This window comes from Opisthocomus hoazin, chromosome 7, assembly GCF_030867145.1.
Source record: "Opisthocomus hoazin isolate bOpiHoa1 chromosome 7, bOpiHoa1.hap1, whole genome shotgun sequence".
Classification (NCBI taxonomy): domain Eukaryota; kingdom Metazoa; phylum Chordata; class Aves; order Opisthocomiformes; family Opisthocomidae; genus Opisthocomus; species Opisthocomus hoazin.
In genome coordinates this window covers 49504232-49648410 of record NC_134420.1, presented here as the reverse complement: position 1 = coordinate 49648410, position 144179 = coordinate 49504232, and the positions used below count along the sequence as shown (strand labels likewise).

At 48.6% G+C, this 144179-nt stretch overlaps 1 protein-coding gene across 4 annotated transcripts; it reads right to left on the bottom strand.

The window, feature by feature from the left end:
- Positions 1-51123: 51123 nt before the first annotated feature.
- ADCK1 (aarF domain containing kinase 1) lies at positions 51124-142791 on the bottom strand. 4 transcript variants are annotated; one of them, XM_075425722.1, is made up of 11 exons: positions 142760-142791; positions 139952-140092; positions 135178-135261; positions 101985-102188; positions 76989-77147; positions 73085-73243; positions 69755-69871; positions 57961-58110; positions 57527-57724; positions 53609-53802; positions 51124-52179 (listed from the first exon to the last, which is right to left on the bottom strand). In XM_075425722.1, exons 2-11 carry the CDS (start codon positions 140075-140077, stop codon positions 52008-52010), a joined length of 1563 nt encoding a protein of 520 aa, XP_075281837.1. In that variant the 5' UTR covers positions 140078-140092; positions 142760-142791; the 3' UTR covers positions 51124-52007. The 4 variants fall into 4 exon arrangements, with proteins under 4 accessions (XP_075281837.1, XP_075281838.1, XP_075281839.1 ...); XM_075425723.1 differs by having other exon boundaries at positions 139952-140089; positions 142760-142784; XM_075425724.1 differs by lacking the exon at positions 76989-77147.
- Positions 142792-144179: the final 1388 nt, after the last annotated feature.

Here is a 144179-nt window from a genome sequence, read left to right as displayed (position 1 = left end):
TCTACAATAACAGCTGGGCCAAGGCTTGCCTTGGCACATGCCACCCATGTTTTGTTGTATATAGGGCTCATACATAGGGCTTTCATATAGTCTCAATGCCTAGATGGAGATCAGTGACAAGCAGTATCCCTCAGGGATCTGTATTGGGACCAGTACTTTTTAACATCTTCATCAATGACATAGACAGTGGGATCAAGTGCACCCTCAGCAAGTCTGCACATGACGCCAAGCTGTGTGGTATGGCTGACATGCCTGAGGGACGGGATGCCATCCAGAGGGAGCTCGACGAGCTCGAGAAGTGGGCCTGTGTGAACCTCATGAGGTTCAACAACGCTGAGTACAGGGTCCTGTATCTGGGTCAGGGCAATCCCGAGCATCAGTACAGGCCAGGGGATGAAAGGATTGAGAGCAGCCCTGAGGAGAAGGACTTGGGTGTACTGGTGGATGAAAAGCTGAACATGAGCAGACAATGTGTGCTTACAGCCCAGAAGGCCATCCATATCCTGGGCTGCATCAAAAGAAGCGTGGCCAGCAGGTCAAGGGCGGTGATTCTGCCACTCTGCTCTGGTGAGACCCCATCTGGAGTCCTGCATCCAGCTCTGGAGCCCTCAGAACAGGAAAGACATGGACCTGGTGGAGCAGGCCCACAGGAGGGCCACAAAAATGATCAGAAGAATGGAACATCTCTCCTATGAGGAAAGTAGGACCAACCTGTTTGATCAACCTGATCTTCGTCTATGACCAGGTGACCCACCTAGTGGATGAGGGAAAAATTGTGGATGTTGTCTACCTGGACTTTAGTAAGGCCGTTGACACTGTTCCCCACAGCATCCTCCTGGAGAAACTAGCTGCCCATGGTTTGGATGGGTATACTCTTTGCTGGATAAAGAACTGGCTGTATGGCCAAGCGCAGAGAGTGGTGGTGAATGGAGTTAAATCCAGCCAGCGGCCGGTCATGAGTGGTGTTCCCCAGGGCTCCGTTTTGGGTCCGGTCTTGTTTAACATCTTTATCAATGATCTGGATGAGGAGATTGGATGCTCCCTCAGTAAGTTTGCAGATGACGCCAAGCTGGGTGGGAGTGTCCATCTGCTCAAGGGTAGGAAGGCTCTGCAGATGGATCTGGACAGACTGGATTGATAGGCCGAGGCCAGTTGTATGAGGTTCAACAAGGCCAAGTGCCGGGTCCTGCACTTGGGTCACAACAACCCCATGCAACGCTACAGGCTTGGGGAGGAGTGGCTGGAAAGCTGCCAGGCAGAAAAGGATCTTAGGGTCTTGGTTGACAGGCGGCTGAACATGAGCCAGCAGTGTGCCCAGGTGGCCAAGAAGGCCAATGGCATCCTGGCTTGTATCAGGAACAGTGTGGCCAGCAGGAGTAGGGAGGTGATTGTGCCCTTGTACTCAGCACTGGTGAGGCTGCACCTCGAACACTGTGTTCATTTTTGTGCCCCTCACTACAAGAAAGACATTGAGGTGCTGGAGCGTGTCCAGAGAAGAGCAACGAGGCGGTGAGGGATTTAGAGAGGAAGTCTTACGAGGAGCGGCTGAGGGATCTGGCGCTGTTTAGTCTGGAGAAGAGGAGGCTGAGGGGGGACCTTATTGCTCTCTACAACTACCTGAAAGGAGGTTGTAGTGAAGTGGGTGTCAGTCTCTCCTTCCAAGTAACTAGCAATAGGACAAGAGGCAATGGCCTGAAGTTGCATCAGGGGAGGTTTAGATTAGATACTAGGAAAAATTTATTTACTGAAAGAGTGGTCAGACATTGGAACAGGCTGCCCAGGGAAGTGGTGAAGTCACCATCCCTGGAGGTGTTAAAAAAACGCGTAGATGTGGCACTTCAGGATTTGGTTTTGTAGGCACGGTGGTGTTCGGTTGATGACCAGACTTGATGATCCTAGAGGTCTTTTCCAACCTGTGATTCTACGATTCCACAACAGGCTGAGAGAGTTGGAGTTGTTTAGCCTGGAGAAGAGAAGGCTCCAGTGAGGCCTTACTGCCGCCTTTCAACACTTTAAGTGGGCTTATAAGAATGATGGGGACAAACTTTTTAGCAGGGCCTATTGTTCCAGTACAAGCAGTAATGGTTTTAAACTAAAAGAGGGTAGATTTAGATTAGTTATAAGGAAGATATTTTTTACAATGAGGGTGGTGAAACACTGGCATAGATTGCCCAGAGAGGTGGTAGATGCCCCCACCCTAGAAACATTCAAGGTCAGGTTGGACAGGGCTCTGAGCAACCTGATCTAGTTGAAGATGTCCCTGCTTTTTGCTGGGGGGGTTGGTCTAGATGACCTGTAAAGGTCACTTCCAACCCAAACTATTCTATGATTCTTGTGGGGACATAGTAAGGATGGAAACCCTCGCCAGAGAAACTAGGTAAAACATACAGTCTCACTCTGTGCTAAGGTGGGTGACAGACGGAAACTGGGCTTTTAAGGGAAAGGGAAAAGAGCAGTGTTTCTGATTTGCTCAGCACCATGATGCTAAGTCAGATACACACATGCCTACTATGAGTGGTGGCACATTCCACACTCCAAGTGCCCACATATGATGATAACAGGCCTAGCATAAAACAATTGTGCCTCAAACTACACAAAAGGAGGTGGCTAATGACAGATAATAAAACAGCCCCACATAAGGAAGTATACTTGCACTTATGCTACTTAACAGCTATACAAAGGTTCAAAGATTAAGTAGGCAGCATAGGTACTGCTATCTAAACAAACCTGCTCTCTAAACAAAAGGCTTCATCCAAACCAAACCTACATTAATGTTGATGCTCTCTAGGTCTTTGATTACCACCAAACACTAATTATGCACCAACTTGTCTAGCACGCATGTGAGTCTCACTTTTTAAAGCTAATAAACAACTTTCTGTAAGCCAGAATGTGGCACGAGCCACCCACGCCCGGCACCCAGACCACTAGGAGTGGCAGTCCACTGCGTATTGTTTTCTACAACACATGTGAAACAGGCAAAGTGTAAATTTAGTGCTTATAATAATGTAGGTCATAAACGCTACCTGCAGGCTCACCCAGCAACACTGAACTTATTTTCATTCTTCCAGCAGCTGAATATGCACATCTGTCTCAGAAAGATTGGTACATGGTAAAAAGCTAGAAACTGCATTGAATGACAACTGTTGGTGTATCACTTCATGCCACAGACCAACTAGTGTGAACCAGCTGCATACAGCTGCCTGAACTGGGCCACTGGGCTAAGGAGAGCACTACCAGGTAACACAGAAGTCACGTAAAAAAACATGTGGCATTCGGGATATAGACACACCGCAGCTGTTAGACAACTGAAATGCCCCAAAAGCTTTCTTGCTACAGCAACTATTTAAAAACCCAACAAAGGCCACAAAACAGGAAATATGCCATTCACAATTCAATGTGGTAAATGAGGGCCTGGTAATGAGCATCGATGCTGCCTGGAGCCATGGGACAGAATAACTAAAGGGGAGATTTTGAATCTTCTTTGTGTAAGAGTAGGCATAACAAAGCTGTAACAAGAAGAGAGGACTACTCTACTACTCTAATAGAAAAGACAGATCTGAGTGTAGCAAAACACAGGTGATGGTCTGTGAGCTCTAGGAGGAGACCCAGCCACGGTTACTTTTAAGATCATATCATTTCCTAGCTTTGACATGTTATACTGTTGTAGAGAAAGGATACAAAAAGCTGTTGCTTGTACTATGCACAAGTAGTAATTGATGAGGTGTGTGGTCAGGCTAGAAGATGTGACCTTGCATTTCAAAAGCAACCAGGATAGACACAGACCATCTTGGATTTTGCCTTGAGTAGTCCCTCCAACCTTGATCAGCCATTTTGATTATTCTTGAAGTTCTCTTTCTCATACGTATTAACGTCTTAATGATGAAAAGTGACAAGCTGCCTGATGAACAAAAGCAAAAAAGCAGATCCCATCAGAGCAGAAGGAAGGTGTGTGTTAACTGCCTGTTTCCCACATCTAAGGGTAAAAAGCCATCCCCAAAGTGGTTAATTTCTGTCCACTGATAGAGACATTTTGGTGTTGTGGGCAAAAACGTTTTACTGATTTGGGGGGATTTTCAACCACTGTAGTTTACTGTCAACAAACAAAGTTCTAATTTTTGATTCTGGTACTTAAACAAAGAAAGGGGCACACAGGAAAAACACTCCTTGCCTCTGCCAAACCTCTCTTCCCTACTTTCTGCTCCTCAGTCGCCTCCCCACACATTATACTCTGTCCCCCTGGCAGGGACTGACCCTGAGCCCAGGAGCAATGCAGGAAAACGGGGGCCATGCCTTGTGCCTCCTCCAACAGCAGCAGCAGCCCCTTCAGAGCCGTGCCTCCCCGCCCCAGCCTGGCCAGCCGCCTCGGCTGCTGCTCTCCCCTCCCCGCCTGCTCCGGCGTGGCCATCGTCTCTCCCTCCGTCTCCTCTCCCCTCCTGCTCTGGCCTCCTTGTTCCCTGAGCACAGCGCTTACTGCCCTTCCTACAACAGGCCTTCGCAGAGGGGCCAGAGGCTCAGAGCCATTGCCGCCTCCTGCCCTGGGGCCGCCACAGACCTGGCTGGGAGCGGCTAGAACCGGCTGGAACTGGTACGGGCCAGTGCTGAGCGGCACCCACAGGGGGCGCCCCGCAGCCCCGCCACGCCCTGGGGAGTGGCCTCCCCCGTGGCCCAGCACGCCGCCGGCAGAGGCCTGCAGGCCACAGGGCAGAGGTGCTGCCGCCATGGGCCGGCGTCCTGGGCCCTTGGCGACAAACAGCGCTGCCCTTCCTGTTCCCGCTGAGCCGGGCATCCCAGCAAGGCGCTGCCAGCCCCTGCAGCCCCGCTCCCCGCCTTCCCTCTCGGGCCCCTGCAGCCCCTGGGCCCCTGCAGCTGCCTGCGTGGGTGACAGCGTGATGGACCTCAGGAGCGGCTGCCTGGGCCACCGCTCACTCCTGCTTTGACTGATACATACATTTTCTGCCTATTATATGTATATATTGGTTTTCAGGGGGAAAAGCATTTATTGCTTTTAGCACACTTAGGAGTTTAAATAAAAACAAATATATCTATATTGACTGTAGTTATTATGCTTGGTTTCATACAGCGTAAGTGGTTCAAATAAAAATAGATTGGTTGGAGTGAATGTGCATCAGTTCCAATAATAACACAGGCAGCTTCAAGAAGCATATAAGTTTCATTTAATGTGCGCTGGGCTTACAAAGAAGAGGGAAGAAACATTGGTTTAGAGCAGCTTTTAGTCTACATTTTCCATCTAAAGGCTTCTGCATTTACAAAATTTCTGAAACAGAATGAGAGTCCATAAACAAGTGGAGAGAGGGGTTTATTAGGAGGCCCAGAGCGGTGTTACAAAGGGAGAAAGTAATCTACAATAAAAGATGACCCTGAGGTAAAAATTCTCAACTATATTACCTCTCAACGGTTAGTCCCCTATGTGTGGTGTATCACCCCACAGGAAGGCTGGGCTTCAAGATGGAGCAAACAAAAACTTGGTACAACAAAGGATTGCCGTTTTTGAGAAAAGCACACTAGCCAAGGGCCACGCTCAAAGGGAAAATAAAGAACAAATAGGAACTGGGAGCTTAACCACCTGGTTGAGCCTAAGCCATAAACCTTGAGAAAAGGCTACAGGGAACCAGCGTAGAGGAGGAGAGCGGGTGCCTTGGGCAGGATGCAGCCAGGCTTTCTGCCCCTGGTGTTATGAATTCAGCAGCTACTATGATCATAATATATCTGGGGCAGACAAATAGAAAAGGAAAAGATGTCTCTTTGAGATATCAGATGTTCTATGGAAAGAATCCGGGAAATGATCTTGGAGGCAGTGATTCATTTCCAGGAATGGCTGCTGATGGTGAAGGGATCAGTTAAATCCCACCCCTCTCTTCCCTAAGATGATAAGGTAGAGCAAAGCTCAGACTGTAACTTATGAGTGAGTATTGAAAACAGACTTGTTTAGATCCACATTGACTCACAACAGACTCTTAAAGCAATGGATTTACACCCCAGTCTCCAGTCATAGTGGAGATCTGCGATGGTCTTACCCTGGGTAGTGCAGGAGGCATATTTGGGGGCAAGAAGCCATTTGGGTGGTACCAAAGAAAAAGGCCCTTATTTCATGGTCTTTGAGTCTATGTGTTTTACCTATTTCCTTCTTCACTCCTCAGCTTTATTCTGTGTCCAGCAGAAAGGAGGACATCGCCTGTATGCTGGATCTCCCTGCTTGAGCATGGGCTATGAGGGTGACCTACCCACTCACACCTGATGGCAATGAAGAGGGGTTTTTCATGGGGTTAGAAATGTACCAGAGGAGAACGTCTCACTGTGCCTTTAGGACGGGCCTTTGAGGTAAAGGATGGGATCCCATCTCCCACCAAAAGCCCTTGGAAGTTCCCAGCTCTGGGGCCATCTGTCCCCCCCGGGACCATCTGTTCCCAGTGAGCGACACCCCAGGAAAGCGTGTTTATTAAGACTAGCAGATTGAAGTTTGGCAGGGTCTGCAAGAAAGCGACAGGAGGCCTTTAAGCGCAGACTTTCTATTTGCAGTGTGTGAAGCGTGCCTGTGTGTGTTTCCTTCAACCACCCATATACCACAGGGGAAAGCATTCACAAACAGGACCCAAAAATAGAAGAAATTGTCTGACTCACAGCCCTGCCACCCTGAGTTGTACGCTCACCAGAAATCCCAGGCAAAGCACCATTAGGTGACTGCAGGTCACCCCAAAGAAAAACCTACACTATATACACACAACCACACATCATGTGCTAAAGGCATCTCACCCAAAAGTGCTCTTGCCTCCAAGTGGGTGGTGCTCCAACACCAACAAGAAGGTTTGGTTCTGCTGGCTGCACGACTCTTTTGGTAAGGAACAGTTGAGAGGATCAGCTCCCTCTGGTGTGCAAAGTGCAGGCCTGGCTGCCTGCAGGCATTAAGGCATGACACATAAATATAGAAATATTAACACCACTGTCCTTGGCCACATTTCTATTTCCCTGGGACTTTCACCTAAGAAAGTTATTCTTTACTGCTGCTCTTAAAACATGTTGTGTTCAATAGTCACTTTGGTCCTCCCACAGATGTTCCTATTTCAGAGGTCACTGAATCGGGTTTTTGTCACTAGAGACAAAAAGGTACATGGGAATTACCAATTTTTGCCTAGGTAATATCCAATTCTCTGCCAGACAAACAGCAAACAGCTGAAAATTTTCTCTAGAAACATATTTCTAATTAAAATATTTTTGGCAAGTTTCTTGACTTTTTGGTGAGACTGTCCAATATTTGAATATGGTTTGGCCTCTGCTGGAAGAACTAACAAAATAAAACGTGGGGTTTTTAAAGCAAAAATGAAAAAAAATGCAGATTTTCTTTGTCAAAACCCAAAAGTCTTGAAGACAAGTGTCAGTTAGGAAAGATAAATAAAAATTTTAGCGTGGAAAAAAGCTCATTTCTTGATCAGCTCCAGCCATTCCCTTTTGCACCATGTTGGCCAGGTGGACTGTGTGATACAAGCAGCAAACAGGTATTCTGTGTGTACTCATGTCTCTCTCTAGTGGAAAGCCCTCATCACTACACAAACACAGATAAGAGCCATGAGATCTTCAGTTCTAGCGGGGAAGACCTGCTCCCCACCCATGCCCTGCATCTCGGGGCCTGATGCTGCCCCACGGTCGGGGCAGAGCTTTCCTGCCCTGCACAGGAACCCATCCCTTTTGCCCTTTGCCCCCAGGCAGGAATATGCTATGGCTTAACATAACCACAGTATTTTGGAGAGGGGGAGACATTAGTGTCACACCTGGAGCTAGATCAGTACCCAAAAAGTGTTGAGTATTAGGGATTTGAGTCAGATCCATTTGGACTGGGAAGGAAGACAATAAATAAGAAATCTCCAAATGCCTTGTTAAGTGCATTTCCAGGTAGAAGCTGCCCCACAGGGAGAGAGAGGCATCATCCAGATTCTCACAGCACGCCCTTGGAAGTGCAGCCAAATGCACGTCAGCTACCAGCCCGCTTTGCCCAACTCCTCCTCACCCCCGTGGACGGGCAGATGTGTCCCGGCAGAGCCCGCTGGCCTCAGCCTACCAGTCCCTGCTCACACTCCCGCACAGCCACCCAGAGGCTTTGCCTTAGGCTCGGTGACAGCAGCTTGAGCTGGCTGGCGGGACCCACACGCACCCCTGGCCCTTACTGCTCTGCGGCCAGTGCGGCTGCAAAGCACCCCAGCCAAGGCGGAGGGTCCAGCAAGCAGTGTCGTGCTGCGTGCTGCTCAGTGCCGAGCAGAGGCAGCCCACCGAGCAAATGTCACGCCTGCACATGGCTGGGTTCTCCTTTCCATGGTGACAAACAAGCGCCATTAGACTGGAGGAGACGGGAGCTGTACAGCGTGGAGAGGGTGGATCGCGCTTCGCCCTCCCCCTCTGCAGAGCCAGGAGTAGGCAGGTGCTCTCTGCTTGCCAGGCAATTGCTCCCTGCATTGCTGGGCCCAGCTCAAACCTGCTGCCCCCATTTATTCACAAAGGGGCAAGCAGCCCTCTGCTGCATTTGCACAGGGTGACTGTGGAGCAGTATTAATCTGGAAGCCAGCAGAAGGCATCCACAGGCCCTGTGGGCAGCCTGCACTTGGACCGGCCATAGAGTGCTTTCCAACACCCAGGGACCTTCTCAACCACAGCACCAGGGTCCACCCCAAGGTTTCCCCGCTGCCGTGTAGCATGAACAGGCTATTCTGACCTGGAGGCTTCCCACGAAGCTGTTCACACCCTGCAGCGTTCCCTCCATTTCACAGGGGTGGGAGCTGAGAGGTGCAGAAAGCAGAGAGCCTCCATTGTAACTGCGAGATGCCTAACTGCAAGCTGACTCGCGGAGCAGACACGCAGAGCCTTGCTAGGTGCTGGTGGAAGGGCAGCTGCAGGTGCTCCACACTTGGGTTATCACTAATGAGGCACTCCAAATAATTGGGCACTTTCAAAAACTCTGGCCTAAATAATGTGCCTGGGGTGGCAAAGCGTGTGCGAGGTGTAGCTGGGAGCAGCAGCAGTCTTCAGGCCGTTTCCCAGGTCTAACCACTAAGCTTTCTCTTCCTGTGACCCCACTTTTGACTGAAGACCTTGTTATCCATTGTTTCCATGCCTACGCTAACTTCTGTTTTAATTCTATATAAATGTATTAACATAGATTCCATGACAGAGATCAGTACTATGTTTCTAAGTAATTGTATGTATTTGTAAGGATTTGATATATGTTGGGAAGAGGGCAGTGGGTGCAAATGGGTAGTATGGGCACCAAGGCCCTTGAGGTAGGCAGCACCCACAGCACCCTCTGCTTATGCACAGCAAAGCTGAAGACTGTAACACACTCTGCATGGGAGAGATAACTATCACGTATCAAGCATGAGCTCTGCATCAGGGAGTAACAGGCATAAAGCTATTTACTCATTTCATTTGAGATGATACACCATCAAGGGGCTACTTAAAACAAGATAAAAACATTTCAGAGAAGTCTTGAAACTCCCCTCCCCTGTCAAAAATTGGCAGAAAATGTAAGTGGTACCTTTGCTTAATTTGCAATATGCCTCTAACACAGGATGACAGCAGTGACTGTCAAGGCGAGTGCCTCCTTTCTTTGAATGCAGTCTTTGTCTTTTACTAATAAGCTATTTGATCGAGCTTGGCTATTGGAAGCCCTGAGTTTTGTCCACAATGAACCCTGTATGTATTTAATACCTACCAGCTAGCAGTCAAAAATGAAAGGTATTTTATCTCCTCCTTTCCTTCCCAGTCAGAACAATTTTGAAGTGATGGGTTTAAAGGCCCACATCGCTTTTTGTTTCCTAAACAATCATTTCCCCGCATTCTTTCAGTTACACTTTATCTCCAGCAGGATCAAAGCAGCAGCTATTGAGCCCGACTTTGAATCTCATCCAGCCTTAGCTTTCCCTGTGGCCACAGAGGGAAATGTTTAGTGCCAGACGCTCTGCTGCTTTACCTCCTGACACAATATTATTTCATCGTAAACTGTCCAGTGAGAAAATTGCCTCTTTGGCCCCCTTGCCGTCTCTGCACAAGGGCTGCGCTATTGATTGTGACAGTGTGCCGGTGCGCACGGGGCGATTCCTGGAGAGGAGGGATCAATGGGAGCATAATTGCTACCTCGCTGGCAGCAACCAGGGAAGGGGGGCTGGAGCACAGCTCAGCAGCAGAAAAAAGCTGACGCTGCTTCTGGAGCATCTTCCTTCCGGCCTTGGGGTGCCCCACCGTGGGGTGGGGAACACAGCCGTGCTGCCGCCGTGGGAACAGGCAGCTGTTATTCCCTCAGCAATGGCTTTGCAGCCACTTATGGAGAAGCAGAGAGCTGCAGACAAGGGGCGAGAATGGATAAGGGCTTTGCACCTACAAAGGAGGCACCAAGGGAAGGGTTGGTGGAGAGAGTGTCGCGGGGCTGCAGTTCTGTTACTTTGTTACTCCTCCAAGGTCCATTTGCATTGCAATCACAGAAAATAGGTCTGGAAGGGAGACTTCAAGGGTTTTACTATCCATCCCCTTGCCCCAAGGCACAACTGAATATACTTACACCATTGCAAGGCTGCAACCCTGGCTCAGGACAGCACATCATGGTATAACACGAACCAGAAACCAGCATTCTTATTGTTAATACAAGACAGTAATCTTCAAAAACTGTTGCATGCAGAGTGACCAAAATCATGACAACATACTACATATTGGAGAGGCCCATTTTATAGGCAGCACCTCTGTGTTAAAGAAAACACAAGAATCTTCATATCTATGGGTCCATTGGTCCACCTTATTCGTATCTTCCATGTTGATAAGCACCAGATTGGTCAGAGGAAACTTCAATCACCAAGTAAAGAATAACTATTTAACAAGTTGCCTATCAGGAAATTCTTTCTTAACACCAAACAACAGCTAACCAATGCATATTTTTAATATACTGTGACTGCAAATATTTCTGTTATCCAGATAGGCAACTAATACCTCTCAGTGTTCTGCTAAATTCTTGCTCAGATCTCTGATAGCTAAATAGCTGAATATCAATAACTCAAAACTGACCTGGAGTATAAAATAAGGATTAATTTTCTGATGACTTGGAAGGTGAAGAATCCACAGTGCTGATCGAAGCAGTGGCAGTGACTCAGTGGGTAGTGCTGGGGCCCTCATTTCTACACTTCGTGCCTCAGTTTCCCACCAAATCAATAGGAGAAACAATGCTCATTGGTTAAATAGAGATGCTCAAATTGGTTAAGGTCTAATAAATACAACAAGCTGATTTTACTGTCCAAATTAATATAAATGACAACAATTTTTTCCAGAAAGGCCTGAGATAAGACATCAGCCAAAGAAGGAGCTGACATCATCCTGGGTATGCCTGTATTACAACATATCAGAAAGAAATTCTATTCAAGGAGAAGCCAATGGCCTCTGGAAAAGACTGCTTTTCCTTGCATAGTTGGTATCATGAGCTAATTAAGTGAAAATGTTGGCTGGATTTTAATTTTTCTCATTTATTGTCATATTTATCCTCTTAATTTTCATCCCTGCCCAGCATCAGATGACTCTCACTCGCTAAATAACAGTAACACTAAGCATACGATATAGGGCTCTCAAAGTCCTTCATCCTAATAGGCAGTGTCTTATTCTCACCACTGGGCAAATAGGGAAACTAAGGCACACACAGAGGGAAAATATCCATTTGACAGCAGAGGCAAGCATGGAGCCCAACAATGTAGGGAGATTTATTTCTGTAATATTTCTGAACTGCTATGAAGATGAAAAGTCCTAGATGTCACCCTTTTTCATGCGATGTTTGGCTCGTTGGCTCCAGTTTCAAAGGCTCTTGAGAAGGCAGGCTGGCAGGCAGTGGTTCCTGTACTCTGCACGACTTCCACCTCTGCTGAGCTTTCCAAACACAGAGGCAAATTCAGACCTGCCAGAGGCATCACACTGGAGAAACTTAGCTACAGCCAACTCCAGCATATTCCCTGTGTCGGAGACACCAGCTGTGCCAGCCACGACTCTGACAGCTTCTCCTTGCCATTTAGCACCTTTCCACACATTGGCTTGGATGTTACTACAGCTCAAGGAGAAACTTTGACACACTGCTCCCATTGTGTCCGTATTTGCGGGTGACTCTCCATCACTGACGCAGCCTGCTGTTGCACTTCCCGCTTTACAGACTCATCCAGGGAGCAAATGCAGGTGATTTATTGTCTGACCACCTGGTGACAGCTGGGTGCTCTCGTGCACTTACACAGCCAGGGATGGAGTACTACAATCAATCAACAAAAGCCTCCAGTGCAGGCTCTCACCAGTGATGCCCACACAGGAGCGATGGTGGTGGCAGAACAGGGCACCGAGGCACAAGCAGGACTGTGAGAATGGCTTCTTTGCTCTGCGCGCCCACAGAAAGGAGTGACTGGGGACACAGCATGAACTCAAAGGTGTCCTGCAGAGTAGGTCTTCTGGGGCTGAAATAAAGCTAAACTTGAACTTCTTCAGAGTACAGCGTTAGATTTGGGGATGCAAACTTGACCTGTTTTAGTCAGCACTTACAGTCATCAGATTTTTGACTGCCAACACGAGGGCATTTCCACAGTTGGAATTCCCTTCCTAAGCCCTATATAAACGGCTGCTATTCTCAGTCCCTCCGTGGAATATTCCCAGGCTTTGCCTCAGAGATCAGTGTAAGCCCAGGGGAGCTTCCACTGGAAGCGGAGCCTTCCAGGAATCAAAGCCTGTGTTCAAAGGTCAGGTACACTGGGCTACGGTGTACTCACTTTCTTCTCTGCTTGTAATTCCATTGCAATGTCACAAATAAATTTCTGACACACTGATGATGCAAAATCATGGCATTAGTAGCACAATGCCAAAAGTCTAAGGCTAGAGCATCATAGCAGCTCTCAAATCTGTGTGGAAAACCATGTCTTCAAAATTCAACAGTGACCTCACGCCAGCAAGCAGACATCCAACCGGCCAAGGGCCTGCAGTGACAGCCTCTTCTGCTTCCGATGCACATTACTGCTTTTCCGACAAGTACCATCGCAACTCCTCAGAGCTTCATGTATTGCAAAACCCAACATTAGCTCTAAGTGCTGCCATTTTGGCCCTGGCGGGGCTGGATGGGAAAGAGCCAACACCCTGTTGGTATCTCCAGCTCCACCTGGAAGAGGCAGCACCAGAGGTCCTGCCACAGAGCGTGAGGCTTGGCAGAGGGCAGGGAGGCAGCACTGGACTCTCACCACCCACAGCGGGAGACACAGCAGAAGCTAAGCAAGGAAGGCCAGCATTGAAACAGCAGCAGTGGGCTGAAGGAAAGCACCAAAACTTGGGTCTCAGCTGCCCAGCTCTTTTCCAACCTAGTGTGCAGCAAGCACGGAAGAAAACAGGATCCATCCAAGCCTGAGCTCTGCCACCCCCCTGCTGGAGAGCCTGTCGGCAGTACAGCTCGCTCTACGCATGCTGGAAAAGAAAGACAGAAATCGCACATGGTGTCTGGCATGAGGCTTGGAGGTCTTTCATCTCTTCGCTTGCCACATCACATCATCCTAGGAACTAGCACAATATATCCCCATACGTGGAGATAGCGTAGAGATGCAAAGTCACTTGCTGAAAAAGATTGGTTAACTCCCCAACTTCCCCAAGCTCCACCCAAGCCCGGCACAGACAGCAGCAGGGAGAGGAAGGAGGCAGGCATGTCACTTCGTGTTTTGATCAAAGATTCAAGTTTGTTATTGGTTCATCCAAGCCCATTTACCTCCCTCCCACCCCTGAATTCTTCCCAGCATCACTGACTCTGTCTTCGGTACTTAAACATCAAGCCAAAGAATTTCCTCCCCAAAACTATGCGCTGTGAGAAAGCAAAGGCAATGTATCGCTCTGAGAAACTACGTCTTTTCCATCACAGACTGGCCTCCTGCCTTCAGGCTCAGCTTGCGGCAGAAAACAACTTTGTCATCACTTGTAAACAAAGTGCTTTAATGCGGACATCACCAAGGCAGAATAAACACAAACCCCAGTGCTGTTTCACAGTTACTTCTCTGAAGTTCCCAACAGCACGTAGCACTGAAGTGGTGCTTTGTCTCCTAAGATCTCAAGGCAGCAGACTTGCTATCAACTTGGTTGTGAAAAGGGCTTCTCCCCACACCTCAGTCCCAAAATGAGATTAACAGCTTAGAAGAGACTTCAGAAAAGAGCAATCAATGATGATGGGACTGAAGAAGCTGATTTGTAAGTTAAAATCAGATGAGCTTGAAATAGCTGTAAAGCCCAGTTGGTGTACCCATGATACAAGATGTTTGTGATATCAGTTAATAATATTACCATTAACTAACCATACATTATACAAAATAACCATATGACAGCAGAATAAAAAGACAACCATCTCCAGATCTTGGCAGACTCTCTGAAGAAGAGATAAGATCTCTTTACAGGAGGGTAAATCTAAATTGAAAAGAACAAAAAGACAGTCATAAAACAAACCTAGGATAACTATTAGCATACACTTCTTGAAAATTCACCTAGTACAGGAATCAGAACTGGAGCACTTATTTCCTTTATTTGCTACAGGTTGTTATAGTTTCTGAAGCTAAATACAGAGGAAGATGCCTATGATGAAGCAACTGCCCAGGCTGGAGGTGACTGTATGCTTCACCCCTTAACAGGGTGACCAAGCTGCATTGGTCTTCTAGTGGAACCAAGCATAATGCTTCTTGGAGATTTGGCAATGATTTCATCCTCAATATCACATCATGTTTAGAGAAAAAGTCCAAATCGATTGCTATTCATATATCAGATGGGCAAACAGACACCAGCTGCAGCTTCGCCCACTTAGTCTGAATTAGCAACGACTGTATTGCAATTCAGCCTTCGAGCTTTTCTAAAATACAAGCAGGGAGAGACCAGCATAATGTCTGTGATAATGACTGGGTGTGTAGATCATGAAGCTGAAAATTATTTCTCTTAAACTCCTTTCTTAGAAGAGGACGTGTTCAGATTTGGCTGGTTTGTCTGAAACCGTGCCTGTGTTCATTCATCTCTGCTACATATCCAGTTTGTGCACTGGGACATATCATCATGCTGATTTCAGTTCGACAATATCACATCAAAGAGATAAAAATCACACCACAGCCTTAAACTAACCTTCTACTACTACATTATTTAATAATTTAATAACAATTATAGTCTTGAAATTACAATTATACCATGTAGAATAGAAGCCTGGATAAGAATGCCAATTTGATTCCACACTCAAAATACATCCACTTTTCAGAAACACAAGTTTCTATTATAGATTAACATTATGGGCTGAATTCTCACCTAGCATAAACTGGTAACACAACTGTGCTGCACCAATTTCTACCTCCTGCAGAAGATGTAGCCCAGTGACTTTAAAATAATCAGATCAGCAACCCTATCCACAGCGCTTAGCAGAACCATACGCAGGTATATATCACACATGCCCACTCACTGTGGATTATGTATTTACAGAGCAAGGTAACTGAAAGGAGTTAAGACTGTGCACTGTGATGCATTCAGTCCTTTAATGTGAGCAACCGGGGTGATGGCATTGTATTGGAATCAGATATGAAGGCCTGAACGTGCAGATGTGGCTAAATATCCTGACAGCCGCCCTAATACTCGGAGGCTCGCGTAGTGCAGGATGTACAAGAATTTGTGGGTTTCTTGCACTGAGAAAAGACTTTCATCAGCCTCAGCTGAGGGCTATTGGTGTCTGAGGGCAAGGAGGGGCATATGCGTGTCCACATCGCTTCCTCCCTCGCAGACTGCACCTGGATGTGGTATGAAGGTTGGTGTGTCCCTGTAACTCTATGGGCTAATGCAGCAGTTTTAATGGAAGATGAGTCAGACAAAACAGAGTGCCCTGGTCTTCCACGTTCAGGACTAAGCAACAGACCAGCATCCTAGCCTCGCAGGAAAGCTGTAGACACAGCGGGAGGTAGCCTTACGCAGCTAGAGAAGCTGAACAAGACAAGTCCAAGTTTGTATCAGCAGAGCGTACCTTGGCTCCAGCTCTTAGCCAGCCTCCCACTCTCCCTGCCCATCCCGCAAGTCTAGCACCTACAAATACCTGCATAGGCAAACCCACAGCCTGTAGCATTTGTGCAAGCTGCTCGACCTGGTCAAACACCCGGCTGCTCCCAGAGTGTGACCAGCTACAATTGGGAGTGCTGAGCATTGAGAGTATAGCTTTGCCTTTACATCTAATTAGCAACGCAAAGTTGCACCCACAGCAGAGCCTGTCTAATGTACAAAAAAATAGTGGCCTATTTTTTAATGCTGTTATTAGCACTGAATGCCTTCCCTCCCTACCCAAACACGTGACTGGGGGAGCAGGAGACAAGGGCTCTAGCCTTTGTGCATAATCAGGCGGGGCAAGCTATCTGACCCTCGCGTACCTCCGCCTCCCTCCTTCCAGTTAGTGCTTTCGTCATGCTGAGTCCTGCGCTGTGGTTTCCAGGCGAATTTCCACTCGGTGCTCAGAGAGCCGAAACCTTTAGATTAATCCCAGATCTGTCAGCCTCCATCATTTTCAAGCAGGGTTGTGAGCTCCGGGGCACTCCGTTACTTTCTCTAGTGCAGAGAAGCCTTAAGCCTCTTGCTCTCACTCTCCTGGAGAGTGGGCAGCCCCATTCCTCTCCCTCCCCAGCCTGAGATGACCCTGAGTCTGTGGCCAGTCTGGTTGCAGCAGGTTTCTCTGTGAATCAGGTGATTCATTTATTTCCTTTCCCTCAACAAATTACGACTTGATCTGCGAAGTTCAAGCCAAGCAGGAGCCAAATGCTGCCAGCAATCCCCTCGCACCCCAGCCCCTGAGCTGCAGCCACTCTGGCTGGCACCATAATTCCGCTTGTTTGCTGCAAGTGCGGAAATGAGCCTAAATACCTATTTATATTATTAAATAAATAAATAAATAGAAACTTTTTAGCCATTTCACTGATAGCTCAACACTGCTCCTAGGCCAAACTTGAGATTTTGCTCAAATCTGGCTTAGGTTATACTGAACCTCTGTGATTTGTCTGCTGGTGATCAACTGCCAGGGTAATTTCTTTCCCCTGCTCCAGCAGACCGTCATTGCCAGTTATCTATCCCTCATCTCTAAAACAATGTTCAGCAGTCATTCAGGGACTTTGCATCCATGCCTCCTGCTTAGCTCTGTCTTGTTCATTTTGCTCTGCTGCAGGCAGCAGCAGTGGCTGCTGACCAGAGGCTCCAGTGCCTAGGACCATACGGCACGGTCCCCAAGATCTTTGTGCTCACAAATCATGTATGAACCATGGGGACCACAGAAAACACCTCCACCAAGCTCTTAACCTGCTGGAGATGCTGCATAGCTAATCCAGCACCAGCAGGACCCTTGTAAGTGGCAGGCATGGCCATTTGGAGCAAGCAGAAAGGAAAGAGGATTTGTAAAATTACTCACTAATGACTAAAATCTGGGCTCAGTGCTGTACAAAGCACAGGCCAAGAACTAGTCTCTACCCCAATGACCTATAATCCCTAAGTGGGATATGCTTACTCAACCTGCAACTGGCTCTGCTGGATTTCCTCCCTTGCTCTTGAGCGTGGCATGGGGATGGAAGCACTCTGCAAGAGGCTGAGCCCTACAGAAGTCACCACTGGTAGAGCAAAACAGTCCTGGTCCTGGGCTGCTCGGAGTTCACTGTGGCCCTCCATCATTCTGGCAGCTGGGAGGCTGGTGTGAGGAGCTGGCCTGAACCAGAGCACATGTACCGCTGTACAAGCTGCCCGAAACTGCCTCAATCCCAAGGGCCAAGGCCTCCATTGTCTGTGACAGCCCTGTGCTTTGACCCTACCAATGACAGGGAAGTGCTGGGCAAAGAGAAGAGCGTGATGCTGAAGCCCATTGAGGAGGCAGGAAATGAAGCAGAAATAAAACACAGTGAGGAGTTGGTTGAAAGGTCTGTCCCCAAGAAAATGCTTGCAGATGGCAAGAAAGCCAGACAGTGTGAGCAAGGAGGTGCTGGTAGCCACTGCCCAGGACTCCAGGACTTTTTCTTGACTACTGCTCTTCATGCAGGCACTCTGAGATGAGCTAAGGAAGCCGGGGAGAGGCCCTGTGTGCTGGGCACCAGGCCATGCCCCTGCCACCCAGCACACCTAAGCAGACAAGCAATACCACCTAATAGTGTCAACAGAGAATATTTGAAGCAACCCAGGAAGGAAAGCCCCACACACGCTATCCGGGATGCTGAGGAAACCACGGTTTGCTCTGACCTCCGAGGAGCGGGTGATTACCCAGCACTGCAAGGAGGTGCCCCAGCCTGCAGCCCCTGCAAGGCAGCCATGGGCAGCTGCGATCCTGCCCTCCACAGCCCTGTCGAGCAGGGACACCAGAGAGACAAGAGCTCCTCGAGGTGACAGGCTCCCTGCCTAAGTGGTTATCCTTTCTGTGAACACCTCCTCCCTGTGCGTGGAAAGGGGAGACACTCTGGTGCTGGGCAGTGTGAAAAGAGTTTAACCCTTTGGCACACAACAAATAAATCCCATTATTCCAGCTCCCTGGCTAGCACTCCCTCCAGCCTGCGCTCCCCGAATCCTTTTCGAGAGCAGCTGAATCAATGTTTGACTTGTACAAACAGCCGCCTGACTGCAATTTGGAAGGGATTCAGATGGGGATTACAGCAAGGCAGTGGATAAAAATCTATTACATGGCAGTATTTATTCTAGATCCCTGTGGCACTCAGTGTGAACTCTGGCAGCATCTCCCGTTCCTTATTCAGTGGCACATGTGCAGAGGATTGAGAAGAATCACTTTTGGGAGAGAGTGCTGCAGAGCAGTCGGAGGACCGGGATCTAGACTGAGTACACATTTCCAAGCCAGACTGACTTGGCTTTGCAGTGTGCCCTCCCAGGGGGTGGCAACATCTTTAGTTTTCAGGAGAATTTGATAGTGGTGAAATTGTATTGTTTTGATAGCCCTAAGGACCTGTGCCAGCTCTGGTTTACCAAAGACCAATGGTAATGGCTCAGTGCAGCTATATCCGAGATCAAAATCCAATCCTGCCTTCTCTCTTTGAGCATAGAAAAGATCCAAGCCCCAAGACAGCAGCAGGAGCTCCCTGGGTGCAGGAAGCCCGCCCAACCTTGGACCCCAAGAGCAACGTTGCAGCAAGCCCCACATCGCTGCTTTCTATTAGTAGCCTAGCAATGAGAGGAGCAGTTCAGGCAAGGGGGGCTGTAGGTGACAATCTCTGAGATGAGGTGACCCAGGAACAGGACCACAAACAGCCCACTCGTTGCCCGCAGGGGTCACCACCAAACCACCGCTGCTGGCCCAGCCTGGCCAAGCTAGTCAGGAGCAGTCTCCCAGGACAAGCATCTGACTTGAGGAGCCCCTGTCCTTTTCCAGCGCAGACACAGGCCATCCGCCAGCACGAGGGAGCACGGGGAGCACCAGGGCAGTGCTGTGAGATGCCGCTGACTTAACAGGCTGTGACAGGACTGTCCAGCAGCAAAGAGAGGCAGAGAAGACAGAGCTCTCAAAAACAAAATAGAGATAGGGGAGGGGTTCAAAGGGACTGAATTACCCATCCCTAGCTTCGCCTTTTCTTGTGTTGAGAGCACGATTTTCATCTGCCGGCGGTATGTCACGTGTCAAGGGAGACAGACCTCTCTACTCCAATGCTGCAATATTTTCTCCAGAGGGTGATAGTGCCAACAGCAAAATAAGCACTGGCCAAGGCCCGCTTGTCTTGCTGCCACCAACAAGGCAGCGCATGCAGGCACCCCACTCCCTGGCAGCAGCGTTTCTGGGCTGGGCGATGCAGAGGCGACAGGAACAAATGGACTGGAGAAGGGCTGGAGGAGCCAGAGCTAGTTCACACAGCCCCAGCGATGAGGGGCCTGCCCTGAGCACAGCCACAGACTTCAAAGCCCAAAGTGGCCACCTCCTGAACACTTAGCAGCTCCCTCTGGGGACTGCTCACGTGGCTGGATCTGCACCGGAGTCAGCCCCACGCCAGTGAACGAAGCTCTCCCAACAAGGTGCTGGCGCAAATACAAGGTAGCGGTGTTTGCTAGCAGGGAGCACCACTAACCTCCTCTTCCTCAGCTCTTCCCTGTGCTCTGTACAAGTCACTGCCCCTCCTGTACAGGTGACTGCCTCAATAGAAAGGCTTCAAGTTAACTAGCATTGCTGGGGCCTGGGATGCTGGGTCATTTTCTCAGCTTAGCCATTTGGACTTTTAGTTTAAATTTTGCTATCTGTAAACCAGAGATAAGCCTGACCTACAAAGATGCTGGGAAACTTAATGAATGGAAAGCTTGCAATATGCTTTAAGATCACCATGCAGAAGATACAAGAAACAGGCAAAATATTGCAATACATGTAACATTTTATCAGATTATAACAAATCTTAAAGTACTTCATGCACCAACCTTGTATAAAAGATGTGCTCTATCGTACATGATTTCTTACAGGACCCACACTGCATTAAAAGGAACTAAAATTCTGGAGGGAAACTAAGGAGAGGTCGTAACTCACAGATTTCTGTCCCCTGGACTCATCCCCTCCACACAGTCTTTTTTTCCCCCGCGCTTCCTCTTTCACTACAATCCACGCTTCTGTTATCTGCTACTTCACCCTGTCTTCCTCTGTCTGCTGTTGTGAAGTTATTGCTCACTGGGTTTTGTTTTCACACAGAAACCAAAAAGCATCAGAAGTAACATGGAGCCCCAGAGGGAACCACACTGGCAGAGCAGCATGCGCATCTCCTCCTCCGGACGCAACGCACCGACTGCCTTTGGAAGTCATGACAGGGCTGTGAATCTGGGACTCCAGATTTATGTGTCGCTTCTGTGGCCACACAGATTTTCTGCAGGGACCAGGCTGAAGTCCTCTTCAAGGAGAGCTTCACCTTCATGCCGCAGGCAAGCCTCCACCCTTGTGAGTGTAATTTGGTCCATCAGCCACCCCGGCTTACCTGAGCAAGCCTGGTTCTTTTGCCTAAAGGGAGACACTCAGGCACTACATTATATATTACTTCTAATTAAGTGGCTTTGTTTGTTCTGTTGCTCAGGGGAATAACGTACTGTCTCAGGATGCCCTTTAATGATATTTGGCTTTGTTTATTAAATATTTATTTTGCAAGATAAATGTGGATAAAGGGTTCCTTTCAGGATTCCTTCTGGGAGGAGAGAGTGCCAAGAGACTCAGACGATAAAATGGGTATAGAGGTCCAGGTTGGGTTTTTACCCAGAACAGCACACAACACCCATGCTTCCTAACAGTGTAAAAGATGCACAGTTCCATCTTCCTAATTCTCAGTTTATCCCCAGCAGCCAAAAGAAAGTGGGTCTGACACGCTTTGGGGTCTTGTGCCCTTCTTCGTCTGGGGCCTGACACTCCTTCCCTCCCACTGGTGTGAAGTGACTACACTTCCCAACACAGGGGAAGGGAATCCTCCAGGTTTATCGTGGCTGCTGCTGCAGGAAGGGTCTGGCAGGACGGGACGGGGAAGCAGGATGGCACCGGTGTAGGAAGCCTTCAGCAGCAGTACGGAGGGAAGGGGAGAGGCGGAAATCGCAGGGATGGAGCACAGCTAGGAAACGGCCCGTTTGCTGGTGAGCCTGCAGGCTGTGTACACATCTGCTGAGCCTTTCTTTGGGTAAGCAAATGGCAGAGGAAATACAGATAAAGGCAAGAGGTTAAGCAGTTATGATTAGAAGTGAGCACTGTGGACTATCTTGAAGCTCTGCAGGGAAGTAAGACAGTCTCCAAACCCCTCCCCAGCAACACCAGCAGAGCTTGATGAGTCCCTGCAGTCAGTCTAAGATTCACAGGATCTAACTTACAGGGGGTTTAGAAGTGTCCTGTCCGATGCATCCCAATTCCCCTCTACGCCCCTGACGCCCAGAGAGGAATAGGCAGGCGTGAAGTGACGCTGCTCTCCTGCACAGCCATGTTGTACCAGTCAGGGTGAAGAAGCCATCTCCTTTTCGCCCATGCACGTGGCTGGCATTTGGATCTGCCCCTTTGTGCTCAGAGCCCACCATGGCTGTTGACAAGAGAGAGAGGATCACCCCGCGGCTTCCTCCTGTCAGGAGGGTGACTCCCCTGGCCTTGCTCGGCTGGGAGCAGCTGTACGGGAGGAAGAGCCGTCTCGTCCTGATGTGCATGGGAACAGAGCTGAGAGGGAGTGGTGTGGATTCAGCCTCCAGCCACCTGCTGTACGGAACGGGCAGATCATTTCCCAGAGAGCTCTGTAATTTTGCTTTGCAAACGCTTGCCCACTGGCGCGGAGCCTGAGGAGGAGCAGGGGGAGAGGGAGGCTGATCACAGCTCTGCATGCCAAAAAGGCACTTTACCACGCATGAGGCCACCAGCGCTTCTGCTGCCGTGAGACCTTGCAGGCTTAATGCTCTCTGCTGCTCCCCACGGCAGCTTTTTGTAAGAGGGGAGGCAGAAGAGGCAAGAGGGAGTAGAGAGGGAAAGAAGAACAAGGGGCTGTTAGAAGGAGAGAAGAAAGAGCGATGCAGGGAAGGGAAAACAACACGATAGCTAGGGAAAGGGAAGCATGTAGGCCATGGAGGTGTGTTGAGGCAGGAGTCCCTGCAAGAGCTGACAGCATGAAAGGGAGAAGACTCCATCCCCAGGCTGTAAGCACCCTCTGGGAACTAACAGCAAGAGCAAGGAAGAGCCTGCTCGGGACTTTCTGCTAAGTGCATGAAGGCTTTGCAGAGCCAGCTTCCCAGGGAAGCCTGGCTCACGTAGGTATACTGCTTGCAACTACAGCAGACTGCCCCACCTCCCCAGAGCTTTGGAATTTGTGGGCAAATTTCAGCTAAATCTTTGACACGGCTACATCTCCATCTGGTATTATATTTTTACAAGTTTAATAAAAACAGGCAAATGGATAGCGGAGGGAAGCCAAGTTTCTATGAAGGGACATGCTCAAATGTGAATTCAATGGTATTATCACCCAGCAGAAAGCCCAAACAGCGAAGTGGTGCTATGACTATGTGTCATAACAAAGATCAAACTCCAGCTGTCTGAATGGTAGGTTTTTGGCCAGCAATTGCATAAAACTGCTATGATTTGCGGAAACCGGACCCCCAGATTCTGTTCCATGCTGATATCTGCTCTCCCTCTGATTTTTTTTGAGCCCATTCCCCAGAGATGTCCGCTCCGAGGCGTACATCAGAGAAGGCAGCAAGCTGAATCTGGCTGAGAACAAGTGCAAACCCAAGTGCTCAGTAATCTTTTTCTGTGAAGCTCTCCCTGCCCTGCAACCACTGAGCCCACACACACACCCCACAAGAAGACACCTGCATGCTACGAAGGATCGCTGCAGAGATCTGTGCAGAGCTTCCCAGGCAGCAGGGCCTCTACTGCACCATCTTGCATTGCACCAAGAATCTGTGCAGCTCTGACAGAGGTATGGCCCGAGAGGTTGCGTGTGGCCAGGGTGCTTCATGCCAGCGAGGGAAGAGGGGGGCTCTACCGCTTTCCACATTTACCAGTTAATCTTTTGTTCTCTGCTGCTAAGTCTGCACCCAGCCAGGGAAGATGTTTTCAGTACAGAAGGGAAATAAGGCGCAATTGGTCACACCCACATCCAGCTCCCACTTTCCTAGCAAGCTGGGAAAGCCTGTGCTTCCAAAAGCACCTCTAGAAGTTCCCTTTACATTCAGGTAGCTCCAAAAAGGGCAATGCTTCACACTTTTCAAATACCATTCCCCAGCCTTGCCTTAATAGCTCTGGCTAAAGTAAACAACATGCCAACATCAGAAACGTGTGGGGGAAAAGTATAGGTCATAAGAAAGCAGGTCTTTGGCATCCATGGCCAGATGCTCTCCTCTGTATAGCAGAGCACCTGTTTTCTACTATATAGTACTCTCAATTTCTAATAGTATAAGCCACAAGAAAACTAGATCCATTGTGGCCACCTGACCTGCTGTAGCAGCAAACAGGCATCCCAGTTCTGCTGACACTATTATATGCTCCAGTAGTACCCATGACTTACAAGATATTTACTGGGCTTAAATTCACTTTAAGAAGCAACACGATAACATTTTTGCATGTAATTTGATGACATTCTGATGAGTCACACCATTTTATCACAACTTTGCATCAGCCCTTATTTTTCCAATTATTTCTAAAAGTGTTCTATGAGTTTTTCAAGCATCTAATTAGGGAATCCTTGCCCTGAAAAGCTCCATCTGCACATATATATGGAGGCTTGACTGCAGCATCAGGGCTTCAGATATAAAAATGGACAAGGGACAGGCACGAAGGGGACAAAACCTAGGATGACTAAGAAAGCATTTTATATGTTGGTTGTTACAATTTTTTTTTCTTCCTTTTCTCCTGAATTTTCCATCCAGCTCTCACCCACTCACAACATGGTGCTGTGAAAGGTGAGTCTTTCCTTAGCAGAGCTGAAAAACTGAAAACCTTAACTTTAAAATGAAAGAGTCCCTTCAGTCACACTAACACTGCCCAGTGTGATGTTGGAATACAGCTGGGAATTAATGGGTCATAACAAAAAGTTTTCCCCAAACCGGAAAATTATGTATTGCTGTTGAATTGCTTCATTTCTTTCCTAAGTACATGAGGCAGAGTTCTCATCAATAACATCTCAAGAAAAGAAAAAAAAAATAGAAAAGCTTAGACTTTCTATATTTAGTAGCTTCTGCATTTTGGCACGTTTTCTTGCTAAAAATACCTAAATGCACTTATTGGTGGGGTGGGAGAATCAGCATTTCTGCTTTTTACCATCCAATTATCCCAGCAACAAGAGAGGTAGACAACTGCAATTTGAGATTCCCTGACAGTTGTCTGCTGAAAGTACAACATTTAAATGCCGTGTTGGCAGAAGGCGGCAAGGAACCCAGTCGAGCAGGCTAGCGCTGGGGTTAGCACGCAGCCGAGGTGCTCGGCAGCACAACCAGGTGGGCCAGTACTCAGCCTGGAGATCCACTGGTCTCAAGAACTGCTCCTCACCTGAGACACCTCGGGCAAGGCAGAGGGGACGGGGCCACAGGCCACCAAACCAACACAAGGCATGCATAGGGAGGGAGGATACGCCTGGAGCAAGTTGCCTATCCAGACTCTCAGCCCAGGACACCTCTGAGCAACTGCAATGCACAGCCTGACCCCCAGTCCTGGATTAGGATGCAAGTTATTTCTTTAGGGAATATGGGACTATGCTTACTCTTGTTTCTTTCAAGTACTGCCCCTACATAGTGTTTGTTAAGTAGCCCAGTACCCAGCGCAGCTGGCCGGGGAGCTGAAGACCCAGGCAGCGAGCCTCTTCAGCCTGATGAGGTTTGGCTGCCACAACCAGCCCCATTTGGTGGCTGCATCTCTGAAGAAAGCTGCTGATGGTGCTGCAGGATCGTGCTGCCCACGTGTTAGGGCACGCATCCTGGCTCACCTGAGTTCCATTTTTGGACCAGGACCAAGGGACAAGTTTCCTTGGGTCAGTTCTTAGGTTCAACCTTTGCGTGCAACTGGTCAGGTCACCAGTGCTTCTTGGGACTCTGCCTTCTCCTCAGTGTAAGTAATATAATTAGTAAGTAACCACCTCCAAGCATGAAGTGAATTTTTTGAGTATACTGAAGCCACTGAGAGCTATTGGTTTGAAGTGCTGAGCCATATCCTTTCAACACGGCAGGCTCTGAACCTAAAGGAGAAGTTATTCTTAAAGAGAAGCACAACAGCCAGTATGGATTTGCAAGAGCAGCTCTAGTCACAGTGATCTAGTTTCCTTTTCCAACAGAGTAACAGGGACTGGGAGGCAGCGGGTGCTACGTCTCAACTCCAGTGAAGCTTTTGACATTTTGACATGTGACTCATGATATTCAAGAAAAGATTGTCTAGGTGAACCTGCTGTGGGATAATAGCATTTGGTTAGAAAAACATTTATTGAAAATAGTTATAATTATTTCATTGCCAGATGAAAGATTTATTGAGTGGATCCTACAGGTGTTCTTTGGAGGGTCTAGCACTAGTCAATGTTTCCATTAATGACTTGAATAATGGAATAAAGAGTATACTTATTAAATCTGCAGATGACATCAAGCTGGGAGGGACTGAATATGCTGGAGGACAGAAATAGAATACAAGACAATCACAGCAAATTGGACGAGTGATCGGAGAACACAAGATGAAACTCAACCAGGACATATCCATATAATTAGACTTAAGCAGGAATAATCAACTTCATAAATACAGAAAAAGGAACAGCTGGATAGGTGGCACTTTTGCAGAAAGGGGTCTGGAAGTTACCATACATCACAAATTGAAAAGCAGTAAAAAGCATGTCTCACTGCCACAGGACAAGCAAGTATCATACTGGGACGCTAAGGTTAGTCTGACAGCCGTGTGTTGGGTGTCCCACTCTGAGACAGACGCCAATTGGAGAGAGCCCAGGAGCAAAGAGGAGGAATGGTCAAATATTTAGCATCCGTGGCCAACAAGAGCACAGCGAACAGACGGAGTATGTCTAGATAAAGAAAAGATGACTGGTGGAGGACACCGTAATGGTTTTCAAATATCTGAACAGCTGCTACAAGGAAAAGAATAATCTGTTTTCCATGCCCGTGGTGAATAAGAGGCAGTAAATTCAACTTCAACATGGAAGATTTGGGTTAATCTGTTAAGAACAGGGAAGCGCTGGAATAGATTGCCCAGTTCTCAGTCAAAATATTGTCAAGGGCAAAGGAGGTGCAGCTGAACATGCCTGGGGCAAGGAGATGAACTAGATGATCCCTCAAAGGCCCTTCCAATCCTGTTTCCTATAGCTTTTTTGATCAATAGTAGCAAGTTTAAAGAGAAGCTGTTCACAGAATTCTCCATTTCCCGTCCCTCATATCAGATATTTTTCACCACGAAAAGACAGAGTTTTGAAGTTTTTACAGTGCAGTTAAACATTCACACCAGTCCCTACCCGGCTTCAGCAAATCTATTTTCTAAATACACCAGACACACATTTAGATACGCTCAACTCTATGTGGAGCAGAACGCGAGACATTAATCTTTCAGGAACAAAAACACAGTCCTCTTCTAAGAAGCCTGCGCAACTGTTCCTAGGGGTGACCACAAAGCCACAGAGCCCTGCAGCTCCCTGAACATGCCTTCCTCACTCAGTAGTCCCAGTTAAAAAAAGAGTGTTTACATCCAGGCTCACTGGTTCGTGCAGTCCCAAAAATAAAGAGGCTTCGGGTTTTTTGTTTTAATGTTTTCCTGTGGAAACTTCTCATACATTAAAACTTATTCCATCACCCAATAAACTAAGGTCCTAACTAAAGAGATTATAAAGCCCTAAAACCAGTATCGGTCTCAGACTCTAAGCACAGGATCAATGGCAACTAACATTTGCAACACCTGTATTTGCAGCCACCCCCCTATCTCTGTATGAGACTAGGAGAAGCCCTTCTGCCAAAAGCTCGATCCGCTGCAGGCCCCATCGCGCAGGCAGATGCCACACTGTCCTGCCAGCACGCACAGCTCACCCTTGGAAATGGGGACGGAGCGGTGCTGGCAACACCGTGCCCTGAAGTTCTCCCAGCTGAACAGGACATGGGTTGTAGATGTGTATAGTACCAAGAGCAGAAGAAGTGACCACAGGGCTATGATTAGCAGAAGTAGGGCAGACAAAGACATATCCCTTCCTTCTTCAGCGATCATAAAACTTTTCCGGTGTTCAGATGATCAGGAGTACACAAAACATCGCCCCCCATGCCATAGATGTGTGTCCATATAGACCCATAGCAACTCTTTCTTTCAGAAGGTCATGCTCCCTATTCTGTCTGCCAGTGATGAGGATAATTAATGCCATTTCTTAAATCAACCAAAAAATCCCAGACCAGCACTCAGCTGAGTCAGCGAGCAACGTATTTTGACGCTAAAGAGCTTCTGAGAGAAGCTGTCAGCTGGCCCCAGTTGTCCCAGCTCCTCGGGCAAGGCCTGAGCTGCTGCAGGGTTTTCCTCCCCACACTTGGGCTCTGTCTGCCTGGCAAGGGGCTGGTCCTGCCCCACGCTGAGTGACCGCTTGGCCTGGGGATCAAGGGCAAAAGAGGGCTCGGGGTGACCCTGGGCCTTCGCCCCAGGAAGCGCGCGGAGCAATCTCGGTCCAAGGCAGGACGAGGTCCCGCTGCACCTCACCTGGCGAGATGCGGGTCCCTGCAGCCTGTCCGAGCGGCTCTGCTGCAGGGCCAGGGCACGGCCACGCTTCTCATCAACGTGCCCAGGTGGGCCGTGGGGACCCGCGGGGCGGAGGGCGATCCCCACGGCTGACCAGCCTTCCTCTGCCATCTCTCGCCCACGGCATCTCTTCAGCGATGCTCCCATCGCTGGCTGTGCCCCTGCTGCTCGAGTTAATTACAGTAATTATACCTGTGCTCCTCAGCTCCAGCTCCCTTTTGTTGTCACTTCCCTGCCCGTTCATTTGCAAATCTAATTGCTCAGTGGATTTTTTTAAAAAGAAAAGGGGTAGGGAGGGCAAAGATACAAATGAGCAAAGAAAGTACGATTCTGTAGCAACAATATAACAGGAATTGAGGAGCCATTGAGCAGCACCAGGTGTTTTATTTAGAGCCCCTGCAAGGGCTGCAGGCTGCTCCCGACTCTGACAGGCAGGCCTTTGCTGGGCTACAGCACTAGACCAGAGAAGGGAAAAAAGAAAGGATTGCATCAGCCTCCCCCAGTACCTGCCAAATTGCCTCAATCAAGGCTCAGAGCAGAGCTCAAGATAGTGCCCAGTGCTTCAGAGCACGCTTGCAGAAGGGCCAGAGAGTTTTCTGGACACCCAGTGCTCCCAGCACGGCATGTTCCCATGTGGGCACTGGCACCATCAACCTCCAGCAGCCGCTCTTCTCGGCATCAGGTCCTACCTGTTTCTTGGGCAGGTTTCCTGGGGACAAGGAGTGCTGCAGTATCAGCTGTGGAAAGAGAAGTCTCTTTTCACGCCTGGGAGCAGAGGTTTTCCAGTGGTGACCCTGGAAGAGCTACTGCTAGAGGTGAGTGTGCAGCTCAGGTCACCTGTCTGATAAGGATAGATTTGATGTCAATCAGAGAATGGTAGGGGTTGGAAGGGACCTCTGTGGGTCATCTAGTCCAACCCTCCTGCCGAAGCAGGGTCACCTACAGCAGGCTGCACAGGACCTTGTCCAGGCGGGTCTTGAATATCTCCAGAGAAGGAGACTCCACCACCTCCCTGGGCAGCCTGTTCCAGCGCTCCGTCACCCTCAGAGGGAAGAAGTTCTTCCTCATGTTCAGACGGAACTTCGTATGCTTCAGTTTGTGCCCATTGCCCCTTGTGCTGTTGCTGGGCACTACTGAAAAGAGCTTGGCCCCATCCTCCTGACACCCACCCTTCAGATATTTGTAAGCATTTATTAGGTCCCCTCGCAGCCTTCTCTTCTTCAGGCTGAACAAGCCCAGCTCCCTCAGCCTCTCCTCATAGGAGAGATACTCCAGTCCCCTCACCATCCTTGTAGCCCTCGGCTGGACTCTCTCCAGTAGCTCTTCATCCTTCTTGAAGTGGGGAGCCCAGAACTGGACACAGTACTCCAGGTGGGGCCTCACTAGGGCAGAGTAGAGGGGGAGGAGAACCTCCCTCAACCTACTGGCCACAATCCTCTCAAAGTGGAAAAAAAGCATAACCAGAAAAACAATAGGCAGAAATGGCTTCCCAGCTGTTTTCAGGTGCTCTGATGAAGACGAAGCAAGAAGGTGAAGCCTCTGATGTGCCCTGCCAGCTGACACTGGGACCAGTGTTATATCACTGACACAGGGCAGCGAGGCAGAGCCATGGGTTTTATTCACCCAGTACTGTGTATACAGTTTGAAGGAGAAAGGTACAAAACAGTGCCAATTTTGTCTTTTACGGCCAGTAGGTAGAGACAGTGAAACAGAGCAAGGTGCAAAGAGACACCCTGGTTCCTTTGCACTAAGCACAGCAATTATATTACGCTGAGCTGAAGCACCTTCACAGCAGCCCCTAACCAGTTTGTCAGTGTAGCCAGACACTTCTGACTTCATCCCAGATGCCAGAATTGCCCACTGTGCAATGTTTGGCCACTCGGCGCTCAGGCTCATTTCTCTCATTGCCCATGCCAGAAGGGCAGCCCAGGGAGATGCAGAAGTCCAGGAGTCTGAGAAAGTGAGGATTAAACAAACTGCCCTGATAAAGTATCAGAAGAAGAATAGACTTTTTTTTTAAAAAAAAAAAAAAAAGAAGCTTGAAAATAGGTGATGTTTCTCATGATCAGGATAGATATTTATCATCATATGTACAGAAAACATTTATTGTTTTTCATATCTGCACAGGCAGGAAAGCACTTCTAGAGAACTGACAGGAGCAAGAGGTCGAGAGACCTTCTGAACATCACAGCCAGGCAGAGAGGCAGTCAATGAAACAGGTCAGAACTGTAAAGTATTCCTATTTTGAGGTAATATCCAACTAGAATTTTTTAGTGAAGTGAGAGCAAAAAAATTAATTGTAATTTAACCGAGAAAAAAATGCAAGCCCCAAAAGTAGCGCCATGTTTCCAGGCAAGAAATCTCCAACAGGAGTACTGCACAGATCTGAGCAATGCATAACTGCTGGCAAACTAGAGAGGCTTCAAGTCCTTTAGATGACGTGCTCAGAAGGATTTTCCGTCTCCCAGGAGGCTGATTGCTGGGGGAGGAGAGAAAGGACCTGCAATTAGGTTGATTAAAATAGTGGTCCCACTATGGTCTGTTCTTCACTGTTGCCAGGAAACTAGAAGGCTGGGATGAACTGTTCAACCTTTTTCTAACAAAAATAGGTGTTTACTTCCACACCGTATGATCTTGGCCCTCTCCAACGCTGCGCATTCTCTGTTAGTCCTCCAGAAAAAAATCCCAATCCAACTTCACTTTCTCAGACCTGTGTTAAAATGGATTTACCATGTCCAAAAACCACACCAATTCTTTGCTGCCTCCACCTTCATCGCCCAGTGCCCTGCTCCAGGCTCTATGCCGACTGTTCCATGGCTGTTCTTTCACTTACTACAATATTAATCCTTCCTCTCCCTCCTGATCCGGACCCTAGTCCCAGGCAGGCAGGTCAGTTCCAGGTTACCTGCCCCCACCACAGCATATACGTCTAAAGCAAAGGCTGGCTATGTAGCTGAGCTGGTGGGTGAGGACACTGACATGGGCAGCCACTCACGGGTTGTTAAGCGGACATGCACTACCTGCAGTCAGTGACTTCTGCTGGAAAAGGTTACTATAATATGATATAATATTGATGTAGAAACCAAGCCAGGCTATCTGACCAACTTGCTCCATTTTTCCCCTCCCTTTTCCCAGCTGATACAGAAGTGAAGGGAAACACTGAGTATATTGGTAGGAGATGGTTACAGTCCATAGTGAAGCCCTAATTTTTCCATTAAGTCCTATTTGAGGACCACTCTAAAGCATACTGGGGAAAAAAAAAAAAAAAAAAAAAAAGAAGTCTGCAGTAGTAGCTGTTCTGAAGTTAGAAGCCTGAAGATCTCCATGCATTTGAAGCATCTGTGTAGCCTGGTTTAGGCCATTTACTTCAAAATAAGTCTTATCTTTGCTAAAGCCAAGCGCATTAATGAAACTGAGCCAACGTGCCTTTTCTATGGCTTTCTCTTGTTGTATCTGCTGCTACAAACACTCTGTGTGCCAACCAATGCTCTTGCTTTTTAATGCCCCAATGCCAACATCCTGAGCAGGAAGCAAGGGCCTGTGATGGACGGATGGATGGATAGCAGGCATGGCGCAGTTTTGGAAAGGAAGGACAGAGATGACAGTGAAGGTAGAAGACTGCAAAAATAGCAGTAGAATTAGCTCAAAGCTTAAATCTCTGCTACAAATGCTGTAGCTTCTTGTGGGGGAAGGGAGCTTGAATGCCAAGAGAAAGGATCCTTGCTCCTGTTAACACAGCAGCAATCAGGCAATAGCTGGAAAGAGCCATTTAAACCTCCCTGTGTAGCTGTGTTGTAACACAGCACATAATTACTCATCACGCTCCTTTCCAGCCTGCACGGGCTGCCCGCTGGAAGAGCTGCACTGTGCAGCCACCTCAGCACAGCTGAGTCCCATGACTCCATGGATACCCTCCCGACCAGGCAAAGGGGAACTCATACAAGGACCAGAGCGCTTCCTGGCTAAATCCCTTAACGTGCATCAGGCTTTTATCATCGCCACACCAAGCTCTCCACCTCCTCACGCCTGGGTGGAGAAACAGCACTGTTTGCAGGGAAACACAGCCCAAGAACAAGGGTGAGCAGCAGGAGTGCTACCAGAAAGTCTGCTTTGGTTCATACTCTTCAGTGCCTTCGCCAGACTCAGACTGGACGCCTGCCCTGTTCGTGCCTCTCCTCTGCGTCTGCTCCAACACAAGCACCCAGGATTGCGAACAAGGATCTCCAAAGACGGCATGCATGTCCAGGGGCTCTGAAGGGGCTCAGATGGGAGCACAAATGCACAGCCACCTCAGTGAAGGATACAAACTCACTATTATTAGCACTAGAAAGAGAGCCTCAGGTTTCCCACCAGCATTTTTATAGGAGTGTTTCTGCTTCAAAACCACCTTGACTGGATGTCAAGGGCACATGATAAAGGCAGGTCAATCCAGGTGTGAAGCAATGTAGCATAGAGATAGCAACTGGAAGACTGCCAGAAGCAAAAACACTAAGAACACACCCAATAACCTTAAACCCAGCAAGCTCGCTCTGGAATTACTGAATGAATTGCTTCCTGCAACCTCAGATGCTAATTACTTGTGTTTTAATATTTGTACTTAACATTTGTCTGTCCAAATTGAAGTAAATCTAATTTAATGGCCCAACACAAACAGACTCCAAGTGTCTTTTTCCTTGAAAGCTTCTCCTGCTAGCCAGTACCGAGATACCACATTACAATAGCATTATTTTAAAGCCTAAGTGGCTTTTGTCTTACGTGCTGTGAACTGGGAAGACAGACAGAAAAACAGTGCAGGAGGCAGAGAATGTGCCTTCAATCCTGTCTACAGCTGTGGCTATCAGCCTTCAACAAAGGCTATGGGAGTGTTTCACAGCCCAGAGAGAAGCACCACTACATGTTACCCACATCCAGCAGATGCTTCTCAGGTTCATTTCCTGACTCTGCAGGAAAGCAGAACTGGCCATAGGGCCCAAGGCTGCTTTTCTAGCTTATCTTCAACACTTCCTTTCTATTTACAAACCTTCTTGGATAGCAGCCTCCGAGCCTTGCTTATACTCCTTCCATCTTGGATATCGCCCCTCCGACATTCTTCATTCCTCAAGTTTCTAGAGGATCTTCGCACCCAAGAGAAACGTCCACCCCATTTGTTGCGGCATCTCCAGCCCCAGTGGGCACACAGCGTTGGGCACGGAGGAGCCCGCGGAAGGGAAGGCACAGCATGGGTTTTCTACAGAACCTGAAAAAGTCAAGACTGCTTTGAAAGGTCTGCACAAGCCAAAGCTGTTCTTTCACTTCTTGACAGCAAAGCACGTGGTGAATTTACAGAACTACATCTCCTCCTCAAAATAGTTTTGCCACAAATTTCTGTCACTTCACGAAAGCTCTTTGCTTTCACCTTGATGACGACCTTTGCCACTGATGGGAGGAAAGGAGGACGTTTGTCTCAGCAGATAGACAGCTTTGCAGATCCTGAGGAATCTGTGAGGTTATCGAGTAGCTGACAGGGAGGGGATTAACAAGAGCATGGGTTATCTTCATAATAAACACAGCCTGCCACAGAACTCCATATTTGGCCAGTCAATAAGACCTAGTATTAGCCTCAGCAAAAACATCAATTCCTGCTTAATAAAACAAGGTTTGTGTTTTGAGTCTCCCAGAGGCTCTTCTACTGCAAGCTTCCCCTCACATGGCCAAATCCCTGCGAAGTCCAGGGAGCAAAACAGAGGTGCTGGCAAGCCAACAGGCAGCAATGTTCTGAGCCTGTGCGAGAATTCGTGCACAGTCACAGCCCCTCTCAGTGACACGGAGCAAGGAGGAAAACAGGCAGATAGAGACCTCCACAGAACACAACACCCTCCAAAAGCCTCCACACTGCTTTGCTTTTCTCACGCCTTCTCCCACCTGTCCTCAGCTACTATCACACGCCATCCCAGGTCCACAACCTACACACAAGACAGGATGAAAGGCCCCTCGTATTCACTGTCAGGCTTGCGAAGACATCCAGGATACACTATCATGCATTCAAAAGCCACCACCATCCCCAGGAGCAGGGCTTTCCCTAGCCACCCTTCCCTTGGCTTTGTCCCAGGCAGAGAAACAGGGAGTAGTTACTTGCCTTTTTCCAGATCACCAGGCAAAACACCTCCTCCACTGGGCAACCTCACTGCTCCTGGCTCTGCCCCCTGCCCATTTCTCCCCTTCCTTCTCCACATCACCCATGTGTCACACCATATGAGCTACCAAAGCCTTCAGCAGATGCACTCGTTACCTCCAGCAAGAGAAAAAGCAGCTACAGCCCAAAGCTGCAACCTCATTACAGCTTGTAATGAGATGACGGGAAAATATTTCTGCCTGATTAGAATCCTTAACAAGCTCCTGATTATTATGAGTGGAAGCTGGCTAGCCTCCCATTTTGTCCCACCTGTAATGGTAGGACAGCTTCTAGCATCCTCCATGTATCTCTTCCCCTCAGCCCAGCACGAAGAGGTATAGTCACTCTTCACCAATCTGTATCACACCCTGGCAACAGCAAAACAGAAATACTGCTGGTATTAATACACCAGCCCTTGGTGTAAATCGAGGGTTGAGCTTTCTGCTGCTTGGGAAAAACCTTTAGTCACCAAAGACACAAAAGGCACTGAGCCGGGCTGTGCCCCAGAGACAGCCGTAGTTGGGAGTTTTAAGACCCTTTAACAAGTGCTTGGAACCAGGATACTCTTTTTCCATTGTATTCTACCTATTAATAAAAAGTCCCCCTCAAGCAATGGGTACTGTCAGGTGATCTCACTAGCAGAGGAAAACTGCAAAATATGTATTTACAAAAGAGCATGCAGTAAATACTGCACAGTAACCACAGGCCTGGGGTCTCCCAAGGCAGAGACACAGATGAGGTGCTGCCACACTTCCCCCAGACATCTCCCCTGCTGGCAGCTTCAGGAGGAGGGCAGAGAAGCCAGGACAGGGAATGTCCTGTCATCCCAAGGGGGATCCCTGCATGGCAGGCTTGTGGTGTATCTGCAAGGCTGCTCTCTGAATCACATTGAGAGTTTTCTTGTCTTCTTTCAGCCTGGGACCACAGACATCCCCATAAGACCCTGCCCCTCAGGAGCCTCCATGTTCCCCCAGCACTGCAGGCCCACCACACTATGGAATAGTCCTCCAATTTCAACTCCTGTCGATCTGTCTCTACCTCATGGCCCTCTGCTCTGCCTTCTCCAGATTCTTCAGCCAAAAGCCCTGAAGCCATTGTTCTCAACTCTCTCTCCAAAAGCCATGACAACCAGCAGTTCCTCTCATCAAGCTATTCCTTCTTCCATAGTGACCAGCAATGTCTTTTCTGTGGCTTCCCAACACTCCTTTCTACAGTCCCAAAACCAGGCCAGTGTGTGGGAGGGGACAGGACAGGTTCTCCAAGCCCAGATTACCTTATAACACAACTGATGTGATGGTCACAGCCAGCATCAGTTTGAGTGGAAGAAAACAAACCCAAACACTAATTGCTCTGATTAAATATTAAAGATAGAGCACACCTTTATGGTATTTTCAAAGACCGTCTTCGGAGTTTACCTGAAGTTTACTGGAGCAACTGCACTGATCTTGGGAACCGAGATGCCTCATGTGGTCTTGGTGATTTGACTCCCGCCCACGTAACTTAAGCACCCAAGATGACCCACTGATGTGATGGAGCCAGGTGACTCATATGATCATATGAGGGCTTGGACAGGACACCTTGGTAACCACTGTGACTCAATCTTTGCCACTGTTGTGTCACAAGCAATGGCTGGGCCCAGACAGACACAGTCAATTGGTCAGTCACTGTGCCCTGCACTAGTTATAAAGGTTTCAACGTACTCAGCAGTTACTGAAAACAGCCACAGTTACATTATCAGTAAATACGTACACATATATAGTTTTATATGTTAACAGTGTACTAGTTTTGGCTGGGATAGGGTTAATTTTCTTCTCAGTAGCTGTTGTGTTTTGGATTTAGTAGGAGAAGAACATTGATAACACTGATGCTCTCAGCTGTTGGTGTGAAATCAAGGACTTTTTCCAGTTTCTCATATTCAGCTAGTGAGCAGGTGTGCAGGAGGTGGGAGGGAGCACAGCCAGATGGACAGCCAAGCTGGCCAGTGGAAATATTCCATACCATAAACATCATGCCCAGTTTACGAATGGGGTTGGCTGAGGGGCAGGAATCTATCGATTTTTCAGTTTTCCGGGAGTTCAAATCCTCTCTTGTCCAGGAGTTCAAATTTTTGCAGGAGTTAGGCCTTTTTTTTGGAATTTCATTCAATCTGCAAAGATTTGGGGGGCCATGATCGCTGCTCGGGGAACTGGCTGTGGATCAGTCGTCAGGTGGTGAGAAAAATTGTATTGTATATAGCTTGTTTTTAATATTTATTATTACAATTATTATTATCAGTAGTAGCAGTAGTAGTATTTATTTTGTTGCCTTATTAAAGTGTCTTGATCTCAACCCATGAGTTTCCCCTTTTTGTCCATTTCTCCTCCCCATCCCACTGTGAGGGGAAGCAGAGGGGTGAACGAGTGGCTGTCTGGTGCTTAGTTGCCAGCTGCCAGGTTAAATTTCAACAACAGAAGAGACAGAAACTTTCTTGTTAAAAGTTTAGACCTGCTATAACAGAAGTATGAAGAAACTTCTCCAGTTGGCAAGTCTTAAGTATTGTCCATTTGCGTGGCTTTTCCACCTCTCTCCAGGCCAGCCAGGGTGAACTACTTTTGGAGGCTGCAGTCTGGACTAGATGGAGCATTGGTCCAATCTGGCCATTAAGATTCCAGTTTAATGTTAAAAATGTTGGCTTTTAATTACAACTAGCGTTAATATTTTAATGACTTTTTTCCATTCAGACATCACCATTGCCCTTCAGTCTGTGTAATGCCAGATGTTCAGGGCAGATGTTCTACCTTAAAACTTGCAAAACCCCCATGCTACATCACATCCTTCCATGGCCAAACGTAAGAAAAATAACTTGAAAGACTGTGTAGTGGGATCTTCCACTGGCACATGCCTTAACAACATAAACATACCCTGTCTCTTGACACTACTTATACTGAAGCACTAATACTCAGCACTTGAAACACTTTTAATCCATATATACCAAAGCACTTCTGTGGAAAGAGAGGTACCATGTAGGCTGGTAGGAGCCTAGAGGTAACCCATTAAGGTTTGGTAATATTGGCTAATATACTCATTGACCCAGCTGAAGGTGTACAGATAAGTGACAAAACCCTCTGCCCAACATGCAGCTGGTTTGGTGCAAAGCCCAGAATGGCTTCCCTGGAGTAGTGTGGAGCTCAAAAACGTCTTTCTGTGAACACTGTAGTAACACAGAGCTGCCTTTGTAAGTTAAATTCTCCTGCTTCTAAGTACAGTCTCTCTGTTGTTTGAATCTGTAAGGAATAAAATACCTCCCTGAGCACTTCTCACTGCCATCCCAATAGAGGCAATGGGGACAAAGTTTAAACAGCACTCTCTGCTCTCCCCTTCTCCCATTTTTAACCATGTGGCATGTATTTCTGGGCAGAGGCTGCATCGTCCCACTGGAGAGATCCTGGGCAGCTGTTTTCAATCGAACATGTGAGAAATCAATGACAAAATGAGGGTGCTGGTGGAGGCGGAGTCCCATCCTGCTCTAAAACACCCAGTCCTCTTCTGTCCCTCCCAGCCAAGCAAGAGCCCTTGACTTTTTGCTCTATGCTTTTATTTTCCCTTTTGTTTCCTCCTCCCCTCCAAACCATGCTGCTCTCTGAGTTGCCCACCGTCCCCCTTTCCAGCTGCTGCCCATGCTCAAAGTGACTATCTCTGCCACTTTCTCTGGGTCTGTTCCTCTGAAGATTACTGTCCCGTGTTCAGAGGGGATAATCCACCAACCCAATAGCCAGCTGCCACCCAGGGGTCTGACGCAGTCCTTTGGCACTCGTGCTGGAAGGTCTCTCTGGCTGCATGTCCAGTGGAGTGTGGAGAATGCAGTGCACCAGGAGCAAAACCAGCACAGGCTGGAGTTTAGCATTCCAGCCAGCACGGATACACATCGACATGAGCACCCATATGCATGCTCACATGAGCAGCTCCACAGCCTCAAATCTCAGGAGACAGCTGGAAGAAGAGCCCAGGAACGAATTAGCCTCAGGAGACATAGAATCACAGAATCATAGAATGGTAAGGGTTGGAAGGGACCTTAAATGTCATCTGGTTCCACCCCCCCTGCCATGAGCAGGGACATCTTCCGCTAGACCAGGTTGCTCAGAGCTCCATCCAGCCTGGCCTTGAACACTGCCAGGGAGGGGGCATCCACAGCTTCTCTGGGCAACCTGTTCCAGTGTTTCACCACCCTCATGGTGAAGAATCATGAGGGTTCATGGTGAAGACATCTTGCCTGCTCTCACACTGCAGAGACATCCCTTTAAATCAGGAGGAGGAATTCCCCTTACCAAGAGCTGAGTAGGGGTTTCAGACGATTTATGGACCCTGCACAGTGCTATTATCTGAAGCAAATGAGAAGGTGAACTGGAGCTGAACATCATGCCCATGCTGAGTCCACACACCGTGAGCACACAGGGTGCCTTAAGCCCTGCTCTTGCAGTGCTGCTGGACCTCCCTGCCAGAGCTGGTGCTCCTGCAGGCTGGCTGATGGGCTCCAGCCTGCTGTGGTTAGCACAGCGTCTCCTTTTCCCTGCTAACAGCCCTTCTGCGCACAGAGCCCAGGCCATCCTCTCATGAAGTGTAGGATGGCACCTCCTGGTCCAGTGATGCCATTGCAGACCTCTTCACATAGCCCTGCCAAAACACCTCCAGTCCAACTACTGTGTCTGCCACCCGCCCAGGCTGAGCTGAGGTCTGAGTTACACTGCTATTTAAGACCAAACTATTGATCTAAGACCAAACTAGTGATCTAAAATGGACTTCGCATCCCTCTGCAATAAGGACTATCGATAAGCAACATCAGCACCTTTACGATATGGCCGAAACCACAGCCAGCCCTCCTTCAGCCTGCCAAGATGTCTTGGAGAGGCAAACCAAGAGTGACAGAAATATCACTGCAGAGTGGGTTTCGAAGACAGAGTCCAGCAAGAAAAGCAAGAGGTAAATGACTCGGCACGTGGATGCACCATGCAGTACACCCTGGGCTCTCGTGCCCTTGGCACAGCCCTACTAGCTTCATGCAGCTGAGATGGGGCAACATCTGCCCCATGGCTAAAGCCTGGACCGAAGGGCAGCTGCGTGCCTTGTGCCAGTTGGTGGTCCGTCCCCGTGCCCCGCTGGCCATGCCCTAAGCACTGGCCAGCTGTGCCACAAGGTGAGAGCACATGGGCTGCCAGTGCAGCAGAGACTGGGGAAAAAGCAGGCTGAGAAACTGGTTGCAAGTGGGACAAATACGCAAGGAAGATGCAGGCTCCTTGCTGGGAGTGGGGCTAAGCTGGCCAGGCTGCTGGCAGAGTGAACAGAGATCTGGCTGATACAACAAGCCATTTAACAAGTCAAGTTTCCTCTCCTTTTCACTATCTTTTCTTTCCCCTCTTTCCTCTATGTTTCCCTTGTTAGGCAGTTTTTTCAGGGCAGTCAGCTTATTCCACCAAGCTGCCCTGAGAGGAGGGACCGGGCTGTCTGACCCTCTACCGGTTCCCTACCGACAGGCATTTATTCAAATCCTTCTTGGTTTCAACCAAGAGACAGGCATAGAGATCCCAGAGATAATGAAAGTCCTTTAGATTGAATGAAAATAGGGAGGTGGATAAGAGAAGAGAGGACTCTGCAAGCATCCTCACTGTGGGAGAGACCGCACTGTGAGCTAAAATACCAGGCATCAGAAAACCTTCGTGGGAGAAACCATGTAAACACCCCAGGCCACAGGAAACGCATTTAATGCACCTTTGTGCGCAGACGGGCACGTGCAGCCGGACACGGAGCAGGGAGTCGGCAGCGATGGAGGCAGGCGCAGCCCGTCACGGCTGGCTCAGCAGCAGGTCTCTGTTCCCGTGGCCTCTGCGCAGACGGAGGGCATGGCGTCTGGGAGCAGAGGCGTCTGTTGTCCCCGGTCTGCTGTCGTGTGGATTCCCTTCATTGGCCAGCGCTGAACTGCGCATTAATGTCCGGGACTGCCAAAAGTATTTAAAAGGCCTCTCCATCCTTCATGAAGGAAAGAGCATCCTCATCCCTCATCACACCTGCCGCAAGGAGACCGTATCCTCTACGCTAACGATGCTGGGCCAGCTCCGTAATGAAGCCACGCTGTGCCGCTAATGCTCCTGCATCCTCCAGGCAGAGCGAGGCCAATGAGCCTGCTCCCTCTGCAAGTCTTCCCACACCCTCTCCGCAAATAAGCTCACGCCAGGTCATAGCCTGACTCCACCGCTGACTTTGCTGGCACAGGAGTGCTTGCCAGTTCCTTCAGACGCTGCTGAACAATGTGAACCAGGCTTAATGATGGATGCGGCTCCCGCCTGCTCCCTGTACTCTGCTTGGGAGATCCCATTTCCCCCTCTGAAGGAAGGCGGCAGCAAATGGAAGGGCATTATCCCTCCTGTTTCCACTGGAAACACTGGCGGAGCCAGCACACAAAAAACGGAAGGAGCCACATACCTTCCTCTTTTAAAAACAGAAGGGCCAGGATGCTTTCCAAGCCTAGAAGTGAACTTCAGGCCAAGGCTGACATTTCAGGGATTGTTGCCAATTAACTTAACGAACAAAATTCTCCTCTTCAACCGTGCTCTGTGCATGCAGGAGAGGAGCCGGATTGTTTTCCTGCCCCAGTTCCGGAGAATAATTTTTGCTGCATTCACTTGGAGACATCTGTGTGTTTTCACGCCTGCAGTGTAAGCTGGTGTTGAAGCTGCATCTGCTGAGGAGCCTCTCTGCTCCCTATCCTGGGGGCTATTTCAGGGCAAAAATATCCATTAACCTATTACACTGAAGCACACACTTAACAAAAGCATGAGCAAAGAACATAACGATGCATCCAGCTCTGCACATAACTCATGGACTGCAGCCGTGCCCGGAGAGATGGAGGGAGCGGTGGTCTGGAGCAGGGTGGCTGCTAGTGCCGCGGTGGCCAGGCTGCTCGGGCTCCCCAGCACCGCGGCCTGGGCACCGCAGCTCGCTCCCGGGGCACCGCAGTGCAGCCAACATCTCCAGCGCACGCAGGGCCCCCGCGCAGCCCCGTCCCCAAGGGCGGCTGGGCTTCCGAGGCCGCTGGCCCCACCGGCCGGCTGGCCCCGTGGCGACGTGCACAGCCACGATCCCCCGCAGTCCTGCTCCTTCCCTGCGACCCAAACCCACCTCACGTCCACCCTCTCCCTGCTGCCGCCCAGGCCCGAGCGGCACTTCCCAGCCTAGCAAGCGGCTGCTTCGCCAACCACAACTTGGAGATGCGGAATAAAACAGCAGCGAGTTCCCAAACCCACTATAAAAAGAGAAAGGGAGCAAGAAAGGGCTGGGTGCGGTGTGTGTTTCTGCGTGTGTGAATGTCTGGAAACAAATCCCGAATCCCTGAAAACTCAGAGAAAACAGGAACAAAAGGTGGGGGAAAACCACACAAGCAAGGGGGAGGCGGCGAGGAGAGGGGCTCTCAGTATTGATGTTTGAAACAGGCTCTTTAAAATGGAAGATAATGACACTGAAAATTATTCCAAGCTTTTCAAAGGCATAAATGACCAAACTGCCTCCTGACTCCTGAATTACATTATCCAGAAAGAACTTAATAGCATGTTATTATCGCTTCTCCTCGCTGACAGGATTTCGGCGCTGAAAAGACAAACAAGAAGTACATTCATAATGGCAACCGCGTTCACCTCTGCGACGCGCTGGCCGCAGCTAATCCCTGGTGAGCGTCTCTGCGGCCGGCCGGGGGAGCTTGGCGGCCAGGCAGTTGCCTTCGTCGCTGCCTGAGGGGGACCAGCTGGGCGTCCCCGGGGGGTGGACAGTGCCGAAAAGCTGCTGTATGGGGGAGAAAGGCATGGCCTGAGCTGGCCAGTGGCAGCTGACCGGGACCTACCGGGTTCACGGGGGTCCCCGACCTGGCAGGTACCTGCGAGGGGCCCAGAGCTGCGCAGCTGGCAGCGGGGTCCCCGTGTCTGCTGCAGCCACGGCTCCGCTGGCCTGCCGGGAGCTTGTAAGAATGGGAGCAAGACAAGAAAGGGGGACACAGGGACAAGTGAGGGCTGGGCAGTGTGAGCAAACAACCTGGCCAGAGCTGCCCAGGGACCGCCCCAGCCTTTGGCACTTGTCGTGTACAGTTACTTTTTGTGACCAGCAGCGCCGGAGACGGCGGTGCCACCGATTTCCAGAGCTGCGCAGCCCAGCAAGCCCCTCTCCCCTGGCCCCTGCCGCCCCATCCCCGTGCCCCGGTTCAGAGGTCGGAAGGCAGCTGGGTCACGCTGTGCTCCCGACCAACCCTTGTGCCCCAGCCATGCCCTGTGACAGGCATTGTCCATTCTGCCACCGTCTGAGCGGCACCGCAGCACAGCAGTTTGCTCTGGGACACTCCCAAGGCCTTTCTTTACATTTTCCTTGTGTTTTATCAACGTGTGCCACTGCAGTCCAAAGCACCCCTCTCCCAGGAGGGGCCCCATCTCCTCCCAAAACCTCCCCCAACCTCCAGAGACGGTGCCAGCTGCAGCTATGGCAGGGAGCCCAGCCTGAGGGAAAAACACAGGGAAGGGAAAGAGGCAGAGAGGCGGAGAGCCATTCCGTGGGCTCTGCTCCGCTGCCGCTGCCACACGATGTGTTTGCAGGGGGCTGCTCGGGACGCAGAGCGTGACCCAGCCCAGCCGGGTCCCCGGGCAGAAGACCGTCCCTGCTATGGTGCTGGCGAGACGAGGCCAAGCTAAACCCGGTGGCCTCCCCGTGATTTATGCCCCAGGCTTAACAACGCTGCATTTCAGCAGCCACGCTCCGACACCCGTAGGCCACTAAGCAAGTGAAGGGGGCACTGCCAGTAATAACAGCGAGCGCTGTGCTCTGCCGCCTGCTCGCTACACGTGTAGTTGTGGTATTTTCCCCTGGCAGCACAACACGGCAAACAAATAACTGTCCCCCACTCCCAGCAGAAGACAGGTTGTGGAGAGAGCTTACCCAGTGCACCCAGAGCCACCCAGGTCATCAGGGAGGGATTCCCCAGCCCGGCCTCGGTGGGAGGCTCCAGAAAAGGGGCCACGTAGGAGCACCCGCTCCCACAGCAAAATTCAGATGCTGCCAGCAACAGGGCACATAGCACAGAAGCACCCAAGCAGCTTTACAGCCCCATAACCTCCCGCGGAGGCTCCTCCAGGGTCCATCTCTTGTCTGGCCACTGGTTGGCAGGGAGTCCGAACGCAGCAACCAAAGGAAACCACGAGGAGAAGACCTGGGACAGAGCTCCCAAGAGCAAGACCATGGTGCATCCTGGTGTGCGTTAAGAGGAGTGTGGCCAGCAGGTTGAGGAAAGTTCTCCTTCCCCTCTGCTCTGCCCTAGTGAGGCCCCACCTGGAGTACTGTGTCCAGTTCTGGGCTCCTCAGTTCAAGAAAGATGAAGAGCTACTGGAAAGAGTCCAGCGGAGGGCTACGAGGATGGTGAGGGGACTGGAGCATCTCTCCTACGAGGAGAGGCTGAGGGAGCTGGGCTTGTTCAGCCTGAAGAAGGCTGAGAGGGGACCTTATAAATGCTTATAAATATCTGAAGGGTGGGTGTCAGGAGGATGGGGTCGAGCTCTTGTCAGTGGTGCCCAGCAACAGCACAAGGGGCAACGGGCACAAACTGAAGCACAGGAAGTTCCAGCTGAACATGAGGAAGAACTTCTTCACTCTGAGGGTGACGGAGCCCTGGAACAGGCTGCCCAGGGAGGTTGTGGAGTCTCCTTCTCTGGAGATATTCAAGACTTGCCTGGACAAGGTCCTCTGCAGCCTGCTGTAGGTGACCCTGCTTCGGCAGGATGGTCGGACTAGATGACCCACAGAGGTCGCTTCCAACCCCTAACATTCTGTCATTCTGTGATTCTGTGAGGAGTCTCCAAAATAAAGGAGTTGCATGAACCATGTAACCTGGGCGGGATGAGGACTGACGGGCAAACTGCAGGGAACAGCCCTCAGCCAACGAGGGCTGCGAGGGCGACCTTGCACAGCCTGCGCAGCTCCCCATCCCATTCCCTGGCTTCAGTAACTCTCCTTCTCTGGGCACACAATTGAACAGTCAAGTATCATTTCTCCAGGGCGAGACTCCTCTCCCATAAAACTGACTGCTCAGCCTGCCATGCAAAGTTAGCAGCCATACCACACTTCTAGCGAACTTCCCACACCAGACCCATCTGCTTTCTTCCCCCTGTCCTCCTCTGGGGCTCTGCCCGGCTCACACCAATGCATTTCAGGTGTGTTGATACCCCAGAGTAAATCCCCAGCCCACATCACCTCACTCCTCGCTCAGGTCTCCACTGCTGACATTCTGCTCGCGGTGGCTACGCTGACGGGCTTGCCCTGCTCCGATTTATGGGACGGTCCCACGATGCAGAGGAGCAACCGCAGCAACCCAGCGCAGACTGGGTACAGCACAGGCGGTGGCAGGACTGGCTGCCCTGTGATATATGCATCTTATATGGCTAAGTTTTCCTTTCAGCCTTATCGGCATGATGGATAGTTTAGCTGTGGTGAACTACAAGACAGTAATAACAACGGCCACGATTACTATTTTTCATATTTTCTTTAAGAGCAATATGATATTACCAGGCTTCATGCATGTCACCTTGTTTATTAGCTACCATTTAGTAATCTCTCTCATCTTTGCCTTACTAAAGTTAGAGTCACTGTTGGGCTGTGAGCTGAGAGGAGAGCAGGGGCTCACGGGGCAGCCACCCTGGGGAGATGCTCGCTCGCTTACACCCATGCTGAGCCCGGAGCTGCAGGCCTGCAGACCACTAGCAACTAGCGTGTGTTTTACATGCAGACACATCCTGCTAGGTCAGACCTAAGTCTTGTTCCCTTCTTTGCAGTGCTCCAGTTATAGGAAGAAGCTTTATGAGTGTTATTTATGTTCATAGGCATCAGAGTAGGGAAAAGTAGCCCCAGCAAAAGAGAATCTGAACCACATGAAAGTACAATAAAATTTAAAAAAGTAAAGTAAAATTTAAAAAAGTACAATACGATACAATAAAATAAATGAAAAATAGTAAAATACCAAAGCTCCTCCCTACTCCACACTCCTTGTGCAGTCTGGGTGAATAGTTTTTACCAAACCACCAGAAATCAAAGTCGCTGGGTTACAGCAAGCGGCTCAGGAGGGAAGCTGTGCAACGAGCAGCCTGTGATCTGACACCGTGGCTGACCTGGAGCGCCAGGGACAATGGCAGGCGGAGGGATGCTCTCCGGGTCACACAAGCTGACCCAGAAAGGCCGTCACCCTTTGCCAAGGTCACCTTGAGCTGCACAGGGTCGGCAGAGGCACGTGGGTAGGCGCGCAGTCACGTCCTGCCCAGAGCTCCCTCAGACACGGCTGCGGGCGCAGGCACAGCCATGATCCCTGCGGGCGACAGAGACGCAGATCACTTCCCTGTGGAGAAGTGACGACAGCTCTCTGGGCTGGCACGGGGAAGACCTCCGGGCCGGCTGCAGCTCCCACTACCCTGCGTGCTGAACGCCCTCAGCACTGTCTACGGGGCCTGGTTACCATCACACAGAGGTCACTTAGCATCCCTCCAGCCTGCTCAGGAAGCCTTCAGCTGGATGCAAGTAAAATTTCCTCCTGGTTTAAAGCCTGAGGTAGCCACAGCAGGACCCTGGGAAGGCACACGCTGCCTCTTCTCAGGAAGGCACCACGACGTGCGGGTTTTGCCCAGGCAGGACCTGCGAGGCAGCTGGCCCATTTACACTGCAAGGCGAGTTACCCAGGCTGGCGTTTGCCGGGACAGGCAGGCTCACAGCCCTGGCTCTGCAACCAAACCAAACCAAACCAAACCAAACCAAACCAAACCAAACTAAACCGAACCAAACCGAACCAAACCAAACAGCCGGTAAGCTCTGGCCTGGGCTTCAGAGCTAAGACAACCCCCAGGCAGGGATGTTATCTCGTGTCCGAGCAGAGGGAGAGCTGGGAAGGGTGAAACCCAGATCCAACCTCACCCCACGGCGCTGACTCGACAGCGATGTGAGCCAGCCCCTGCCTGCTCCATGCCCTGGCTGTACGGCTTCACTGGAAGGCCAGTGGGAAGGGGCCACGGGGCATACGTCTGTCTGCCCTCCCACTCCGAGGGAGGCTCTCGCCAAAAGGAGACCAGCTGGGCCATACTTTGGCTGGCCAGGTCCTTGAAGCCTTCCGGGATGGAGACCCTCCCTGGGTGACATGTCCTAGCTCTGCACCACGCTCCTGGTGAAGAAGCTCATCCCTATGCCCAGTCCAACTATCCAGGCTGCAACTTGTGGCCATCAGCCCTTGCTAAGTCATCTGGCACTGCCAGAAGGAGCTTGGCTCCATTGGCTCTCTAGCTCCCTTTCAAAGAGTTGCCAGCCATATCAGCTCATCCCTCTGCTTCTTCCTTGCCAGACTAAACAAGCCCACCTCCCCTGGAGGCTATGGGCAGTAGGTCCTGCCTATGTTGCATGCCCTCCACCAGACCCAATTCAGTTTTTCAACATCCCTCTTCAATGAAGAGAACCGAAAGAGGACATTGTTTCAGGTGTGGACTCGGCATCACCAAGCAGAGGAGGAGAACAAGCAGCCTCACCAGCCACCCTCCTCCTGAGGTAGCCCATGACATGGTTCCCACTGCAAGCTCATGATTACCAGGGGTCCCCTGTAACCCCTTCCTGCTCCTTTTCAGCAGGGCTGCTACTCCACTGGTAGGTTTTCCTTTCAGCTGAAAGGTCCCAGTGATACCTCATGGAGTAAGGTGTTAGACGACATCACTATGATCCTTGGTAATTTTTCCCAGAAGGGTAATTAATTAATTACATATGTCAATCTCTCACTGCCCAGCTCTTCTACAGTCCTGGGCAGCACTTGGAAGAAGCTCACAGCTGCTGGAGGAAGGAGGATGACCCGACCCTGCAGGCACCTCGGCAGGGCCGACACAGGCCAGCCCCAGCCCAGTGGGAGCCTGCTGGCCCCAGTGCCACGGTGGAGTGGGGACCCCGGCTGCCTCCCGACCAGGTCCTCACATCCGCCAGCCCATGGTCCCGGCAGAGTGACAGCTGCTGGCTGGCCGGCTGGAACAACAGCCAAGAAAAGCCCCCGAGTCCTGCCACAGGAGAGCTCTACAGAGACAGAGTCAAAAACAGGCTCTGAGCCGCCTGGCAAGAGACTGCTCGCCCAGCAAGCATGGCACCACGCCGCACTGCTGCGGGGGGCGGCGGGAGGAAGGGGGGACCCTCGCTGTGCCACAGACGGCAGCTCCCAGCCACAGCACCTGGGCGCCTGCGGAAGGAAAAGGGGAGAGTGCAGGCCAGAAGCATTTAGAGGTCACGAGTCCATTTAGAGCCATGCTGGGTTTTGGTATTTACTCCCTTTCCTCTCCTTTCCTTTCCTCAACCCTCTTCGCCTCCCATCCCCAAACTCCCAGCCCTGACTAGCAAAAATTAATTGCCACGAACACAGAATCACATGCATCCTCCTGCTGCTGCTCTCCCCAGAGTAGCCTGCGGCCTGGCCAACGCCACTGCTGACCGCCGGCCATGGCCACGCTGCGGCAAAGCAGTCGAGGCCGAGTCCTCTCAGACAACAGGGGTAGGACAGCGAACACCCCCCTGGCTGGCAGCACACGGGGACTGGCGATGCGAGGGAGCAGCCAGCCTTCAGGCCGTGCAGGCTGGCCCCACGCAGCACGGCGAGCACGGGGCCCAGGCAGCAGCCTGGCCCCAGGGACAGGGGCTGATGGCACCTCGCTGCCCGGGGTGCTCCCCCCTGGGGACCTTTGCAGGTCCCAGCCACCAGCACTGCTGCAGCCTTGCCCCCCTTATCTCTGTTTTTTATTTGCTCGGTGCCGTTTGAAAGCCGCGATACAGACTTCTCGCCATCACCCAGGACAAGCACATCCCCCGGGTGAGATGGGGATGGCCAGCCAGCGCTCGGGCTGCAGGGGCAGGAGCTTGCTCTCTTGCTCCTAGAGAGGAGTCAAGGAGGAAGAAATGTCTGTCCTCCCTTTCCTGCCACCCAGTCAGCAGGTGATGAAGGGGGAAGGCACTGGCTGCCCTGAGGGCTGCGGCCCTCCAGACATCCCTCTCTGCTCCCACCTGAACGCTGGGTGTCCTGGCACAGCGTGTCATGTGTGACAGCTCCTTCCAGGACCCAGCAGCCTGCCTGCACCCCTTTGGACTCAGGGTACAGGGGGGAGCAAGGTCCCAGGGGGACATGGAGATACGCAGCAGCAGGAGGGACGAGCCCTGCCACGCGACGCGTTGGAGGGCAGCCCCGGTGACCCAGGGAGTCATGTGTGCAGGGAACGACTTTGGTGCTGGCCAAGCTGCGTGCCGGTCACGGTTCATTTGCCACGGGAGGCAGGGAGTGACTCATTCGGGAAGCTTCTGCGCTGCGACCGCACGAGGCTCATACGCCCCTGCGAGGTGGCAGAGGGCACCACGCAGCCTTGATCTGCAAATCTACATGCCACCCACTCGTCATCATGAAAGTTCACTGGATGCGCTAGGTAAAGGCTGTGGTGTTCAGCCTGGACTTTGCTGGCTTATTCTTCAGCTGGATAGGAAAAGTGTGTTCAGTTCATACCCTAAATTCTCCCAGTTTAGCATGGCAATGCCTTTTACCCTGACTGCCCCATTTACCATCTCCAGCCAACCCAACAATGGCACATTTAAATGCTAGATGGAATGACCACTGGCTCCCAACACTTCCGAGAGCACTGAGAGCCTTTAGGATGGGAGATGCTATGAGGCTACAACATAGCATTCCATATTACAGGAGCTGAAAGTTGCCCATCAGTTTTGCACCTCTGGCCCTACTCTTACCCCTCACTTGTCAGTCCCGAGAAAGAATCGGTGGGCTCAGGAACTTGCTGCAAGGCCAATGTTTAGTGCTTGCACCAAACTTCAGTTTGCTTGCAGCTGAAGCTGGACAGACAGCAGCCCATGTGCTGCCTGCAAGCAGAGCAGCAGAGGCTCTATTTGCTGGTGGTGAAAACACCAGTAAACACAAGCTGGAAGGAGAGGCCAAGTGCACAGAGTTGATCCAGGTTACCCATGTTTGACAACCACAAATTGGGATGAGAAAGTGTCTTTTCAAAATCCTTTTAACACATTCACCTTTGAGAGCTTTCAGCAAAAAGGCAAGGCAGGAATGGTAAAGGGTCAAACTCTGGGTGCTTGCTTGTTCTTTCCTCAGGCAAACCCTCACTGATTGACTGCGGGAAGGGTGAGGGCTGAGCACAGCTGACGGAGGAGTCCCACTGCTGGCACTGCAGCACGCAGCCTCCCAGCAGAGACTAACGGCAGTAGATAAAGCTCTTCCAAATACACCCCGCTCTGCCTGCTGCACGCTGCCAAGAACGACAGTCTGAGGGGCTGCTGGTTCCCTACCACTTTCAGAGCCGGAACCTTGGTAGGCAGTGGGACTAGCTGTCGCGTGGTGGGATTTTGGAGAGGTGAAAGAACAGGCATGGCCAAGGGTGGGCCAGGGGCTCGGCAGTCAACGCAAATGCCAGCTGCGGGGAGCCTCTCCACACTCCTCTGGAAATGAGGGATATGAGCAGGGTCTCACTGTGGGATGAGCTTTCACGCAGAGATATTAGTGAGACCCAGACATGGATAGGTAAAGGCATTTGCAGGGGCAGCTACATGGTGAGGATCTGCAGTCGGTGACCACTGCTAGAGGGTCTCCTGGGCTTTACCTGGTGCACCAGGCCAATTTTCTGAGCCGAGCTCTACTTGTGAGGAGAACAAGTCAGGCCCACCCACACCGTCCACCCTACAAGCTGTAAGTGCCTAAGCAAGGCACTGATTCAGCCAGCCTGCCCACATGAGCAAAGATTACTCATACACAGGCTGCAGGACCAATACTCAGGGCCCCTATGACTCCTTGCCGACTCGGGATTCTCGTCACCGCAATTACCACCACTCCCTTCCCTGACGCCATCACACAGCCCAGAAGCCAGGGCAATCTCTGACCTGTCTCTTCTGACAGACAGGGGACTGACACATGCACTCACCCATGCCCTGCCCTCTGCTTCCCTTCCCATGCAAATGGATTCATTGCAAGGTGAGGTCTCACACCCATGCAAGCTGGGAAACTGGACGCAAACTGGGAGAGTACATGGTCTTCTTGCGGCTTCCTCTCAGGCATAGCCTGGTGCCTGATAACAACTCTCGGCTTAGCAAGCTTGCTGGCAGTAGAGGGATGTTCCCATGCTGTCCTTCGTGACCCCTTTCACCAAGTTAGTTTACGAGAAAGCTGAAATTATACAAGCAGTCACCTCCATCCACTCTTCCTGGCTACAGGAATCCCCACAAGCAGCAGAGACGTCTCCCAGGATCCCAAATCTGTCTCGCATAAAGGAGGACTGGCTGCCATCACACAGCTGAAGAGTCAGAGCCATCAGACCTGTCACTTGCACGACCAAGCAAGTGGCAGGTTTTCGTCTGAGGCAGGAGCAGCGAAACGTCACAGGCAGTGATGAGGCAAAATGCTCAGTGGGTGGCACAGGGATGGTGACACCTCGCCGATGGGCTGCAGCATGCTCCCAGAGGCAGGGCAGAGGCAGGCTCAGCGTCGATCTGGGTGGCAAGGAGTGGTGCGTCCTCCCAGCAGAATCACGCCCGCTCCTCCATCCCGTCTCAACACACACCTGACACAGCACCAGAGGACCCAGATGTGGAACTAACCTCTTGGGAAGAGGAAAGACCAAGAGACCATTTCACTTGGCTTGCAAGGAGTTAACAGCGCTGCTTGGCATCACTCACTCAGTGGCGAAACAGAAACAGGACTGACGTTAGAGGCCCACACATCACCCTGACTGCACAACCAGGCATCCTTCCCCCAAAGGTCGTTGATACAACACATTTATTTTGCTGTGTGGCAGTACTGTACAGTACACATACATTACCAGCAGTTTCAGAGCCCTGAGTTGTCATTCCTCCTGCCTTCCCTGAATTTCAGAAAAGAGGCAGGACCACTGTCCCCTGCCCCCATTTCACCTGCAAGAAACAGGCCAGGAAAAGTCCAAAACCACAGAGGCACTTGCTGACAGGACTGGAGATGAACGTCAGACAGGCGGACTCACAGTCCACCTCTCTCACCATTGAGGAATGGTGAATTGAGTGCTGGGAGGGGAAGCCCTAGTGCCAGGTCTCCACAAGGTCTCACTCCTCTGAGAAACTCTCTGCACACCTGAACAGAAATCAGACTAACGAGAGTGCAAAAACTAATATAAACCCTACTGGATTTTAAAGGGACTTACCACTTCTCTTTGAGGGTCTGAGAAATGTTTTGAGGCATTCTAGGCAGGGTTGGGATTCTCTTAAATTCTGTAAGATTGTTTAAGAGCGAGCCAAGGAGGGGCTTTGGCTTCCAGTGCAGTCCCACTGGAATCTGAGTGGAATTTCCCCTGCTCGGACAGGGAAGGAAAGTACCCTGCGCCTCCTGACACATGGTATCCTGCACCTCCTTTTCCGAAACCATGAAACGGCAGAGCTCTGTTACTGACTCCAGCTCTCAGCGCCACGGAGAAAGCTAATGCTGTAACAGGCAAGGGCAATGCAGTGTGTAACGTGGAACAAGACCCCAAAATAGCCCATGGAATAGACAGAAACAGTCAGAAACGCAAATGTGCCACGGAGAGCAGAAGGGAGGGAGGGAGGGAGCACCTGGGCCTCTCCCACCAGTTTATGTCAGTATGTGGAATGGTGCATCCGGCTCAGCAGAGCAATGACCCAGTTCCCCAGCTGGGACCCCTTCAGCCACAGGAAGAGTTCATACAAGTTGATCTGCCACAGGCTCAGGGCTTCTGTGAGTGAGATCTGGGCCCTCCTGTAAAGCGAGTGACTCTTGCTCCTCTGGTACCTAGGATGAGAGAAACAGCTGTTAGATCCAGCAGGATGCAGCCCGGCGGGAAGGAGGCCTGTCCTACATCTTCAGTACAACTGACCCTCCCCAGGGGAGGGGAATGTCCCACATCTGGAGAATCACCAGCAGTGGGGACCCCTGGGAGTAGGGATTTTCTCCAAGTCATGTTCCTGAGGAGCTGGGGACTGCCTTCCTGGCACAAATCTCACAGAAGAGACAGCCTGCTCCCTCATGAGCCTGGTTCTCTCCCCACAGCACGTAGTGACCCTGGGCCATGGCACTCTCTGCTTCTACGCCCAGCTTCACCTCAGCTAACAGGGACAGGTGCACATCCCTCTAGCCTTTCCTGGTAGCACACTCATGTCCAGCAATCCTGACACACTGATTCCAGGAAAAATAATTCTTCACCTTTCTTTAGAAGCAGAGGTTAACTGGGCTTCTAAGTCCCTCATCAGCCAGAGAAATAACTGTTATTTCTTCTGCAAGGAGGAGGAATCTGAGACAGAAGTGCATTGACTCACAGACGGAAGTCACTTGCATGACTCCTCTTCCTGGCTTTTCGACACCAGCCCAATCTTCAGTCAGCTCTAGCCCCTAAGTCAGGCTGCAGAATCTGGCAGCAGTGAATGTGCAGATCTTTCCTACCCACAAATACTTCCCAGTGGTGATGCCTGTAATGGGCGGGAAGCCCCTTCCCCTTCTCTGGAGGGGCCAAACCCTAAACCCTTACCTTAAGGCCCCCAAGTCCAACCCTGGCTCCAGCCCCAGGGTGACAGACCTGTCCTCTGGAGAGGCTACTGGGTGTGAGGACAGCACAGACAGAGGCTGAGACATGTAACTGAGCAGAGGTAGGACCACAGCAGACATGCTAATGAGGGGGAGAGGTCCATAGCTAAGAGTAAGAGGTCAAGAGGTCAAGTCAGGCCTCATCAGGGTCTGGGCTCTAATAAGCCTTGATGGCTCTGTGACCTCCCCCCCAACCCTCTGCTCGTAGGCCCAGGAGCTCCAGTCAACCTCAGGCCTGCATCTTCAGTCTCTGCCTGAGCAACACTTGAGGAGTAATGGTCCCCAGCTCACGCCCTGCGGTGAAGCCCCTTGACCTGGACCTCAGCTCACATACTGACCTCTTGGCTTGACCTCAGCCCTGTCTTGTCACCATGGACTTGTCTGACAACCATCAGACCTGATCTACTTCCTGGTATGACCATGGACCTGCCCGGTCACCATGACGTTGCATTATGATATGGACTTTTGATTGGACCTGACCACCATCTCAGGGTCTGTCCTGCTCATCTTGCTCAGCTACTGTGGGACTGGGCCCTGGTTGGCCTGCTGGTCCTGGGTTTCCTCCCGGCTCCTGGCCCCTAGGGACAGTCAGCCCCTGCTGCTCCATCTCTGGACTCTGGTACGTGGAGAAGAGACTCACGTGGAAATGGCTCTGATGCAGCAGCGAGACATGTTGAGGAAGGAGCTGGCACTGGCCCGTGTGTGCAGGGCTGACTCAGTCCCCCTTAACAAGTCATTGGTCTTCAGCAGCAGCAGCATCTGGCGGGGGATGTTGTTGAGAAGCTGGGTGATCTGGGGTAGGTACGCAGCAGCATTGGACCGGATCTCCACGTCCTGTGGTCAGCCGGGTCATGTCAAGGAGAAAGGAGAGAGAAGCTGAGAGTGCATGGGAAACCCAGGTCCAGATGCAGCTGAGACTCAGCAGGAGAAGACTGTGTTTTTCCAGACCATGACTCTAGGTCAGAAGCTAAAGAGCTCTTTGTCCTGCTCTCCTGCAGACACCTGGCTGTCCCAAGCACTCACAGCACAGTCACAGATCATTCTTGCCATATCCCACCTGCTCCTCAGTGAGATAAGGCCCTGTCCACTCACTGGCAGGATTAACAGCCTCTCAGGAGAGCCAGGCACCCGCTGCCATCTCAGTTCTTGGCCTCAGGCAGCCTGCAGCAACCACATCTCATTACAGCCTTCTGAATGAGTCTCACCTCACCAGCCTCAAAGCTTGCAGCACTGCCGGCAGCACAGGACTGCTCAGGAAGGTGGAGGCATGCTGTAAGGACAACCAGGCTGCTCCTTGTTTTGCTGTCCCATGCAACTGATGACTTTCTGCTATACTGATGAAGCTGTTTCCAAGGCCTAGTTCAGCCCTCTGTCCTCAGCACAACTCAGCAGAAGTGAGAAAGTATTATGCAGTTAAGCATCATGCTAACCCAAAAGATCAAAAACTCATCTGTCAGATTAAGGGTTTGTCTAGACCCATACTCTGCCTGGCAGCAGCCAGTAGCAGACACTTCAGGAAAGAGCGTAAGACCAAGGCAGACACAGGGTGATGCTTCACGTTCCTTGGTTCCCCAGGTCCAGCAAATGCACCACTCACAGTAAGATCCCAGTGATAACGGATGGGCTACAGCCTGAGCTGCTTCAGATGGGCTCCCCTCCAACCATGAGCCACCACAGCATGCAAGACAGCCAGACCCCACTCTTCTGCTTCCTCTTCGATCTGAGAGTTCCCCCACCATCCCAGTAAATGCAGCACAGTGTGGTGTGGAGCTGATTCCATATGCATACCGCATCCCTACCTCTTACTACGGAGGCCATGACATGAATCAGCAAATCCAAACAGAAGTCCCTGGAACATCTGAAATCTCCAGAATCCAGCAGGACACATGCAGAGGGCAGTAAATGACTTCTTACAGGAGGGAGGCTGCTTTGTGGAAGAGGGAGAGGATAGCTCTAAAACCTTCTCTCCTCTGCAATAAGGGTCAGTCAGACGGCCTACATTTTGTGGTATGGGATCTCACACCCACTCTTTGTGAACTTCAGACTTATTACAAAGGAACAGACGTGCACAAATCGAGTGTGCAGGTCACGATGGTCACAGATGTATACAGCTCACACACCACCATGGTTGCTTTGCTGCTGACAAATAAATCTTTGTGTCCTCCTGCCTCCATCACTGACCAAATACACAAAGCTTCAGCAAGAAGATGCTTAGCTCTCCTAAATGTTAAATGTTTTGCTCCATTATCTGTTGGCAGAAAATTCCTCCCTGATTATCTCTTATCCCTTATCCTAGCCAGCACCACTGCAGAGTCGACTTTATTTCCACACATAGGTTTTCTTTTCTATTTCTTTCCTTTTTCTTTTTAGCTCCAGCTGCTTGTCCACATCACAAAACAGCCACATGATCTGTCATCAGAACTGTCATTTTCTGTCAAGGGAGAAGCCTGTGCACAGAGGAAGAAATGAGCGATGCCACAGGACCTGAGAAAAGCCCCTTGGCTGCAGTCGCTGAGGCTGCTGCAGGATGCAGCAGAACACAATCATAAAATCAGATGACATGAGGCTAGCAGCTACCCTGAGCGGTCCGCTGCCTGGCCTTGGCTCAAGGCAGGAACAACTACACCTATGGCAATCCTCACACATTTGCCTAGCCTGCTCCTAAAACTCTCCAGTGACGTGACTCAAAGCCTCCCCAGACCATCTGCACCAGCACTTCACTGGCCTTGCTGTTAGATCTGGCTTTTCTCATGTTCAACCCCAATCTCCTAGGTGAATTTACACCCATTACTTCTTGTCCTGTTTGCAGCAGTCTGTAACAGATTTGAAAATCACTACCACGACTCTTCTTGACCTGCGTTTTTCTAGATGACTTCTGCCCTGACTTGGTCAGACTTACCTCACGGGTTGCACCTGCTTGACCACTAGTCCTTATGGCTTCCTACTGGACTTGTCCCAGTTTCATCAAACCTTTCTAGAGACGCAGTGCCCCAGACCGGACACAGCACTACAGATAAGATTTTGTTTCAGGAGGGTTGCTTCCTTGTCTCACAGGCTACTCTCACGTCCATACATCCTCAAGCACACTCTCTCGAGCCCTGTGCTGATAGCACCTGCCTACACAGTGCTTGGCTCTTGCTGCTGATACAATCTTTCAAATTCACCTCTAAATTAAGGGCAAGAGGCAGCTCATTTCCTAATGCCACAGCAAATCTGCTCAGCTCCCCATTATCTGCTGCAGGATTATCCAGTTTCATCATTAATTATGTCACGTAGACAAAGACAAAAGAGCTGGCTCCACACACACAATTCAAACCAATGACCAAGTTCATTAGCCCACACCAGGCACCATGCGGCTGCAGTTACACCTCTCGCACAACCCTCAGAAGTCAGTTTAGGAGAAACATTGTTTAGCAGCTCAGATTCAACACTGGCCTTCTAGTATTGAAGCCAGCTCTGTGTTGATTCGCTTTGGTGCCTCTGAATTCTTTCTGGAGCTACCAGCTCCAGAACTCACCAGATCAAGCACGGATCTGCTAGACAGTCACTATATTAATTCTGACATGCAGAAAATTAACTCAGGTAGGAAGCAATCAAATTACTGAGCTGGGGGGTCCATTACCCAAGGTATCTGACCTACTCATTGCTATGGATAATGGCAAACTAGTGCAGCAAATTCTGCCACATCCATCAAAATGAGACACCAACCCAAAGGAATTTCCAGAAAAGAATTTCACAGGACAGTATTATAACACTACTTAAATTAATTTCATCCTCCCTACTACAAACGGGTGCAGATATAAACAAACCATAGGACACAACATGTTTCTACTTACAGACACTAGTCCATTGGCTGAAATCACATCACGATATTCTCATCTCTAAAAACAGCACAGTTGGCAGAGGCTGCTACTATTCTTAAGGTGGTGTGTGCTTGTCTGGAGTGCAAGGAGGTGTGAGAAGCATCCCAGCACGTGTGGATAGGAAAGGGTGGAGAATGTAAGTGGCAATTTCCTAGATTTGTAGTGATTGAGTTGACAGGATCTGCAGTTAAGCAACTTTGACTCCAAGTTAATAGGGTTTCTGATTGGGAGGTAATTTCCAAGCGTTTCTGGGAGTTTGTATCAGTGCTGCTAGTCATTTACATGAATAGGGATAATGCATCATCCTTCTCATGTCTTCCCACTAAGCCTTTATGTCTCCTCTACCTTAACCTATCCTCCTTGATGGTTCCCTGCACAGCTGCATTCAACACTTTTTTAAGAAAAGTCTGATCTACAAATGTTTCCCCTGCCAGAACTGGTGAACACTTAGCCATTAAAATATTATACAAAATTTAAGCAGGCCATGACAAGTGAAACTGGGAAATTAAGTTCAGCCACTACAAAACACATTGCAGAAGGAGTCCCGGCTTTTACTAGCTCAGCTCAGCTATCAATGCAGAACTTGCGACAGAGCTGCCACGGGTTGCTCAGCACCACTGCGGTGTCAGCGGTGCAAGTGGTTACAACAAAGAAAGAAAGGTACCCGAGGAGAAGGAAGGGCACACAGGACCCACCTCGCTGGCTGAGACTGGCGACCGGTCAATGCCCCTGTTGACAGACTCCCAGGATCTGGCAGTCAGCATGCAGGCAAAGAGAGGGTACAAATCCCCTGCCCCGAGCCGCCGGCTGTACTTCTGCACCCTCTTCATATCGGCCTTGATGAGGGCCTGCCAAAGGCGGCAGTAGTCCATGCGGAATGGCTCGCTCAGCACCTGGGGAGGGAAACATACTCCCGAGAAGTCTACGGAGGACAGGGAACTGGGGGAAAAGCCTTGTGCCCCCCAGCTGTGCCCTATCCCCCATTTCAGAGCCAGGAAATATCCTTGGAGAGTTATTGGAGTAATAGGAAAAATGTATTCATACGGGCTTAGTGGGGTAAGGCTGCAGCTGGGTGTGCTCTTCCAGCCTGATGCCCACAAGGCCTTGGAAATCTCCCGTAGCTACGTACCTGGTAGAGCCCATGGTCCAGGAGGATAATGTGGGCCTTGCCAGAAGCTGGGCATTTCTTCACCAGCACGTTGCCTGGGTGCGGGTCGCAGTGCACAAAGCCGTTCACAAAGATCATTTCACTGTAGAGCTTGCCCAGGTTGCGAGAGATCTGTGAGGAGACAGGAGATGGTCACACACTGCCACCCACAGCAGTGTGCCTGCCAGGGAGGGGAGGCAGCTCCTCCGTGCCAACACTGCAGGGAGCAAGGATCTGGTACGTGCAGACATCCCCATGCCGAGCTCTTGCAGTTCCTCACACGGACAAATGCACAGAGTGGCTGCTGGCATCTACCACGGGGTGACCCAGGGCATTCGGAGATGCATCCGTGCAGGTGGCACCATGAAGGTATTTATGGAGTCTGGGGTTATTTAAGCACATTTGCCTGGCACAAAAAAGAGAAAATACCTGTGGGTGGGAATGGGGTTTCTGGTAATGAGGAGGAAAGTGAGAAAGCAGATAGGGGCAGACAGGCATTCACAAGGAAGGCATGGGAAGAGCTACTGGGGTGGGTGAGAGACCACTTGATGGAAGACTCAGGTGTTTCCATCCATCCACCTCACAGGACCCAGTGGAGAAGGGGCAGGAGGAGACTCAGCCTGTCCATCTGCTTACCAGAATGAACATGGGTCCCCTCTCCCTTCCACCCATCACACTGCCCCCCACTTTCCCCCCTTGCTTTCCTCAGACCCATGCTAATCTGATTTGCGATGTCTGTGAAGATGAAGCAGCACAGAAAGGCTGTTTAAATCATCCTGTCACTGAGGCATCCCTCCATGCTGCTGCTCCTTATCACCAAGAGATGCTATTGAAGTTAAAAACCTCCTAGGAGGAAGCAATCATCCCTCAGGCCTGGGATCAACCCCTTGCCATGCATGGCCACAGCAGCCTCACCCTGACATCCCACCGCTGGCCCTCCCTGCCATCAGAGAGCAGCACAGTGCTCCACAGCGGAGTGCTGAACAAGCAATTAAAAGCCAGTCATTATAAATGATTCCAAGCATGTCCCCAGACACACAGCACAAGCAGCAAACAGGCAGCTGTCCCCAAAAGCAGAGGTGGTAGAAGAGGTAATGAGGATACTAAAGGCAGCTTGTCCTGCAGAAAACCAGACAGCCAGGGGAGGGCTGGCTTTACCCACCTCTGGAATGCAGCCACCTCTGAGAAAAGCATTCATTATGAATAGTGCCCAAGTAACTACAAATGAGGAGAAAGAACAGGAACCCTTCCTGCAGCACACCAAGAGGGACAACTGTAGGACCAGGTGGGACAATCCTTGGTGCCTCAGGTGGGAGCTGGAGCCACTGCTGAACCATGGAGAAAGCTGCCACCACGCCGAATCACCCACACAGGCCGCGTGGCACAGCCCTGCGGTCTCCCACCGTGCAGCTCCCCTAATGCCACACAGGTGGTGGTGTAAGCACTGACTGAGGGGAATGATGCTTCCCTGCTGAATCACCAGCAGAGATCACTGGAGCAATAAAGTAACCCTTACAGGTCTCCTAGATCAACAAGCTCTAAAACTGGATAGGACCAAAGCACCAGGTGCTTTGACCTCCTAGAAGAGCTGAGTAGCACTTGCTGACAGTCCAAAGATGTGCAGGACAGTCTCTTCTAAGCCTCCCAGGGACTTGCACGTGAGGAGGAATGACTTGGATATCATGACTGATCACAGCATCAACAACGACTCCTGTGCACACACTCAGTAAAGCACATTTTGCCCTCTCTGCTTCAGCTGTTTGCCCTCCAGGGACCTGGAAGAGCACAGAATTATTGAAGATGAGGACTTGGGGACAATCTGGGGCACAGTGTGAAGCTTCACACCCATTAAACACAAGTCCAGACAGGGGCTGGCAGTTCTGCAGACCTGTTGGTTGGTCATGGCTGAAGGCTGGAAGCCTATTAATTTGGGGCACTGGAGTATGGGCTGCTTCAAAGAGAGCAGATCCTCCTTCTGTGCTGCAGTAATGGCATAGGTTTGGAAAGTCAAGCAGTGGGACAAGTTGCCCAGAGAGGCTGTGCAATCCATCCTTGGAGGTTTTAAAGACCCGACTGGATAACACCCTGAGTAACCTGGTCTGACCTCATGGCTGAACCAGTCTTAGCAGAAGGTTTGACAGGAGACCTCCTGAGGTTTCTTCCAATCTCAAATATTCTAGGATCCTACAAAAACACCTCTCATCATGCTATCCACGCCACCCTCGTAACAGCATCTTATGGTACGGCTGTAGGCTCCAGGTGCAGGGAAGGTCTCCGCTCCTGAGTCACCGTCAGCAGACAAGTTACTAAACAGATCTGTGATCATAGCCTTTTGCAGCCCACGATGCAACACAAAAGAAGCTCAGGATTCATCTTCCCATCTTACCATGAAAACAGAGGGGTCATGGCCATGTTCAAACCCACAGACTGGGTCACGGGTACAAGACAATTTTCACTACAAGATCCCCATCCTCTCTCCCTTCCCTGCTGTACTTACATTCACCTGTTCCCCAGCATGCGACCTTGAGTATCTGCCGTAGCTAATTCACTGAAACCAGACTTTATGGCTTCTTTAAGAAAGAGGAAAGTATTCTGTATAATTTAGTTAGCATACAGAAGCTATGTTACAGGGATTTATGATATAAGCATATAAACAGTCTTTACTTTTGGAAAAAGAAAATTACCCAGTGTAAGAGATGGAGCTGTGCCGCACAGTAAAGTATTTTTGCGTATTTTTGTCTGTTGACATACCTCTAAAATAGGATAAAAATTAAATTAAGATAGAAAGCACCAATACTGTTAAATTCCAAACAAAAAAAGGAAGGTTGTATTTCTAGGGCTTAGAGTGTAATATGTAAATAGTGACCTATCCTTATAATTCAGACAAAGGGAGCTCATGTTCCTAGAGAAAAAGTTTAGGAAAAAAACATGAAGCCTTTATATACACCAATTGTCCAGTACTGTGCCCCATCACTATGGGCCTTTATTCCACCCTTATTGAGAAGGCCACTGGACAAATAACACCTACAGAATTCACTTTGGAAGAATGCAGTTAGGTGAAATGAGAAAACAAACGCATGAAAGCGTCTACTCAGAAGGGAGGAATTCAGCACGCATTTAGGCTGTGTTAGACCCAGGGGTGAAGGTGCATCACAAATTAGACAAAAGGTTGCAGTGATTTACGGAAGCAAAGGACCAAAGTAAACACACAGGCTTTTTGTTATGACACGGAGAGGTCATCATTCCTGCCTCTGCTTATCATCCAACACAACAAGTTCCTTATCATCACCAGGGTCCCCCAAGCATCGTTCTGCTGCACATCGTAAAAAAATAATAATCACCCTTGGAATCCTGCATTCACTTCCAGACACCTCATTAAAAGAGATATGCAGAACACACTGACTGTGTTCAGAGACAGCAAATAAATGAGCAGGATGCAGGAGGAATTTACTTGGAAAAAAGACTAAAAGAGCTGAAGATTCCAAAGTTGGGTAAGGAACAGTAGAGGAGGGGCAGTCTACCGATGCTAGAAGGTTTGAACAGCAAGGAAGCAGAAGCACATCAAGTGCTACAAGAAATACAACTGGGCAGAAGGGAGTGTAATCAAGAACAGCATGAGTTAGGCACAACACATAAGAGAAAAACCTATGCTAGCCAGCGAGCAGAGCTGAGCTTGATATGTCAGGATAACACCAGACTCTGGCTCTGGCCAGAGGCATGTCTTTTGCCTATTGCCAGAAGGTGTGCTATTGCCTACAAGAAGTTCAGTTTGTCTGTGCTGCAGCAGAACATGATGACTACAGTCACCAAGTGAGCCTGTAGCCTTGCCAGTCAATGCAAATAGCAACCTGCCATTGCCACATTACATGACATGACCACGACACTGTGTCAGACAAACTGCACATTTTTAGCTCAATGTTTTCGTTTTGAAAAAAATGTAGCTGAGGAATAAGCAGATTGCAGACAACAAAATGGAGAGTCAGCAGCCTGGGCAAAAACAACGGAGTCACAGATACATGTATAACAGCCAGACTGGGAGTAACTCTTCACCATAGCACATGAAGTTCATTTTATGTACTCAATATGGCAAGGATGCTACATGTCACAAACTATCCTACATGAGTTACAAGCCAACAGAGAAGAAAATAAGAATGCAGTGCAGACATTAAGGACTGCTATTGGACAATATCACATAGTCTCTACAAACGGGTCAAGTTCACTTGAAACAAGTCAGACATGAGTTCAGAGGCTGTTCCAAAAATTCACTCTTCAGACAGCCAGAACCTTTCCCCTAAATCCCAGCATTCTGTAAATTATGTCCAGTTTAAACCATTTCCTTAGCTAACATAACCCTAGACTTTAACTAGTTCCTTCCCTCTCCAGTATTTACTACTCCAGTGTGTTCACCAGTAAGATAACTATCAGCATAAATACAGTGTAAATACTGCCCCATTTCGACAGGATGCTCCTTTACCTGATGAGGGGACTGGAGCATCTGTCCTATGAGGAAAGGCTGAGAGAGCTGGGCTTGTTCAGCCTAAAGAAGAGAAGGCTGCGAGGGGACCTAATAAATGCCTATAACTATCTGAAGGGTGGGTGTCAGGAGGATGGGGCCAAGCTCTTTTCAGTGGTGCTCAGCAACAGCACAAGGGGCAACGGGCACAAACTGAAGCACAGGAAGTTCTGTCTGAACACAAGGAAGATCTTCTTCCCTCTGAGGGTGACGGAGCACTGGAACAGGCTGCCCAGGGAGGTTGTGGAATCTCCTTCTCTGGAGATATTCAAGACCCGCCTGGACAAGGTCCTGTACAGCCTGCTGTAGGTAACCCTGCTTCAGCAGGGGGATTGGACTAGATGACCCACAGAGGTCCCTTCCAACTCCAAACATTCTGTGATTCTATGTGTCCTAGCAGTCAGCCCGCCTTTTACACAGTCACATTGCACTGGAAACTCACTCTTACCCTGTGATTGACTAATATCCCAAAGTTAATTCTAATATGTCACTTCCCTCTGATAAACTCCCAGCATATTTAAGAAGCTCTGCTTATTAGTTTTTAAGCACATAGCTTTTCACTTGGTATTGCTCATTTTTATCCCTTTCTATCACTTTACTCCTGAAGGCCACCAAGTGCTATTGCTACTCTCGTCCTCCTCTACAGTGACAGAACCTCCCAACTCGATGTCATCAACAACCTGCTTCACACAGTTCTGTTTGTGTCAAGGTCATCCCTGAATTAATTAAATAAGATCAGTTTGAAGAGCAAACCTCATGAAACTCCACTATGGTAATTTCCCTCCACCATGTCTCCATCAGTTTCTTACCTACTGTGGAACTTCCCTACTAATCCCCACCTTTTCTAATTAACTGACTCATATCCAATGTACCAAGTATTTTACCAAGTACACCCACTGCATATCTGTCATCTAATTCAGAAGATCCCAAGCAGTACTATAGGCAGCAGCAGTGATGTAGTTCTTGTTGTACACGTACACAGCTGCAAACTGTTGCTGCCATCAGTTCTGAAAGCCTAGACAACCTGCTACCCTTGCATGATCCACTAGGAGCTACCTCTGATGAACCTGTATTGTATCGCCTGGTGCAGAGCCCCACAGCAGCAAGCTCCCGGCCACTCACCAGCCCCTGTACGCAATTCTCCTCTTAACAAATCAGCACACCCAGCTGACAGAGCAACCTGACAATAACAACCCACTGGAAAGTCCATCACAAATCAGTATCTTTACAAACACCAATGCACAATAGTTGGCAAGAAACTTCTCAGAAAGGAAAGAATGCATGCAAATTTGAGCCTACGAATACTCCTACAGTAAAAAGATGTCACATATTATCATGTTCATGGGTAGCTGCAATGTAACAAATCAGCCTGGGTTATCCAGGGAAAGTCACCGACACTTTCCTGGCCTTGTGAGCAAGCTGGAGTAGTCCTGGCTCCATGCCTCCAACTGACACAAAGAAGAAAGGCTAAGAAAAAAATCCTGTGACATGGTTCTGTAGAGCTGATCTCACCGCCTGCCCCTGATAAGTCCCAGATGAAAGTCTGATGAAGTCCTGTCCTGTCCTACCTCCTTCTGCGACTGTCTCTTTAGATCAGGAGCAGATACTAGTCTCTGGCCTTAATTTGGCTGTAATATTTGCCAATTACTTTAAGAGATGGCGACACTAACTTCTATTGATGTCATTAAAAGTAAAGGTCGTTGTGCAGCTCATTTCTCAGGGCTCAATATTACCTCCTCAGGCCAAAATAATAGCATTGATTTTGGAACCTTAATCGAAGGTTAATTAGATTGAAGAGTGTATTGGGTTTTTGCTTTCTTTCGTTGTTGTTATTACAGTCATCATCTAAGGGTTGGTTTAATCCTGCTAGGACAATCCTGCCCAGTTAAACTGGTGCCAAATTAGCAAAGGGTGCGGATGGAGAATAGCCACAATTTGGAGCTGCTCTGTGTCTCTGCTCTGAAATGGCTCTTGTCCATAGCAGATTAGGGTGGTCACACACAAGAGATCCGATTTCACACTCTGCCTTCTGTGATCCAGTTGTGAGGATCAAAACACAGCGCTCTGTAATGCAGTAGTATCACCATGCACTGATCTGGCATCACAGCAAGGTGACATCTGGACACACACGATGTCACTAAGATACAGGAATAGTTTTTAGGACTCCTGGAGTGTACTCCTAGCATGCCCTACACTCTCTGTTGGGGACTGAGGAAATTATTTTCCTGCTCAATGCCCCATCTTCCACGGCATTTATGTGGGGAGAAATATTCTGACTCATCCACCTAGGGAACTGAGGGACTAACTTGATAAGCTTCTACAGATTCTCAAAAGGACACAGGTAGCAAAGACCAGTCCTTGTTTATTTAATTGTCAGACTCAAAATGGCCATGGGGATCATTTTCCTTTGGCTTTAAATGTAGTCATATTTCCTTGGATTTAATGTAAAGCAACTTGCTGAGACGTCAGCAATTGATTGACACTGATGCTTGAGACTGACTTTCAGTAAGAAAGGGGTTCATGCGTAATTTAACTCTTTCACTTGATGACTTTGCACAGTTTAGAAGCTGGAAATACTGGTGGTCACTATCCTTGCTTATCAGTGCCTTGTGAATTTTCATTAAGCTTCAGACAAGAGGAAATGTAGAAGAATCTGCAAGGAAACCTCTCCCCAGACTAAATCAGCAGGTGCAAAGAGCAGGAATAGCCATTTTCCCCAGAAACAGTATTCATCTCCACACTCCATTTCATTTCACACTTGAATGTTATAAGCACAGATACTTGAGACACGAGAGGTTTCCACACTAGTGCTGGCAAAGGGATCCCACCCTGGGAAATCCCACTTAAATTTTAGCAGCTACAAGGCAGCAGCTCCTGACTCTTGGCAGAAGGGTAAATGCCACACTGAAAGTGTATTTCAAGTTGCAAAGCTGTCAACCATGAGAAGGTAGCTGTGTTCTGCATCGGGCTAAGGGATGCCATTCCAGTGCAGAACCCATTTAGTAACAGAAGGAAGCAAAAAGCCATAGGGGGATGGGGTGACATATGGCAATAATTGCACACAGTAGCTCATCTTAAGTACCTTAGTTGTTTGCTTTCACTTCTCAGCTGGACAAAACATTTCCCTGACTTCTGAATCGTCCACAGCTCACAATCAAGCTCTTAGTGAGCTGAAGTACATGGCATCGTTTCCTTTCCCTGGCTCAACTCCAAGCCAGGGCGACCCTGGGGGACTATCCACTTGGCTACCTGAGCTGGCTGGTTAGTTGGGAGGCAATACAGCACATGCCACGAGTGCATCTGTAAGTTCCACAGCTCCCACAGCCTGCTGAACCAGCAGCCTCTGCGGAGACAGGCAGAGCATCCACAAAGAGGGACAGGGAGGACTTATGCAACAGATATGATGTTAATATTTGTATACAGACAAGGTCTCTCTAAATGAAACAGATAAAATCAGAATGGGTGCTAAAGGAGCATTTGTGCCATTTGGGATCTTCTTTAAAAGCCCGTGCTCTAAGTAGCTTGCTATCTTTCCTTCCCTCCTGCATACAATATGCTACAAACATCTTCAGAGTCCCTCAGTTTCTTTTTCTCCTTTCCTGGCTCTACCGACCTCTTCCAAATTTATCTTCCCAACCAAGACTGTAAATGCTCTTGTGTCTTGAAACAGGAACAGCCTAGTTTCCAGGCAGTCCTTTTCTTAACCCTTCTCTGGCCTAGTCTTCCCTCAAAATTCATGCCAGCTCATTTCTTGATAACTTCCCTCACCAGGCTTCCCTCTCACTGTCAATATCGGAGCTGCACGCTCATCCTCAGCTACACTTGCACATCAATAAGTAACTGTTCCACAGGCAGATATTTCAGTGTTTGCACTTGTCTTCAGAAATCAAAGCCTTCTCTGATTAAATGCCATTACAATCCAGCGCTTGGACGGATCCAGAGAGATTAATGTGCTTTTGGGCAGCTTTAATGATAATCCTGCTACAGACGGTATTAAGTAAATGTCAGTAACCTGGTTTGAAGGGAGCTTTCACCTCAGGGATCCTTTCCATTTAGAGGAGAGAAGCTCAGCTTGCTTTTCAAGGCTGTATTGTCAAGAGAAATCCTGCTTAGTGAAGACTCCTCTTCCTCAGCCCAGTAAAACAAAATGGAGTACAATGATAGAGGGATTGCTAGATAAATAGATTGAGGTGATTTATAGGGAGCTAATGCATCTCTCGAAAGCCAGAACTGCTGTATATTACAAGCCACGTCATAGTTTTGAAATCTGGGTTGCCATTCCCTCCTTGCGCTCCTTTCAGTGTCTGCTGCCTTTTGCTCATCTCACCACCACACCACACAGTTCTTTACTGAGGGCATCAATAGCAGCAGCTGATAATGCACCTTGGTCATATCTGTCCCCATCTGCTGCACCTTGCTGGAGGAGAAGTCTGGAGTGTGCAGTGCTCCTACCTCATCTTACTGTGGCCCTAATAACAGACCTCCTTCCCCATGACATGATTCTGATGGGCTCAGTATTCCCTCCTTTCTACTGTTGCTTTATGGGCAATCAGTAGAAGTTAATCACTAATTTCAGAGAAAAAGGTGAAAAAAGCAAGAAAGAACAGCTCAGCGCAGGCACTGAGAAAGTTTGCAGAAACTCAGTCCTACCACTGAGCTGAGTAACATCCTATACCCAACAGATTGGCAGAAACCTCGGAGGCTTATGCTTTGCAGCAGCAGAAGTCTGTTGACAACTTTTTAAAAATTACATCTTAGCCATCATTTAGACACCAGCTCAGAATCAGCAAAATATGTGGTTTCATTGCTGCGTGGAACCTATTGTGCCAAGATGTCACAAAACGACCTTCCCAAAGGCATGGATGAACAAAGAAATGAGCTGAATTTTTACCCTAAATCTCTCATATCTCAAGCAAAGGCCTCTGCAAATTAGAAAAACTGAAATTAGCTGCTTCTCTACTTTATTTTGGCACATACTTGAAGCAAAACATCCCACTGAAAGGCTGAAGTAATTGAATTTTCCACCCTGACTGGCTGGAGAAAGCTACGGAAGATTGCAAAGAATGTTTTTCCCTGGGCTTTTCCAGACAGCTTTGCTATCTCCAGCAGTTTGAGAAATTCACAGAAGCAACCAAAGTCCCAGGGAGCTACACTATGCTAGCTACCTCGATCTCAAAACGGATCTGCCATCCATGAACTGTGAGGAAGACCCAGCTCAAAATCTGAATGTATGTATTGCTCAAGAGTCCTCCTGCTAACGCATCAAAACCAGCCTTTCCAACCGACTGTTTCAAGACTTGAGGAATATTCACTGTTGTATCTGAGCACTGTGGGCTACATTTGACCTCTGCCTTTGTACCTCTGCCTTTGTAGCAGAAGAAAAGGATAGGAAAAAATCACTCAAAGAAACGACTCTCGCTTTTGATCAGTTGACTTGTCCAGGTGAATGGAGCTGACTGTGTTCTGCCATGGAGGAGGCTTGCAATATCTCTCTTGATAGCAAAGTCCGTGAGCTACCGTGTTCTCAAGAGTCACACACGTTGCAGACCAGATGCATCATTGACGCACTTACCTTGGTAAACACAAAGGAGGATCATCAGCACAAAACAGACACAGAGGAGGCATTGTGTCTACCTCTGCTCAGCTGACAACGACCTCTGTGATGCCCTGATGAGAAGGAGGAGGAAAAGCAGTGACCCAAATGCTCCAAATTCTTGCTGATGGAGAAGTGTAAGGAGAGAGACTGCACTACCCACAGGTGAGGTCATATTCTTTTAAGAAGTCACTTGAATGAAAATGGACCAGACATCTTGCAGCGAAGAGAGCATCGTTCACTATTACCCATTGACCTTGGCTTTTTTGCCTCAATCACAATGCAGACAGTCTCAAAATCTACTTTAACCTTAGATCTTCCTTTCCTGTATTTCAGTGGACAAACACATGAAAGGGAGCCTGCCTTTCTGCCTGCAGAGCTTACTAGAAAATATCTCACTGACTTCTGCGGCGTGCAAAAGCAGAGAAGGAAGTGAATAGAAACAGCCAGAGTTAGTCCTCCACCTGTAATTTGGCCGAACTCCTTAGGCAGAAAGAGCTGCATGCTGATTCAGTGAGGCAGCTGAGCAGGTACACTTAACGTTCTCTCCTTGTGGGGTATACCAAACTCACATTTCCCCTCCCTCAAGAGGTCTTTGGGATGTCTCTGACTGAGGCCACATGAACTTTGCCAGGGACAGATAGGGAGAGAGAGACGAAACTTTCAGATTTTGGAGTTAAGTGGATGGACAGCTTAAGTAAAATTGATTTTATGCCACAGCTCTTTGATAGCTAGTCAACCAAGTGCGGCTTTGAAGCTCATCACTAGGGCACAAGGGGAAACACAAGCAGCAGTGCCTCAGTCAGCACTCACTGACTGGGAGGGGTGGCCTGACACACTGTGCAATGGCTGAAAACCCTTTCCCCCGGCATCTGCTCAGCCGTTCTGGGAAGTAATACCTTCTTTTCCTCAAGAATCTCTCAGCCACAGAGAATCCAAAGTGCTCTCCTGACTTCATGCCACACATACAAACTATTTCACTTGTTGGGGAAATGTAGCCTCTCTGCAGGGATGAAATCTGGCAGCTGTTCAGTGAAGGACTGCAAAACTACACAGTAATGTCAGACCAGGAAGCAAAGAAGAAAACTGTTACATCCGGAAGTAAAAGGGAGATTTTGGAAAGCAGAAGAAAACAGCCCGTGTCAGAATATTATGCAAAGCAGCATGGCTGAGGCTCGAGCCCTCTAACAACTGTGATTGTGTAAGACCTATGATTTACATCTTCTGCACAAAATGATAGATGTTGGGATATAAAAGCTACATCCCATGCATTTGTCCAGGGGAAAGTTAATGCAGAAGAAAGAGAGGGAATGAAGAGAGACAAAAAGAATCAGAAGCTGAAGTTGTTCTATTAGGATAATAGGAACTGCCCTCTTGGAACAAACCATAGGTGTATGTCATGTAAGACCATGTTCATCTTTCACTATCTGTTTCCTCGAAGATCTCTCTAGCTGTGCAGCCTACAGGAGAGTGTTCCCCACAAGGGGTTATGTAGTTTTCCCAGAAGCACAAGAACTGAAATCTCTCAGATTAATTACTCTGTTCACATATGTATGTGCTCCCTCCTCTGCCCCCTCCTGTCAGCCTCTGTTTTGCATTAACGGCAGTTGATGTCAACATCGGTTTTGCATTGCCCACCACACCCAGTTCAGAGATGGCTGAGAAGCTACCTCATTGACATCGATGCCATTTCTCTCCATGTAGGCCCTGTCGTTCACCTGTCCCCCTTCCATAAACTCCATGAGAAGGACGCGCCTCGTTGAGAGCTCCCAATAGATCCTGGGGACCTGAAACAGGAATAGATGGGTTAGGTCAAACAACAGGCTGGAAAAGCAAGGAGAATATATCACACACAACCCAGAAAAGGAGTAAAGATGGAAGAGGCTGTGAGGACCTGTTTTTTGCCTGAGCACAAGGGAGGTAAATCCATCTACCAGCCTCTTCCCCAGGACAGCACCAATGTGTGCAAGGAAAACACACCAACTCAACGGCAGCAGGATCTGTCCACGTGCAACATTTCTGGCCATGCTCTACAAGATTTTGACCACCTCCCACTGATGTTTGAGAGCTTTCTTGTCTGCTTTGCAGCTCCTCTAGCTGGGCTGTTTAACTAGTACTATAGCAAGTTTCTGAATCATCCACTCAGCTCCTTTAGGCAGGAACTAAATCTTGTTTGCCACGCACAGCGCCCACTTACGCAGCTCTAAAAATGATAAGCCATCGCCATAAATTGCATCTCCGCAGTGCCCCTTCGAACACAAAACGCCTTTGAGCTGACAAACCCTGCATACTTAGGCCATTTGCAATTGAACTGGGAGAAAAATCAAGTGTCACAAATAAGGGGCTTGTCACAGAAACCCTGGGAAACCCTTAACTATCTTATTGCCAACGTGACACAGTAACAAGTGTAAAATATCAAAGCACTTTTCATTCAATCTGCAGCAAATCAAGCTGAGTGAGGTACCAGTAAGAGGCCCGGTGTGACCCAGGGAGGCAGTGACACAGCCATTGCTCAGGCTGGCTCCCCCTTTACCAGCCTCTCTCCAGCCAAATTCTTTCCATGCTGAAGTCCCTACTGTCAAGAGTCCTTTTGCTGAAGTTCCCTTTGGGTATTCTGCGCATGACTGTGCTGACCGATCTCCAAAGCTGCCCAGATTTGCCTTTGCACATGCATGAAGCCACACGGGTACATTTTGCCAAAGATATAAGGGAGCTCCACCCATTCCCATTACTGTGCCCCAGTACAGGGATACACATTTGGGATCCTGTAAAGAGAGAGCCAGCTGTGCAGCCCCCTCTCCTCACCTGCCTGACTCGCACACTGCAATGGTCCAGCACCTCAGGGCAAGGCAGGAAGGGCTAGGAGGTGTTGTCTATTTGGTGCGACCAAAGCCAGGGGAATCAGCCAGGCCACTGTAGCTCATCATAACTCTTGAACAAGCAGCATTTGATTTATACTCTGCTCGTAACTACTGACAGTGTCTCATCCTCTCACAAACTATCTGCTTCCCCCACTGTTGCTGTCCTAGAGAGACCATTTTTCCAGTGTCACCCACTTCTACCCTACCACCTGCGTGCCGCTTTAGATCAAAGACTCCTTTGCTGAGCAATTCCAATGTCCCTCAGTCCCACCGTTCAACACTCCTGGCATACTTCGCATGACTTTGATGCCAGAGATCCACTATGGGCAAGCGGGGTTCAATTACTCGCAGCCTTTCCAGCTTATCTGTATGTCCATTCTTTGCAGTTAGATTTGTGAGAAAACAAACCAACTTCAAAACTAATAGTTCCCCAGCCCATCTAGCTCACTGATCCCTGCTGCCTTAGATCATTTCAGATGACACTCATTCTTGTCTCAAGATTTACAGGGGCAAGTCAGTGGGCTTGTAAAGCACTATCCGCGCTCTTGGAGATGCCTCTCTCACTCACAGCCAAATTCTTCAGTGATGTTTTTAATTACTCACAGATGTTTGGCTGTAATGCTAGTGCATGGAAACAATTTATCTCTGGCTTTAAAAGCTCAAACAGGTTCACAGCACAAAATCTACTTCTCAACTTTCTAGCGTGTTTGTGAAAATTAATGATACAGGAGCCCAATTCTTCCGTTGCCTTTGGGTGATGAACACGTCTCTGAATTGGCAGGTCAGACAGCAGGATCCATTATTTAGCCATCTCAAGCCATTTGTTTTTGTTACACATATTGATATCATGATAGCCCCTTAACCTAGTGAGGAGGTGATTGGCCGTCTCCATGGGGATTTACTTCACAGTATCCTAGTTACAGCTGCAATGGATACAGCTCTTCAAAGTGCATCACTTCTGATAAACGCCCACTCAGAAAAATCATTTGCCTTTGGCCTTCTGTAGCCCTGCTGGCTTTTAGCTGTCTGCCTCTATAGGAAGGCCATGGCTGCCACTGGGCCCCAAAAGACTGCCCCAAACCTGGAGTCAGGTGACAAGGAATTATAGCCCTTGCATGGAGGAAGCAAGGAAAAAATGGATGCATCAGCCTGTAAAGTCTAACAAAATCTCCTCTCATTTCAGACATTTGTCACTTCCATCTTGGGAATTCTGCATGAACAGGAGGTGAAAACCTCATCTTGATGCATGTATGCAGGAGGGTCCAAAGGAGGGTACATTTTTTGCTGCTTTTGTGTATGCGCAAATACAGCTCTGTCAGTGACTGTGCCCACAGCACTATGTATGCTTGACCACACTTGTGTACTTCCAGAATACACAACGCGGAGGCTTGTGCCTCTTGCATGTCAGCAAAAGATTTATGCACGTGTGAGTTTGAAGGTGTGAGCTTATGTCTTTCCAAGAATGAGATGTGTATGTGTCTGGTTGTACTTGAGACATTTGCCAGTGACCTTAATCAGTATGTAGCAGAGGGGGTGGGGTAACAGTGTCTGTGGGGAAGAGCACAATATGGGTGCAGTTGAGTATGCACATGAAGGTGACATGAATGCATTAGCCATGGATGTGTATGAAGGACATATGCTCAGTTTCAGAGTGAGGATGTGGTTTTTTGCAGGACGAAGGATTCATGCGAACATGCTTGCTCCCAAGATACACAGTATCCCCAGTCCTACTTGACATCATCAGCTTCAGACTAGCTTTTCTGTTTCATGTCCACTTCTTGCCCTCAGATGAGATAAAGCCCAGGAAAAGGTACCACCAGATGGCTCAGAAAGAATGGCAAATTCACAGGACTCTGGACAAGTTCAGAAAGTGTTTGGGAAAATGAGCAGCAGGCTCCAGAGATTGCTGGCCCCAAACCACCACTCCTCATCCAATACACAGTGCCTACAGTAGGAAACAGACAAGGAGGAAGCATATCTCAGAGCAGTTTCTGGTTCTTATCAGCAGATGAGCACCACAGAGGGACTGAGCTCCATTCTCCCTCTGTATGGTTCCTCCAGGTGGTGAATGAGGTGTACAAGATGCATAAAGTGAGACTATCAACACAGATATATACACGGAAATATGTGTTCCCTCACCTTCAGGAAGTCAAAGTTCTTGAGCATATGAGCAACCTTCTCAGCATTTCTGCCTTCATTGAGGAAGTCCAGCTCCAAGGGCAGGTTCTTTTTAGCTTCTTCCACCAGCCACATGAACTCAAAATCTGGAAAGATCTGCTTCACAACCAAGAGGAGAACCTGAGAACAAGAAAACAGACAATCAGCTGCATTCTGGCTCCAAACCCACGCAGCTACACACAGCACTGTTTTGGTAGGATCATTCCATGCAATTTACAGACAAAAAAAACCCAACCTGCACCCCAAGTGCTTGTAGGGTTCCTGCAGTATCATAACACAACAGATGATGTTATGCCTTGGTCATGTAACACAAATTTTGGGTTGTACTTCCCACACAGGTACATCTCTGAGTTAAATGACAGCACAGACACCAAAGGGAGCCCAGCTGCCTGCTGCCTACAGGTAAGAGAACAAAGCCCTGGAGAACAGACCACATGGCCACATCTCACCAAGGGTATGGCCCAGGAGCGACTATCTTCTGAGCCTCACAGTTCTACGAGTTCGGCTTCATTTGAACAGCCCTCAGATAATGCAGAAGAGGAAGATCTAAAGTAAGACTTGTCACCTCTATGTTAGTTCTTCCACTGCTGAGAAAGAATTTTGCTAGCACAGAATATCCACTGGGCAGTTCAGATAAGACAGTGGAGTTTGGATACAGGCAGTAGGCTACAGATCTTTAAAGGACACTTCTGGTGGGGGTCAGAGGGTGAGTTGCTCCTCAGCATCAGTCACAGCCATCGTCAGCGATGCTGAGTTGGTGTTTCCTAAGTATCATATACCCACCACCTAGCATCCTCTTCTTCTTAAAGGGATTAGATATTCAGCTGCACAAGACCTTGAAAAGCCCAGCTGAAAAGTTCCTGGAAACGTTTGCTAAAACCAGCATTTAAAGGACGAGTGATGGGCAGTCCTCTCTGAAGAAAATCAAGATTATGTGATTGGATGGCATAATTAAAGCTGCACGCTTTCTGGTCAAACGAAAGGCCAGTTTCTCAACCAGTCACAAATTTACACCAGCTGACAATTTGGACCCCAACTTCAGGAAAATAATTTGTCTGGCTTTTCTTAACTAATTGAGTCCTAAAAAAAGAATAAAACATAAAACTGGAGTCCACTTAGCTGTCTTTATCTTATTTGTTCTGTACATCCATCTGAAAATGAAAACAGACATGTCAGTGTGTGTTCCTGGACAGTTTCCCTTTCTAGATCTCTGACACTGAGGTGGGAATTCCTGCACTGCAGAAGGAACATTTAAAGCACACACAGAAAGCTGCTATCATTGAAATGTATGACAAAAAATAAATTCATGAACCATCACTGCTCCTGTTCAGCTGTGTGAAAACATTTGTTCTCCACCCCTGTCTCTACTTCTGTTATCTAAATGTCAGTTCCAAACTCAATGTTCCTTTAAAAATGTAATCACCAGGTTCCAGACACTATTGAATGATTTTTCTACTGTTATATCTAGAGGCATAAATCCTTTCAAATCTATGTCACCCAAATGAAATGTAACCAGCGATCTTCATGAACACGTACATAAACTTTACAGGGGCTGCAGGATTATTTCATTGGTGCCTGATGTGAGAAAATTCATGCATTGTTTTTTGCTTTCTTTAAATGCTCTTTTGAATCAACTTGCCACCTTGACCACGAGCAGGGACATACTTAACAAGTATTTGGCCTGTCCCTTTTCTGACATCTGTCTGACATATTGTCTTGAAATATGTATTGATATTTGAAGAGCAGTAAGGTATTTCTCTCTGGATTTATCAGATACTGTAGTGATTTTTAAAGTCACCACTGATGCTATGAAACCTCAAGTGAATTTAGCAATTTTCCATCCAGCTTTTCCCATTCAGATTCCTTCCCATCAGTCTCTAAATAAGACCATCTCCATCAATATTTAAATCAACCTTCTACCAAGCTGCAATGTCTGTCAGATTCTTAAAGGACCACAACCTCAGTGCACATAATCTGGCTTTCAGTGCAGCCTACACAAAAACAGTCCCACACAAGGATATGACGATGCATCTTAGCCAACACTCCACAAGAGACCCTTTAAAAACAAGAATGCATGTGTCTTGTTGTGAGCTACTTTCCCACAGCTGTGTGTACACAACAGATATTGAGGATGACAAACTAGACTGTCTGTAGAGGAAGGACAATACTAAACTGCCAAAAGGAAATACACTGGTTTAGTTTCAAGTTTCCCAGGAGGATTAGTCTAAAAACAGAAAAGCCAGAAATCATTCTAAAATTATTTGTTTAAATGTCTCTTACAAATATAATCAGCAACCACAGCAACACAGTGTGAGGGTGGATTTTTTTCTGTGATACCCACTGTTAAAAGGGTAAAAGTCCCAGGGCTCGTTCATACACAACCCTCTTATTGCCCAGGTCTCACAGCCTTTCATTACCTGCTCATCCTTCTTCCTTGACTGCTTAGTTTCTGCCATCCTGTCCTGCACTGGACTCAAGGACACCATAAGCCCCCTGAGAACTGCTGTGCATGTGATGACTCACAAAAGCAAACTCATCGGGCAGATCACTGCGGTCAGTCCTGGAGAGGACATGAACCAAATCCAAATCTACAGCTGGACCCAAAGCCAGTTCAAACAGTTCTCTGTTCTCAAACCAGCACTGAAACAGATGTATCCCATCTTACTGGGATACCTTTACTGAACACAAAAATTTCTTTCACTACGAGTTCAAAATAAATATCCATCTGCAAACTGATGTGTTCCAGCTGGAACCAGCTGTCCTTTTTTGCAGACTAGCCAGGAATGCTCAAAGCAAGGTGTTTTAGCTGCCTAAAGAAGCTTTACTTATGTGCTGCTCTGAGAGGGTGCAGGTAGGATCTTTGATTCCTGATCTGCTGTGATGGAGAATGTGTCATTGCATCAGCAGTACCCTCTAAACACTTATCAGACCCCCTCAGCTTAATCTTCCCCTCTTTAGTCCCATGGACATACCTGTCTGCCAATGGATGTGCACATTATTGTACTATACATGCAGATATATGCTTATTAGGAGAGCTAAAAACTTTACTGCTACCACTTACAGACCCAGTCCTTCGCCTCTCCTCCACCTCAGCCCCATCTCTATTTCCCGCTCCCCACCATACCGCTGGCATCTCTGGCTATTGCAATGCAGTGCAGTGCCACAGGTTTTCTCCAGTTCGTCCCTTCAACGGGCTAGACCTACAAGTTTGGGAGGAGCTACAGCATTGCACTTGGAACATAAGTGGTACCCCCAATCAGGAGAGGAACAGGAGAGTTGCACTGAAACGTTTTTCTCCTTTGTTTCTGCCCCTGTTAGGTGACCACCTCCATATTTTAGTGGTTTTGTTTCCAGCATCAATCAGCTCAGCATTAGGGAGCTGATAAAGAAACAAAACTGAACCACAGCAACCTCAGCCGTTGTTGAATCCACAGTGGAATTTAACTGAAAAAAACATGCTAATAGTGGAGAATGATTTTTACTTGGCCACACAGCCCTGACTGCACAGGGAACTGAGACCAGTTTAATCAATTGTTAATGGGCACACAGGCTGAAGAGACTTCAGGACTCACTCTCTAGTTTTTCAATCTCATATGGACTTACTCTGATGTCTTTCATGTTGACCTGTCTTCTCCTTCTGCCCTCCTTCACTCTTACCCTCTTGTTCAGTCTCTCAGTCCACACAATCGCCCTCACTGCAATCCTCACCAATTTGCTACATTATTCCCGTAAGACAGCATTTGTCTCTGGAGGTTTCACAGCTACAGGAAGGCACTGTTATACCTGCTTACACCATGGGTTAACGTGGCCCCCACACATTTCAATGGCAATTGCTCTATAAGTCAAAGTTAACAGGTAGTTTTACCTCCATGAGCAAAATATCCTTGGAGCTCTGAGCTTGGACCTTTGGGTGCTGGATTTTCACCGCCACCGTTCTCCCATCCTGCAGCACTGCCTTGTGGACCTGGGCTAGCGACGCTGCTCCCAGGGGAGTGTCCTCAAAACTCACAAAGAGTTCTTTTATCTGCCAGGAGAAGACAAAGAGGCATCAGCTTGGGGTGCCAGAGACTATCCTAAGGAAAGCCCTGCCCACAGGCCAGAGACAGAGTGTGCCAAAGCTGGGCAGGCTCAATCCTTTCATCCTTTCTCTGTCCCCTGCCTGAGCTTTTCACTCTTCGGCCTCCCAGTGAAGACTGCCAAGCATGGAAGTGCCCTGGAGGTGCTCTGCTTACGGAAACCTGTGGCAGATCCCCAGCAGCACATTTCATCTAGGACACGGAGTGGCCAGGCAGCATGTGAGGGAGCCCTTCAGGCTGTCCTGAAAATGGGTTGGAGCAATTATAGTCAGCATCCTTGGTTGCTACTGGGTGCAGAAGCCAACAACTGTCCCTTTGCATGTATTTCTTTTGCAGATATTTAATACCACCCACCATCACCCCTTGAACCTGACTGTGCGTACTCCCTTGCATTACAGCAGCATCAGCTAGCTTAAGGGGCAAAAGTCAGCACACGACTGGGAGCAGTTGTAAGGGCTGGATTCAGGGCAGGGGGACAAAAATTGCAGTTTGCACCTCTGATGGCTTGGACTGAAAACATATTTTATATGACGGCCTTTCTCACACCTCCAATAAAAGTAACCAGTGCTCTCAGCTCAGAAAAAGCACCAGGTGGGGACAGCAAACCACTTCATGGGCAGAAATTATTAGCAGCTCTGGCTGTGAAACTCAGGACTAGACTATAAGGAAAGGTGCAGATGAAGTAGATTTACCAGGGGGATGTCCGGGAAGCAAAAACCTAGACAGACATGGGTGAGGCAATGGGAGACGGGCAAAGGCCCATCTGCCCTGCATAATACAGCACCCTGCTAGAGACCCTCGGTGCAGCACTGGGCAGCTCGGGCCCTGGAAACACTGTTACCATGGTAGTGTGATACCAGCCTGGCTGACTAACCAGGCCCCTCCGCACAGTTAATTAGCTCAGCGGGAGTGCCAACATGGTTATGTGGCTAGTGCGTGTAATGCTTAGTTGAGGCTTTCTGTCCTGCTCTGTAGAGCAAGATGCAGACAAGCTCTGAGGTATCCAGAAGTCAGCAAAGGGAACCGGTCCCACCCTTCCCACGGGCTGAACTGATTTTGGGTGAGCAGTTGAGAAGACTGTAATTTATGCAGTAACAAAAAAGAAAGAATGTCAGTGCATTTTTATAACCTACTTTTTAAAAGGTAATTAAAGATGGGAGCTGCAGCAAGCTAATAATTATATATGAATAAAGACCTTCTAAGCAAAGTCTTCATGCACAGCGTTAAACGAATACTCTTTTTGCTGACAAGGAAGAAAAACACTATACAAGGAGCAGCCTGTTCCCTCCTGCAGCTGCCAGGGAATGAGCCCCCTCCCACACCACCCTACCCTTTCTCTCCCAGCCCCTTCCACAGAAAACTATTGCTAGCAACAAACTGGAGCATTTGCAGCAATTAGATTCCAACAGAGACTCAGCTGCCTCCAGTAATTCAGTAGGAAGGTGCTTATTTATTTATTTATTTAATCAGTAATTCATTAGGAAGGTGCTTTTTATTTATTTATTTAACTCCCTTTGGTCCTGGCGGCAAAATCAATTAAGTAAAACAACTGCATTTAAAAACAACTAGCTATGTGTTTTTTAATTACAGCAGGCCCATAATTCAAACCTATTGACATTCGTGTCTCAAGAGAAAAAAGGTTTTTCTCTCTTTCCCCTCCCCTCGCCCTTTCTTTTCTCTCTCACATCTGGATTTTTAGATTCTCATTTCAGATTAGTATAAGGAAAGAAGCACCGATGGGATGACAGATGGCACAGGGGACATGTTCAAGACACAGGGACTGTTACCTTTGTGTGAAGTTTGTCTATCAGCTGAAGAGAGGACCTGTTAAGGGGAAGAGACTTAAGGTGCCCAGGAGCAGGCTGGGCTTTGAGATCCCATAAGGAAGGAAAAAAATACAGACAGAGAACTTGCCACATGAGGTCGAGCTGGGTCTTTCTTCAACTCTCTCACTACCCTACATCCTCACTTTAAAGGGATGTACCTTTACAGAGTAGCAGCCAGTATTACTAGTCTAACTGTCATAAGGGTGGTAACATCTTCCAAAGGTTAAAGCACAGAATTGGGAGTTCACTGGCCTGAATCCAGTAAGGTACCACATATAAATTGGATAAAATTCCATCTGCTCTGGATTTCAAAAGCTTTTAATTGCCTACACTGTCACTCCAACAATTTTCACCAGCATTGAATGCATGCAGGGGAAAAAAAAGCTGCACATCTTCCCCCTGGCAGAAATAATCTATCTATCTATCTATCTATCTATCTATCTATCTATCTATCTATAAGAAAGCTGCCTCTAGGAGTTCTGGGCAGAAGGATTTCATTTAAAAACTTGTTATTTATCACACAAAAGCCAGGTTCACAGTCATGTCCGTCAGAGCCAGCCCAGTGGCCCTGCTGCAATTCAAGGGGGAAGCTATGGGCACCCACAGGCTGCAGGCAGGGCAGCAAGGCGAGGGACTGCAGCAGGGCCACAGAATTGATGGCTCCTCCAGGAGCAGAAGGCTAGAGCATGCACGCCAGGGAGGCAGGGATCACAGCCGGGCCATTACATGAGCAGGTGTGAGGCTCAGATAAAGCAGCAGCACAATTATGGCTGGGCTCCAGGACCCCCCACTTAGCAAATCACCCTCATTCATTATGAAATTGTCCTTTCGCAGCTCACTGCAGGCAGCTAGTGCCTCTGAAGCAGGCTGTGTGTCCCAGATGCGCAAAAACGAGCGAGAGGCTGTGTGACATGGAAGCAGTGAAGGGGTGAGCCAGGCTTCCACACTGCCTGCAGGAGAGCGGGGTCCTTCCGAAGAGGAGGCAGCTGCACCCATTTCACGCAGGCAGGGAGTTCTTGGAGCAGCCTGCGGGCTCTTACTGCTCACAAGCACCCAGCTAATAAGCACCCTTAACAAAGACAGTAACCATCATTTCCAGGATGCATAATTAGCAACCGAAGGTCTGGGACAGTCTCAGAGCCCACCTGACACGGTACTTCAGGAACTCTGGAGCTTCTTTCAGGCCACAGCTGGTCTCACAGGGCCTTATCAAACTGGCTGTTACCATCTGTAATCTTGGCAGGAGATGAAACAAGCACAGTTTCCAGACAGATTTAATAAAGGTTTAAAAGAGAGAAAAGGAACTTTAGGGCTGCTCTTTCAAAGGAGCAGGACAGCCAGCCGCAGGTTTACAGCTGTACAGGTGAGCAGGGTCCCTGCACACAGTGGTTTCCCTCACTAGACTTCTGCACAGCCAGCTCCCCACTGGGCACGTGCTCAACCCACAAACGGATGTGTCACTGGCTGGAAACACAGCCCTGACTGTTTAATTCTGAAGAATGAAGCTCGTTTAATTTTAAATATGCAAAATCTTTCCATGATTGTTGGTATTAGTATTCACACCTCAGGGAGCTGATATGAAAAGCTCTTACAGGATCTATCTACTTAGACACTTATTAGTATGTATTTGTGCTGAGGTTGCACCTACAGACTATCATTAGGCCCAGAGTGCCACTGTACAAGGTGCACAGCCACCACGGGCCCTGCACAAAGTCACGCTTTCCAGGAGTCCCCAGCTGTCACCTACAGGCCTCCTCGCATGCTGAAGTGCGCTCCCAAAGCACACACTGCTCTGCCCGAGGTCTGCGGCACACACCAGCTGATGCCACAATGTCGAGCATCAGTACGCCTCAGTATTTTCTGTGAGTCTTGTCCTTAAACACTTAGGAAGTTACTGGAAGTCAATTGGATTTAAGCGCCCAAATCCTGAGTCCTTTTTGAAAGTACTACTTTACACCACCTGCCCAGCATGTTCTGAGAAATCTTTGACAGAGTTAGGATTTAACCCAGATATCCCAAGTTCCAGCCTGATGTCTTAATCTCCAAACCATAAATGTCAAATGTGCATGTCTTGCTAGCTAATTTCTTTTGAAATACACTGCCTCTTAATCCCAACCTTTTTATATCCCTGTGCTGCAGTAAATGACCAAGTATCACCACTTAGTTTCAACCTGCCCACTCCACAGAGAGGTATGTTCCCTTCCTTCTCCAGAAAGGCTGCCAGCAAGGTACCCTGGAGCAGGAGCCTAAGGCATGGAGCCCCTTCCTGACCCAGCACTACATAACATCATCTCGAGTGGGATGTGGAGGCTCTGCTCTGCCATAGTGACCATAGCAGATGAACAGAGGCCATGTGCCAGCAGTCTGTTCAGGAAAAATTTAGGGTGCAGTGGGATGCAGGATCACTAACAACAGGTGTCTCCACATCCCAGCCCTGTTTAGCTGGCAAGCTGAACCACTTCCAGCATGGTGCTCCACGCCTCTGTATGTGGTGCGGCCAGAATGAGGCCACTACGGGATCTAAGTAAAAGTATTCTGCATTACAAGTCCTATCCAGGAGGTTTTCAGCCGAGTCCAGCACACTTTTGAAAATTCTTGTTTTCCACAACTGCTTGCAAAGAACCTTTTCTCAACCTTGTCAGAGCTGAAACAGTCCAATACAGGTGATGTCAGTGAGGAAACTTCCCCAGGGGAAGAGAGTCCTTCACCAAAGCATTTCAAAATTGCCTTCAAATATTTCCCAGGACTTCAAAGGACTCTTCAGCCTGGAAAGAAAGACAATGGGGAGGGAATGTCACAGAGTTCTATAAAATCACTTCCGTCACAGAGAACAGGATTGGGAACGTTCATATACTCCATAGAAGAACTCAGGAGCAGCAAATTGCCGATTAGCACACAAGATTACCAGATGGCAGGATTAAAACAAGCAAAAAGAAGGATTTTTTTCCCCACACCAATTAAGCTGTGAAACTTCCTGCCACGGGATGTTATGAATACCAAAAGTCCAAGTGGGTAGGTAATTTGATGAAGAACAACCATCACAAACTACTAAACACCAAGATACAATCTCTGGCCCAGGAAATCAAACCTTCAGATTACTGGAAGTGGGAAGATCATACCAGGTAAAGTTTAACTGTATGTCTGCCATGCTTTTATAGCCTTTATCTCTTAGCCAACACTGGCTACAGTTGGAGGCAGAGTGGTGGGCTTCAGCTTTTGGTCTGATCTGTACAGTCATCCTTATGTTCTTCAGAAGCTCTTTGCACCAGACTGACCAGTGTTAATGACAGCAGGATGGACAACAGAGGAACTGTCTCACCGGCTGCTAGCGTGGGACTCAGTTGCTGTTTTGACAGCCTAGGAAGTTACAGATAGACCCTGTAAGTTTCTGAGAGTGCAAAGGATATGGGGGAACCACAGCTGGAAGTGGCCCAGTCTCCAGGGTAAACCCTGAGCTTTGGTAACAGTGCATCTTCACGAAATATCTGTCATGTAACTTGCAGACAATAAAATCAAAAGGACGGTAAATATGCCAGAAATTAGTGTAAATATGCCCATGTCGGTGCACTCTGCCAGTCTGGCACATCTGGCGAACGTGCCGCAGGAGCTGAGACCTTCTCCAACACAGGCCATCTCCAGACACTTCACCGTGCTCCACAGCTTTACCAATCGCAGCCACTCAAAATAATTCACAAAAAGGGGCCCAACAGGGCTGATGTTATTCTCTTATCAGCAAAAAGCAATGCAAACAGAAACATTCAAAACCTCAACCACAATTTCACAGCAGATCTCCTCTTCTGATCTCAGCACACTGTAATTGCTCCTGAGTCTTGCATTTTCTATTTGGAGATAGCAATCTAGGAGATGTCCTGCTATTTCAGAAGGGGCTGACTAGGCAACACGGGATTAACTTGAACTTCTTGCCTCCAGGATACTCATCACAGGCCATGATACAACAAAGCTCCATTAACAACAGTATTGTGTTGTGATGGCCAGTAGCGGCTCGCAGTCTCCTAGCGTTTTTCTGCCATGCAGCAGCACAGGAAGATGCACAAGAGGAAGGTGGTACAAATCCATTCAAGACAAAGGGATACAGTTGGGAGATACATCCACGGCGGAAGCTGACAACAAGAAAGTGATTAAGTTAGGTAAATTTTGCACATTTCCTTGTGCTGTGATACTCCAAGCTGGAATTCCCTTGAGGTGACTCAGTTCATCTGGTTTTTACACTCCTGGCAGAGACAGCACTGAATAGTTTCCCTCTTCATCACGGCTCCATGGATGGCAATTTGCTAAGGTGAGCTCAGTCAGCAGGAGCTTTCCGAGATTTACACAGTGATCATGCCGCCTGCAGTCTCCCAGCCAAGACAGCGCGAGGCACTGTGATGATGGGATTCATGAGCTTGCTGGAAAGCAGACCAACACAGTGCCACTCTGGGAAGACAGCAGGTTTCCCAGGGAAGTTTCAGGGGCTGCAGCTGCTGTCTTAACACTGCATAGTACAATCTCCCCTCTATTTCATGTGGCAGAATAGCCAAAAAGTTACTCTGTTCTACATCTGAAACAGCATTTCTAAGGCTTGTGACTCCCAGAACTTTTGGAATTCACTTTATTGACATTAGGATCCTATTGCTTTCAAAAGTCTGAATGCCCTTCCTGGACTAAGTTTAAGGAATGTGAACCTCATCCTAGTCTGGTCATCTTTTCAAGAACAGGCACGTACCTGTCCATGGCACCAAGGACTCACCGATCCCTGCAAGTCTGCAAGACCAGAGTTCTAGGCATGAGCAAATGTTACCTTGGAGTAGAGCAATCTACTTCCCAGACAGCAAATGAAGGGGTTTTTTCCATTGTACCAGCCTTTCTATCCCCTCTATGAAAACAAAATGTCACAGTGTTGCTCTAAGAATTATTAAGACAGCAAAAACTGACAGATTAGATTTATCGCAGCAGACAGTGGATTATGAAGAATAATTCATCAAACGTCAGAACAAACAGCCCACAATTTATAGGCGGCTTTTTTGAGTCAGTGAAATCTGATTGGACTTCTCCCCACCTAATGAATGCCAAAACCTAATTGATGGTTCCTAAATGCGTCTGTCAAGAACACGTATTTATTAACTCAATATTTTTAATAATATTGTAGATATATACAGAATAGTGGTTTTCTACTGAATGGATTCCCTGGTGTTCATATTACATACACGTGTAAGTGTGCACATATATATAGCATTATACAGTGCATCCAAACGAATACAGGTAAAAGGTATGTGTGTATTCTGATGCACCGAAACAATTACATATGGCTTACTACACAAAATCTGCATCTTTCAGTGCAAAGGATGGCAAAGCAATGTGGTCCGTTTCAAGGAGACATGTGCATTAAGGTGCCTGTCTAGAATTTGGAAGAGCTGAGCTCTAGCATTTTCTCTCTCTGATATCCCATGTGATGCTGGGCTGCACCATGTACCAGAGGTTGTGCACGGATGAGCAGAATCAGGGCTATCCAGTCAGCTATAAACCTGCCCTTATCTAATTTCTCAGGACCAAATTTGTAACTTTCATATCTTTTTTAAAACCTGTCTGTAGAATACATATACAGCAGTTATTACACACACAGCCACAGACATGTAACTTCATCTGACAATGGTATACATTTGCTCCTGGGGTGCCAATCACTGCTAACTTGGTTAACCACTCCTAACGTTGCACCGCAACAACACAAAACCAGTGCTGTCTGTGCACCAACCATCAGCCTTTCTTCTGCAAGTATGATGTTCATCCCTTCTGGCCAGCTGGGGTACAAAGTTCACTTGTTTCCTGTTATTTCTGCCTGGCACCACTTGGGTACTCTGCAGCCCTCTACCAGCTATACAATTGAGAAACTTCTCTGGGATCCTATCAACAGCATTTCCCAGTCACAAAGCCATGAGTGTTACAGAAAATGAACTCTGCTAAAGGAAGAGTCCTTGATCCCATCCTCCTGAGGCCAAAGCTGGCTCGCTTATTCACTGTCTGGTACCTATGATCCCGGCTATTCCCTATTCTACTCACCTACCATCCTCTTTCTGTAGTCTCTTCCGGCTAGAAAAGCAGTGGGAAAGACTACATGAAGCCACCCTTGCTTTCATCTCATTCTTCCACTGAGCTGTACAGCAACATTATCAGTCTACTTGCTATAGTACCTTTAATTGTTACAGAGCCATACTTTGAGGAAAAGCACTTTTTATTCCATCCCTGATGACTCCTGCTTAATAGTCTGTGCTCAGACACACACATCGTAGCTTCATTTATTTTCCTGAGTAAAGTCAGATCCTTAAGACAAGGCAGAACTGTCTGAGAATATCACTCATCCCGGATCGAAACCAATCTCAGTGGTGACAGCTATAACAGGCAGTAACAGAAAGGAGCAGACAAAGCTGATGTATGTCTCCTGAGATCCTACCTGTGAAGTGGACCTCATCTCCCATCTCTCTGAAAGGTGAGCCACTTAGCTATGGCTCCCACAAACAAACAATACTCAGTCCAATAAAAGCAGCGATTGTCACAGCCAGACTGGAACCTAACTGGCTCAGGAACATCCTTCTGATTGGCACAAGGACATAAATATTTTTCAGCAATTAAACTATTGGGTGTCCTACTACCTTCCTGAGACACAGGATGCTAAGATTAACACATTAGTTCAGCACACTGAGAGCCAATGCTTTCAACAGTTGGAGTTCTACAGGTCTTCCACTAGCATCACCACAGCCTCTTCTACACTTAGCTTCAGTCAGCTGTTCCTTGTCCAGGTCCTAGTTTCACAAAGCACTTTGAAAGCAGAAAACTACATATTAGACACATAAGCCAGACAGCAAGCTGGATAGTAGGAAAGCAGAGTCCAGACATAACCTGCAGGGCTAGCGCAACATCTTCAGTGGCACGAGCACATACGACAAACCAGCGAGAGGAAACAGCAAAGCCAGGATGTCTCAGAACAAGTCTCTAACCCATCCACCAGTGTGAACATTACTCCTGGTCAAAGTACTCCATTTCAGACAATGCAGGTAGCTTTCCCCCATGCCTGTAAACCCATGCTCAGAATTAAATTCCAAGAAGCCCTCTCTTTCCAAAATGTCCATTACCAAAGCAAAGATTTTGCTGTTGGAAGTTGCATCATAATTTTAAGCTGCAAGACCAGTTCACTTCCCTATAGAGAAGCTGGAACAACCTCGCATCACTGAAATCAGTGATTTCCTCAGGATCCCCCTGAGTGATAACAAAGTACCAGTCGCTCTAACCCTGACGCAGCCACTAGGAAAATGCTCATTTCCTGTTTCCAGTTGCAGTTAATCAACACAATGACCTGGCTTGCTGAGCATCCCACTTCTTTCCACCTCAGAATAAACATCTTGTGCTGTTAGTCACCTTCCTGCTATCCTAAACCACTTCCACAACCCAGTCTGTCTGTGACCAGCCTCCAACAGCAGCCAGTGTCTCCTGATCTAAAGTCAAGCCAGAGACCACCAGCCACTATGATTGCATGGAAAGAGAAGGTGGAAAACGACAATCTCTGGAAGTGCACACTAAACAGTGTCACTGTGCACTCTATTTTGCATGATATAAGCATCTTGCAATCTATGCAAAATGCACAGACCAAGGCAAAGCCTGTGACATACATACACATATATATTCCCATTCACTTCCTTCCATTCCATAATACTGACAAAGAATATAGTGGCTTGTGAGTTACTTATTCCCCCCAGTAGTGCCTGCTATGGGGTAGATGCTCCAACCATGTTCCCCGCCCTTCCTTTGTACATATAATGGCTTCCCTTTATCTTCATTTGCTCTTTCATCTTGAGATGTCCCCCACTTGAACAATGCTCATTAAATCCACTTTTTTGTCTCTGTCTTTTTGGAGAAATATTACTTCACCTGCATCTCTCCTGTCTGGGAGGATGGAGCCACACTTGTCAATTGTTCAGACAGATGGGAATCACAGCCCTTCAAGAGCACACAACTTCTCCACTCTCAGCCATTTTTTGTGTTTTAATTGAAAGCAGTCTCTCTCTTTCTTTCTCTTTCTCCATTTGCTGATACAAGAGGTTCTCACTTGTTATACCAGTGTGCAGTGAGAGCGGGGCAGAAGACAAGTCTGTGATGCCAATAAGCTTCTTTCTGCATCCCATCTGCCCAAAGGGACTCCTCTTCCACGGTTCAGGAGGAGCAGTAGTGGCCCCTTTCTACTGGGATCTTTGAGGCTTACTGTGTTCTCTGTAGCTTCTCAGCTCCCAGGCAATCGAGCTAAAAGTGCTAACGTAGCAGGAACATCCCTGTAGTTCCTAGGGAAGGGACCAGTTTCCTCAGCCTTATGCTCTTCTAATAGCTCTGTTAGCATGTCTGAGCAGCTGCCTTATCCCTTTCCCAGCTTTCTGGAGATGATCCACAAAGCTCTGCTCACAGCCCCTACCCGCACACCACTGCATCGAGATAATAGCTCACATAGAATTCCCACCTCCTTTCTGGTTACTCGTAGTTCTACCTCCGTATTCTAGATCCAGCCTGCTCCTAGCCAAACTACAATTTCAGCCTGTCTCTCAGACACCTTCTTTCAGGCAGTCATGTCTCTGTTCACATTCAACAAACCTATAGCATGGTTCCTAATCTCCTCACTCAAACCATCCTTTCTGTCTCCTTTCTTATCACAATGGACAATGTCACCAACTTTCTGTCAAGCACGCCTGCAGCCTTGGCCTTGTCATCAACACTGACCTCCCTCCAGACTCCAGATATCATTTCCAGGACAGGTCTGAGCCTAGTACTAGACATCAAGTACTAATGCTCACAAGTGACAGGTGACAACAATCCAACTGTTCCTCCCTGTTCCTCCCAAAAGTTCCCACTTCTCTTGATCCACATACGTAGTAAGACACATTGGGATCCCCAACACACCCAGAACCCCTTGATCGAATTCCTGCTGACATGTTCCCAAATGACATATATCACCCCTACAGATGCCAGCAGCCTGCTGCAAAGACAGCGTATTTGGAAAGAATCATCAAATCATAGAACAGCCCAGGTTGGAAGGGACCTCAAAAGATCATCTGGACAAATCTTTCATGGGAAAGGGAGCCTAGATGAGACTATCACATCTTGAAAACCTTCAGTGATGGGGACTCTACCACGCCCCTGGGGAGGTTGTTCCCTTGATTCATAGCTCTCAATGTAAAAATTTCTTTCTTGTATCATGATGAAACCTCTCCCAAAATGCCACAGAGAAGAAGAAATGCCACAGAGACAGGGCCAGTTGGCACATTAAGCAAGAAGGTAACATTCAAGAAAGTACCCAGAAGCAAACGAATTTCCAAGACGGTTTTGACTCCAGGCATAAACACATCCCTGCCATGCACCAGCTGAAACCTGAGCAGGAAAGGGTCAACGGAACCACAACAAACAGGCTCCACGTTAGTGACAGCCAGGCAGAGGGAGGCTCTGCCGAGGACTGCAGAGATGCCCCAAGGGCCCTGTCAGCAGTAAGCCTGCACAACAGCAGCAGTCCTGTGAGAAATAACCAACCGCCAGAGCCTGAGGATATATAGGAACCTTCGGGAGCACATATCACCTGTGCCTCATCTCAAATGCCTCTGATTCAGCTTTGAAAGCCTGGGGGCTTTGAGAAGCATATGAGAGAATGGGTGGTGGGAAGAAATGTCTATGGGCCGGTTTATGTGACTTTACAGAGAGTGGTGAGGGGATGTCTCAGGGTATACCTTTGGAAGAGGTAGGCTACAAGCATCTGATCGGCAGGCAAAGCTGTGCCAGGTCTCATGCAGAGAGTTCAGGAGGAGGCACGGGGCAGTGCATTTGTGCGCACAGCTTGTGTGCGGAATGGCATGCAAAATCCTCCATCCAGAGAGAGGGAAGCGAAGAACAGGGTCAGGACGGGTGTTTGTGTGTGTGTGCAGGGGGAATGGAGGGCTGCGCTGCAGGGTACGTATCTGGCAGGACAGCACTGCGTATATGTGAGCATATGCGACGCTGACAGACCCTTCTACTCCAGCACCTAAAACGGAGAGAGAGAGAGAGAGAGAGGCATAGTCCCATGAGGACTATGTGGAATGCTTTTACGGGTCGCCTCAGAAAGGGGTGAGGGAAAAGTGTTTCTAGGCCTGGGATAAAGAGCAGGAACGACAGAAGCAGCATTGCACAACCCAGCGGCCTGTCACCAGGGTGGGCAGAGGCACAGTACAACAAAAACACGCAGAGGGCAAAGCCCCGTCCCAGACAGATTCTGACCATCTACGTCCCTTCCTCAGGCTTTGGTCACAATTACATTGATGCAAGCGTGATAAAGTTTTACCAAAGCACAAGCATTGCCCCAGAGTAACAGGACAGGGAACCAGGAGGGGCAAGATAATGGAGCAGATCCTCCTCAAAACCATGCTAAGGCACATGGATAACAAGGAAGTGATTTGGGACAGCCAACATGGCTTCACCAAGGGAAAATCGTGCCTGACCAACTTGGTAGCCTTCTATGATGGGGTTACAGTATCAGTGGACAAAGGGCGGGCAACTGACATCGTCTACCTGGACTTGTGCAAGGCATTCGACACTGTCCCACATGATGTCCTTGTCTCTAAATTGGAAGGACATGGATTTGACAGATGGACCACTTGTTGGATAAGGAACTGGCTCAATGGACGCACACAAAGAGTTACAGGCAATGGCTCGATGTCCAGGCAGAGACCAGTGACGAGTGGTGTGCCTCAGGGGTCGGTACTGGGGCCAGTGCTGTTCACTATCTTTGTTGGCGACATGGACAGTGGGACTGAGTGCACCCTTGGCAAGTTTGCCGACGACACCAACCTGTGTGGTGTGGTTGACACACTGGAGGGAAGGGATGCCATTCAGAGGGATACTGACAGGCTGGAGAGGTGGGCCTGTGTGAACCTCATGAGGTTCAACAAGGCCAAGTGCAGGGTCCTGCATGTGGGTCAGGGCAACCCCAAACACAAGTACAGGCTGGGTGGAGAGTGGCTCGAGAGCAGCCCTGAGGAGAAGGACTTGGAGGTACTGGTAGATGAGAAGCTCAACATGAGCCGGCAATGTGCTCTTGCAGCCCAGAAAGCCAACCGAATCCTGGGCTGCATCAAGAGAAGCGTGGCCAGCAGGGCGAGGGAGGTGATTCTGCCCCTTTACTCCGCTCTTGTGAGACCCCACCTGGAGTCCTGTGTCCAGCTCTGGAGCCCCCAAAATAAGAAGGACATGGATGTGTTGGAGCGGGTCCAGAGGAGGGCAACAAAGATGATCCGAGGGCTGGAGTACCTCTCCTACGAGGACAGGCTAAGAGAGCTGGGGCTGTTCAGCCTGGAGAAGAGCAGGCTCCAGGGTGACCTTATAGCAGCCTTCCAATACCTGAAGGGGGCCTACAGGAAGGATGGAGAGGGAATTTTCACAAGGGTGTGTAGTGACAGGACAAGGGGGAAGGGCTCTAAACTAAAAGAGGGCAGATTTAGATTAGATATTAGGAAGAAATTCTTCACCATGAGGGTGGTAAGGCACTGGAACAAGTTGCCCAGAGAAGCTGTGGCTGCCCCCTCCCTGGAAGTGTTCAAGGCCAGGTTGGATGGAGCTCTGAGCAGCCTGGTCTAGTGGAAGATATCCCTGCACATGGCAGGGGGGTTGGAACTAGATCATCTTCAAGATCCCTTCCAACCCTTACCATTCTATGATTCTGTGAGTGAGGTTCCGACGTGGACATGGAAGTACATGTACCCTGGCAGACGTGGGCAGCTCTGCCTTAATTGAATTCGTATCAAGAAAAGGATATAATGAAGTCACTACACTAGAAGAAAGATGCTACAAAGGTAGTAAAGCCCTGCTGAAGATATAAAGCTCATAAGCCAGTTACTGGTGTTGACTGTGCCTTGCTGGGGATACTGGAACACCGGCACAGCTGGCAAGCCAGACAATGCAAAAGGCACAGCTGTACAACAGTCCATACCACAGAGGACAAGGTGCAGGGACTGAAGAGAAGTCAAGGTAGAACAACTTACAAAGAGATCAGGATGGGACTCTGGAGTTTGTATTCTTTGCAGCCTACTCTCAGAAAAAAATGTACAGAGATCCAGAAAAGTCGTTCGTGTGAGACAACTGCACAGCAAATTAAATCCACAACCGACTCTGCCAACAGCATCACTGGCATCATGCTGGGGAAAAGGTTCTGTGCATCCACTAACAGCCAGTCATACAAACCCTGGAGCCCAGAGTGCTCTGCACTGATCCAGAGAGGAAAGTCCTATGGCTAAGCCAGCCACACCATTTCCTGCTTCCTTCTTGTCAATCTCCCCTCTGAATATCAGTCTCTCCTTTCTTCTGCCCATATTTCTCCTACTTTTCACGTCTCTGCTCCGATCCATCTGCCACTTCTACAGTTTACTTATTATCTCTTGCTTCCTCCTCTTCCTCCTATGTTTTTTCCCTTGTCCCCAGATCTTCTTGTTGGCCTGCCGGATCCCTGGTTCAGTGGTCTAACTCAGCTGATTTACTCTCCTTAAAGCAGTGTCTGCTCTCACGTAAATCACCCTCCAAACCCAGCCTGTGAAATGGGCTTGTTCACTAAACTCTATGAATAGGAAAGTAGGCACAGCTGGCCTATTCATAACCAACATAAAAAATAGATTAGCACTTTACAGATTAAACATTATCGTTTCAACAGTTAACATAAATCATCTGCACTTACAGGCCTAGCATTGCTGTTACCACTGCGGGGTGACAAGCATTGCAAAGGGCAGGGGTGCGGTGGGAAACAGCTCGTTTGTCTTCCACCTTGAATGTAAGTTCTCCTCTGGCACCCCCAGAGACTACTGCTAGAGGTTGTTAAAAGGAGAAAAGTGGGCTAAGGAAACAAAGGTAGGGGGTTAATTTTTATTAATTCACGTGCATTTCCAAGCAACCCAGCAACCCACTATTCTACAGCCAGAATCCAATTGCTCTGTTTCCCTCTCTAGGAAAAATGGAGCTCAAAACCAGATGGAGCAACAGAGTCAGCCTCTGGAATAAGAACAGGACAGGAAGCCTCTGAACACTGACCGATACCTAGCTCTGTTTCCTGTAGTTCAAAATCACTGGGCTCCTGAGGATGAGGTAAAGCAGTTTGGTGGATTCTATCTAATGTAAGCAGGGGTACCCACCTCAAAAAACACCTCATCATAACCCAGGGAGCCACCTTGCCAAAGAAGGGCCAAGGACTGAGACCCACTCCAGACATGCCCCGTGGAGAGCAAAGCCAGTAGAGGAGCCCAGAGCCTGCTACTGGTCAGGCTGCACCTCCTCCTTCATTGGGTACAGGGCACTAAGTCACTCGAGATGCTCAATCCAACACACTGTCATCATTGTGCTATGGTTGTGTAGTCAATGGAGAGATAAGGCCCACGAAACAGTCCAATCCATATCCTTCCCTTCCTCCCTGCTCACTGAGAAACACCCAGCATCTCAAATGTTTAGCTTGGAGCAGCCAGCCTGTAACTCCTGAGCTGGTCTTGATGATTGCAAGGGATTGGCAAAGGCCTTTGACAGGATATCCCATTAAGAACCAGCCTCACAGCTCTTTCAAACAGAAACAAAAAAAAAATAAAACGAGAGAAAGAGGCTAGGTTATGGTCCAAAGAACAAAAGACAGCCTGGGACAGGTGGCATGAGTTTAGAGGTTTTCTTGGCAGCCAGGGCAAAGACTAGCAGTTCACAAAGAACAAGGCAGCAAAAATTACATGGAGAGACTTCTTTAGTATAACCCCTCTTAACAAGCCCTGGTAATTTTAATGGCTCTAGCCTCCTTCTAGCCTTTCCTGATAAATGGGAATAACAGTTAATAGACCTGAACCAATCAGTTACATCCCACAAGATGTTTGGCAAAATTAGCTTTGTTCTCCACTCACAACTGATAGCACCTTGGTTTCATTCATTATCTGAAATGAGTCAACTAATGTATATTTTCTACTAATCATTTGAAATTTGGAAGGGCTGGTGTTGAACAGTCTCTTCCAAGAACTTGCCAATTTGAGATAGAGTGGTTATGTGAGCTTTGTAAGGGAGAAACTCGTGGGTTTGCTTCAGCTGAGCTCTCCTGGCACAAGCAATAGGTCATGTAAGTTTATTGCTTCAGTTGTTACAGCTTCACAGGTTTGACTCTGAACCACGCACCCTGTAAAACCAAAGCGCTGCAAAGCTACAGAAAGTAAGTGCAAAATGTGCTTAATATTCACAAACATAACATGATTTCCAAAGGGAACACGAGAAAATTTGCTCTCTCTCAGGCTGGCCTGCCTACTAGGGGACTGACACACTTTGCTCACTAATGGTGGAATGACCTTAGAGATCCCTTAGATCCCAGCTTTTGTTTCAATTCTCAAAATGCAAAAGCATGTTGAGTGTGAGGCTTCCCATGAGGAGAATTTCCAATGTTCTCACCCATGACAGCTTTTTCACAGGGAGGAAAACCTGCAGGCAGGGTTGAAGTGCTTTCTATAGCTCAGCATCCTTCCACGGAATCAGGAGCTGTCTCTCGGACTGATCCCAGAAGTGCCATAAAACAGGGCTTATTAGATCACTGTACATCTTAAAAATTCATAAAAACGCTATGTGTCTATTCTGTGTGTTAGGAAAATGCAGACATATCAAGGTCAGGCCCTATAACTCCTTATTTCATCTTACATCATTTGTTTCATCTTCAAATAACCTATTGCCAAAAGTCACCAGAATCACTGAATCATGTTTTCATGTTCACGATGGGTTAAGAGCCAGGTAACTGGACAGACGTAAAATTCTGCAAGAAAACAGGAGATGCTAACTAGGCAGAATCAAGTAGGATATTAAAAGATCGGTGGGCAGGCAGATGACAGGATCCCCTGCTCCCTCAGAGAAAAACCAGGCATACTAAACCCAGCCTCTGTCTAGATCAGAGCATCAAGAATATTTCTGAGTGTATCAGCAGCAGGCTTTGAAACAGAAGCCAGTCCCTCCACAAGGCAGCTCAGTGTTTCTGTCCCCTGCCCAGATCCTGCTGTGTCATAAATGCACAGAGATTGCTGAGCAAATGAGACACACACCATGTCTGAAAAAAGAAAGTCTCCACATGCAAGAAGACCACATAAAGACTACTAATCCCAGTTACAGACAGTGATTTCCAGTGATTGTTTGGAACTGGAAGGGTTAGCCATGTGCTGAGGGATGTTTTCTGCCAATGGCTAGAGCACTGCTGTGCAGCACACCCGCCACCTCCGCAGGACGTGGACACTGAACACAACCCAACACAGCTGTGGTGTGCACTGCCAGCCAAGATTTCTTTGCACCAGAGCAACACTTCAGGTGTCATTAAAACTCTGAGAAAACCGTGCTGAAGAGAGCTTACCATCTGCACACAAGACACTGTGAGCCAACAAATTCCGTGCAGGTATGTCATACACTAACCCCAGGTACCTAAACAATTGGTAAATTAAAGAAAAAAATGTCACGAAGCATGCAGATCAGAACTACTCCCTACCAGGTCACTCCCCATTGCATTTTCTGATCTCGTATCTTTCACTTCCTTGCAGAAGGCCCTCCAAAAAATCCTTCATAAAATCCACTGCCCAATATCCTGTATTGTAAATCCTGTTAACTTGAAGGAAGCCAGAGGAGATATCCTCTAACCTATCCACAAAACCTTTCCTCTCTTAGGCAATGGGGCTTAGAGCACCCAAGAAGGGGCTGCCATGAGCAGGACTCAGCCAGATCCTCTCCCAGGAGCTGTGAGTGGAAAGGAAACCTATGGAAGGAGGGAGTACCCTGTCCCAAAGCTCCCCTGGCAGTAGGGACACCAGGTTGTCCTTGGCATGACACTAAGGGTCAGTAACACTGGGGCTAGCAAACAGAGTAAGCAGGGACACAACGAACAAAGCAAGGTGGACCACCTGAGCCACACAAAGCTCCTTGCCTGCTTCCCCCGTCTGCCCTTGGCAGAGGAGCAGTGGTTCTGGGCAGCTACTGCCTGCTTGAGGGCTTGGTGTAGAGGCAGCCATGCTGAGATCCGCCAGTGACCAGGGCCTCTACCAGAGACAGGGCAGGGAGAGCACAGCCAAGGCTGCAGCAGCAGCGGGACCTGCACAAGCATCTGCTCCTGCCTTTCAGTTGAGTAATGTGGGCCCATTTGTTCTGGGTGACATTAATGCTATTCGCCATCCATCTCAGACTCTTTAAATTACCTTTTTATGGCCCAAATCCTTTTCATAATTGATAAAAATCTCTTTTTTATATCCCAAGTTATTGAAAAAAATGTGAAGTTTTTTTATTCCTCATTATAGTTTTAATACAAATGTGGTTTTTATTGACGGCTGCTTGGAAGCCCTGATGGGCCTACTGAGAGAGGCTCAGAGGGGTGGGAAAAGGGCCAAAGCCTCCCGCCCTACTTCGCAGCCCCTCATACTGTCAGAGTAATGGCCACCAGAGCCCAGCCTCTGCTCTGGTGGGTAATGGAGGGTGGGTAACATCGCGCAGGAAGAGGAGGTTTTCTGTGATGGACAGAACACCCATAGCAGGCAGCAGAGGCTCTGGCTGACCTAAATCTAGTTTCCCCGTGTCTGTTAGTGATTTACACGAGGGCCAACTTCACCGGGCACCCTGGCACAGCATTACTGGAGTGGAGTACTTAAGGACAGAACCAGGGTCACAAGCTACGGGACACCCAGGTGTTCAGCAGAGCCATTCAGCATCAGTCCCACAGCCCCAAGCAACCATGAGAGCAACCACACACCGGCTGTGCCACACATCACTGCTCTCGGGCAGAACGCTCAACCACGAGGCTGTGCAGCACCGGAGGAAGCAGGCACGCACCCTGGCAGCCTGGATGGGTTAGACAACACTGCCAACCTGGGAAGAGGCTTCCTGGGGCCATTACAAGATCTGCAGCACCATGACCTGAAGACTTTGTCATCTAGCAGGGTAAATAAATATTCTCTAGGGCAACATACCGATCCAGATACAGAAAGCGGCTCATATTCCCTTGGGAACAACTTGGATGCTGTAGGGCATGCAGTGTAATACCCAACAGCCTACTGAAGGCCTAGTTGTTCTTCCAGCAGGGCCAAGCACTGCTTCAATAGTTCTGCAAAACAGAAGTAAGCGTATGTCTTGCCAGAGCTTAAAACACTAATCACCAGTTCCAGAAGGAAGGGAATCAGTCTGTCCTTTTCCCTGTCACCAGCACAGCAAAGGCTGCCATGCTGTACCAAGAATGTGTACAGAAATAGGGGTAAAACGAGTAGTGTCTTCTATTCCCTCTGTCTTTTCTCATACTTCAACAGTTCAAGGGCAGGGAATTCTCTTGCTGTGGGGATTAGCAACTTGCTGCGGTCTCATTCTAAATCTTTCTTATGGCAGGTTCACATGGGCACACAATTTTTGTCCCTGTCAAATGGCCACGTGCCATTGCTGCACGTCATTGCAGTGACCATGCTGCCAGGTGTATTTGGGTACATTTCAACAGTGGATGAATAACGCTCATGTACCCAACCTAGAAAACACTTTGGGAACCTTGGGAGCAATTTAAAGTAGAGGGACAAAGGGCAGTATCCTTCTCAGCCACAGTTTTGCTACAGGGACAATGACTTCTCAGGCGAGAAGTATCTGTTTCTTACTGCACAGCACAGGTGCCATGCCAGGTACAAAGTTAGGAATCCAAGGAGAGCAAGCCCCTTTAACCTAAGGCTGGGTCCTCCAAACATCACTGTGAAAACGAATCCTGCTTCACAATCCACAGCACAAGAGGTTTCTCTATCACACGTGCTTTGCTTACAAATCACAGTCAAACCATTGACATACCCTGCCCTGCTCAATCCGCGAGCTCCATTACTGTATGGCTGCAGGAGGCTTCTTGCAAATGGCAAAATAGTCCTTGAACAACAGGTCAAAGCCGCAATTAACTGTGGATGAAAAGGATGGTCTCCTTGGAGGTGCTGGCTAATCAACCAATTAGAAACTACTTCCCATTACCTGCACTCCCACAAAGCAGAGCTAGACTGACATTCTTCCAAATGACTGTCTTTCCATTTATTTAAGCCCTTTATATGATTTGGCTTCAGCAGAGATGAGCCTTGATCTCTGGGCTCTCCCCAGCCCTTTCTCCCAGCTTTGAACAAAGCAAGCACTGGAACCAACACATTCAATTCCTTGTGTGTTCTCCCTGTGGCGCCTGTTTTGCCTTTCAGCCTTCCCGGAGCACAAGCAGCTCACCAGCAATGGTATAAGTATGTATGCAGATGTGGGTACCTGGAGCCAGGATTTCTTGGGATCCCTCACTTAAAAGCACCTGCGACTGCTCAGCTTCAGCAATTTTCACTCATCTCTGTGACAGCTTCAATGACTGTCAGCAAGAGGCCAGAAATAGAGATGTGAGGATAAGTCAAGGGGCAAGGAGGAAGGGGATGCCTTCACTCACACGGCAGGCGAGGCCGGCCCTGTGCCCTGCACCAGCCCCTTGCCCCCCAGGCAAAGATGCAGCCTGGACACAGAGCACCTGGGCAGCTGTGCCGCAGAGGCACCACATCAGCGTGGGAAAGACCCTACCCAGGACCACACTGGCCTCGTGGGGATGCTAACCTTATCCTTGCTCTAACTCCCAACCACACAGCCTCAGACCAGACCAGAGAACCAGCCTGATGGGAACCTGTCAGAAACGAGCACAGGTGGAGGAACTGGGATATTTCTGAAAGGACAGTGGTGAGAGATGGGTAGGGAAGGAGTGTCTCCCAACAAGAAAAATTATCTCCAACAGGAGTTAAAGCCTGGGTAGAGTATGGAGTACATAAACACACCAAGAGGGAGAATAAGGAGTCTTGGGGAAAAGGTCAGCAAGTTGATTACAAAATGCCAATTTGTAAGGATGGGCTGGAAGCTGATGAGCAATGGGCTCTGGAAAGTGACGCCTTGTTGTACACAGGGAATAGATTACAGTGGTGTGGAGTGGGTAGACCTATGCTGTGGCCTACTGGCACGTGCAACACGACTGCAAACCAGGAGGTATTTTAGAACTAGAATGAGGTAAAAGAGTGTGTTGGCATAGATAGAATCACACAGTGAAGTGATGTCATGGTATCTAAACTCCTTATCATTGTACAGCGGCAGAGAAGCAAGACCCCCCAGAGCCATATTAGGGACTGCACTGGACAACACTGGAGCAGACAACAGAAAGGTACCAAGGATATTTGGAAGAGCAGCGTTGTAAAAGCTGCCAAGTCATCCTGCAGCCACTCAGTCCTATGAGGAGGGATCTCGAGAATGGCCTTGATTAGAGCAGAGAGAAGCAGATGTACTTTTGAAAAGGAAGAGTTTCACAACAGTTCGATCAGTCTTAGCAATGAGCAAGTAGGTCCTCTAAGCACTGTGTCCTCAGCAATCACATACAGGAAGACTTACAGGAAGCCTTTCCAACAGACACCAAAGGGCTGTCAGGTGAAACTGGCTTCACCAAACCCAGAGATGTCCTGGGTTCTGCATCTCTTCTCTGGAACCAACCTGCCATTACCTTCCCAGTATCCCTGTATCCCACAGCCACAACCCAGTCCCTTCCAACAGACCTGCCAGAGGGAGGAAATGCTCCTCATCACAGTGCTGGCAAAACATTTCTTCCATCGTTTCTAGTTTCTCAGTATAACGATATTGTGCTTTTATGGTGCATCCACTCTGAAAGATTTATCTTCCAGAGCCCCTCATCAGTCTTTCTCCCTAAATGTCTGGTGTCCACATTTCATCGGAAGTTGTTGCCTGGCTCTGCTCTGCATCCACTTTGTTGAGCTAGAGAGCTTATTTGAACCAGCTATCTTTCCCTGTGTCATTAATAGCTCTACACAGAAAATTACAATTGTGGGGTAGGGAACATACTTGTTTCGCTTTCATTTTCCATGCTTGACACCTTTTCACTTTCAGAACCTTGTTCAAGCAAGGAAGATGTAAACAGAGGCAGAAGAGACTCTGTCATTCATATCTCATCACCCATTCTTATGCACATAGCTTTTCTCAACTGCTCCAAAGAACACATCCAGAACAAGCCCAACCTGTGGTATCTCCACTGTCTCCCCAAAAGACTCTTACTCTGTGATCTTCCTGGTGACCATTTCCAGGAGTCATTGTAAGGATTTCTTTGTGCAGCCTCTCCCACTGCTACTACTCATGTTGCCCTGCGAATCCCAGCCTCAACCTCTTGCATACAACACTCAGGAGAATGATCACCTCCCACCACCATTTAGTCAAACCACTGTGACTGAGACTAGAAAGACTCCATCTGCTCACTACTGATTATTTTTATCCCAATGAACCATGTGTCAGATCAGCACACGTGCCATTTGCCTTTAAATCAGTCCATTAGCTCCTGCAGCAGAGCTACATGCTGCAGCTCCCAGTCTCCAGCCACGAGGCTGGCCTAGAATGGGAGTTCCCCCATCAGCAGGGCGTCACGCTAGTCTGCGTGGTGACAACAGAGCCTTGCTGAACTGTTGTGAACCCACCTCACAAGCCCTCTGCCTTTGCTCAAAGATCAGTCCCATTGGCATGCTCTCCATTTATGCCAGTTTTCCCACAAAACCACTCCGTTTGTCAAACAGCCAAGCCTCTGATAAGATTCTCAGGAGTAGGTCACATCAGAAGAGAGACTATTTCTAATTGACTGAAGATACAATGCTTCTATATGCGAAATTGGCTTTTTTTGATCTTCATACCCTTTTGCAAGCTCTTGCCTAATTTGTCAGCGTGTCACATTCCTCCCTAGGTAACTCTACACTTTCAGTTGCTATTTCCCCCATTTGTTCTGCACTGATCCAAACCGTATGTAATTGCTTCTTGCTTACACTTGAGATTCAGTCAAGAAGCCTGCTCTTGCACCTGATGGAGGAACTGGAAGTCTTACCACTGAATTTGAGAGCAGCAGAGTTAGGCCTAGGCCCCCTGAGAAGGTTCCCTCACTGTCATTTTCTCTTCTATTTGAATACACTTGCAAGTTCCCAGGTGCAATGATCGCCCCAAGAGGGAAGGTTTCAGGGTCCCCCTTTGCACTCCCCTCTGCTCTGACACTCCACCTTGCCCTTCTGCCATCTATATTTCAGCTAAGTATATCATACTGAAAATGTACTGAGGATGTAGCTACACTGGAATTGAATTTGTTCCTGAAGTACCCCTATTAAATCCTCTGGGCTCCAGCAAAGACAACTTCGGTGCATTAGGTTCCCCAAACCCCTTTTGCTTTTAAATACCTTGATTTGGTACCTCGTAACTAATGGAAATGGGCATTTACTTCTGCTTTAAATACTGCCCGGTTTCACCAGGTCCTTTATTTTTATACGTGTCTTTTGCTTCCTTTCTCTCTCTCTCTCATTAGCTTTTCCTCTCTATCCCTTTCTTCCCATTTCTACCATTTTTTCTCCATCTCTCTGTCTCTTTAAAATTAAATATTGCCCAGCACTGCCCATGTGGGTGAAGTGAATGCTAAGAGGCTGCTGTGGAGACTGGATTTGAGCTGCCTCGATGGAAATCAATGAGGCATGGAGGGCTCATCTAGCTCCCAAAAGCTGAAAGAAACCAGGGCGTATCAGCGGCAGCTGAACACGCACTTGAGAGAAAAGAAGGCGGCCCACCTCCGAGCACCTGGCTTAGCCTGAGAGATGCCACACAAACTGAGCCAGGGCTGTGGTCATTTAACAGGGGCTAACCTTGGCTAACCTCTGCAGCTTCTGCCGGACAGAGGCCCATGGAGCAGCAGCAGTCTGCAGGGAGCAGCCAGCCTGCCCTGCTCCATCTGTCTGCTGAGCTATGAAACACAGCTGGTACCAGCCATGCTACAAGGATGCAGTGCTGAGAGAGGGAGCATCCTGCAGGTCAGGGGCTGACATTAACCCTGCCATTAAACTGCAGGGAAATCTTAGTTGTCTTTCCTGACTAGACAATACCTAGGTCCTAAAAATACACATAGGCAGATCCAACCCATCCATATCTGCCCATAATATACTCCCTAGGTGCAACTCCTTCACTTACCCCATCATGTTACCCCCATACCTCCACACCACACAGTCACACACCCCAGAACACTCCAAAACACAGGTCCACACTGCTTCCATTCTTCAGCCTCCTATCTTCCTCTCCTTCACACCCACCTTCTCTTCCACTGCCTTCGCAACCTGTTGCCTCCTGTCTACTTCTCACCACATCAGTTGTGATCCTTGAAATGCCTCTCCTCAACCTGGGATGGAATGTGAGTGGACCTCTTCTTGTGAGGGCCAAGACGCAAAGTAGCAGAATGTCCTCTCTAAATACTGTGGTTACTTCCCTCATAGCTAATGAACGCAGGCACCCACCTCTGATCTCAGCGCTGTGGGCTGCTGAGAATTAATGGTGACACAGACTCCTGGGCTACTGTATTACCTGACTGCAAGCACCAAAAGTGATTTATGCTGTTATTTTCTTTGAGGGTTAATTAGGGGCTCGAGGAAGTAAAAGGCTGTCAGTGCTAGCTGGAATTGGTCTGGTGCAGCCAGGGGAGAGGAGTCGTCCCTCACAGAGCCCTGCCAATACATCTTTGTCCTGAACATCAATATCTCCAGCTTCCACCTCTCAGTTTGGCAGATGGCCCTCCATCCTGACCTCCACCAACCCTGTTAGTCTTGGCATAACCTCTAGAGTACGCTGCTCTGCTGAGCCCTGCCATTTTCACCTGGCACCCTTCACACCCTTAACCCTCTTCGTTATCGTCTCCTTTCCTAAGCTTGCCAACAATGCCCATCAATGGACAGGGAAAATTCACATGGCATTCTCCCAGGCGCAAGGAGGAGATATCTCCCCTTTGTAGCTCTTGCAGCTGAGAACCAGCAAGGACATCCTTGCTCCTGCTTTCCTTCCTCTAGCTGCCCAGGGCTTGCTGAGGCCTGAGAAGCCAACACAGGCTATGGCTGCCCCTACCTCTTTGCCCAGATCCTCACGGATGACTTGCTCAATCTCCTGCCTGGTGCTCTGTGGAGCCTGGCTGTGCAGCACTTTGAGGGTGCGGGTGTACTCCTCAGGCAGCAGGTAGTCAAGTGCTCCCAGGTGCTGTCCCACCTTGATGAAGGTGCCTCGGTTGGCACAGCACAGCTCCCGGAGGCGCTCAGCAGAGCGCAGGTGCACCTGCAGAGAGACCAGAACATCAGCCAAGCCCTTCTGCTGCCAGTTACATGCACACGCCCACACATGTACCTTTTATTTATCCAGTATTTAAATAGACCAGGGATTTCCCTTCTTGATTTTGGGCATCATCATGTAATGTGTCAGCCAGGTATTAGGGCTCTGGCTTGATTTAGAGGGGCTGAACCAGACCAGGATAAGACGCGTCAGAGTATAAGGGGCTTCAACACTTCTTTGCACAGGCACAGTGATCAGTGACAGCAGATCAGTTTTTGGCTCTGTCCAGGGCCGCATCCTTGCACAGAATAAGATGTCTAGCCATAGGGCAGCATTGGTTTGTCACTGTGATCCACTGCTATGACGCGCAGTTTGGGCACCCCTTGTCAAAAGACCAAAGTCAGAACCACAACTACGTATGTTAGACTCTCAGTGTGAGAGCGATGAATTCAAGTGAAAAGAAAACCACAAACACTATTGCAGAAAATTCCAGGAACTTGGAAGAAGAACCTGTTAAAAAGCAAAACTACAGATGTCTATTTGGCAGTGAGGAGGACAGTGTGGGCAGATCTTCACCCTCCTCAGCTCACACTGACATGCCACAAGGGGAAATGACATCCCTCCAGCCCAGACAAGTCTTGGTCTTACTGCTTACATTGCCAACAAAGTCTGCAGTGACAGTGGTTTTATAAACTAAGAATTACAAGACTTGCCAGCTTTGCTCACATTGGCCAAAATGCAGCCACCAAACAACAAAACCCATCGCCAACCACTTGCCTGGTCTGGATTTCTGCTCCTGAGGTTCATTCCGCCTCTCAAGACAGAACAGCCACCACATCCTTCAGTGACAATGATTTATTCTGCCTTTATTACTCTCATTAGAAAGGCCTCCTGACAAGGACACAGCTGTGCTCAATATTCTTTAATAAACTTCAGATAAGTTTACCCTGATATGCTAATAAAATCTAAGCAAATCAATGACAAAAAATAACTCTGCACCCATCTCCTGTTAATGCCTGAAACCTATCTGCATGGAGGCTCCTAATTCCTCTGGCTTCTGTGTCAGAAGTCATTGAAGGTCAAATCCTGTGTCTGCAGACCTCATCTGCCCAAGATCCTGTGGTGAGGGACTCCACCAAAAGCCTTGTAGTGCATAGCAGAAAGGAACACCAACAACAACGTGCACGAACACCACACCCCCCCACCCCATTTAGCGGTTACCTTTGCCCTTTGTGCAAAGCAGTGCCGTGTCACACCATGGGACAGGGCAAGTGTCCCACATTTGAGAACGCGTCAGGGGACAGACTGGGTGCTGAGCTGCAAGTGCATGAAACACAGGCCTAGGGGAGCATGAGGAGAAGCCTAACACGCAAGTCACACTCAGCACATGAGGCTTGACAGCTTCATGCACACATGCACACACACTTTCCTAGGTGGGTGCACATGGGCAAGTGTGGCTCAGGCTAGGACAATGAGCTTCCCCCAGCATATTGCCTGCTCAAAAGCACTCGCAAATGCATAGGCAGAAAACAACATCTCCCACATTATTGTGCTGCTGAAGTCTCCCACATTATCGTGCTACATTTTACACACCAGCTTTAAAGCGCCCACTGTAACAAGCAAGCCCCTGCCCTGGCTGTTTCCCTGCTCTCCTCACCTGTGTGTGGTGGGGGCAAAAGTCAGCCAAAAGGGGACAGGAAAGGAATCTTTGAAAGAGGACGAGCGAGCAAGAAAAGCAGTGAGGGAGTAATGGGATGAAAGAAAGGCAGTGGGTGGGAGGGAGCCAGAGCAGCTGGGTAGTTTGTCACAGCACCGGGAGTGCAGCCTTACCAGGAAGCAGCTTTTATGCAGCTCCAACAGTTGCCCTTTACCTGCAGCCTCCAGCTGTGGAGGGACCCCCTGCCAGCAGTGAGGGGAGAGGGGAGCAGTGGACAGCCGCCCCCCTCAAGGCGTCAGGCAGCCACAGCCGAGGGTGCAGGCAGGGAACAGTGGCAAGGCTCCTTGCAGATGTGCTCCAAAAACCTCAGCACTGAGCACGAGCCAGCACAGGGCAGACAACCTTGCACCGGCACCAGGCTGCGGCAGGCTCGGGGCAGAGGGGCAGTGACCCTGGGGCTGAAGCGCGGTGCTGGGCGTGAGGCCGGGCACCCAGCTTGGGGAGAGGTGCTGGCTCCAACACACCTACCCCCCATGCAGATCGCCAAGGGAGATGGAAAAAACAGGATGGAAAACTCACGTAGCTGAAAATGCAACTGGTTGTAGACACACTTGGATGTAGGGTGTATCTTCATATCAGTCACTGCTGAGAGGGAGGCAGAAATAGCCCCTCTCTCCTCTAACACAAGAAGAGAGAAAATTTTGGCCCTCCCAAACTTATCTACCCTGTAGAGAACCCAGTTGGCCTCCTGACCACAGCAGTCCTGGCCAAGAGATGAGAGCATCCTTACAGGGGGCTCCAGGAACAAAATAAGAACCAAACCCCCATGCACAGCATCCTTCACCATGCTCTCACAACTGGCTTGGCTAAAACTTCTAGAGACAGCTGCCCTGGCTGGCTGTCCGGACCAGGGAATGCCAGCTCCTGCCCCTGCTAGAGAGACAGAAGGTGATGAGGCAACTTGTCTCAGAGGAAGGAAATACATCTGTAGCCCTACATTTTACAAAACTCCAGTCCACATTGGAGGCAGAAATACAGTGGGAATGAAGCAGGACTGCGAATGCACCTTCCAAGGTCTCTTTTCATATCAACCATGTCAGGATTTTCAGCAGAAAAATGTTCATAACACTATCTATTAATTGCCTGGATCTCCCCCAGCTAGATCACAGTCCAGAAGCAGCACTTGCTTCCCTAATAGATGACCTTCTCCTAATCACAGGCGAAGTAAGAGTGCCAGATTCCTACTACTGTGTCCAGTACTGCTGACCCATGTTTCTGTCCTATCCTGAAGAAACTGCAGGGCAAATGGAAACCCCCAGAATGGCTCAGCGCTTTCCTCCAAGAAATCTCAAAATCTCTTTGTTGCACAAGCAATACCTTGAAGGCTCTTCTTATGAGGGAAAAGAGCTGGGAACAACAGCTAGTTAGACCAGGAGCCGCTTGTATGCATCATGCCTAGGAGCACAGTGCAGAGAAAGGAATCATTTCATGTACCAAGGATTACAGAGAATAAGCCTCCCTCAGGAAGCACTTCAGACCACAAATGGTGTCTGAGTATGTACATGGTTCTTTCCTCGGCCTACATGGTCATCTCTCTCTGTCTCGAACCCCTTTCCCAAAATTCAGCAGGAGAAATTCTCCACTGGCCCACAGCATGGCTATCAGATCCATGTGGTCTACCTAAGCCCCAGGTAGCTTATTAAAATTGTTCCATAAGGGCCATAATGGAAGTAATAACTGTCAGGTATGGAGAGGAGGCACTTCTGGGATGAAGCACATACTCAACAAGCAGAGCTGCAAAGGGACATTTTTAATTTACCCTCGATGTACAAGCAGACCCATCTTCTCAAGTAATTCTGATGCTTTTTGAAGGAGCCTTTACTCACAGAGACCTTGGCAAAGAACTGCTCTTCAGAGCACCAGACATGCCAGGTGTCACAAATTGGCAGATGCTAATCTGGTCTTAAAAATAAAGGAATACACTTAGAAGAAAATAAATACCAAAGTTAAAATGTACTGGTGAAAACTTGAGTATCTGGTGCCTGGTGACAGACCTGGTGACAAAAGGGCTCAGAAAGGCCACTAAGGAGAATCAGGTAAGTGGTGGAAGCCACTCCTCATATGAAAAATCCTAGTAATTCCAACCCTGAAGGGCATACTCATAGCTGGCAAAATGTGAAATGAGGATCAGGAATGCAGAGAGAAAATTTGAAATGCAATTAGTCAAAGACATAACAAACAAGTCACCAGAAATTCCTGGTGATGAGTGCTGCCTCCAGGAACACTGCAAACACAGACATCTCACAAGGGAGGTCAGGCTGGATTCTGCCCACAGGACAGGGCTAGAAGGGCTGCTCCTCCTCTCACCTCCAGACCGGAGAGAACTCTTGCACAGGTGAGCAAGAACAGCTCCACACCATGCGGTGCCTGCTCGCATCCCACCTACTCCCAACCTGAGCAAGTGGAAGGAGGTGCCTTATCCTGCTGCAGGCAATTCCCTGCATGGACAGGGCAGGATGCTGGGGATAAGCCTGCCCATCGCTGCTTACAATGCAGATACACTCTCCGAGACAGTATTTCAGGAAAGATGTCTCCAGAAAATACCTTGGAAACTTCAATCATAAAAATTACAGATGATTTCAAAAAGTAGGTGAGATGCTAATAATCACAATAAAAAGGGGATCGCACATTAAAACCGCTAGCTTCCAGAGGACTGAAGAGGAAGAAATGTTGCCCTGTTTTTAAGAAAAAAACAGAATAATATGGGAAATTATACAGTCCCGCAAGCTTTTATTCTGTATCAACTAAATTAATTGAGACAACAATTATAGAGAGTACTAAAAATCATCTAGCTAAATGTGATATGACTGAAAAAAGCCAGTCAGGATTTTGAGAGGAAAAAAATAATTTCTTCACCAGTCCGCTAAAATACTCTGAGCATGTTAATGCAATGGTCAATAGCAAAGGGAGATATTTATTGGGACTTTCAAGTGGCTTTCAATAAATTCCCTCACAAAGAGGGAAAAGAAAACCGAGTAATTACTGGAGAAGATGCAAGAATATTACTTGCTTGTTTTATCCCATTCCCAGCTCAGAATTCCCTCTCTGCAACACCAAGCCCAGCACTAGAGACAGCAGCAGTGGGGGACTCTCTAGTTAGGACAAGGATGCAACATTTAGTGATCTTTTTACCACAGCTTCATTTCAGTCTTCTCTGAGCTCTTTTAGATGAGGTGATATTGCAGAAGCCCTGTCTACGTTAGCACCTGCAATGTTGTTACTTCCAGTAGGGCTGAACTAGCACTGGGAACACTGAGAAATGTGATGAAAAGGGAAAGAGGTTCAGGTAGCACCCACAAAGCAGAAGGGGTTCTCTACTATAAATGCCTTAACTCGCATCACTGTCAAAAACAAACAGCAGAGTGTCCCATTACACCCATTCTTACACCAAGGTTTAATTTCCCTGCTAGTGATCTGGCAAAGGAGAGAAAGGTGCAGTGACAAAAATTCCATGAGATGCAACAGAAATTATTCACCACTATGGAAAAATAAGCCCTGCCAAGTCCCTACCAAAAATAGGTGAACAACCAATAGACTGGAAGATCAGCCTCAGCACAGATGGCTGCAAGGTTACACATATTGAAAGATGCAATTTATCCTGTCCACACACAATGACTGGCTCTAAATTCACTGTAACCACTCAACTCTGGCATCGCACTGTTGTGGACAGCTCAGTGAAGGCACATGCTCAACGCACAGCGAGCGTCAGGAAAACCCAAACAAGCTGTTTGACTATGTTAAGAAAGTAAAAGAGATAAACACTAAAAATATCAAAATGACATTGTGCACATTGAAAGCACAACTTCACCTTGGATTCTGGACATTCCATCACAGAAAGAGGTACAGAAGAAAAGGACGGAGAAGGACAGGGAAAAAATGATCATGGACTTGAAAAGAGTCTATACAAAAAGAGATCTGAAATTTTAGAGGACTGTTCAGATTAAAAAGACCTGATGCATGAGAGAAGTTATATGAAATAATAAAAATAAAATCTCCCATTCCTATTTCCAGCTCCCACAAAACAGCAAATAATTTGGCATTCCACAAGTCAACAACCTTTTAAAAGGTTTTTTTTTCACATCCCATGTTGCACAGTACAGCATTAACCAGTGGCACTCACTGTCAGAGGATAGAGAAGCCAAGAGCTTAACAGAATTCAGAAAAGCTTTAGACATTTATGATAAAACAACCATACCTGATTTTTATGGAGCTTTTCATCTCTAAAAGTGCTCTTACAAAGCTCTTTACAAAACTCATGTTCGCTATCCCCCATTTTACAGACTCATAAGAACATTACATGTAACAAAATGTCTAAAGGGCTTTAAACACTCTTGCTCAAGGCATCAAGACAAAAATTACCCTATTGATTGGCCACAGTGAGAGACAGAATGCAAACAGGGCGCACTGATGCTCCTAGTATCATTAAAATCTTTAAAGAACCTACTTGGTGTATCCAATTCCCACATTCCAGTCAAATGGGTCACCCCTTCTGCGGGGGTTCAACCTGCTTCCAAGAATCTTCTGTATTTACTAAATTATCTGCCATTGCAAGGACTTGGGACATTGGTGATGGGCTCTTGCTTTCTTCCCACGGCACAGCAGAACTGCTGCTTATGATCTTTCATATCATGAATGCAATGCATCCCGCTGAGAAAGAAATTTAGCAAAGGAGGCAGGAGACCTGCATGGTTAAACAAGGAGCTTCTAGCGGAGATCAGGCAGAAGAGAAAGGTCCATGGAATGTGGAAAGAGGGACAGGCCACTTGGGAAGAGTACAGAAACGTAGTGAGAGCATGCAGGGATGCGACGAGGAAGGCCAAGGCTCACCTGGAATTGAAGCTGGCAAGGGATGTCAAAAACAACAAGAAGGGCTTCTTCAACTACATCAGCAGCAAAAGGAAGGCTAGGGACAATGTGGGGCCGCTGCTGAATGAGGCGGGTGTCCTGGTGACGGAGGATGCGGAGAAGGCAGAGATAATGAATGCCTTCTTTGCTTCAGTCTTCAGTGCTAAGACTGGCCCTCAGGAATCCCAGGCCCCGGAGGTAAGAGAAGAAGCCTACAAAGAGGACGACTTTCCCTTGGTCGAGGAGGACTGTGTGAGGGATTGCTTAAGCGATCTGGATGTCCACAAATCCATGGGCCCCGATGGAATGCACCCACGAGTGCTGAGGGAGCTGGCAGATGTCATTGCTGAGCCACTCTTCATCATCTTTGAGAGGTCCTGGAGGACAGGAGAGGTGCCCGAGGACTGGAGAAAGGCCAATGTCACTCCAATCTTCAAAAAGGGCAAGAAGGAGGACCCAGGGAACTATAGGCCCGTCAGCCTCACCTCCATCCCGGGTAAGGTGATGGAGCAGCTTATCCTGGAGGCCATCATGAAGCAAGTGGAAGAAAAGAAGGTTATCAGGAGTAGTCAGCATGGATTCACCAAGGGGAAATCATGCCTGACCAATCTGATAGCTTTCTACGATGACATGACTGGCTGGGTAGACGAAGGGAGAGCCGTGGATGTTATCTACCTTGACTTCAGCAAGGCTTTCGACACAGTCTCCCATGATATCCTCCTAGGGAAGCTCAGGAAGTGTGGGCTGGATGAGTGGTCGGTGAAGTGGATAGAGAACTGGCTGAATGGCAGAACTCAGAGGGTTGTCATCAGCGGCGCTGAGTCTAGTTGGAGGCTGGTGACAAGTGGTGTCCCTCAGGGGTCAGTACTGGGCCCAGCCTTGTTTAACTTCTTCATCAACGACCTGGATGAAGAGTTAGAATGTACCCTCAGCAAGTTTGCTGACGACACCAAACTGGGAGGTGTGGTAGATACACCAGAAGGCTGTGCTGCCATTCAGCGTGACCTGGATAGGCTGGAAAGCTGGGCAGAGAGGAACCTGATGAGGTTCAACAAGGGCAAGTGCAGGGTCCTGCACCTGGGGAGGAACAACCTCATGCATCAGTACAGGCTTGGGGTGGACCTGCTGGAGAGCAGCTCTGTGGACAGGGACCTGGGTGTCCTGGTGGACGACAGGTTAACCATGAGCCAGCAGTGTGCCCTGGCTGCCAAGAAAGCCAATGGGATCCTGGGGTGCATCAAGAAGAGTGTGGCCAGCAGGACGAGGGAGGTTCTCCTTCCCCTCTACACTGCCCTGGTGAGGCCTCATCTGGAGTACTCTGTCCAGTTCTGGGCTCCCCAGTTCAAGAAAGATGAAGAGCTACTGGAGAGAGTCCAGCGGAGGGCTACAAGGATGATGAGGGGACTGGAGCATCTCCCCTACGAGGAGAGGTTGAGGGAACTGGGCTTGTTCAGCCTGAAGAAGAGAAGGCTGCGAGGGAACCTTATAAATGCCTACAAATATCTGCAGGGTGGGTGTCAGGAGGATGGGGCCAAGCTCTTTTCAGTGGTGCCCAGTGACAGCACAAGGGGCAATGGGCACAAACTGAGGCACAGGAAGTTCCGTCTGAACATGAGGAAGAACTTCTTCCCTCTGAGGGTGACGGAGCACTGGAACAGGCTGCCCAGGGAGGTTGTGGAGTCTCTCTCTCTGGAGATATTCAAGATCCGCCTGGACAAGGTCCTGTGCACCCTGCTGTAGGTGACCCTGCTTCGGCAGGGGGGTAGGACTAGATGACCCACAGAGGTCCCTTCCAACCCCTAGTATTCTGTGATATTCTGTGATATTCTGTGATATTAAGCCTTCAGGATGCTGGGAAATATCTTGTGGCACACAGTGTGTGGGAGTGTCCCAGGCATACATGCTCTCAGCCATCCTGGATGAGACAGCTCTTCCAGAAATGCCTGCAGCAGCAGGAGACTGGACTGGAAGAGCCAGGCTGGCCCTTGGACTCCATAAAGAGGGAAGAGAGGATGTCGTCTCACCTCTGCAGTGGGTATCCCCAAAACACGGTAAGTCAGGGAGGGAAAAAAGACATGTGAGAGAAGATAAGAAAGGAATCAGGACGCAGTTCTTTTTTCCTCCACCCCTTATAATGACAGGGCCATATACACACGATGGGTAAAACTACAGAACAGCTTTAGGCAACCCGGGACAGCACAAACCAAAGAGGAATGAAAGGACGTCCACCTCAGTTTAACACAGTGAGAGACTCAAATCAAGTGCCATGCCAAAAGATCTGTGAAGATGTCTAGGGAGGATACAGCTACTGGTGAAGTGAATAGGGTACTTGGGTGCTTTAAAAACAGCAATAGAAAACCTAAAACCCATTGCAATGACAGTGTAGTTGCATCTAAGGGGCTGTTACCTCCTCCTTCAACAAATGTGAGTAAGCATACAGTTAATACAAACGACTACAGCCTTCACTAACACTATCAGCCTGGTAATCAAACTGACTGACAGAAAGGATGCTGCAAGGAGACACACAACTCTAAATGGAATTGTTATTGCCTCCTTTTTGTACTAACTTTCCTGCCTACCTTTTATAAAACCTTGTTCCTAGGCACACCAGGTATTTCTCATTCAAATGCTTCCTTATACCAATACTAACTGATCATACTGCTGGTCAAGGACAGATCCACTTCTCCGGAACTGGAATAACTTCTGATGCAATGTACCCCACTATCTAATAATTCATCACTTGTGCAAGTAATGACTTACCTGTGGGTCTCTGCCTGTCCATATGAGAGAAGGGCATTCCATATGTTCCCACTTAGCCAGGCACATTGTTACCTTTTCAGACCTATACTTTTTAGTTAGTTCCCCTTGGTGCAAACCCTGGTTAAAAAGCCATCCCCCCAATTCTCAGTTTTGAATTCTATAGCTCAAAATCGTCCCAGCAGAGATGAAGATCCTTCAGAAACTCTGGCACAACAGTTGGTTGCCAGTGGGACAGCCAGAAAGTGAGAACGAGAGCTCCATAGCTTGCAAAGGATACAGGTCGGAGATGATCCCCTAGACTAAAGCAACAATTTCTCAGCTTCTCAGTCTCACAGACACAGGAACAAGGAGTCACACAACTAGCAGGACGGCCAATGAACTCTGTACAGATGGAAGGATATACACAATGAGCCTGCGTCAGACAGCTGAAATCTGGTGTTGGTGCTGATGCCTTGTATCACCAATGCTAAAGGCAGCTGAAATTGAAGCAAACACATTTCATAATTTGTGCAAAACTTCCCTGGAGACCACAAGGGACTTTTCCAAGCCCAGGTCAGCCCATCTCATGCTGAAGAGACGTGCAAGCTCCTATCATCCAAGCCATCAGAACTCTGAATTTCCACACACAAGTACACAGAGACATTGACCTCCCACCTAAAGCACATACTCCCAAGCTCTTCCCGCTAATACCCTGATTCACAAAACAGTTCCTAACAATCCGTACAGGTGACTAAGGGGTGGCCTAACAACAAAACCCTACTTTGAGATGCCACTTGGTTCAGGAAACATTTACGCTGGGCTGAGGTCCATCTCTTCAGTCAGTCACTTCCCAAGCTGCTCTGGAGAGGAGGAAGCAGTGTTGCTCAACAGCAGCACAGAGCACCAGCAGTCACAGAATCACAGAATGGTAGGGGTTGGAAGGGACCTCTGTGGGTCATCTAGTCCAACCGTCCTGCCGAAGCAGGGTCACCTACAGTAGGCTGTAGAGGACCTTCTCCAGGCGGGTCTTGAATATCTCCAGAGAAGGAGACTCCACAACCTCCCTGGGCAGCCTGTTCCAGTGCTCCGTCACCCTCAGAGGGAAGAAGTTCTTCCTCATGTTCAGACGGAACTTCCTCTGCTTCAGTTTGTGCCCATTGCCCCTTGTCCTGTCGCTGGGCACCACTGAAAAGAGCTTGGCCCCATCCTCCTGACACCCACCCTGCAGATATTTGTAAGTATATATTAGGTCCCCTCGCAGCCTTCTCTTCTTCAGGCTGAACAAGCCCAGCTCCCTCAGTCTCTCCTCATAGGAGAGATGCGCCAGTCCCCTCATCATCCTTGTAGCCCTCCGCTGGACTCTCTCCAGTAGCTCCTCATCTTTCTTGAAGTGGGGAGCCCAGAACTGGACACAGTACTCCAGATGAGGCCTCACCAGGGCAGTGTAGAGGGGAAGGAGAACCTCCCTTGACCTGCTGGCCACACTCCTCCTAATGCATCCCAGAATGCCATTGGCCTTCTTGGCAGCCAGGGCACACTGCTGGCTCATGGTCAACCTGTCGTCCACCAGGACACCCAGGTCCCTCTCCACAGAGCTGCTCTCCAGCAGGTCCACCCCAAGCCTGTACTGATGCATGGGGTTGTTCCTCCCCAGGTGCAGGACCCTGCATTTGCCTTTGTTGAACCTCATCAGGTTCCTCTCTGCCCAACTTTCCAGCCTGTCCAGGTCACGCTGAATGGCAGCACAACCTGCTGGTGTATCCACCACACCTCCCAGTTTGGTGTCATCAGCAAACTTGCTGAGGGTACATTCTAACTCTTCATCCAGGTTGTTGGTGAAGAAGTTAAACAAGACTGGGCCCAGTACTGACCCCTGAGGGACACCACTAGTTACCAGCCTCCAACTAGACTCAGCGCCGCTGACAACGACCCTCTGAGTTCTGCCATTCAGCCACTTCTCAATCCACTTCACCGACCACTCATCCAGCCCACACTTCCTGAGCTTCCCTAGGAGGATATTATGGGAGACTGTGTCAAAAGCCTTGCTGAAGTCTAGGTAGACAACATCCACGGCTCTCCCTTCGTCTACCCAGCCAGTCATGTCATCGTAGAAAGCTATCAGATAGGTCAGGCATGATTTCCCCTTGGTGAATCCATGCTGACTACTCCTGACAACCTTCTTTTCCTCCACTTGCTTGTTGATGACCTCAGTCACCTTGCTGAACCCTGTCCTTGCTGGCTGGTGCAAGCACAACCAGCACCGATCGCCTGCTCATGTTCCATCTTCATTTTGCTCCAAGCTCGGTCGTTTGTGCTCTGATTATCTCTCATTACTGACGACCTTGCTGTAATGAGTTTTAATCTGCCTCGTATTAATTAGAAACATTTTCATTAGCCAGCTCAATTTTAGGTAAATAGCTAATAGAAGCAACTGAGCTGCAATTAGTTATCTGTGGGGCAGTTCAGGAGAAAAATCAGAAGGGAGCAGCTGCTTCCCCTCTAGACAGCTCTGTGATATAACACACTATTCTGTTTAAGTCTCCTGAGCGGGAAAAACAAGGAGCACAGGGCAGGGATGGTCTGAGACAAGGGGAAAATAACCCATTAAAATAACTGGGACTTAGCACTTCCACAGCTATATGATAACCTGTCTATTCTCTCCCACTAACAGCTCCAGATCAAACTGCTGAACACAGGAATCTGAGAGTCAAGCTGAGTCCTTTACACCTATAGACATCAGCTCCAGTGAACAAGGTTCTGCTCTTGAAGCTGTTTTACCCTGTGACCAGACAACAGGTCCTTCACATTGGCTCTCTTTTGGAGCACATACACTTACGTGAATGGTACTGACACATGAGGATAAGGTCAGATTTGCATGAGAAGGAAGGCCCAGACCTATGTATAGTACTTGCAAAGTCAGCAGGTTCCCAAAAGTGCCTGCAGTGCCTTGTCCTGACAGGGTTGGTATACAAAGAGGTCTGTCCCGTGCTTCGCTGCAGAGCAGCCATGGAGGCTAGGAAGTAATTCAACAGCATGGCTGCAGAAGGCACAGAGACATTTACAGAAGCCACAGTGAAATCCGGCATGTGTCTCGATCCACTGATCACAGTGCCTGCAGATCCTGTTACGGAGACAGGTGAAATTGTGATAAATTTGACACAGCATCTCTCAAAATCTTGCTAACAAAATTAATTCAGCTCAGCTTGGATCAGACCATGTGGAATGGCAGTGAAAACAAGCTGAGGACTATAAAGACACCGGTGATCTTATGTGGCCTTGTGTCTAGCTGTAGGCGGGGGGAGCTCCCAGCCATCAGTCCTATCAAGCCCTGTTTTATTTGCTATTTTCAGTTGCGATAAAGAACAAGATCAACCGAGATGTGTGTTACTATTCCCTAAAGAGCAGCTGCTGGTACACCCTACAGAAACCATAGACTATTGTCTGAACAGAAAGAGGTGATGTTGTGCAGCAAAAATCACCTGAAGGGAGAACACTCCCCAGACAGCTATGTCCATGTAAGAAGGCCCTGGGAAGGCAGCAGCATGGCAAGTGAGGGCTGGTCCTGTGCCGTGGGGAGGGTGGAGGGAAGAGCTCAGACAAGGCCACAGCAGGAATTAGCTCTCACTGAAGCTCATACAGTTACGGCTATGTACAGGGAGGCTGCGCATCAGGGAGAGGTGTGTAGAGATGGTCTCTTCATTTAAAAAAAGGTCCGAGTCAGAGACAAGACTCGAGAGAGCAAAACAAGGACGAGTACATCAGGAGCCACTGCAAGACAGATGAACCAGTATGGTATAAAAGAGAGTTTCACGATTTGTTCTCAATAATAAAAGGAGATGGTGGCAAGAAAGCTGACTTAATAACATTTTCCAACTACTGAAGAGGTCAGACACTGTAAATGGGAAGGGAAACAGACAGGGTGTTACTAGGGTTAGTGAAGAGGTGGAAGATGAGATGAAATGACTATCAAGGGAATCTGTTCAACGCTGAATATTCCTTGCTTTCAAAGCAAAGTGAAGGATCCTAGCAGCAGGGATGAGGATGGGCATCTGACAGCCTGTTCCTTTAGTTCCTACACCCCATCCTGCCATAAACAAAGCTGGAAAAGCTATGGACTCCACAGGAAGCACTGGCAAACAGAAGATACACTGAAAGGCACACTGAAAGGTGAGGTTTATCAGGATGGATGGCCCAAGCATTGAAGGAAAGATGGAGAAAGCTCAGCTAAGTCTCATCTAGTTCAGCAACTGAGGGTCAAGACAGGGTAGCTTCACACAGTCTGCTCTCCTAGTGAGGCTGCGCAGGCAAGAAGGCAGCACAGAGGCAGCCTTTGCAGCTGGAGGGGAGAAATCGTCACGTCCACTTTGTCAATGCCGAAGAATCTGGGCTGACATTTTTCTCTTCCCAACAGTCGAATCCCACCCTGCCAGCTGCACGTCACAGCTGACCTCCAGTCAGGACCTATTTGAGTCAACGACAGGCGATTAAACCATGCAACAGCAGCTTCTCCCTTGTACATATGCAACTTCTCTCCTGGCAGGTCACTCCAACGGCCAGGGTAGCAGAGCAAGCAGGCTCCCTCTCTTACAGCCACACAGATGGGCACCAGCATTCAGCCTGGTCACAGAACCCAGAAAGAAGAGTTTCCATTGCAGTCCCTCTAGAGATATCAATACAGCCCCTTACTAAACTGACAGAGGCAGATTCTTTTCCCCTTCTTTAATGTGAGAAGCTCTGACCTTTAAAGTACAGACCTCTTCCCACAGTAACAGGATGCCTGAAGAGGAGAGAGACAGTAACACAGGAAATACCTACAAGTGATTAAATTGGATTGACGAGGAAGTCAGGAAAGATAACAACCACGGGACTGCGCTGTCAATTGCAAAAAACTGCAGTGACTGTCACAGCACCAACAGACAGAGAGTGGCTGAAGTGCCAGTAAGTCATCATCGATGGCAAAGTGCAGTTCTACTTTTAAAAGTGCCAACATTGAAAAAAAAAAGCACAAGAAATGTCCCCTTGTTGCTCAGCAGGTCTGTTCCCTTCTGGGTATCAGTCAGAGTTGCTGACTGCAGTGAAAAATATATATATAAAAATTACTCCAGCTTTTTCACCCAGTCAACACCACACAGCTCCACACAAGGAAAGGCAGCCGGTGTCTATTAGCATCCTAGCAATGTCACCACTATGGGAGACTGAGCTGGTGTCTCTTCTGATTCATACACAATCAATAGACTTGTCAAACTGCAATTAGAAGGTCAGATCCTTCCTTGCAGCCAGTCCTGTGCTTTCTCATTGAAAACAATAGGTTTGTACAGGTGCCAATGGAAGCAGAACTTGGAAAAAATGGGCTTATGTGGGTGCCAGTGAAGGTAGCATTTGGTCTACTGAATCCTTATGGCTGCTAGTAATGACAGCAACAGGCAGTACCTATATTGGTTTTGAGAGTGCCACTTTATTAAACTGCTATCTCATGCTATTTTAAAGTAAAACATATGAATATTTGACATGGCACCAAACTGAGATAAGCAAAAGGAGCGCCCAGGTGAGGCTGCATGTTGGTTATTCATTATCCAGAGTAGCTTAGTTTTGCTCTCACAATAAGCAGAAGGAATTACCCCCAGCAGCACCCAAGGCAATTGCCTTTATTGCAGCTGGTATCACAATGAACAATATTGTACATGTCCCCTGCACTTGGCTGTGGCTCACCAAGGTTGTGAAGGGAATAAAACTGAGATCATCTTTATATACAATCATTTATTCAATGTTTTGCCCTTTCAATTGCCAGTTGTTGAGTTTTCCCTCTCATCTAAGAGATGAATGAGTAGCCACGAGGCAGGGATGCTGCATTTGTAAATGTCAAACATATTATAAGACCTAAAGTAAAACAATCAGTAAAGCTGTAGGATGTCTTGTCTTATTCTAATCATAAGAAAACTAAGTGTCCTTCCACCTGCAGACTCACTGTCAGCCATTGTTTTATTTACGAGGATTTGGGTGTAACAATTATGTATGGGGAGCTGGACACATAGCCAAGAAGAAAAGGAGCAGAAAGCCTCCACCTCCAGGTTACCTATCCCATCCAAGATTGAAGTGATTGGTAATATTTCAGAGTGGTTCAGCCTAGGACATTATAAAACAGATATCTGCACAATTGCCTGTGAAGGAATATCCCTACCCTTATCCCCTGTCCTTCCAGAGAAGCAATGAAAAATAGCAGGTAATGGGCTTTATCAAGTGGAAATCTAGGGTGGATTTCTTCTTGATTTAAAAGATGCTGATGACCACAGATCACCTGTGCAAGTACCCCAAGGGGCAGGGTGAAGGAAGTCTTGTCTATCACTACCCAGTTACAATTTCTCTGTGAAGAAAACTTCAAATCAGGCAGTGCTTGCCACAGTTTAAAAAAGCAATCACCATCTAGGAAACCAGAGGTTTCAGTCTGAATCTCACATAAACAAAAGTCAAGGTTCTTTTGTCAAAAGCAGGAGAATCTGGTGTAAGAGGTTAACACTGGCTAAGAAAAAACAAAGATGACACTGCAGTGGAGATACTAGGCAAGAAACAGTCTCCTTCAACAGGCTGGTCAAAGATAGCTAATTCCTAACCTTGACTAGAAGGCAAATAGCAAACTCAAGACAAAAGGCCTATCACAAAGGCAATCAGTGCAAAACCTGACAGAAAAATAGTACTGATGAACAGTCCAAAGAATCAGACCTTGCTGGCAAAATACAATCACTGTGGATAATCCCAAAGGCAAAATTTGCGTGCCAATGAGGACCATCGAGAATTAGCACTACATGAGATGGACATGAAGCAAAGCAATGAAGTAAAATGCTAGCAATCCAAAAGTAATGCTATGACTTCTAGCCTCAAATATTTAATATTAAAGCATTTACATACTCCACACAGAGACACAGAGATCCCATGCAGAAGGATGTCACAGTGAAATTGGGAGTTGACGTCAGCAGGCAGGAGAAGATGGAAAATGGGATAAACATGATCTTGATTCAGTCTCTGGAAAAGAGTGGAGCTTCGCTGTTCTTTCACTAAGGAGATCATGGCACGAAGTGGGGTTGTGTGTCGATTACCACTGAAGATTTGTTCCTTTCCTCGGCAGGGACAGAGTGATGTATGTACAAGCACTTGGCTGGAGGTGGTAAGAGAGGACTCCAGTCCCAACTACAGAGATCCTTTGCCGAGTCACTTCTGCCTGACGACTTGAGTGAGACATCAAAGAAGGCAAACCTGAGAATGTGAACAGGTCTCCTCCAGGAACTTCCTTAAATCTGCTAAAAAATTATGCCTATTCTGAAGCCTAAAATAGGCTTCTTTTTAATCATGTGCTCATCAGCACCTGAGATTCACTAGCATCCCATAGTAGCCAGTCAACTACAAGATACATACCTAATTGCCTCTTTGAAAATACAATTACTAAGTCTATGTGAATTGCTGTCCTGACTACACATAAATTGGGTGAGCTTCTAAACACAGCCACAAGCAATCCAGATATTTCAAACTCCTCCTCCCTTGTGCTTTGACAGAACACTTCAATCACAGAGAGGGAGGGTGCCTCAACCACCTCCACTACAGGAAGGCAGCTGTCCATGGGCCACATCACAACAGTCTCCAGAGAGCACTCCACAAGAATAATTTGGGGTAAGTAGTCTGCAACTTCCAGGGGGGCACACACAGACAGAACAACACTGGCCACTTGGAACTTCACCAGCACATCAGATCTGATCTCCCCGACGCAGGGAACCCTTAGTAGCAATAAAGCAGTCGAGATAATGACTTTATGTCTTGTTCTAAAATCCATCAAATCCACAACTCCAGCACTCCTCACTTCCAAGCCTTCATGGTGCCACTCAACCGTGACCCAGACAGAAGACATTGGTCCAATATCAACCATGAAGACCTCCCCTCCATGTGGCAATGCCCAGACTCAAGTTCATTTTGGCACATGATATTAGCAAACCAAAAGCTCAATAAAAGGAAGCTTGGAAACCCACTCTACACTCTAGTCCTAGTTTTGCAAACCCCCATCTCCAACAAAATATGCGTTGGCTTACAGAGAAGCACATGCTTCTAGCAGTTATACGTGAGCTGTTAGATTTTACTATTTCAGTTGCCTGAAAGAAGAAAAAGAAATCTCCTCTGTTGGCCTATTAATCTGTCATAATGAGATTCTTCATAATTAATTTGTCCCTAACAGTTGCTTTATAATGGTACCGAGAGAATTATTTCAGGAATGGCAATTACCTCTGGTGTCAAAATGATGAGGAAAACAAATGTTCAACCATCAACAAAATGCAGTGCCTTTTCCACTCCCACCCGATGGTGGGTGACAGCACTGCACATCAGAATTACAGTGCAGTTAATTACTAGGCATGTTGCAATTGAGAATTCATTTCCCCTCTTGAGATGAAATTTGTTGAGCAATGCAGGTGGAAGGAGGGGCATCTGCCACTGGGATGGGACTTGTGCGGGGAAGTGGTCTTATCTATACATTGGTTCTTCTTTAATTTACTACATGTATGTCCAACACTTATAAGCAGTGAACACTATTTAAATGAACTTTCCTTCATGAGCTACACATACATCCCACAATTTCAAAGATTTTGCAAAAGGACGGTTTAATTTCTTTGTTGTTGCTTTATTTAAACTTAGTAACCTTCAAATAAATATTACATGCCTGCATTAGTCTTTCAGTACTACTATGAAATATAACAGGTTTCTAGGCTGTGTGTAAACGGAAGAGTTCCTCAGGCTGTGAGCTCGTTGGATTTCACTATGTTACAGAACCTGACATCTGACTGTTTCTGGAGTGAGATTTCCAGGAACGAAGCTAAGACCCATACAATGCGGACCTCATCTCTCCAAGTGAGGGCCAGGCTCTGCCAGAGCTGGCAATCCTGCTCCAGAAAGTGACTGGGAAGGGGCAATCTGCTGGCTCGGCTACCACTGACAAAGACGTGCAAAGCCCTGTGGAGAGCTGTCCCGCCTGGGGCTGGCGATGAATCCACCCAGCGCCTGGGTCTCAGTTTTCTCAGAAAATGAAGATTGTGACAAATCTTTGCCACATGAGTTACTAATGAATGCAAGGCCAGATGGAGTAAGCCTGCATCCAACCTGCCAGCAGCATGGCAGGGGCCAGGGAGGTGGCAGCCACGGCCGAGGCATCAGTGGGGAGAGGCAAAGACAGAGCTGGGGCAGGCTGCAGGAGAATCAGGAGAGCAGGAAGCTGATTCAGGCCTGGTACAGGATGGAAGCACAAGTGAACAGAGCGGTCAGCTGTGCAAAGCTAGTGTGGGAAGCCCCATGCTGCAGACAGGGATATACCAGGAGAGGTGCACGCGTGAAGCTGGTTCTGCCTGCATTTTGCTCAGTCCTCAACCACATTAGCAAGCACTTGCTACCCTAAAAATCAAAACATAGGTTTAAAAGAATCAAACATCACCCTCGCTCCTGGCACAGACTCAGTACAGACTGTGGCCTTTGGGGCCAGCTGAGGTCGAGGAAAGTTGCAGTGGATCTAACCCTGCCGGTCAGGGAGGCAGGAGCTGGTACAGCTCTTGGGAGCCCTTCACATGAATGAGGTTGCAGACATCCCTTGTCTTCAAGCACGCAGCCCAGTACAAGGACCAGACCAGAGCAAGGAAAGCACAGTTCCAGCTAACAGCCTTGCTGTTTCTTACCCCTCATCGCTCAAGAGCCATCATTTCACTATAACAGTGTTCCCCAGTCAAGGATCACCACTCTGTATATTGGCAGCAGATAACTCCCAATTCAGACTGCCACAGCAAAACCTCGGCTTCCTGCAAGAAACAGAAGCAGGGAAGCTGTCCTGCAGAGGAAGAGGACAGACAGAACAGGCGATACCAGGGCACTGCAGAGATGAAACAGCTCCTGCTGGGCTCTGGAAATGTCCAGCTGTGCTGCCTGACTGCGAACACAAAGGAAAAGGCCCAAGGGAGGAAAGTGTATCTTCCCTACTTCTCTTCACACAACAGTGCTATGATAAACAAATGTGAGTGCAAAGCCTGCTGCCCTTCAGCAGTCCTGTGAAAAACAAATTTGTGTTCAGAGCAACCCTACAATAACAAACAGGCTGCACAGTTACAGAGTTCACAGGCAACTCAAAATGAGTACATTTTCAAAGACTTCAGGGGCAGTAAAGACATTTTAGGAGCTGGATTTTTTTGAAAAGCAACTCTGCTGGTGACCTTTTCAGTGAATTTACCTCTAAGTTCAGCAAAACTGGCAAGACAGTAAACGGATCCAGGCTTGGCAGGAGGCATTTCATAGAGCACTGTGCATGTGTATATATGTGCAGGCTCACACGCAGATTCATTGTTAAAGTGGAGCTAGGAACAGGGTGGAGGCTGTATAAAGATGACCCTCATCACTATGTTTATCTGCTCCCTGCGGGCCCCTTCCAAGTCACACCAGCTCAGTACGCTGACAAAAACAAGTTGTTACTGGTGTCAGACCTGCCAAGATGATGCTGCTTCGGAGGAAGGAGCAGCAAGCTGCTCTGCATGGTGCACCATCAGCAGAATTTGCAGCCACTAAGACAGGACTCTCAAGTCAAAAAAAAGAGACAAGAAAACAAACCAAAAAAGAAACCCCAAACCAGTTCTATGGCACCAAGAGCAGGCTTAACTAGGCTAGCAGTGAATGCGATTATCACCTTGGATTCGCTCCTCCAAAGCCATCTTCTATTCTTTGACTCTGTGTCAGAAGTGGCTACTTCAGCAGAAGCACTCCCACCTGGACAGGCACTCATCTACAGGCAGACAGATGTGCCTGTCCAGATGTACAAAAATGCAGATACATGCTCACATCAGCAGATTTCTCTAGTCAGGGCATCTGAACACCCCAGTAAATAAAGGAAGGGGTAGCTTCCAAACCTGGCACTGAACTTTACAGTTTGTTTTGTTCCTAGACTAAATCAGCAACTGCTTCAACTCAAGACAAACATAGCTTCCTTTTTTCCTAGTCCCCAGGGCTTCCTCAGCCTGGCAGAGTCCTGCCTGGTCCTGGGGCACCAGATGGAGGAAGACAGCAGAGTTCCTTTCACAGGCACCTTTTCCTCAAGTATGCAAATATGGTGGCCCCCACGCAGGTAAAAGGGTTTCCATGGAGCCCACTAAGACGCCTTCAACATTGTGAAGAAGTCCAGAGAAGTCTTTGCAAGACACCATCCACCACAGGAATTCCCTGAACACTGACTTAACAGGTGAGATAATTGTGTGCTACCCTCCAGCACATTCTTTTATCAGGTACACTTTGGGGAGAATGTGATAAGGTCACTAGTTTAGCAGAGCAAATCTACAGTATTCAGTCCTGCTCTGAAATTCCAACCTGGCCTGATAAATGAAATATCCTCTGCACACCACACTAATCTTTTCACTCCTGTTTTTACATTTCTGTACTCCTAATCCGGGGTCCTTCAAGCTGGTGTTTCATTGCAAGGTGACTACAGTAACCTCAGAAAGGGGAACAGAATCTACAACTTCAGTCTTGTTAAAGCCTCAGAGGAAAAACAAATCAACATTTGAGAAGCTCAGTTTGCCATTGCAAATACTGATGTGTCTATCCCTATCTATTGAGAGGGCTTTAAACTAGGTTCGAAGGGGGAAGGGGATATTGCCCAGCTCACTAGGGATGAGCCCAGGCTTGGCGTGCCAGGGTCAGGGGTGAGATTGACAGCCCAGCTCAAGTGTGTCTGCACCAATGCACGTAGCATGGGCAATAAACAGGAGGAGCTGGAAGCCATTATACAGCAGGACGGCTACGACTTGGTCGCCATCACAGAAACGTGGTGGGACAACTCGCATGACTGGCATGCTATCATAGATGGCTACAGACTCTTTAGGAAAGACAGACCAAAAAGGAGAGGTGGGGGAGTTGCTCTATATGTGAGGGAGCAACTGGAATGCATTGAGCTGGGCCTGGGGGCAAATGAGGAACGAGCTTGTGGGTTAGAATTAAGGAACAGGCTCATAAGGGTGACATTACGGTGGGTGTGTACTACAGGCCACCTGACCAGGAGGAGGAGGTTGATGAGGCCTTCTACAGGCAGCTGCAAGCAGCCTCACAGTCACAGGCCCTGGTTCTCATGGGGGACTTCAACCACCCTGACATCAGCTGGGAAGACCATACAGCTAGGCAGGCGCAATCCAGGAGGTTCCTACAGAGCACCGATGATAACTTTCTGATGCAAGTGGTGGAGGAACCAACAAGGAAAGGCGCTCTGCTGGACCTTGTGTCAACAAACAAGGAGGGACTGGTGGAGGATGTGAAGGTCGGAGGTAGACTCGGCTGCAGTGACCATGAAATGGTGGAGTTCAGGATCCTGCGTGGAGGAAGCAGGGCGATAAGCAGGATCAAAACCTTGGACCTCAGGAGGGCTAACTTTGCCCTCTTCAAGGAGCTACTGGGAGGAATCCCATGGGCCAGGGCTCTCGAAGGCAGGGGGGTCCAAGAGCGCTGGTCACTCTTTAAACGACACTTCCTCCATGCTCAGGAGCAATGCATCCCCCTGAGAAAGAAATGGAGCAAAGGAGGCAGGAGACCTGCATGGTTAAACAAGGAGCTTCTAGCAGAGCTCAGGCAGAAGAGAAAGGTCCATGGAATGTGGAAAGAGGGGCAGGCCACTTGGCAAGAGTACAGGAATGTGGTCAGAGCATGCAGGGATGCGACGAGGAAGGCCAAGGCCCACCTGGAATTGAAGCTGGCAAGGGATGTCAAAAACAACAAGAAGGGCTTCTTCAACTACATCAGCAGCAAAAGGAAGGCTAGGGACAATGTGGGGCCGCTGCTGAATGAGGCGGGTGTCCTGGTGACAGAGGATGCAGAGAAGGCAGAGCTACCAAATGCTTTCTTTGCTTCAGTCTTCAGTGCTAAGGCAGGACCCCAGGAATCCCAGGCCCTGGAGGTAAGAGGAGAAGCCTACAAAGAGGACGACTTTCCCTTGGTCGAGGAGGACTGTGGGAGGGATCGTTTAAGCGATCTGGATGTCCACAAATCCATGGGCCCCGAGGGAATGCACCCACGAGTGCTGAGAGAGCTGGCAGATGTCATTGCTGAGCCACTCTCCATCATCTTTGAGAGGTCCTGGAGGACAGGAGAGGTGCCCGAGGACTGGAGAAAGTCCAATGTCACTCCAATCTTCAAAAAGGGCAAGAAGGAGGACCCAGGGAACTACAGGCCGGTCAGCCTCACCTCCATCCCAGGTAAGGTGATGGAGCAGCTTATCCTGGAGGCCATCATGAAGCAAGTGGAAGAAAAGAAGGTTATCAGGAGTAGTCAGCATGGATTCACCAAGGGGAAATCATGCCTGACCAATCTGATAGCTTTCTACGATGACATGACTGGCTGGGTAGACGAAGGGAGAGCCGTGGATGTTGTCTACCTAGACTTCAGCAAGGCTTTCGACACAGTCTCCCATAATATCCTCCTAGGGAAGCTCAGGAAGTATGGGCTGGATGAGTGGTCGGTGGGGTGGATTGAGAAGTGGCTGAATGGCAGAACTCAGAGGGTCGTTGTCAGCGGCGCTGAGTCTAGTTGGAGGCTGGTAACTAGTGGTGTCCCTCAGGGGTCAGTACTGGGCCCAGTCTTGTTTAACTTCTTCATCAACCACCTGGATGAAGAGTTAGAATGTACCCTCAGCAAGTTTGCTGATGACACCAAACTGGGAGGTGTGGTGGATACACCAGAAGGCTGTGCTGCCATTCAGCGTGACCTGGATAGGCTGGAAAGCTGGGCAGAGAGGAACCTGATGAGGTTCAACAAGGGCAAGTGCAGGGTCCTGCATCTGGGGAGGAACAACCTCATGCATCAGTACAGGCTTGGGGTGGACCTGCTGGAGAGCAGCTCTGCGGAGAGGGACCTGGGTGTCCTGGTGGACGACAGGTTAACCATGAGCCAGCAGTGTGCCCTGGCTGCCAAGAAAGCCAATGGGATCCTGGGGTGCATCAAGAAGAGTGTGGCCAGCAGGTCGAGGGAGGTTCTCCTTCCCCTCTACACTGCCCTGGTGAGGCCCCATCTGGAGTACTCTGTCCAGTTCTGGGCTCCCCAGTTCAAGAAAGATGAAGAGCTACTGGAGAGAGTCCAGCGGAGGGCTACAAGGATGGTGAGGGGACTGGAACATCTCTCCTACGAGGAGAGGCTGAGGGAGTTGGGCTTGTTCAGCCTGAAGAAGAGAAGGCTGAGAGGGGACCTTATACATACTTAAAAATATCTGAAGGGTGGGTGTCAGGAGGATGGGGCCAAGCCCTTTTCAGTAGTGCCCAGCGACAGGACAAGGGGCAATGGGCACAAACTGAAGCACAGGAAGTTCCAGCTGAACATGAGGAAGAACTTCTTCCCTCTGAGGTTGACAGAGCCCTGGAACAGGCTGCCCAGGGAGGTGGTGGAGTCTCCTTCTCTGGAGATATTCAAGACCCGCCTGGAGAAGGTCCTGTGCAGCCTACTGTAGGTGACCCTGCTTCAGCAGGAGGGTTGGACTAGATGACCCACAGAGGTCCCTTCCAACCCCTACCATTCTGTGATTCTGCGATTCTGTGACTCTGTGATCCCAAAATGAATCCTTCAGGTATCTATTTTTCCTAGTCTCAGATAAGATTATTTCAATTCTCAAGCCAGCTGTCTTCCTATTCTTAGAACAGGTAAAGCACTGGCTACCTGTTAGCGATACTGACTTTAGAAACGGCCTCCAACAACCAAGTCATACAAACTGGCCAGCAGTTCAAGGACACACAGTCCTTCATTAAGAAAACACCCTTAATTAGGATCAATGGGACCAGCCTTAAGTTACTTAGTGGCATCCTAAGCAACTCCTGCTTTTTGTTTCCTTCCCTCTTTGCACAGACCTTCAACCCTCTAGAAATGCTATGTTCATACCTATTTGAACGGCTCACTTCTAGGGTGAAATCTAGGCAAATAAATAAATTTCAACCATGAGCTCTTCAGAGGAGATACCATCTCTTGCCATATCTCTTGCCTTTACACTGCTGAGTGTCCATTTTGCACTGGGACTTGAAGCGTAGTCCAAACACCAAAAAAAAGATTATTTCTTCACTTTCCATTTGCTCTTTTTATAGCTCTCATGGTGCAGGCACCTTGCAGCCTACATCCTTCAAGGGCTTCCTAATGGTTTCCTCACTGTACCAGTTGAGATGTTCTTCAGATATTCCTCTGGCTATTATGTACCTCTTCAGCAGCTATAAGGAAGCAAAGCAATGAGGTCTTCAAGGATTCAAATGAAAAGGGATAGCCCCACCTGGAGGAGAGAAAGCTAAATGCTCCCAAGGCACACAGTTTCACTCCTGCTGGGAGGTGCAAGAAGGATGCAGGACCACTTAGAGAAGTGGTGTGCCTGACACCTGACACTCATGCTCCTGGAGTGAAGCACTTCAGGGATGAGGTTGCACAGCCAGGAGAAAAAGAGCAATAAACGAGGCATTGCCTCTTTCCCGTCACTTCTCTCCTCCTTCCTCCTACAAAAATGTCACAGTGAGATGGCCCATTTCTCTGAATAAATCATTGCAGAGGACTAAAGAACATCTTGTTTCACAGGCACACATCCCCCCAAAAAATTGACCTTCCTAATGCTACAAAATTAAAACCTAGAGATGCTGTGACCATAATGTTCAGTTGACACCACTCTAGAAAGCAGGAGGAAAAGGAAGTGTCTTATAAGATTTATTTTACAGCTTGTTATGTGTTTTCAGTGCAAAACTTTCATTCTTTATGTGTTGGCAGGAAGTTTGCCAGACAGCAGTGCTCAAATGTAGAGTCATCAAGCCACCAGCTGGCCCTGCTAGTAGCTTTTTTAGACTGCATTAGTGCCGACCATGCCTTTTAGATGAAGAGATATCCTGGGGAGCACATAATAGGGCAACCAAACATGATCAGCTCAGGGACTGGGGATGGGCTGTGAAGCTCTTCACCTCTCTATTACTGGTTCCCATTTAGCTTGGTGACAGAAAGTCACTGCCACCTAATGGCTATTCCGTGTCTCATAGGGAAGTTCATTTGCTTCTTCTCACTCCAGTTCACCACAGATTGAAGCACAAGCAAAGAGAGCCACCACCACGCGTACTGGCTGTGGCGTAGAACAGGCCACAGTCCCCCATTCACAGTTGCCTTTTTGAAGGAATGCCATGGAGAGCTCCTGGGGATTTGTCTCCACAGATGCAATCCACCTCCATCGTGAAGAAACTATTTTAGGACATCACTTCTTATTATTTAAGGCACACAGCGTTACTGAATCACGAGGGAAGTCCAAAGACACAGGTTATTTGAACTATCCAGAAACTGTAGGTTATTTTGGGCAAACACACGCACATGTACACCCACTCATTTTCTTTCCAGGATCCTTCAGTCAGGCAACTTCACTGTTGAGACACAGCTCATTTTGAAAACACCCACCCCACCGCGAGGCAAACACAACAAACACCAGGAATAGCCTCCAACGATCACGAGATCGTATTCTATCTAATGATGACACAAGGTTACACCTCCAAAATATTTGCCTAGACACTGACAGCCCAATAACCAGGAGTTTGAATAAGGAGAACATCCTCATTCTGCTCTCAATAGGAGGAAAGTTAATTAACCTCCCCACATGGCTTTTCTCTGACAAAGCAATTCTGTAGCCAAGAAAGTTAATTCAATAATGGATTCCTACTGTCTCCCGAGACACCTTGACCACAGATCCTTTCTCTCCTTGCTATCTCCTCTCCATTAAAAAAATACCTATATCCACGTTCACAGCAGTTACCTTTTGTCTTACAGACAAAAAAAAATGCTCTGCGCAAGATTTTCAACTGTGGCCACTTGTGCTGAAATCTGCAAGATGACCAACCCATTGCAATCCTCTTACTACATTGACAACAACTCAGAATCCCATTGAGCCAGCCCTTAAACAAACTGCATGTTGTGAGATACCTCCTGACTGACAGCAGGATCAACAGACATTGATGCCAGTAATATAGGAAGTGTCAACCAAGACATCCAGGTGCTACGATGCAAGGCACACTGGAAATGTCACAGAGTAGGCTGACTTGAGACTGAGGAAACAAACACTCAAGGAGGCAGAAGAATGTGAGAGAAATGCAGCCCTCTACAGAATAAAATGTTTTGTTAAGAAAGCAATAGGTAAGCAAACTGCACTGAGCAGGCTGCCCTCCTTCCTCCTCTGACCCAGTACAAGCAGGGGCAGAAACGGGAAGAAATGCCCAAACTTACATGTGCAAAGATGGCACGAATCATTTAATGAAACAGACATGAAGTGAAGAAAGCTCATATCTCCCCTAACACTGCTGACACTAGACCTACAGCCATCCAATGCCCTGGGGCTAACCATGGCTACCACTGGCCTTGACATCAGTACCCTGGCATGATCATCATATGCAGGAAAAGGGCAAACATCCCAGGAAAGGATCCTTAACTCAGGAGAAAGATCAAGTTACCTATGTGGTCCAGCCACCAGTAGTGAGATGAAGCAACCACTGGGATGGACATAAAGCCTGACCACTTAAGCCAGGGCAGGAATGGAAAAGATATGACATTTTTTCCTCTTGGCTGTTGCTGAGGAAGGGCCGTGAGTGCCGTCAGGAAGGTGGATTCTCATATCTCCTGGCTGACAGGAGAATCAGAGGGAGGCAAACCAACCCCAGGGACACACAGTGAATTCCCAGCTACTGCTTCTTGTCTCATGGAAAGTAGTAAAACACCCTCAATCTGCCAGCCGTAAAAAGGTGCTGAGAACTGAGGGGTGACAGCATTAGCATCAAAAGTGGTCCATGAGGGACAGAAAAATAGAGTAAGATTGAAGAGAATTCCTTGGACCTAAGCAGGAACCTGGTTAAAAGACCCTGGGGAACCCATTTGCTTCTTATTCTGCTTTGGATTTAATTGTTTCCTACTGACTATGACCCTGTTTGGCCCCAACGGGCTCAGAGACTGGTGCAGCCACTGAGGCTTTCCATCTTTCATTAGAGGCCATGGGTAATTTAGAGGCTCCAGTTTAATGGCTAACCGGGAATCCATGGACAGCAAGTCAAGCATTATTTGCACTGGAGTAGCACCCACCAGTACGCTGAGTATCAGGAGGAGATGCACAGAAAAAGTGTTCTTCTACTCCCAGCTGCAAACCCGTCCCAGACACAAAAGCAGCTGTACCCCCTCACCAAAGACAGAGGCACAGCAGCTGCACCCAGACCTGCTGGCACTACCTGCAGTCCCAGGGTCACCAAATCCCTGCCTCATAGAACCTCTCTTCTAGGCACAGCTCCAAAAGTGAAGTTGGAAATCAGTAACCAATTCATACACATGCTTAAAAGAAAATTCCAAACTCTCAGCGTATGAAGAGGGCAAAAAGCAAAGAGAGTATAATGAATGGCTGAAAGCACCAGAGATCTGTCCAGGACAGAGGCTACTAGAAGCCTGGTTAAGTATCGGGATAACTATCCTTCACACCAAACATTTACCTGCGAGGGACATTCACATCCTCTTGGCCCCATCCAGAGCTTAATCTTTAGTACCAGCTCCAGTGGGGTAACTTCTTAAAAGTCATTCTGCACTAGTCCGAGAACAACAAAATCAGCTTCCACAGCATGAAGTTGGCAAAGACTTGATCGCAATCCACTTAGAGTTGCACTGACATAAAGGGATTGGCATGCAATTGTCCAGGCCCAAAAAATTCTCCCACACCAAACTGATGCGTTGCTAGCACAAGCTCTACAGGGATGCTGCTGAGGAACCTACAAGTGCTGTCACTGTCAGGCTCAGTGGTGGCCCTCCATAAGACCTGCCAACAGCAGGACAGGTCTCCACAGGCCAACGAGTTTTACTAACTCATGCTATGCCTGGGTCTACTTCCTCCTATATCCCAGCTCATTCCCCCTCATGCAGCCAAAGGCTAGTGCTGGCCATGCCACAGAGTCCTCTCGTGTCATGCTGACACACTGCACTTGCCACTGGCTCTGCCAAGCGCAGAGGCTGACTCAGCCAGTCTGGACTGCCAAGCAGGGAGAGCGCAGCTCTGTGCAGCGCCAGCAAACAGGGACCTTTCTGGCTGCCTGGGGCGTGAATTGACAAACCATCAAAACCTGCACGACAGAGGTTAATGAAGTCACAGAGGGACACGGCAAAAGGTCAGGAATTTGCAAAGGCTGCTGCGAACTGCTGCCAAATGACAAGCTGTCCACAGCACCGATAACTCCATAACTTGGGTGTCGCTCAAGAAAGCTACAAGCAGCCCTTCTGCAAACCAGATTTCAAAGGCATGTTGCAGAGACATGGGCAGATGGAAAGTGAAGCTCCAGACTTCAACACATTTATCTCCAGTTTATGCCAGGGCATCAGTGCCACTCACCTGGGATGGGGAGCTACTGCAGAACAGCTCAGCACGTTTAGACAGGAGAGGATGAGAAGCAGCCCACAGAAGTCACTCTGCAAACTATCCCAAATACTCTAAAACTATACTGGTGACATGGATTTTCTGCCAGAGGAATACTAAAGCATGCTGGAGTCCAATGCCACTGATTTCTACCTGGCCCACCGCTGTTTCCAGCTTTAGAGTCCCTCCAGTCTGATAGTCCCTGGAAAGCACCACCCCGTGTACTACAACCACACCAGCGGCATACATCCTACATGCACTAAGAAGAAAAATGACATTAAAGACCTTACTTCAACCACAATATGCAGACTGGTCTAATCTGGCACAAGCCATATTTCCCACTCCAAAGAGGCATTGAGCTGGAACAGCAGAGAGACCCTGGCTACGTACACCATGTGGACTCAGCTAAAACTCTGTGTCGCTCCCAGCTCACAGAATCACAGAATCACAGAATCACAGAATAGTAGGGGTTGGAAGGGACCTCTGTGGGTCATCTAGTCCAACCCCCCCGCCGAAGCAGGGTCACCTACAGCAGGCTGCACAGGACCTTGTCCAGGCGGGTCTTGAATATCTCCAGAGAAGGAGACTCCACAACCTCCCTGGGCAGCCTGTTCCAGTGCTCCGTCACCCTCAGAGAGAAGAAGTTCCTCCTCATGTTCAGACGGAACTTCCTGTGCCTCAGTTTGTGCCCATTACCCCTTGTCCTGTCACTGGGCACCACTGAAAAGAGCTTGGCCCCATCCTCCTGACACCCACCCTTCAGATATTTGTAGGCATTTATAAGGTCCCCTCGCAGCCTTCTCTTCTTCAGGCTGAACAAGCCCAGTTCCCTCAACCTCTCCTCGTAGGGGAGATGTTCCAGTCCCCTCACCATCCTTGTAGCCCTCCGCTGGACTCTCTCCAGTAGCTCTTCATCCTTCTTGAACTGGGGAGCCCAGAACTGGACACAGTACTCCAGATGAGGCCTCACCAGGGTAGTGTAGAGGGGAAGGAGAACCTCCCTCGTCCTGCTGGCCACACTCTTCTTGATGCACCCCAGGATCCCATTGGCCTTCTTGGCAGCCAGGGCACACTGCTGGCTCATAGTTAACCTGTCGTCCACCAGGACACCCAGGTCCCTCTCCGCAGAGCTGCTCTCCAGCAGGTCCACCCCAAGTCTGTACTGGTGCATGAGGTTGTTCCTCCCCAGGTGCAGGACCCTGCACTTGCCCTTGTTGAACCTCATCAGGTTCCTCTCTGCCCAGCTCTCCAGCCTATCCAGGTCACGCTGAATGGCAGCACAGCCTTCTGGTGTATCTACCACACCTCCCAGTTTGGTGTCGTCAGCAAACTTGCTGAGGGTACATTCTAACTCTTCATCCAGGTCGTTGATGAAGAAGTTAAACAAGACTGGGCCCAGTACTGACCCCTGAGGGACACCACTTGTCACCAGCCTCCAACTAGACTCAGCGCCGCTGATGACAACCCTCTGAGTTCTGCCATTCAGCCACTTCTCAATCCACCTCACCGACCACTCGTCCAGCCCACACTTCCTCAGCTTCCCCAGGAGGATATCATGGGAGACTGTGTCGAAAGCCTTGCTGAAGTCAAGGTAGATAACATCCACAGCTCTCCCTTCATCTACCCAGCCAGTCATGTCATCGTAGAAAGCTATCAGATTGGTCAGGCATGATTTCCCCTTGGTGAATCCATGCTGACTACTCCTGATAACCTTCTTTTCTTCCACTTGCTTGATGATGGCCTCCAGGATAAGCTGCTCCATCACCTTTCCCGGGATGGAGGTGAGGCTGACCGGCCTGTAGTTCCCTGGGTCCTCCTTCTTGCCCTTTTTGAAGATTGGAGTGACATTGGCCTTTCTCCAGTCCTCGGGCACCTCTCCAGTCCTCCAGGACCTCTCAAAGATGATGGAGAGTGGCTCAGCAATGACATCCGCCAGCTCCCTCAGTACTCATGGGTGCATTCCATCGGGGCCCATGGATTTGTGGACATCCAGATCGCTTAAGCGATCCCTCACACAGTCCTCCTCGACCAAGGGAAAGTCGTCCTCTTTGTAGGCTTCTTCTCTTACCTCCAGGGCCTGGGATTCCTGAGGGCCAGTCTTAGCACTGAAGACTGAAGCAAAGAAGGCATTCATTATCTCTGCCTTCTCCGCATCCTCCGTCACCAGGACACCCGCCTCATTCAGCAGCGGCCCCACGTTGTCCCTAGCCTTCCTTTTGCTGCTGATGTAGTTGAAGAAGCCCTTCTTGTTGTTTTTGACATCCCTTGCCAGCTTCAATTCCAGGTGAGCCTTGGCCTTCCTCGTCGCATCCCTGCATGCTCTCACTACGTTTCTGTACTCTTCCCAAGTGGCCTGTCCCTCTTTCCACATGCCATGCACCTTTCTCTTCTGCCTGATCTCCGCTAGAAGCTCCTTGTTTAACCATGCAGGTCTCCTGCCTCCTTTGCTCGATTTCTTTCTCAGGGGGATGCATTGCTCCTGTGCATGGAAGAAGTGTTGTTTAAAGAGCGACCAGCGCTCTTGGACCCCCCTGCCTTCGAGAGCCCTGGCCCACGGGATTCCTCCCAGTAGCTCCTTGAAGAGGGCAAAGTCAGCCCTCCTGAGGTCCAGGGTTTTGATCCTGCTTATCGCCCTGCTTCCTCCACGCAGGATCCTGAACTCGACCATTTCATGGTCACTGCAGCCGAGTCTACCTCTGACCTTCACGTCCTCCACCAGTCCCTCCTTGTTTGTTAACACGAGGTCCAGCAGCGCGCCTTTCCTTGTTGGTTCCTCCACCACTTGCATCAGAAAGTTATCATCGATGCTCTGTAGGAACCTCCTGGATTGCGCCTGCCTAGCTGTATGGTCCTCCCAGCTGATGTCAGGGTGGTTGAAGTCCCCCATGAGAACCAGAGCCTGTGACTGTGAGGCTGCTTGCAGCTGCCTGTAGAAGGCTTCATCAACCTCCTCCTCCTGGTCGGGTGGCCTGTAGTATACACCCACCGTAATGTCACCCGTGTGAGCCTGTCCCTTAATTCTAACCCACAAGCTTTCAACTCCTTCTTCACTTGCCCCCAGGCCAAGCTCAATGCATTCCAGTTGCTCCCTCACATATAGAGCAACTCCCCCACCTCTCCTTGTTGACCTGTCTTTCCTAAAGAGTCTGTAGCCATCTATGACAGCATGCCAGTCATGCGAGTTGTCCCACCACGTTTCTGTGATGGCGACCAAGTCGTAGCCGTCCTGCTGTATAATGGCTTCCAGCTCCTCCTGTTTATTGGCCATACTACGTGCATTGGTGTAAACACACTTGAGCTGGGCTGTCAATCTCACCCCTGGCCTTGGCACTCCAAGCCTGGGCTCATCCCTAGTGAGCTGGGCAATATCCCCTTCCCCCTTCGAACCTAGTTTAAAGCCCTCTCAATGAGCCCCGCCAGCTCGTGGCCAAGAATTCTTTTCCCCCTTTGTGATAGCTGAGCTCCACTTGTTGCCAGCAGGCCCGGTGCTGTGTATACCTCCCCATGATCAAAAAAGCCAAAATTTGACCGATGGCACCAGTCTCTGAGCCACCTGTTAACCAAGTGAGTTTTCCTGCCCCTTTCAGTGCTGTCCCCTGCCACTGATGGGATGGAGGAAAACACCACCTGCGCCCCTGATCCCGCAAGCTCAAGGTATTGTAGGGCTGTAGGCTGGAATGAAAGGCACAGCACAAGAATGAGAGGAGCAATGGGGGTGCTTATCTTCCTTCTCACTAGAATGCTTTTTCTATTCATGTTAATTACTGACATCAAAACACAACAATGTGTTTTGCAATGAGATGTATGTTTCTTTGCCCAATTCTTATTTCTTCAGAGATTTGCAAGCCTGATTCATCCCTATTATTTCCCTTCCAACGCACACCTTTTACTTAAGTCCCTCAGCCTTCATGTTACGGCCATTACCAACCAATAACCACGATAAGAAACTACTGCCAGGTCTCTCAGTCTGGGGAGCAGAGAACCAGTGACAGAGCCCAAATGAGTCTCAGCCCTTACACCGAGCACTTGAATCTCTAATGGACATAAGCAAGCACTGGCTGCATGTAGCTACTCTTGTCAAGAGACCTTCTCCATCGGGGAATGCAGGTCCTACAAGAATCTGACCTAATATGCAGTACAGTTTGCTGTTAATAATTTGGTAGAAGGTGTATTGAATTATTAAGCTGACAGCTTGATGGTTTGCTTTACAGCAATGGCTTTGGCAACACTGCTGTGCCTTGCAGAGTTTCCACAGAACACAATCCAGTGCCTTCACCTACCTGTGATTTGAGGAAGTCATACTCCTCTGATCCATATGGGACACTTCGAAGAGAGGTGAGGTAGTCATAGGTGATAACCGCCGTCTGTAAACAAAACCAGAAATGTTGAGCAAGTTCTGCAGTTATCAAAAAACCAAAACTTCTGTTAAGGAGAATGTACGTAGCTTAGGCTCCAAAGTGTAAGCTCCACAGTGAAGTTTACGGTAACTGACTCAGAAGAAATTAAATTTTAAAATATTTCAATTTCAATTAACGTGTAGAAAGCAGTGCAGGGACCTCACTGACTCATTGACATGTAGCTATTAAAAAAAAGCAACACTTGGCACTCCTATACTATCTTCTATTTGAGAAGCTCGAAGCATTTTCATAATCTCTGTACAGCACCTTGCACAGCGGACTCCCATTCTCAGTCAGCCATCTGGGGCTTCCACAGTAAGGTCTGCTGCTAGTAACAGAGGCCATGCAGATCCTGTTTGTGCCACATCAGTTATCCCACACTTTATTTTTTTTTTTCAGTTGTGCATGCCCCATCCCTGGAAGAGTTCAAGGCAAGGCTGGATGGGGCTTTGAGGAACCTGGTCTAGTCAAAGGTGTCCCTGCCCACAGCAGTGGGGTTCGAACTAGACAATCTTTAAGGTCCCCTCCAACCCAAACCATTCCATGATTCTATGATCTTCACACCTCCAACCTGCCTTATGACACTGGTGCACACTGAGCTCAGTCTGGGTCGATGGCTCAACAGGGAGCAGAGCGACTGAAGACAAGCTCACTGATAAGCACAAGCAGCAGTACTTTTGGGGATTCAGCTGCACAAAGGACTAGAGGGCCAAAGGGTCAGATACCTGATTACAAAATAACAATATGGGGATCCAGCTAAAGCTTGTTAGCTAGACATAGCCACAGACAATGGAACTGGATTCCTAAGTGCCTTAATGATTTCTGAAAATGGATCTCGGGTATTTCACAATTTTATCCTATGACTAAAGTTCATCTCTTTCCACAGTCAGAACACCATCAAATGGAACAGAAACATACAGATCGTGTTATCAAGTTTACTTGGAGGGAGAGAAGGGAAGGTACATCTAGATGAGCCTGTCCACTAACCTACCGTTTGAACTTCAAGATCCTTGACATAAAGAACTATTTCCTTAACTCAGATCTAAAGTCAGATTTCGTAAAATCTCCCTACTGAAGCAGTAGCATCCCACGCTGGGACAGGATATTAGTCCCACTTTTCACCACAAACATGCCTAGGAAGGGCATAAAGCACAGTCAAAGTATTGTGAAAGCCAGGGAGAGAAGGGCAACAAATCTGGTTTGAGATGAAGTCGCTGGAACTCACAACAGGCAAACAGTCAAAAGCTCTGAGATGCACCCAAGAGGGGACCAAACTCGGAATCAGTTACAGACAGACACACTCCTTCCCTGTAGAGGTTAGGTTTCTCACACTTCCCATTTTCCAATTGGAAACTGAGCACAGCAAAATTTTTTTCTGGTTTTTCAGGCTCTCTTGCCCCTGGTGAACTCAAGGAGCTGCACAGCTACACAGAGACCCATTCAGAAGAAAAATTTTTCAAAGCATCTTCACAACCTCAAAGAACAACTTTGAAGTGGAGGAAGGTTCAAATCAGCCTTGCATGAAGGCTTGAGTTGGTTCGTATTTTATCTCTGGTCCACGAGGGTAATTATCACCTCCAACTTGAAAAGAAGCAGCTAACAGATTGGCCTGTATTACAGAGGAAGAGAGAATTAATTAAGCGGTTGCTAATTACATCGTAATCTTAAACACTAAATTAGTATTATGATGATCCTGATAGGCAACTCTGACATTGCCAGATCCCTGCTACTGTTTGAGATGTATCCCAGCTACTGCACAGAACGTTCCTTCCACATACCCAAAACAACTGGGATATCCTCAAAGAAATATGGTAAATGCACATCTGTTCCGCCAGGTTTCTAATTTTACCAGAACATACAAACTGTCTGAAACGTGATGCTGTCCATGCCACTGACTTCATTATCATCCAAGACTAGTGCTGTCATTCATGTTACATGTGTGAGACCGAATCTCGGAGACATAAAAAGACCTACAAGATCAACCAGTCTTTCCCTTACAAATGCCAGATTACTTCTCTATCCAGTCTTATCAATCTTGTACCCCGTCCAGTGTTAAATGTCCCAAAGACTTGGGCTTCCACTTGGTATCAATGAATTCTCAACACCTTACGCTCTTCCACCACTCCTAAAACTATCCTTAGATCTTACCAAGTCATGGCACAATGTTGCCTCTGAACAGTTGTCTACCCACACATAAGCAAAAGCCAGTTCCCTAAACTGAGGCTCAAGGAAAGATTTTCTGCTAGTGCCCTTCATGAAGTTCCTAAGGGAAGTCTGCGAAGGAGTACTAAACCAGTATGCTTAAAATAGAAGCAGACTCAAATCTTTCTAATCAAACTCAGACTAAATCTGTCCAGAGTTCTGTAGTTCTAGGTCAGGTTTCTTGACCTCCACGTGTTCTTTTCTCCAGGCTTTTGTTTTGTTTTGTTTGCCACACCATAACCTCTGTCTGCTGCTGCTGAACTTAGCTCCTAAGAATTATGGCCTCTTAATTACAGCCTGCTTTTGCCTGGCTATGGTCCAATGTCTGAATCAAGCATCCAGGTAAGAGGCCTGGGCAGCACTACATTGAAGGACAGACGCTTTAGGCCCATGTAGAGGCCACCAATATCCAAAGTCACTTGTTTGCTACAGAGTTTCAGCTTTCATTTACAAAAAAAGCAAGCCTGAGAAGCTGAGCTTATTAGAAATGAACAGGTCTAACTGCTCTGCTGGCTTCTTCCAGTCCATGGCTAAGGAATGAGAGCAGTTTGGGCTACCAGTGCTCAGAGGAGAGCTGACCTCTGACTTTCCAGCAAGGAGCACACCATAAGCTGGGAAGGCACAGGTCACTGGTGCAGCAGGACTAAAGAATCTCTCAGAAGCAACATAACCATATGCAGTCCTATATATGACAGGGAACACAGAATTCAAAAAAACGCAGAAAATTCTTGTTTGAAAAGTATACAGACACACAGATATAAACTCATGCTGCCATCACCTACAGAATGCCATCACCTGAGCATTGGTAGTTTGTTTTTTGGGCTCACTGCTTGCAGCTATGCGTGCAGAACCCTCTAACGCATTTAAGAGCGGGGCCAGTGAAATGCTTTACAGCCCATGACTTGTGACTTCCCTGAAGGCAGAGGATGTGAAAGTCCAGCATGTCTCTAGATTCACCAACATCTAAAGCAAAGCAAATCTCCTTTCCCCTACTTCCTACTCATCAGCAAAGTAATCTCTCACCATTACTCAAAACACAGCCCAACTGCACAGCTTCATCACTGCACAATTCTCACTCATTTTTGTCTTAAACAAAAGAGACAGCCACAAAAACACTGGCTTCAAGAAAGGCTGAGAAACACTGGTCAAGCAGGCAGAATTCAAGAGCTGATTGGAGAGCCCGAACAGCCTGAACAGCAGACTCCCCTCCAGCCACAATAAGCTGTGTTCCCTCTCCATGCCTCAGTTTCCTTTGCAGTAAAAGGGAGACCCCTGCCACCAGGCAGTGCTGCCTTACGGTCAGGGACAAAGCACAAAGCTTAGCACTTATTAGGTAAGAAGGAAAAATGACAGTTTGTATTTCTGCCCTCACCCTTTCAAAATAATCACTCATTCTTCACAACAGTTCATGGTGCAGCTTGCACATATAAACAGCACGGCACCTGAGCCAACCCACAGAGCTTGTTTCTTATTGCATCTGCCCTCAGGAGCTGACTCTCTGTAAAACTCATTATTGAAGTGCTTAAAAGTCACAGAATATGCAGACAGACAGCTGCTTACCACTGGGGGTCTGTAAATTATGGAGATCGTGGCCTGAAGTGACAGATGTGTAATGCAAGTGAGGTACAGGGAGACTGATACCCCCTCCAGAGTCTCTGCTCTCCTTGTTCCTGGCTGCTCACAGATTCATCAGTGAATATCCTCCAGGAGAACGCAGCAACCTGTTTGGCTGGCAGTCTCCACTCTCAGGTTTTCTGGAGCGGTAATCAACACAAGGGTGAAATAGCGGTGATGCTAGGTAGATGTAGTATTTATTTCATGAATCTGGAAACCAGTTCCATCTCAGAAGCAGATCATCTCCCATCCTCACTTTACCCCTGCTTTGAGAATGATCCTCAAAACACCTACCCTCCTCTTCCCAAATGTCTCACACTAAGGTTCACAGGGCATTGGCTACCATAGCATATCAATGCAACACCCATGATCCTCAAAACAAAATGTTCCAGCACAAAAATTGACATCTCCAGACAACATAGTTTCAGCTAGGTCACTGTTCAAGGCAGCAGGACACCGTACCTCGGTGACTGACCTTGGTCAGCCTGCGTGGGCCCAAAACGAGCCCTTGTTCTCAAGGTCCCACACTATCCCGGAAAGCAGAGACAGTTGACAGTTGGACTTGATGATCTTAAAGGTCTTTTCCAACCTATGATTCTAAGATTCTCTGCAGCCCAGTGTCTCTGTTTCTTTCCAAAATATGCAAACGAAGCTCTATTCCTTATATGCTTTCACCTCTTTTCTCCCCACTGTGTCAACAACTTCAAGAGTTCCCTGTTGACCTTCTAGCCAGCTGCCAACTGCAAATGCAGAGAGGGAATGCAGGAAATCCCAAGTTCTTGTGAACTCCAATTCCCTTACCCACCTAGGAATCTTCCTGCACCCCTAGGGTGAAACTTACTGTGGAAATGGCTCGGCCCACACGAACAACTCCAAAATCATTGGGATCCAGGAACTTGTTTCCATACAGATAGATGCCAGATGCAGCTGCTGCCAATGAGGCAAGTTTCAAGGCCCTTCGTGCCATGACTGACGAACCCTGCTGAGATACAAAACAGCAACTGTAACATCTGAGAAGGAGGTAGTGACCTGATTGCCTACAGCCTCAAGGGACCTTACAATCCGTGTTTTAATTGCTCCCTTTGCTAATGATCCATTGCTAGCACTGCCCCCAGCCAAGAGCTCAAGCAACCATGCAGCAACCGAACGTAAGCTGTTCTGCTCTGGCTCCACTGCCAATTCCTAACTCAACAGTGCCTACAAGCCACAAACCAGAAGTAACTCACTGCTAGACCTTGTGCACCTGCAACCAAACATTTGTTCATGGTCCCGAAGCTTTTACAAGGCGAAACAACAGGTGGACAGAGAGAAGCGAGCATGAGCTCACCGAAAGCCAGTTCTTATCAATCACAGCAATAGGCCACCTCCTCAATGCAAACGTTTTGAAGATATCACAGTGTACGCAGATTGCCAGGGGATAACAGAGGATATAAGAAAGCAGGGTTTAAAAAAAGCTCTTGCAACTTCAAGAGCACCCAAAACTTGTTGGAAGCTCTGCCAGACCAGTTGTGGAATCACCTCACTGCTGATGAGTGGTGGGGGAAGAGGCAACGCAACCCTGGAGGCTGCTGCATGCGACTCGAGCAGCCAGCGGCAGACAGTCGTAATCAGCACAGGGATGGGAGACCTGACCAGAGGGACCAAATGAGATTTGTTTTATCATCATCATCCCTTCCAAGTGCCAGGCAGGGAATGCACTGGCAGAAAGGACATCTGCAGGAACCAACAGCCTAATCCTGGCGCTGGCACAGGACTGGCACAGGCCTGGGGCGAGGCATTTCTCTCCTCGCTCACTTTTTCTCTGGGAGACAACGGTGGGGAAAGAACACATTTCCCACACTAAGCACTTTGGAGCACTGCATTCATTGCTTACAGTATACAAAGTAAACACGTAATTCATTACATGTCTTATATATATTGTGATTCTTTATGTCACTTTAGAGGATTCAGACCTAAAAAAAAAAAAAAAAAAAAATCACAAATCCGGTATATTTTTCTTTCCTTTCCCTTTGGCTGGTATTGCATAGAAAACATGCTTGGCTACTCTTTCTGCTTACGCCACTAATCAAGGCATGCTTCATCTACTCTGCGAGCTCAAGAGCACCCCTGACAGAGCACGGGCTTCTACCCCATCAAGGTGGAGTCCATTAGCCCTCCCACTCTTAGACTTGATGGAGAGACTTTACTGCTTCTCGCTGTGAACCTTTAGAAGGGTCAGTCTGGCCCATGCCTTTTCTCTTGGAAGACTTGTAATCAAAAACCACACGCAGTGACACAGGCCAAGCCTTTCAAAAACAGTTTACAAGAACACAATCAGCAAAATAGGTTAATATAACATGAGACCTTTGTACATGAACCTTAGCTAAACTTTATTATTTCATTTCCTTACAAGCCCTAGGTAATTTTGCAGTAGAACAGCCAAGGTACATTCTGCCAGCGCCAGTCAGAGCTGCCTGCAGCAAACCAGGTCCTTCTCCTGTCAGAAGGGGTAGTTGGCTGACCAGGACTCATCCGAACCGACGATCAGACTCAAGAGAAAATAAACCTGGCCCTTCAACTGCAGCCAAATGAACATGTGCTTCCCAAATAAAAGCTGCCTTCCTCCCCCTGCCTCATTGAAATTCTAGAAATTTGGGGGTTTCCTCTGGCAGGACCAACCTATTCTGTACAGAAGTCTCTTGTATCCTCTGTCACCTTCAAAAAACATTTCCTGCAAAGTGTTTTAATTAAACCATTTCTGCTCCTTGTACGTTTTTGTAAAATTTAATTTATTGGAAAAGTGCATATGGTGACATTGTTTCAACACATAAAATACGCCTTTTTCATTATTTTTTCTTTCACTTTCCTTATTACTAAGGGAACATTCGCTTCAAAGCGAGAAGCAAGCCCATCGGTCCTTGCATCTCACTCCCACCTGGAGCTACAATCTGCAGCTGCCGACACCGGGCCCACTGCCGTACCCGCCAGCCGCACATCCCCAGGAGGAGGCGGGAACTTCGGGTAGCGAATGAACAGGGAGCGCAGCCGAGCTCTTCGGCAGCAAAAGCTCCCGCTTCCACGCTTCACGCGTTGTGCCAATAACACGGGAAGAAGCGACCGCGCTCCGGCATCAGGGACAGGAACGGAATCGCCGGGAACCAGCTGTATTTCAGAGGAGGAGCCCTTCCCGTGCCGGCGAGCCGCCGCAGCACTCCCAGGGCCGCCCCAGAGACCCGCCGGCGCCTCACGCCGCCGCCGCCCGTCACCAAGGCCCCGCGCCGACGAACGGCCCGGCCTCCCGCTCCCCCTCGGCCTCGCTGCGCCGGCGTCTTTGCCTTCCGCGCCGCCCCGCAGGCGGGAGGTGCCCCTTCCTCGCGGAAACCGGCTGCGTGCGGCTCTCCTTCAGCCGCGCCGTGCCCCCCGCCGCCCGAAACCTCCCCGGCCCCGCCGAGCCCTCCGCCCCCGGGGCCTGCGCCCGCAGCAGGCAACCACCGCCTGGGCCCGGGCCCCCTCCGCGCCCCGGCTGGGACCGCCGGGCCGAGGAGCCGGACGCCGCAGCGGCGGGGAGGTGGGGGAGGGCAGCGAGAGCGCGGGCCCCTCCCCGCCGGCCCCTCCCCACCCCGCCGCACCGCGTCGGCCGCTCCGCTCGGCGCAGGGACCCGGCACTTACCGCCCGCCCGGCACCGCCGCACTCCAGCTCCCGCGCGCCCCGCCGCCTGCTCCCCCGCCGCCTCGCACATGGCACGGTCCTGCCCGCGCGGCATGCCGGGACACGTAGGCTCCGGCTGCGGCCGGTCGGCGCGGCGGGACAGCGAGGGGCGAGCCCACCGGGGAGCGGCGGGGGGGGGGCCGGGTTGCTCTGACGCCTCTGCCCCAGCTGCCTCGCCATTACCGGAGAGGGGGTGGGCGGGCAGCGCCGTCCCGTGCAGCGTACGGCAGGGCGACAGACCCTCTGCCTTACCAGCGGGGCGCCCAGCCTGGCACAGGTGCCCGGAAAAGCCGTCTTTGGAAAAAAATCTCAGTTTATGATACTTTAATTGGTTTGCAGCGTTTGGTCAGTGGAAGCCCTGCCGCAGGGAGAAGATGATGTGTGTGTGTATGTACATATATGTATCTCAGAAATCACGAGAGAGGGCGGAAGCACCAAACTCAGCTATTCGGCTGTCCCTTTCTGTACCTACGAGAGGTGCTGGGGGGGCAGTGATGCTTTTGTCGACTCGAAATCAGAACTGCTCCGTAGCAAAGGGTGTGGGTCTGGCCAGGGTGCTAGGAACGCTTCGCTGGCTGAGCCCGGCTGCTGCAAGACCCTCGGACTAGGTACCCCCAGGTGGGTGCAGCCACCGGCGTGGCCGTAGCATCTCTGCTCCCGGTGCTGAGGGAGTGCTGGCACCTGAGCGCTTCAGGCAGCAGCGCTGAACGCTTTCGTCCTGCTCCTGTTGAACACGAAACAATGTCGTCCACCACTCAGCCAGATCCTCAAGCAATGTAAACTGACAGTATAAACTCTGCAGGTACACTTAGCTTCTGGCGTTCGGCGAAATGCACACGTGGCTGCCTAATATCAGCTTATATTAAAGGGTATAATTCCAAACGCCAAAGAAATGTGTATCACAAATATCTCAGAAACTGCTGTTCTCCATCCAAGAGAATGACCCAGTATGACAACTGTGTTCATTAAGAATAAAAGAGCTGTTGGCAACAAGGAAAATAATTGCAGAACAAGAGAAGAAGCTTTCTCTGCAGTTAACCTTTAGCTCCTTAGTATAAGAAATTAAAATGATAACAAATTTTATCTTATTCAAGGTTCAGTGCAAAACCAATCTCTTCACCATAGTCTTCTTCCAATAAAGATTACGATAAAAGACAGAAAGAACAAAGCACAGAACGAAAAAATGTTGCTGAATAATCATAAATATTGTAAGAGATTCATAATCCCTGAGCAAATACCTACTTGAAACTTAGCATTTGTGGTTGAACTTTCTCCTATTATGAAAAGAAGGAAACTCAATGTTGTTTTCGAGTCAGTATCTTTCTGATAAAGAGAACCTGAAATTCAATAACATCGGGGAACACATAGTGGAAAATTCTGT

What these genes read in the sequence shown, in the direction of transcription:
- ADCK1 (XM_075425722.1), bottom strand. Translation starts at nt 140,077, where the DNA reads ATGGCACGAAGGGCCTTGAAACTTGCCTCATTGGCAGCAGCTGCATCT. An exon ending in AGAACTTTGACTTCCTGAAG is followed by an intron (nt 69,872 to 73,084) that starts GTGAGGGAACAC and finishes TTCCTGTTTCAG; the next exon opens with GTCCCCAGGATCTATTGGGA. An exon ending in ATGGCATCGATGTCAATGAG is followed by an intron (nt 58,111 to 69,754) that starts GTAGCTTCTCAG and finishes GTCTCCTCACAG; the next exon opens with ATCTCTCGCAACCTGGGCAA.